Source organism: Neovison vison, chromosome 14 (genome assembly GCF_020171115.1).
Source record: "Neovison vison isolate M4711 chromosome 14, ASM_NN_V1, whole genome shotgun sequence".
NCBI classification, from domain to species: Eukaryota; Metazoa; Chordata; class Mammalia; order Carnivora; family Mustelidae; genus Neogale; species Neogale vison.
Genome location: NC_058104.1, coordinates 11196182 through 11337074, shown reverse-complemented (window position 1 = coordinate 11337074; position 140893 = coordinate 11196182). Strand labels below are relative to the sequence as shown.

At 48.7% G+C, this 140893-nt stretch overlaps 3 protein-coding genes across 3 annotated transcripts; 2 read left to right on the top strand and 1 right to left on the bottom strand.

Moving 5' to 3' along the window:
• Positions 1-2775: 2775 nt before the first annotated feature.
• Positions 2776-22220, top strand: BCL7B (BAF chromatin remodeling complex subunit BCL7B). The gene is made up of 6 exons (XM_044232879.1): positions 2776-2921; positions 6572-6647; positions 17304-17400; positions 19520-19690; positions 20624-20703; positions 21174-22220. The coding sequence occupies exons 1-6, from the start codon at positions 2830-2832 to the stop codon at positions 21264-21266; spliced, it is 609 nt and encodes a 202-aa protein (XP_044088814.1). The 5' UTR covers positions 2776-2829; the 3' UTR covers positions 21267-22220.
• Positions 22221-29942: 7722 nt separating this feature from the next.
• Positions 29943-96246, top strand: BAZ1B (bromodomain adjacent to zinc finger domain 1B). Its single transcript, XM_044233853.1, has 20 exons — positions 29943-30376; positions 38537-38653; positions 40662-40806; positions 48329-48530; positions 52523-52644; positions 54511-54708; positions 62590-64291; positions 67032-67170; positions 68128-68258; positions 71051-71156; positions 72065-72163; positions 76281-76458; positions 78532-78714; positions 86236-86383; positions 87580-87727; positions 89381-89493; positions 92350-92495; positions 93555-93658; positions 93977-94352; positions 94820-96246. The coding sequence occupies exons 1-19, from the start codon at positions 30270-30272 to the stop codon at positions 94335-94337; spliced, it is 4449 nt and encodes a 1482-aa protein (XP_044089788.1). The 5' UTR covers positions 29943-30269; the 3' UTR covers positions 94338-94352; positions 94820-96246.
• A 3510-nt stretch (positions 96247-99756) lies between these two features.
• FZD9 (frizzled class receptor 9) lies at positions 99757-101918 on the bottom strand. Its single transcript, XM_044232768.1, has one exon. It carries the CDS (start codon positions 101916-101918, stop codon positions 100122-100124), a length of 1797 nt encoding a protein of 598 aa, XP_044088703.1. The 3' UTR covers positions 99757-100121.
• Positions 101919-140893: the final 38975 nt, after the last annotated feature.

Below are 140893 nucleotides of genomic sequence, written 5' to 3'. Positions count from 1 at the left end.
GTTATAGGAGGTGAAGAGGTGTGGGGATAGTTGGGGCATTGTAGGCTACCAGAGCTTTTACTCTGAGAGCAGAATTCACTGCCTTGAGTGCAAATGCCCAAGGGAAGTTCTGGGCTGACTCATCTCTGTATCCCCCTCAGCAACTAGCACAGGGCTTTTACCTAGAAAATATTAAGATGCAACTTTTAAAATTTTTTTGAAGATTAATTATTTTGGGGCACCTGGGTGGCTCAGTGGGTTAAAGCCTCTGCCTTCATGCTCAGGTCATGATCCCAGGGTTCTGGGATCGAGCCCCGCATCGGGCTCTCTGCTCAGCAGGGAGCCTGCTTCCCCCTTTCTCTCTGCCTGCCTCTCTGCCTACTTGTGATCTCTGTCAAATTATAAAAAGAAAAGATTAATTAATTTATTTTAGAGACAAAGCAGAAGGAGGGGCAGAGAGAGAGGATTCTTTTTTTAATTAATTAGTTTTTAAAAATAAACATAAAATGTATTTTTAGAGGGAGAGAATTCTTTTTTCTTTTTTAATTATTTATTTATCAGAGAGAGAGAGGGGGAGAGAGCGAGCACAGGTAGACAGAATGGCAGGCAGAGGCAGAAGCAGGCTCCCCGCCAAGCAAGGAGCCCGATGTGGGACTCGATCCCAGGATGCTGGGATCATGACCTGAGCCGAAGGCAGCTGCTTAACCAACTGAGCCACCCAGGCGTTGCGAGGGAGAGAATTCTTAAGCAGACTCCCTGCTGAGCATAGAGCCCAACACGGAGCTTGATCCTAGAACCCCAAGACTATGACCTGAGCCAAAATCAAGAGTCAGACATGTAACCCAATGAACCACCCAGGTGCCCCAAGGTGCATTTTTTTTTTTTTTTAAAGACAAGGACGTCAATAGAGAGCATTTGTGTGGCCCGTGGGGAGTAGCTGATAGGTACCCACGTTGATCATTCTCTTGTGCCGAGAGCTCCAGTAGAGATGAGGTGGGGAATATGGCTAGGTAGACAAATGTGGGCAGAAAACAGGGAGCTTTTTGGGTGTTCAGGGCAGGGGAGGACGGTGGCTGACTAGCAGGGTGGGCTGGAGGAGAGATGGGTGTAGGATGCTAGTTCACTGCTGGAAGGAGCAGTGGGCCTTGGAGTAGAGAGAAGCCGTAGGCAAGAGACGTCAGCGGGGAGGCTGGCCAGCCCTTGGACGAGGATGAGAGGGAAGCTGGGTCTAAGTGCCCGGGGTTGTTGAGCCTTGTGCTTACACCAGGGGCATCTGTGAACAGACTGGAGAATCCTAGAGAGCTCGCCTCTTTCATGACACTTAGCGTGCTCTGCCTTGTGTTGTCTTTTCCTCCTGCTTTCCTTACCCTCGCCTCAAGGGCGGGGAGTGTCTTACTCATCTTGGCATCCCATAGTGTCCTGTATGCCACAGAGCTACAACAGGTGCTCAGGCAGCACTTACGGAGTTGTTTTAGATAAGCGGGGCTTGAGAAACGGATGCGCCACCTTTGATCCCACTAGTTCTAGAATCATCCCGTCCCTCCAGCACGCTGGTTCAGCTCTTCCAGGCCTCCGTCGGGCAGATGTTACTCCCGGGTCTCTCATGAGCAACACGGCATGTGCCTGTCAAATCGCAACGTTAGTCAGTCACGAAAGCCTGAACACAGACACTGTGTCACGTTCAGAATTAGCTAGGCATTTCTCTGGGGCACACAGAAGGAAGTTTCTCTAGAGGGCGGAGAAGTAGCCACTACCAATCAATCAATGCAAAGGGTCTCCTGCCTCCTTTGTATCTCCTGAGGCAGTTACTATACGACCCTCCCTAAATACCGCAGGCATCAATAAATGCCTGTGGGGCGGAGGAGGGTAGGGAGCAAGGGATCTGCACTCAAAATCAAACATTCACCCGAATATTTACAGAGCATGTTCTACAACGTGTGGACACAGGCCCCGCATGTACCCTAGTTTCAGAGGTCAGCTTCAAGGTTCTATTCTCCCCAAAGCCTCTGGACGCCCCCCCTCATGTGGATTAGGGCTGTCGTAGCACCTTGAACTTATAAAATGACATTTTAAACGCCCGTTTTCTGGTCTGCGTGTTCTTCCAAACTGGAAGCTCTCTGAAGGCAAAACCCCGGATTTTGTCCTCAGCATTGCCCACATCGCCCTGGACGACGCCGGCACCGGATTAAGCCAGACCAGGACGTAGAGAGCGAAGTGGAGCCCGAGGAGATCAGGGCAGGGCTTCTCTGAGTCGGATCTGGACGTTACAAGGGTCAGTGGTCAGTTCGCCAGGTAAAGCGATGCGAGAACTCCGGCTGGGGAACAGGTGTGGGCAAAGTTTGGGAGGCATTCTTGAGAAAGGTGTGAAATTCTGCGGTTGGAGCCCAGCAGTGCTATCTGGAAAGCCAGGGTGCTGGAGACCAGACGCAACAGAACCGCGCACCTGTTAGGGTCAAGGGCCTAAAACGTAAGTCAAGGCAGCAACCATGGCCAGAGGACCAAGGTGCCAACCCCCAAGCCCCCTGGGAGCTAGGGACCCCACTGGGAGCGCCTCGCACCTCGCCTTGCCCGCAGCACGTGCCGCCCGCCGGCCGCGCACCCCTGCCCGCTTGGGGACCGAGGGGACTCCCAGGGCGCCCAGGGAGGGCCGCCCGGGGCGGGGCGCGCAGGCGCGCTGAGGCCTCGAGCCCCAAGAGGCGGGCGGGTGCGCGCGCTTCCTCGCGCACGCGCGCACGGAGGGGGCGACGGCCGCGCTGACGCTGCTGCGGCGGGCGGGCGGCGGCGCGTGAGGCGCGCGATTCCCCGTGTCTTGGGAGCAGTGTCCCGGCCCCCGCCGCTCCCGCTGCCGCCATGTCGGGCCGGTCGGTCCGGGCCGAGACCCGCAGTCGGGCCAAGGACGACTTCAAGAAGGTGATGGCGGCCATCGAGAAAGTGCGGAAATGGTGAGGGGCCGGACCCCAGGGTGCCGCCGGGGTCGCCGGCCCAGGCCCACAGGAGCGCAGGACTGGCTGGCGGGGTGGGAGCCGACCGGCGGACGCTTGGGGGGAGGGGGGAGCGCGAGAAAGCGGGAGGAGGGCGCAGCTCGCGTCGGCGTGAGGTCAGAGGGCGCGCCGGCTCCCACCAATCAGGGGGGCGCCCGGCTCGTGGGCCCGCCCACCTGCCCGCGGGCCGCGCGTCTCCCTTCTGGGCTGCGGGCTTCCGGCTGCGCGGGGGGCTGCGGGGCTTCGCCCGCACGCAGGACCCCGCCGCTTCCTCCCCGCGGTCGCGGGTCTCCGGAGCCCTTCGCGTTCCGAGCTGCCCGCTGCAGTAGCTGACATGTCCGGGGGGTTCCCGCGGGTCGGACCGGGCGCTCTACGTATCAGTTCTAAGTTTGGCGAGAGCGGCTCGCGGAATTTGCCCCGAGAGCCGGCGTGGCCGTCCCGGCCTCGGAGCCCCCCTGTCTTCCCCCCGGTGCTGGGCCGCGCGGAGTCTGCGGGGCAGGCTCGTGCTGCGCCCTGGGGAGGGAGTCGAGAGCTGCCCTCGCTCGGGAACGGCTTGTGTCCTGTTCCTTGCGGGGCCGGTTGTCCTGGACCAGGAACTCCGACGATTTATGACGTTCACGTCCAACAGCCCACTGCTCTGCTCCAGCCCTTTCTCTGGCTGACTCCGAGTCACAGCTTTAAAGCCCGGTTAGGGGTTAGCTCGCTCCAGGAAGCCTTCCTTCCCAAGACCTCCACCCCTATAGGGGGCATCATTACCTGGGGTTTTTTTTTGGGGGGGGGGTTATTTGTTCAATTCCCCACAAGTTCCTTGTCTCGTATATAAGGGTTCTATATTGGTTAAATAATTAATGATTTTTTTTCCACCTCCAAATCTAATCCTTCTAGGATGTTTTGGTGAAACCTAAGAACCACCACACCTTTCTCTTTTGGCAGTCTCTACCCGTAGATTCCTCCACCCCCAGCCCCCAGCCCCCAGCAGCCTAGGCCAGATGACCATCCTCTCTCCCCTGGAACTCTTAGCTCACTTCAGCTCTTGCCCCATTACCCAGTCCATTCCTCACACTGCACTCAGAGGGATTTCACTTTTTTTTTTTTTAAGATTTTATTTATTTGACTGCGAGAGATCACAAGTAGGCAGAGAGGCAGGCGGGGTGGGGGTGGGTGGGGTGGAAGCAGGCTCCCTGTTGAGCAGAGATCCCGATGTGGGGCTCGATCCTAGGACTCTGGGATCATGACCAGAGCAAAGGCAGAAGCTTTAACCCACTGAGCCACCCAGGCGCCCCCAGGGTGATTTCACTTTTCTGGAGAGTAAATATTATCATCGCCCTCCCCTGCTGTAGAAACAAGGCTTCCGTGACTCTTCCTGATCTTAGGTTAAAGACCAGATGGTCCTTGTCATCTCACCAGACTAGCCTCAAACTGCCCTCTTTCTGGGAGTTTCTTGTCATCTTTCAGCTGGAACCACATGCTGCCTGACATCCTCTACCTTCTTTTCCTCCTTGCCTAGTTAACTCCTAGCTCTGCATAAAACTTGCTTTCTTAAGGGACACCTTTCAAGATCCCTAATCTAAATCAGGTCCACTTCATAGAACTTTCCACGATTGTATTAGATTGAATTATAAGACATTTCCTGTATTTGACTTTTTAACTTAACAGAAGGGGCAGTTTGATGTCAAACCTAATGATTGACTATGGGATGAGCTGTTTGATGTCTGTTTCCAAGTGGAATGAGGCTCTGTGAATCTAGGGTCTGCACATCTTGCTGCCTGTGTCCCCACCCAGGGTCTAGCACAGGGTCATGTGTAGTATTCACTGAGTAAAGGAGGAAGTGGAATGGTCTGTCCAGGAATTGATTTTGATTTCCTAAGTCTGTAGTTCATTCTTCTTTCTGTTTGGGGAACAGCATCGTCAATATCAGCATTCACAACAGTTTTTTTGTGTGTGTGTTTTTTTTTCTTTTTTTTTTTGTTCTTTTTTTGTAACCTCACATTTGGACTTGAAACTTTTAGGCTCCCCAACTCTGCTTGTCCATTATCTGGTCCTTATTCAAGAATGTCACTTGCATGTCCCCAAATGGGGGAAATTTCTTTTAGCCTTAATTTTTTTAAGGCTTATCTCAAACGTAGCTTTCTCTGTAAGATAAAACCTTAAAGCAGTCTTTGCTTTAAGGTTTCAGAAATTAGTGTAAGGCTTGGAAGCACCCTGTCCTGTGCCTGCAATTATTTCTTTTTCTTTTTTTTTTTTAAGATTTTATTTATTTATTTGAAAGACAGATCACAAGTAGGCAGAGAGGCAGGCAGAGAGAGAGGAGGAAACCGGCTCCCCGTTGAGCAGAGATCCCGATGTCGATTCCAGGACCCTGAGAGCATGACTTGAGCCGAAGGCAGAGGCTTCACCCACTGAACCACCCAGGTGCCCTGCTGCAATTATTTCTAAGTGGAATCCTGTTTCAACCAAAGTTTCACAGAGGTCCTAGGAACTCTCCTTCCATGCCATAGCCCAGTCTTTCAGCCTTCTTCTTAACTTCCTTTTTTTTTTTTTTTATAAGTACTACAATGATTTGATGCTTTAAAGTTTCTCTCACTACCCCCCCCTTTTTAAAAAGATTTTAATTTTATTTATTTGACAGGCAGAGATCACAAGTAGGTAGAAAGGCAGGCAGAGAGAGGAAGGGAAGCTGGTTCCCTGCCGAGCAGAGAGCCCGATGCGGGGCTCGATCCCAGGATCTTGGGATCATGACCTCAACTGAAGGCAGAGGCTTTAACCCACTGAGCCACCCAGGTGCCCCTTTTCTCAACTTCCTTATCACCATGTATCACGATGATGTCCTTACTTAGTTTTTTAGTCCTATGTGCTGCTATGTGGGACCATATCTTATACATTCTTTATCTCCTGTAGGGCCTTGTGTAATAGGGCTTTATAAATTTTAGTGGAATTGAATTAATTTTTTTAAGATTTTTATTTATTTGAGAGGGAGAGAAAGACAGAGGTAGTGAGAGAGAGAGAGCACGAGTGGGGAGGAGAGGGAGAAGCAGGGTTCCAGCTGAGCAAGGAGCCCATGCAGGGCTCAATCCCAGGACCCTGGGATCATGACCTGGGCGGAAGGTAGCAGTTTAACTGACTGAGCCATCCAGGTGCCCCTGAATTACTTTTTGAAAAATAAAGAACTAATGCCAGGTAGATACCTGAGTGTGAAAATGTGCTGGTACTCAGTACAGCTGTAGTGTGTGAGGTAAAAAGGGCTTTGGTACACTGAGAAAGGGCAAGTAGGGGGTTCAGAGCCAAAGGAATTTGGTAGGGAAGTCTTTCTGGGAGGGATGATTTGCAAGGTAGTATATAGGTATATAATTTGATGGAAAGAAGTTTAGAAGATGTTTAAGATTGAAGGAGATTGGGGCACCTAACTGGCCCAGTTGGAGAGGATGTGCCCCTTGATGTTGGGCTTGTGAGTTTGAGACCCACCTTGAGTGTAGACATGACTGAAATAAAATAAACTTAAATTTTAAAAAATATTAAAAAGATTGAAGGAATGATCCACTGAGAAGTAGCAAATCACATTATAAGCAAAAAATCTGTTCCATTATCGGTTTTAAGAAGTGTTTTTCTTTCAGGGAGAAAAAGTGGGTGACCGTGGGTGACACGTCCCTTAGGATATTTAAATGGGTTCCTGTGACAGACAGCAAGGAGGTAAGTGTGGAAGAAAATCAAAACAACAAAAAGGTACCGTTTATTTCCTTTGGTTCTTTCCTTGGTTGTCTCTTAATTATAAAGGAATTTATTTCCCAAAATTGAGTTGAAAGTATTTCAAGGCACCCTTGAAGATGGTTGATCCATGCAAAGCCTCTCTTTCTGTATTATTTCCCCCCTTTATTCCCTTTTCTTAACCCTTCCTTTTTTTCCAAGGCTTGGTGAACCACAGCCCAGACCTGCTCCTTGTGATTGTCAATATGGTTTTATTGGAACACAGCTATGCCCAGTGGTTTCCTCATCGTCTGTGTCTGCTTTTGAGTCGTAACAGCAGAGGCAAATAGTTGCCATAAGACCTAAACTCCTGCAAAGCCTAAAATATTTCTTATCTGGCACCGTAAGAAAAAGTTTGCTGACTCCTGCTCTTACCTGACTAGCTATCCGCTATAGTGTATTATACGTGTTTTATGTATGTATATACTTTTCTAATCCCTCTTCCCTGGGTTTATGTGGATAGCAGTGTATTCTTGAAAGCTACATAGTGCTGGGGCACATGGGTGCCGCAGTCAGTTGAGCGTCCAACTCTTGGTTTCTGCTTGGGTTGTGAGCTCAGGGTGGTGAGATAGGACCCCGGGGCGGGGGGGGGCAGATAGAGCCCCCTGGGCTCTGCACTCATTGTGGAATCTTCTTCAGATTCTCTCTCCCTTTCCTTCTGCCCCTCCTGCTCATGTGCTGTTAAGTGTTCCATCTCTCTCTCTCTCAATTAAATCTTTAAAAAAGAGAAGGAAAGAAAAATACATAGCATTGCATGGTATTTGTATTTTAAAATTTAGAGCATTGTGCTAAAAACTTGTTTTTTTTCTTTTGTTCAGCCTTGTTTTTGAGAACCGTCTGAGTTTCTGTAACTGTAAATAGAGTCACTGCCTTTGCATCTTGCATTGTGTTCTCTTACATGCAGTGACCACATTTACCTACACCTTCCCCGCGTGGTCAACACCCAGATTGTCTCCAGCTTGTGTTCCCAAATTGTTTTCAAAAAGCTCAGATTTAAAACTCATACAGAGGGCACCTGGGTGGCTCAGTTGGTTAATCGACTGCCATCGGCTCAGGTCGTGATCCCGGAGCCCCAGGATCGAGTCCCACATGGGGCTCCCAGCTCCGTGGGGAGTCTGCTTCTCCCTCTGACCTTCTCTCCTCCAGTGCTCTCTCACTTTCTCTCTCTCTCTCTCAAATAAATACATTTTAAAAATAAATAAAACACACAGAAAAGAATGTAAGTCGTAAATATATGGCATAAAGAAGAAACATAAAGCTAGTACCCTGGTAAAAATCACGCAGGTCAAAACATAGAGCATTGCCAACTTCCCGAGAGACCTCTGCTGGACTCGTCCCAACTTCCCCTCCGTGGCCCGAGGGTCTTTCTCCTACTTTTGCTTCTCTTACCACTTCTCTTCTCATTTCTTTCTTTCTTTCTTTTTCTTTTAAATTTATTTATTGGTCAGAGAGAGAGCGCACAGGCCGACAGAGTGGCAGGCAGAGGCAGAGGGAGAAGCAGGCTCCCCACCGAGCAGAGAGACCGATGTGGGACTCGATCCCAGGACACTGGGATCATGACTTGAGCCGAAGGCAGCAGCTTAACCAGTTTAACCAGCTTAACCCAGGCATCCCTGTAAACACTTCTTTAACTTTATATAAAGCATCGTAAATGATCTGTTTCGTGTGTCTTTTTCTGCACGGTGTAATGTTTGTGAAATTGATCGATGTTGTCCTTGGAGCCATTTGTCCCTCTCCAGTGCTGGGTGGAATTTTCTTATTATAGGCCCATACCATGATTTACCTCTCGGGTCCTCCTGTAGATGGCTGTTTGGGCTATTCCCAGAAATCATGCTCCTGTGAACATTCTCATTCGTTATGTGGGTCAGCAGGTACGTGGGTTTTCCTAGGACATGTTCCTGGCAGTGGAATTGCTGGGTCTCGGAGTCTGCCTGTGTCGACTTACAGTCGTTCATGCCAAGCTCTTTCTCAAAGCGATGGCGCCGCGCTATTCCCACCAGAAATAGGAGAGTTCACAGGACTCCGCATCCTCAGGAGCAGTTGGTATTGTTTTTTATAGGTAAGGAACTTGTGCTTTTAACTTGGTGACTAAGTATGTAATTACTGACAACATTGAGCACCTTTTCAACGTTTAGGGTTGAACCTCTCCGATTTCCTGTTTCAGGAAGTGCCTCTTTCATCCATTTGCTTGTTTCTTCCTCATGACTTGTAGGAATTCCCTGTGTTCTAGACACAAAGTCTTTATTGATTCTGTACTAGGCAGACCTTTTTCCATTCCACGTCTGCCTTTGCACTTTCTTTAGGCTGCCTTGAGTCACGGAAGTTGCTAATTTCAATGTAGACAAAATAATCTTCTCTGTTACAGTTAGTACTTTGACATGTTTAAATTCTCCTCTTCCTTCGAGGCCACAGAGGTAATCTTCCATATAGTCTTCTACAGGCTCATTATTCAGTTTCCCTTTACAACACACCTGGCATTGATTTTTGTGTGTTTTGAAGTAGGAGCCCGATTTCATTTTTTCCCACCTGGATGTGCATGTGTCCCAGTGCCATTTATTGAAAAGACTGTTCTTTTCCTCCCACTCTATAGAGCCACCTTTGTCATCTTTCTTTCTTTTTTAAAATTTTACTTATTTATCTGAGAGAGAGAGGGAGAGCAGAAGCCGGGGAAGCAGCAGGTGAAGAAGCAGGCTCCCCACTGAGCAGGGAGCCAAACATGGGGGTCAGTCCCAGGGCCCTAAGATCATGATCTGAGCCAAAGGCAGATGCCCAACCAGGAGCCCCCCAGCCACCACCCGCCCCTTTGCCATATTTCAAGTGTCTGAGCGTGGGTCTGTTTCTGTGTGTTGCCTCCAGCTTTTTGGGAGCACAGATGACTAGAGTGGCCACACCGCAGAGCATCCTTCCGGATGACTTGGGGGGGTAGATGCCCAGGAGTGGGATTGCTATGAAGGGTGTAGATACCAATTGTTTTTAATAACTGCTGCCCAAAGTGGCTCAGTCGGCTGAGCTTCTGCCTTCCGCTCGGGTCATGATCCTGGGGTCCTGGGATCAAGCCCCATGTTGGGCTCTCTGCTCAATGGAGAATCTGCTTCTCCCTCTCTCTCTGCCTGCTGCTCCCCCTGCTTGTGCTCTCTCTGTGTCAAATAAAAAAATAAAATCTTCAAAACAAAACAAAAACACAGCTGTTGCCCGATCTCTCCCCAGAAGGGCTGCACCAGTGTAGTTAGTACACTTCCCCAGGAGTGCCAGGGCCTTCCGGCTTCTACAACTTCACTGGCATATGGTACGATCAGTCCTGCCATCCTGTTAGTTGTCTTTCTTTTTTTAAAGATTTTTAATTTATTTATTTGACAGAGATCACAAGTAGGCAGAGAGGCAGGCAGAGAGAGAGGAGGAAGCAGGTTCCCTGTGGAGCAGAGAGCCTGATGCGGGGCTCGATCCCAGGACCCTGCGACCATGACTTGAGCCGAAGGCAGAGGCTTTAACCCATTGAGCCGCCCAGGCGCCCCAGTTGTCTTTTTTATTTCCCATATTCCTGATTACTTGTTGTGAGGTGAATGATTTCATCTCTTCAGATTTCCTTTTTATCCACTTAAATATCCTCTTCTCTGATTTCTTTTGCTTACTTTTGTATTGGGTTTCCTGTCTTTACCTTTTGATTTGCATGGATTTGTTGATATCCTAGATATAGAAAGCTCCGGTCAGATTGTTACCCTGCAGGTATCTCTGTCTGACATGTCACCTCTGTGATAACTTTATCAGTAATAGGCCTTTCATTTTTTTGTGTCAGATTAATCAATTTTTTCTTAAGGTTTTTGCTTTTTGAGTCTTGTTTCAGAATTATTCTACATTGCATGATCATAAAGAACATCTCCATCTCCTGTTACGTTTTGTATTTTTTTTGTTAATGATGGAGATATGAATCTAATTTTAATTTTCCATTACACAGAGGGCTATTTGCCCTAATACTGTTTACTATTACTATTTACTTTCTCTCTTGATTTGTGATGTCATCTTTGTTGTATACCATATTCATATCTAGATCTGTTTTTGAGCTCTCCATTCTCTTTTTTTGTTACTTATTTTGTCCTGGGCTAGAGAGATTTTTATTTATACTATTCTACTAAATTATACCAAATTATATTTATTTGTATTTATTTTATACTAAATTATACTAAATTTAGTATTAATACTAAGTAGGATACATTTTCTCTCTTGCTGTAGGTGTTTTGGAAAATAGCCTTTATCAAAATAAAAATTCCCTCCTCATTTTAGTTTCCTAAAATTTATTAAAAATTATGAATAGGGCGCCTGGGTGGCTCAGTGGGTTAAAGCCTCTGCCTTCGGCTCAGGTCATGATCCCAGGGTCCTGGGATCGAGCCCCACATTGGGCTCTCTGCTCAGCGGGGAGCCTGCTTCCTCCTCTCTCTGCCTGCCTCTCTGTCTACTTGTGATCTCTGTCTGTCAAATAAATAAATAAAATCTTAACAAAAAAAAATTATGAATAGATGTTGGACTTTATCCAGCTGCCTTTCCTGCATTTACTGAAATGTTCATGCCATTTTCCTCCTCTAATCTGTAATCTTTTAGTAGGGTAAATTATATTAATAAAGTTTCTGATGTTGAAACTTTTGCATTCTCGTATGCATAAGAGAAATTCTAGGGGCGCCTGGGTGGCTTAGTGGGTTAAAGCCTCTGCCTTCAGCTCAGGTCATGATCTCAGGGTTCTGGGATCGAGTCCAGCATCAGGCTCTCTGCTCAGCAGGGAGCCTGTTTCCTCCTCTCTCTCTCTGCCTGTCTGCTTGTGATCTCTCTCTGTCAAATAAATACATTAAAAAAAAAAGAGAGAGAGAGAAATTCTACTTGGATATGCTTTCTTTCCCCCGTTGTAAATGCAGTGTTCAATTCACAGATACTTCATTTAAGATATTTACATTTGTTCTTAAGTGAAATTGGCCTAGATTTTCTTTTATTATCCTAGCTTTACCTTGTTATAGTATTAAGATTACATTCGCCTCCTGAAACAAATTAGGCAATTTCCCCTCTTGATTTCTGGAACAACTGGTGAAAATGAGAAAGTTTGGTAGATGTCACCTTTAGTACTTTCTGGGCCTTCATTATCATCATGGTAGTTTTAATGGTGATTGATGCTTTTCAGTTTTCTCTGGTTTTGGTACTTATTTTGCCTTTTATGTATTCCTAGAAATTTATCCATTGCAAATAGGCCATTGGTTCTTTAATAAGGCTCAGTGCTAGGTCCTCACCTTTCTTCATTTCTGCAGTTGTATTTAGAAATGAGGCAGGGCACTTTTTAGTTGGCCAGTAATGCTAAATTTTTGGCAGTGGATGGCTCAGTCTTGTATAATGAGGAATTAGTTGGCCCATTCCAATGCCAGTGACACCTTGAACACCCATCAAGAGTTTTCACATGTGCTGGTATGTAGTTATTTGTGATATTCTTTTTTCTTTTTTTTTCGATTTTATTTATTTATTTTACAGGCGAAGATCACAAGTAGGCAGAGAGACAGAAAGAGAGGGGGAAGCAGGCTCCCCACTGAGGAGAGAGCCCGATGTGGGACTCGATCCCAGGACCCTGAGATCACGACCTGAGCCGAAGGCAGAGGCTTAACCCACTGAGCCACCCAGGCGCCCCCAAAGTTTATTTATTAGAATGATTTTTCTTTTTTTTTGAGTATATGTGCTGCCAAGGCAAGCACTAATAGAATGATTTTTCATTTCTAGATATGTGAGATGTTTTAACTATCTTTTAAAAATTGGTGTACTGATTTTATTGAATTAATATGATATTAGTTCTTTGGGATTATTGGGACTTTTTTTGTGATCTCATCTGGTACATGATTGGTTTTCAGACCACTCACTTGTGATTAAAACAAATATATTCTCTAGGTATGACTTAAACAATTGAAGCATTTATTATGTTAACCCAAATCTTGTGTATCGTTGCTTATTTTTTTGTGTTTTTGGCCTATTATGTTTCTGAGAAGGGTGTGTGAAATTGTTGATATATTTGCTGCTTCACAGCTGATGGGTCACTTGTCATGTTTTGTTTGAAACTGTTTTTGATGTATTTATACGATTATGCCATTGTTACTATTTTGTCATCTGTTTGGTTTTTTTTTTTAAGATTTTATTTATTTATTTGACAGAGATCACAAGTAGGCAGAAAGGCAGGCAGAGAGAGGAGGAAACAGGCTCTCTGCTGAGCAGAGAGCCCGATGTGGGGCTCGATCCCAGGACCCTGGGATCATGACCTGAGCCGAAGGCAGAGGCTTTAACCCACTGAGCCACCCAGGCGCCCCTTATTATGTCATCTTGACCTGGCGTTCATTTTAGCAGTATATAATGTCCTTCTTTGTCCCTTATACCCCAAATTTTTTCCCCTCAAATTCGATTTTGTTTGATATTACAATTTCTACCCTGTCTCCTTTTGATTTATGTTTGGTTTAGTGTGTCTTGAAATTCTCTTCTGTCACCTGTTTCGTGTTTTTTGTTTATTGGGTGTATTAGCATTAGGTTTCGCTGTGGGTGACAAGAAAACTCAAGATAGCAGTGGTTTAAGAAGTTTATTTTACTCATTTTCTTAGTCGTCTATGGCTAGTGCTTAGAAGCCTGTATTCTGGAACTGGTGTGGTTCTGCCCCAGAAACCTCCAGGGGCCCAGGTTTCTTCCAGGCTTTCTGCTCCCCCCTTTTTTTTTTAAACTTTTAGAATAATGAGAATTATTAATAAATTAATTTTAATTTAAAAGTTTTTAATAAATAATTTTAGTTTAACATACCATAAAATTTACCATCTTAACCATTTTTTAAATGTACAGTTTTTTTATGTCTACATGTACAATTTAGTGGTATTAAGTACGTTCACCTTGTGCAGTGGTATTAAGTGGTATTAAGTACGTTCACCTTGTGCAGTGATTCTCTAGGTTTCTTCATCTTGCAAAACTAAACTTTATACGTTAAGTAACTCCCCGTTCCTCTGAGCCAGTTTTGACCTTGTATTCCGAGGTCAAGATCCAGCCATTTATTCTACGCATTTAGGCTCTAACCAGCAGAGCAGAAGGATGGGCAGATAGAATTTTCATCATTTTTAGTAGGAGTCTCCTAGAAATTGTCTCAGGACTTATGTATTTACCGTGTGTGTTTGTAATAGCTTGTGTGGCATCTAGTGGCCAGGACGGCTGGGGAAGTTTGACCACCTAAAAATTCTATTAATATGGACAGGAGTTTTGCCATAATACACTCTTTTTTTTTTTTCTGTTTGCCTCACAATGGCTAGACAAACTTTTCTTGGCTGATTTGAAAGTTCTGCATTCTGTTTTCATTTTTATATTACCTACTTCTAACTTAATAAGACTTCTACTTCCTGTTCTTCCATGTCAATGTATGAAGCTTATCAAAGTCTGCATTTATTTTTGGAACCTGGTAACACCCGTAACACATTTTTTTTTTAAAGATTGCATTTATTTATTTGACAGGCAGAGATCACAAGCAGGCAGGGAGACAGGCGGAGAGAGAGGAGGAAGCAGGCTCCCTGCTGAGCAGAGAGCCCGATAAGGGGCTCTATCCCAGGACCCTGGGATCATGACCTGAGCCAAAGGCAGAGGCTTAACCCACTGAGCCACCCATGCATCCCCCGTAACACACTTTTAACCGATTCTCCTTCACTCCTCTCCTACTTCCATCCCTACCCTGTCCTCAGTTTTGACTGGAACTTCAGATCAGATATTTCAGTTCTTAAAGAAGTTTCTTGTTTTAGTCACTGCTTGGTTAGACAAAGTAAATGTTACGTATTATGTACTCTTTGCATGCATTTTATCATTGCTTTCTCCTAGATTCATTTTTCTTGCTGCAACATATCTTCCAAGAGTTTTGTCAGAGAGAGCTTTTGTGGGGAAAACTTTCTGAAAATATCTTTTTACTCCTGAAAATATCTTTGTTTCACTTTTACGTTTAACTGATCATTTTACCCACGTCTGAAATTCTAGGTTTTCCTTCAGCATTTTGAAACTGTTACTCAATTGTTGTGCTTCTGGTGTTGCTGTTGAACAATCTAGTGTCACACTAATTCTTCTGGATTCTTCCTAGGTGGTCTTGCATTCCTGGAAACTTCTAGAATTTCTTCCCTATCTTTGCTCTCCCAGGACTTCTGTAAGACTATCCTGTGATGTTGATATCTAGCTTCTTTATTTTTCCCTTTCTTATCATTTGTTTCATCTCTTTCTTTCTCATGTACTCTTGATTTCTCAACCAAGGTTTTGCTTGTTTTCAGCTGTATCTATTTCTGCTACTACTCTGTCACTTCATTTTTATTTTCAACAATTAGATTAACCATACCAAATTTCCTCAATTGGTGGTTCTTCAAAACAACTTTCCAGCATCCTTATCTTTCTGAGGAGCCTATGTTTTCTTTTTTTTTTTTTCATTTTTTTTTGAGAGAGAGAGAGTGTCACACCTGAGTTGGGGTGGAGGGGGGGTTCGGGGGCAGAGGGAGAGGGAGAGAAAGAATCCTAGGCAGGCTCCACACTGGGCCCCGAGCCCAGTGAGGGGCTCAGTCTCATCACCTGGCGGTCATGACCTGAGCCAAAATCAGTAGTCAGACGCTCAACCACCAGAGCCACCCAGGCGCCCCGAGACTTCCTGTTTTATTTAAATTCTCATGTCTTCCTAGCCTCCTTCTTCTAGTATAGCTTCTTCTATTTATTGTCTTTAATGGTGCTTGTTTCTTCCAGGGTCGCCAGTGTTTTCTGTGCACTTATTTCTTATTTCCTGAGAACTCTGAGCTGCCTTGGTTAGTGATATGTAGCTGAGGGAGGATGTACGCCTGGCCTGTGCTTTTCCTTCCTCCCGCTGAATTTAGGTCCCTGGGTGAGCTTTAGGATTCAGCCTTTCCCTCACCCTACTCCCTCTTTACCTCCCTCCCAGGGAGTTCCCTAGTACCAGTCTTCCGGGTGCTGCCTTTGTCTGGGAGCTGCCGTCCTTCCTTGTCCCTGCCAGCCCCAGGGAGCTGGGGGTGAAAGTTAGGGCAGCTCTGCTACCACTTTTGATTTTTTTCATCCAGTCCTGGCTCTAGTGGTCCCATTACCCACAGGGGCCAAAGGTCAGGCAGTTAAATCTCTTGGGCTTGTGAATGGGGAGTCGCGGGCACTGGTAGAAAGTCCTTCCCCGCCCTAACCCAGTTCTCACATGTAAGCCCCTGGCCCTTGCCTAATTCCAGTTCTCCCTGCCCGGGACCCAGCTCCCTTTGTCTCCCAAGGGCTTCTCCCAGTGTTTGCTCAGGCCCCTGAGTTCATTGTCCCTCCAGCAGTCCGTGGTAGAGGGCCATCCTGTAAGGAACTAGTATAGACCTGCCAGATTAGGAAAATGGGGAATGACAATCAAATTGGTGAAGAAGTGGGAAGGATCTGAGGGAATGGGACATCACTGACCAGAGAGTAGATCGGCACAAACTCTACGTAGCGTGTATTTCAGAGTTTTCAGCGGGACGCCTGGGTGGCTCAGCTGGTTGGGTGTCCGACTCTTGGTTTCGGCTTGGGTCATGATCGCAGTATGGTGGGTTCGAGCCCCACTTTGGGCTCTGCTGCTCAGTGTGCAGTCTGCTTGGGATTCTCTCTCCCTCTCCTACTGACCCCCGCCCCGCTCAAGCACATGCTCTCTCCAAATAGATAAATTTTTTTAAATCGTGTTTTTGTAGTTTCTGTGGTGAAGTGTGAAGTGTGATTGCATTAAAATCATGTCTGCGTATGAAAAAAGTGAAGGGAAAGTGGTCGTGATTGTGCAGCTGATTGACGGCGGGTTTGAGAGTAACAAAAATTAGATTTTTGTATAACAAATAGACATGTATAAAAAGTATAAAATAGTAAATTTGAGATTTCTCCCAGATTTCAACTTTGGGCTGTTGGGGTGCTCTCTTTTGGAAATGTTTGGATGGATTTATTTCCTTTCCTTAGGGCTCACTCCTTGCAAGCTTGTGCTTACCTTTGCCCTGTGTTTCCCCACGTGTGTAACCTACATCGTGCTTGACGGAAATGGTGTCACAGGCAGAGGTGCACATGGGGGGATCATTCTGGGTGGATGGCTTGACTGGTCAGTAATCAGGCTAGTGGGGCCTCTTCGTCCTGTCCCTACTTGCCTTACATATAAAGCGACTCCTTCCTGGGTCCGATCAGAGACCCATTTTTCCTTTTTCCTGCTGTGCTACCAGAACAGGAATCCTCAAATGGGTACTCTGTATTTCTCATCCCTCCACATGGGGATGAGTGGGGTAGAGCATTCTGCTCAGGGCAGAAAGCAGAAGAGAAGCGCGGGGAGCGCTAGTGGCAGCCCGTGTGTCTGCCTCTCCCTTCTGAGTCACGATATTAGCACCGGCAGGATCCGTTTTACAAGAAAGAGCAGAGACCCTGAGGCTTGGGGACACCTTATCCAGAATTCTGTTATTCCTTGGGTCCTAAATTCTCACCCTGTTGTCGTTACTCCTGTTCAGTCCTAGTCCAGACCTCTGTGGTGTCTCACACAGCACCCTTCTCCCTCTCTGTGGGTCTCCTGCTTGGCTCTGTCACATTCCTCTTTTTTTCCTTTTCTAGAAAGAAAAGTCAAAATCGAACAGTTCAGCAGCCCGGGAACCTAATGGCTTTCCCTCTGATGCCTCAGCCAATTCCTCTCTTCTTCTTGAATTCCAGGGTGAGTTGCATCCTTATGTCTTCCTTGCAGGAAAAGCAGCACTTAGATCTGAACCCATTAATGACGGGAAGAATAGTTCCACGTGTCCCTTCAGTGCCTGCTGGTATCTTGCTGGCACTTTCCATCAAGTCTTTTCCTTGAAGCCTCACAACAACCGTGCAAGGCAGATGATCGGAGCTTCGTGTTCCATTTGGGGAAACCGAGGCTCAGAGTGGTGAAGTTCTGTATCTCAGGGTACATAACCAGTAAGTGACAGACCCCGTGTTAGGCTTTCTGGCTCAGAAGCTCTCTTCTCAGATGGTGTGTTTTATGACGATAGTGCCTTGGAGTAGGCCGCCCAAAGCCGGGGCCTCTCCTGTCCACTTTCAACCAAGTTTCACCTCCTGAATCAGTCTTCAGGAAATGTCCCGCCTGTGTTGGCCCTGCGGTCCCCGTACTACCTTCACACCCCGGTGGTGGCTGCTGTTCAGAAGGATTTGCCTTTGAGTTTCTTGTTTTTATCCTTACCTCAGCCTGTGATGTAAAGCAGGAGGTTATCAGCCCTATCAAAGGAAGCCGATGCTTAGGGAAGAAGTGTTTGCCTAAGCTCAGAAGTGACAGAGCTTTATTCTTTTTCTAGTAAAATACTGCTTCTGTTTTAGCGTAGAAGATCCTCGTCTTTGTGGGAGTAAAGACTAGAAAGGGCTTACGATTTTCCCTTTGGAACAAGACTGGGAGCCTCCAGGTATCCACTCCCCAAGGTCAGCGAGTATGACAGAGGAAGGGGAATGCAAGGGAACGGTTTTCTAGCTATGTTTGGGGTGTCCAGTAATCACTAAAGCTCTGGGAGACGTATGAAGGCCCGTTTCCCCAATCTGGCCACCATCCCGTCCCTTTCTTTCGGTGAACATTTGATGAACTCCTACTGTTGCCAGGTACTGGGTAGTACACTGGAGGTCCCAGGACGAGCGAGCCACAAAGCCTGCCTGCACAGCGTGGAACAGAAGGAAACCGGCGTGTAAAATAATGAGTGTGGGTGTGCGTAGGAACAACAGGAACGTGATAGAGGAGGTGGTCATTTCCACCCGAGGGAGCCTGGGACATAGCGCTCACCGAGGATGTGCTTGAGCTGAACAGCGCTCTGTATTGGGGCTTTCCAGGAAGACTGGAAAGAGCAAGTCCTGCCGGACACCTGTGCGTGAAGCGGGTCTGCGCAGCCAGACGATCTGTGGGCAGTGAGCCTGGAGGTCAGAGGAGATTCTGTAGGTTGTGACAGGGCCATCTGTGCCTGCCCTGGGGAAGCCCTGGAGTTTGGATAGTATCCTTCGGGCAGCAGGGAGCCACGGGAGGATTTAGAGTGATCCCCCGGGCACCGGCGAGAAGGGCAGGAGGGAGAACAGGAGACTGAAGGAAGGGCCGCGGGGTGTGGCGGGAGGCCGCGCCGAGAGCCGGAGGCCGGCCCTAAGGTGGCGGAGTGGAGGGAACAAACGGCGATGTCAGAGCAGTAGGACGGGTCAGCTCCGGGGACGGCTGCTGCAGGGGAGGGAGGGGAGGGAGTTTTTGCCTCCGAAGTGTTGACGTCAGGGGGTGACTTGCAACCTTCAGACAGACCTTCCCAGGTGGGAATTTCTTGGTCCTCAGGCGGTCATGTGGCCCCCCGGGCTGCTGAAGGGCCTGTGTGACCACCACCTTCCTTGAGATAACCCAGAAGGCCACGCAGACGTTAGCATTTTCTACTCACCCAGTGTTGAGAAAGGTTGAGGGCACAGCTGCGTCCCTCCCTTTCATTGGACGTAAGACAATACCACGTCTAGACTCTAATTGGTGGGTAATAAAGAAGGGATTACCAAGCCTATCCTGACCTTCCTGAAATATAAATGTTGCGTAAACCTAAAGATTCTGGCTGCCTCTGGTGCTTAGAATGTATGTTACGGAAAAGAAAATGTTTAGATTATTCAACTCAGACTGGTGACCGTTTGCCCTACTTGCGTCTGTCTGCCTTTGGCTCAGGGCACGTCTGGGCAGTGATTTGGTTGTGCCCACGGCTGCCTGAGGAGGCACCAGGCCCTCTGCTGTGAACTGTTTCCCTCAAGAAAAATGACTCCTCTCAGCTGTTGCCTTTGTCGTGTTTGGTTTTCAGATGAAAACAGCAACCAGAGTTCGGTGTCCGATGTCTATCAGCTCAAGGTGGACAGCAGCACCAACTCGAGCCCCAGCCCCCAGCAGAGTGAGTCCCTGAGCCCAGCACACACCTCTGACTTCCGCACGGACGACTCCCAGCCCCCGACGCTGGGCCAGGAGATCCTCGAGGGTGAGTCGCAGTCGGCCCCGGACCGTCTTGGAGGGGCCTGTACTCTTGAAGTTCCTTTTCTTTGGAGGAAGAGGTTAGAGAAGGTGCCTCTGGCCTGGCAGCCTGGAGCTATTTGTTAACAGCGTGGGCTTTTGAGGGGAAGGGTTGTGTCTTCCCTGCTCGCGGGGCGAAAGAAGAGAACAGCAGCATGCCCGAGCGCCGGCTCTGCGCGAGGCCCTTTTCCTGTCGAAGCCTGGTGTGCGGCTCAGGACCGCGGGGAACGGCAGTGGAGTCTCCGCTGTGCGCACGAGGCAGTGGAGTCTTCGAAAGCTGAAATGGCTTGTCCAGGGTCGCATAGCCAGTAACTGGTGGAACCGAGGTCTCCAGATTCGTGCCTCCTGACTTCGCACATGATGCTTTTCCCACCGTATCTGGTGCGTTTCTTCTGATAACGTGTTGATGCCCCAGCCAGTGCCGGCCTCAGCGTGGCTCTGAGGGAAGCTCCCTCAGCCGGCAGGAGGCCGTGCAGTTGGACTGATCTTGCTGCCTTTTTTGTTTTTGTTTTGTTTTGTTTAGAGGGGCGGGGTGAGGGAGAGGGAGACACCGACCTTTTTTTTTTTTTTTTAAGATTTTATTTATGTATTTATCAGAGAGAGAGATCACACAAGCAGGCAGAGAGGCAGGCAGAGGGAGAAGCAGGCCCCCCACCAAGCAAGGAGCCCGATGTGGGACTTGATCCCAGGACCCTGGGATCATGACCTGGGCTGAAGGCAGTGGCTTAACCACCTGAGCCACCCAGGCGTCCCGAGACAGAGAATCTTCAGCAGGCTCCACGTGGAACTTGACACGGGTCTTGATCTCACAACCACAAGGTCACGACCTGAGCCGAAATCAAGAGTTAGATGCTTAACTGATTGAGCCAGCCAGGCCCCCCTGACCTTGCTGCTTTTTCAGAGCCCTCCCTGCCTGCCTCAGAAGTCGCTGATGAACCTCCCACCCTCACGAAGGAAGAACCAGTTCCACTAGAGACACAGGTAAGGAACACTTTGGGTTTTCCAGTTTTGCTTTTTTTTTTTTTTTTTTTTTTAAAGATTTTATTTATTTGACAGAGATCACAAGTAGGGAGAGAGGCAGGCAGAGAGGTGGGGGGTGGGAAGCAGGCGCCCTGCTGAACAGAGAGCCCAATGTGGGGCTCGATCCCAGGACCCTGAGATCATGACCCGAGCTGAAGGCAGAGGCTTTAACCCACTGAGCCACCCAGGCGCCCTGGGTTTTCCTTTTTTTTTTTTTTTTAAAAAGGGACTCTGTTGATATGAATTAGACCTTATAGCATTGAGTATAGGGTGCGGAGGCAGCAAGGGAAGCTGGTGTGTCCGGTTATGAGGCGGAGGAAGGAGTTTGTGTGCAGGAAGGTTGCGGGCGGGCTTCTGGGCTGCAGTTAGGGTGGATGGGAGGTTCTAGTAGAGAGGGGAGGCCCTATTATAATTGCATGCTCTGCTCCCAGGTTGCCGAGGAAGAGGAAGACTCCGGTGCCCCACCCCTGAAACGCTTCTGCGGGGACCAGCCCGCAGCGCCGCAGACAGCATCAGAAAGCTAGCACCGTCCTGGCGCGCTCCGCCTCCTGGCCCCCTGCCTCTATTTATTGCGTTCTGGTTCTGGCCGTGCTTTGTTGCTGGGGTAAGGGCAAGCACTGGGGTCCAGAGCCTGCACATAGGAGCCTTCTGGGCTGGAAGGTGGGACTTGGGGTCGTGGCATCATCTTCCCGTCCCTGGCACCTGTGTCCGCTTGCTCCTGAGAAGAGGAGCACTCCTGTCTTTTTGCACCCCAAGGAGGCTGGAGCGTCAGCCATCCCGAGGTCCATCTGTCACCTCCAGGTAGCAAGCAGTCAGTCTCTGCTCCAGGACCTCTGGACTGAGCTGCTGGCGCTTCTACAGGAGGAAAGAGATGTGGAAGGCGCCCTCTAGAGAAGAGAGTGCCTAGGTTACTTGAACTTGAATGGAGACTGTGCTTTCATGAACCTTCCTATTCGGCTGGGGGGCTGTAAGCTGCCTTTGGAGAAGGCCTGGTAGAGACTTTGGAGGGAAGGGAAGGGCTCTACACGAGGGCGGGAAAGTCTGTATAGGTTTCCTGCTGTCCTGGCACTTCTGCCCATTCCTGAGTTGTCCTGCCTCTCCTGGGCTCTCCAGCTGCCGACGGTCCTTCGTGCCCTGCTGTAACCATCCTCTTCCCCAAACACACACCGAGCTTTCCCCGGTTCTCACCTGTACATTGCATTCCAGCATCCCCTGCTCCTGCTGCGGTCCCTTGCCTCCTGCCACAGACTCTGCCCCAGCGAGGATTTGAGGTTCTGACAACAGTACCCCCCCCCACAGTACTCCTTCAGCTCAGCCTTTCTAGAAAGTTCCCTCTTTGAAATTTGCATGTTTAATTGAACTTTGTGATTTTATTTTTTGTTCAAAAAAGTTTAAGAAAATGGAAATGGGCAACAGTGAGTGAAGACATATTTTAGCACTGAATAGAATATTTTTAAAATTAAACTATTTGAAATATGTTTTGTTGGTATTTGAGTGCTTCATTCTTGAAGGTCTCGGGGGCAGGAGCTCGTGGGGAATGGCTGAGGGCCTGCCAGTTGTCTTACTCCCACAAAGGGGTCTTCTTTTTTTTTTTTTTTTAAAGATTTTATTTATTTATTTGACAGACAGAGATCACAAGCAGGCAGAGAGGCAGACAGAGTGAGATGGGGGAGGGGTAAGCAGGCTCCCTGCTGAGCAGAGGAGCTCAATCCCAGGACCCTGGGATCATGACCTGAGCTGAAGGCAGAGGCTCTAACCCACTGAGCCACCCAGGTGCCCCACAAAGGGATCTTCCGATAGAAATGCTTTGGAGACCCGCTTTGACGTCATCATGCAGTCTTGATTTATATTTCTGTCCCTGTGTACAGTGAATTCAGCCAATGTTTGTTTGCTGTGTCTCCAGGTCCTCAGGAGGCACTCAGGAATGTTTTTCGTTTTTTACTTTTTTATATTGTGGTAAAATGCACGTAACCTAAAATTTACCATTTTAACCACTTAGAAGTGCACAGCTCAGTGGCACTAAGTACATTCACGATACTGTGAATCCTGTCCCTCGGGAGACCACCTGGCGAGGGAGGAGACCTGCCTGGAACCTCCCAGAGCGCAGTGGAGTATAGGTGCTGGCGTGAAGCCCACAAAGGAGCATGTGGGATGATGAAAAAGATGTACCGGAAACCACCCTCTTCTCTGGCTGACTTTGACACCGCCCCTCACTGATACTCTAAGAAACCAGGCTAGCAGTCTCCAGCAGCATCCTAGAATCTTGATGGAGTAAGTAAGGGTTCGAGAAGAAAAAGAGAAGAGGAAGCATCAAGCAATGACCGCAGATTATTTGCAAATAATTCAGAAAACTCCCTCTGAAAATCAGTAGGCCCGATGCATAGGCACATTCGATTATTAAGAAAAATAGATATGAGCCCACGAACTAAATTCACTGAATACGAGTAAGCACAAAAGAGCAGCAGAGCTCGGATTTTGCCCAGGAGAACGTGGGAGTTCGGAAAAGTTGAGGCCACGGGAGCAGACCTCCATGCTTCGGTTTCGGGCCATCCTGAAAAATGGCATCATTTTTACAAATATTTGTTGCAAGTGTAGTCTGGGTTCTCTGTATGTAAAATACAGCTGGTAGACGGGTGTCTGCCTTTCCGGAGCTTACAGTCTGGTGAGGCAGAGAATAGAGACAGGAGCGTGTGCCACGGCGAGGGCGGAGAAGGTAGAGGACTCTTGAGGGTCCAGAGGAAAACCTGGAGGCTTTGAGATCACAGGAGGCTTACAGAAGAGGTGGCTGGGGCTTGAAAACTGTTCTCTGGTTATGAGGAAAGACCACTCAGGGCAGGTTAGCATGGGCTAACCTAACGAATGGAGTCCGGGAAGCCCGGGGTTATGTGTAGAGAGAGTCACCAAGGAATTGGGTTTCTATTTTCTCCAACTTTTTGAGACTTTTCAGAACTACAGAGAGCTGAAAAAGTTCAGTAAACTCTGTCCTTCATCTAGACTCACCAATGATTAACATTTGGCACAGTCAGCATCTTAATACACTTTTCTTTCTTTTTTGGGGGGGTGGGGTGGGGTGGACGAATTAACCAGAAAATAGCTGGCTGTCATTCTCACACTTGAGGCCGTGAATACTTGAGCCTATATGTCTGAAGAACAAGGACATTCCTCAACAGGACCAGAGTATCACCATCACACTCAAGAAATTTAACAGTGATACAACCATCGTATTTAATATGAACATATTTAAATTGCCCCAACTGTCCCAATAATAGTAGTATTTCCTTCTAGCCCCTATCCCCAGACCCGGGATCCAATCCATTGCATCTAGCTCTCACATCTCTTTCGTCCATCTGTCCATCCTTCTTCCTTCCTTTCTTTTTTTCTTTCTTCCCTTCAAGATATTTATTTATTTATTTCATAGAGTGAACGCACAAGCAAGGGGAACAGCAGAGTGAGAGGGAGAAGCAGACCCCCTGCTGAGCAGGGGTCGATCCCAGGACCCTGAGATCATAACCTGAGCCCAAGGGAGACACTTAACCAACTGAGCCACCCAGGTGCCCCTATTTATTTATTTCTAAAGATTTTATTTATTTTAGAGGACATGAGCAGGGGGAGGGACAGCGGGAGAGGGACAAGCAGATTCCCTGCTGAGTAGGGAGCCAGATGCTAGTCTCCATCCCAGAACCCTGAGATCGTGACCTGAGCCGAAACCAAGAGTTGGATGCTTAACTGAGCCACCCCGATGCCCCTAGTCTCCTTTTAGAGCCTTCTTTTGGAAGGGGGTGGATAGGTGTCTCTCGTCATTGATATTTTTGAAGGGTCTAGGCAGTTATTTGTAAAATGTCTCACAAACTGCATTTATCTTTTTTTTTTTTCCTAAGGATTGCAGGTGAAATTTTTTTGGTTATAATACTGCAGAGGTGATACGTAATTTTTCATTACCTGTATCAAGAGAAACATTGTCCTCTTGTCTCATTTTTGATAATGCCAAGATTGACCATTTGGCTAAGGTGTCTGTCACACCTTCCCACCTTCAGGGCGCTTTTACATGAATAATCTTTTTTGGGGGTGATAATTTTAGACCGTTCACTTAGACCAGTGATTTCAGTATCCACTGATGATCTATTTCTGAGTAAGCTACTTCACTGGAGTTTGCAAAGTGGTGAGTTTTCTAAATCTTTCTACATTCATTCATTGGCAGCCTTCAGTAGATAACAGATTTCCCTTCTCTACACTTCCCTTTCTCCCTCTCTGCCTCCCTTCCTTTCTCTCTGAATATTACTACAGGCTCATGGTTTCCCTTTACATTCAATGTGTTCACAATCTGTTGCTGTCATTTTTTAAAAATGTTCAAATTGTCCCAGATTCAGAAGGAATCCCTTTCTGATGGCTCCTGTGTCATTTTGACGTGTCCCCATAACTATTTGAGCACTTCCTTACTTTCAGGGACAATGTTCCTGACTCACCTTGACCTTTACCAGCCCCAGTCCTCTTCCCAGGAGCCCTGGATCCTTTTACTGGGGAATGTATTTAGAAACCTAGATAAACCTGGGCACCTGGGTGGCTCAGTTGGTTAGAAATCTCAATAAACCTAATTTTCTGGAGTAGGGGGTTCAAAAGAAGTGGTAGAAAGATTGAAAACAGATCCTGGGGCAGGGTCAGGGGGAGCTTGAAGACCAGGCCAAAGAGTTTGATTTTGCTCTGTGGGCTTTAGGGAGCCAACCACTAAAAGCCAAGAGCAGGGGAGTGATTGTAGTGTGCAAATGCCACTGTGAGGAAAGAGCGGGTGGGGGACAAATTGGAACATATGATAGGTTTGCATGTATCGAGAGGACACAGTTCTATCAGTTCAGAGATAGAGTGGTGATAGGTACATAGAAAATGAGTCGAAAAATAGAATGAAGCAAACCAGCAGAGACAAAAGAAAGGAAATGTGATCCGTCCACCATGTGGATCATCTGAATAATACATAATCATAAGTTTTACAGTGAATAGTGATTTAACCAATTGTAACAATTATTTTTGGAATGTGATCGCGTGTGTGAGGTTTGGGGGGGAGATGTAAGAGGGTGATGTCCTCATCTTCCATTCAAGAAAAGTCAGCAGCTAATACTAAAACTGAGCAGCTAAAAAAACAGCAACATATATGTTCAGAAATATTCAGAAAATGGAGGTAAAAAATTAGTGGAAATAGCTTTTAACCTTAAAAACAAAACTGTCCTTTATTTCACCAGCAAAATGGGTTAATTCAGGAACAGAAAGTCGCAATTCAGAATCCACAGCTTACAGCAAAACCATAGGCATGTCTACAGAACAGAGCAGAGGAAACTTTGACGGAGGAAAGGGAGAAGTTGGGAAGGCTGTTAGGAACAAGCCCATTGGTGGAAACTGGGAGTTGGAAGTGTGGTGGCTTCTCATTGGCTGAATGCTGACTCTCTCATTGGCTTGGCTGTTGCTGGGGAAGGAGGAAAGCTTTCTTCCTGCTTGATGGGGTAGTGAAGTATGGGCTTCTTCCTATAGAAGAAGCAATTTACCAGTCTTAAGTTGTGAGAGCTCCCCTTTCTGGCCTTCTGGTTCCATTTTAAATGAAGTTACCTTTTACCATTTTTTTTTTAAGATTTTATTTATTTATTTGACAGACAGAGATCACAAGTAGGCAGAGAGGCAGGCAGAGAGAGAGGAGGAAGCAGGCTCCCTGGTGAGCAGAGAGCCCCATGCGGGGCTCGATCCCAGGTTCCTGGGATCACGTCCTGAGCCGAAGGCAGAGGCTTTAACACAGTGAGCCACCCAGGTGCCCACCTTTTACCAATTTTAACACAGCTTAACAATTTGAAAATGGATGCTTGAGGGAGCAGGAAGTGCATGGGGGAGAGTTCCCCATGGCTGCTTCTTGTAGAAGCATTTGTTGTTTCAAGTACACTTACATGTTTCCTTTTGGGAACTATGCTCATTTTACCATTTTAAAGATATAATTTCAATGTAGTTTAAAACATTTTAACAGAAGAGGGGCACCTGGCTGGCTCAGTTGTGCATAGAGCCTACTTAAAAATAAATTAAGACATTTTAAAAGAAGAAAGTCATTATAGTAGTAAGATTGGGCCAGAAATAATAAAGGCCTGAAGTAGGATATTGTGGGGATGGCAAGAAAGGGAGTGTTCAAGATTTCGTGCAGGTAGAATAGAACATTATCTGGTTGACCCTGTGGCTGTGGAGCTGGAGAGGTCAAGCCTGAGCCTGTGAGGTTGTGAGCGGGGCACTAAACAGAAATGAAAACCATCCAGATAAAGCAGATGATGGAGGGAAAGAAGATGGTGAGGTTGTGGGTTTGGGATATTTTGAGTTTGAGGATCCAACGGGACAGGGAGGAAAAGACCAGCTGGAACTGTCCGAGCAAGGGTTTGTGTCTGAATCAATGGCGGAGGGTTACGTGGCAGGGCACAGGTCCCCATGACACAGACCACAGAAACAGATCTTGCTGACTGAGCTCATGTCCTAAAACTACTCAGCGGAGATCCACATAGAGAAATGAGCTGTGCTTCTCTAGACAGTTTTATTCTTCCAGCTAAGCACCCACAGCTGACTTGGAGCAGTAGAAGCTTTGGTGCAGATACCCAGAAACGACACATTTTAATCTCTGCCCCTTTTTATTAACTTGTTTATTCAAATGTTGGGGAAGAAAACACGTTGAACAACAAATTTCGCTACAATTACAATTTTAAGAAGCCTTGAGCATTTAGTGAAAGCGGATGTGAGCTGGAACAATTGGGAAAAGGCATTAGGAAGGAAGTGTGGGATTTAGATGCCCAGAGGAGAAAAAAGTACATTTCCGGCAGTCAGTAGGAATAAAGCTGATGAATTCTGGGAATTAGAAGGAAGTAGTCAACTTGGGCCTTGCTCAGTCAAGAGCTTGAAGACTGAACAGGAAGAGTAAACTCAGTAGAGATTTGTCTGCAACAGGAGTCAACAAAAATATTAGAGCAGGAAACTGATAGTTACATTAACTTAGTCTGTTCTATTTTTTCTTTCTTTTTAAATTTGTTTATTATTTTTTTAAGTAAGTTTTACGCCCAAGGTGGGACTTGAACTCATGACCCCTGCAATCAAGAGTTGCATGCTCTACTAACTGAGCCAGCTAGATACCTCCAATTCTCCCATTTTAGATCTCTGCCTCACCAACACCAGGGCTGGGTTCTAGCCTACAGTGGCCCCAAGCCCTGAAATGATTACAGTCCCTATTCTCATGTGCAATTAAGAGCTTTTTTTGAAATATCAAAATTTTCCAAAATGTGTTTCTTAATGTTTTTGGAGTCCTTACTCTGTGTGTCGTCTCCTGTTAGGTACCTGGTCCTACAAGTGTCCATCCCATTAGTCACCTAGTATGTGCCTCTCAAATCTGTCTCCCATGATCTTATTACATTTGGGTTCCATCCCAGTGGTCGCTCCAAGCATCACACGCTGTGACCAGGGTGATCTCTTCCTTTGCGACTCTCATCTCTTGATACTTTCCACCTCAACACCTCTGAAGTTTTAGGTCTGTTGTCCTGAATTTACCAACTCGGCCCTGCTGCTCCTTCTGCCGAGAACGTACATCTCTCATTTCTCTGCCTAGGGAAAATGCTACTTATCTTTTCACAATCAACTCAAATGCTCTGTCTTCTTTTTTTTTTTTTTAAAGATTTTATTTATTTATTTGACAGAGAGAGATCACAAGTAGGCAGAGAGGCAGGCAGAGAGAGAGAGGAGGAAGCAGGATCCCTGCTGAGCAGAGAGCCCGATGCGGGACTCGATCCCAGGACCCTGAGATCATGACCTGAGCCGAAGGCAGCGGCTTAACCCACTGAGCCACCCAGGCGCCCCTCAAATGCTCTGTCTTCTGAGGTTGCTCCTAATCCTCCTAGAAGAAAAGGCTACTGAAGAAGGACATTCTCCCATCTCTGCCAAAGGTTCAGAGGAGCCTCCATAGCGATGGTGTCTGACCTGGAACTTAACACTTTCCTGGGGTTGGGGGGTGGGATACGTCTCACCTCAAGATGAGAAGAAAAGGAGAGAAGGGCCTGGCACTGGCATGCGCCACGGCTTTCAGGATACCTCAAAGTCTAGCTCTGTTCAAGGACAGGCTGGAAGGTACATTCTGAGGTCAGTGATCTTTGCACCAAAGGGGAGGATTTACTAGAGAGAGAATTATGGATGTGTTTCGGGTTGTGCTGGAACACGTCGGGGACTACGTGGTGCAGTCAGCTTGGAGAAACGGCTGGAATGTCCTCACTCTCCAGGCCTTCGGTGCTGACTTCCTACTGTGCACTTTGCAGAGCCCGGATCACAGACCTGTCCCTACTTGGTTGGGCCTCTTATTTGCTCAGGGCAGGCTCTCATTTTCTCCCCTCTGCAGCTCCCAGTACAGGGCCCTGAACGCTGGAGGTGCCAGCAAAGGCTACCCGAATTAATGAGTGTATCTTTAATAGGTACGCCCTTGAATATATTTTTCCAAAGAAGCTTGTCTATTATCTTTTTCCGCCAAGCTCCTAAAAACAAGCATCATACTAATACCCAGGTCTCAACCTCACTCTCCTCCAGAAGTTAACTTTGGGGTGAGCAAGGCTGAGGCTCCAGCGGTCCTTCAGCAGAACCTTCGCGGGGATAAGGTCCTGGGTTTCTTCCCGCCAACGCCTCCTCCCTTCCGCCCCACCCGCGCATCCCCGGGCGTGGCCGAGCGCGGCGCCTTTAAGGAAGGGGCGGAGCACAAGTGGAAAGACAAAGCCCCTGGCCGCGCGCTCCCCCTCCCCCTCCGGCGCACCACACGGACAGTGGTGCCCGGATGTCGGTGTCGCCGTCGGTGACAGATGGCGCAGTGTCTGTATATGTTAAGGGGCTTCTCTAGCCTGACCTCTTTGAATTCCAGGCCTTTCGGTCCCCCGCTGTCCCCCATTTTCAACTCCGCCGCTGGAGGCCCTTAGGCCTCACACTAGCGCTTACATAACGTGACCTTTCACCTCTTCATACTGCCCTCTAGTGCGCTGCAACCCAACTACGCGGCCGGGAAAGGGGGCGGGACTCAAGCGCCAGAGCGGCAGCCCCCCTGAGCCAATAGACTGCGAGCGCTGATCAGCTCTCCGCCTATTGGAGCATTCGCCACCGGCGCCACAGGGGAGCAAGTTAGTGTGTGCGCTGGCCGGGCGGGGGGGAGGAGGGGAATCTCCCGCCATTTTTCAATAATTTCCTCCGGTGCAGCTGAGGAGGAGTCGTGACTGCCGAACGCGGGGACCCGCAGCGAAGGTTGGGCCGGAGGCTGCCGGGCGGCGCGGCGGTGTGCGTGGGAGTTCCGTGTCCTCGCGTCCCGTTGCATGGCCCTCGCGCGGCCGCGCCAGCACTGAGGGAGCCGAGTTCGCGCCGCCCTCTCACCCCTCCCCTCCCCCACCCCACCCCCGGGAACCAGGCGCTCGCTCCGGGCCGCGGGGCCTAGTGCTGCGCCGCGGGCTCGCCGAGGAGCCGCCGCCTTCCGGGCCGCCGCCTCCGCCGCCGCCACCGCCGCGATGGCGCCGCTCCTGGGCCGCAAGCCCTTCCCGCTGGTGAAGCCGCTTCCCGGCGAGGAGCCGCTCTTCACCATCGCGCACACTCAGGAGGCCTTCCGCACCCGGGAGTATCCTTTCCAGCGCGGCCGCGGGCCGCCCGCGGGGTGGGGCGGGGGGGGCCGGGGGGGCGCTCGCCGGGGCCGGGCGGGCCGCGCAGCCCGCGCCGGTGGCAGCTGTCAGCGCGCCGGGCGCCGGCGGGCCTGCATCCCCGGCCGGAGCTCGAGCCCGCCGTTCCGCGGGGGTGGGGGCGCGGGCCGGCCGGGAGCCCCGCGCCCTCCATCCTTTCCACCCCCGGCTCCGCACTTTGTCCCCGGGCCTCGCTTTCGACCAGCGGCGCCCCTGCCCCCGGGTTGGCTTTAGGCCCGAAGCGCGCACGGGAGACGGCTTTCCTTCCGCTGCGTTTTTCTTTCCTTTTAAATTAAACCTTCAACTTAAGTTTTTTGAAATTGTACCCACGCGGCCTCGTGATCCGGCTTGTGCAAGATTTTGGGTGTGTGTGCGCGTTTTTACCCGGATCTCCGCGGGGGCTCTTGTGTTGTTGTGGGGTTTTTTTTTGTTTTTTTGTTTTTGCTTTTTTTGTTTTTCCCTCCTCCGGAGTGGAGACTTGAGGCTGGTGATGAGCTGACAGGACCGTGAGGCGCGTCACCAAGAGCGGATTCCCAGACTTAGGGGAAGGGCAAGGAAAAGTTGTCTCGGAGCAGCCGATGCCTGCCTTCCCGGGCTCGTCCAGGTCTGACATGCTGGCGGCCGAGGAGGCGATCGGCACGCATTGGACAAGTTTTCATGTTGCATTTCAGGAAGGGGAGACTGCTGTTTTCCAGAAGACGCACCCTCTTTTCTGATCGCTGAAGGTTCCTTGCACGACCTCGGTCTTTCCGTTGTATGACGTTGGTTTACTTTTTTTTTTCTTTTATGGATGCCCGATTTGAAGCTTCCGTGTAAAAAGAAGTAGATTGCCGAATCACGCTTCTTTTAGGCAAAGCGTCAAGGCTGAAGGCCACTGTATTTCGGAGTTTCATCAGCCCTTCGGAAGCACTGGGTTTTTCAGTTTCTCTCTGCTTCCTTGCCCTCCGTATGGGAAGAGGTGCCCATGCGAGCGATGTCATTTGATTTCATGTCTCTTGGATCCTCTCTTTAATGCAGTCTTGTACAAGATAACCTCATTCTTGTTCCAGTGCGGTGTGTGGAGTTGGATGTTTACGTACCAAAGGACCCGGAAAGTGGGCCCGGGCTCTTAGGAAGGCTCGTGGAGAAAGACAGCTGGAGTAGCATCTTGTAGCTGAAATGGATCTCGGGGATGGTCAGGTTCTCCTGCCTCGCTTGCCAGGTGGGCCCAGAGGGTTGAGGTTGACTTGTTAAAGGTCAGACACTGAAACGATGAAGGTCAGGGGTAGGATGCGGTACTTTTCCTACCTTATCCCTATAAGTAGATCCAGAAAAGGCAGCAAGTTCCGTGTCCGTTTGTGGTGTAAGGTGACGTGCCTTTCAGGGAGGGGTTCAGGTGGTCATGAGGTTCTTTTTCTTGTCCTGTTAGGACTTTCAGAAAGCTTTGGAGAAGTACTCCAGCTCCGCGGAGCACAGCATTTTTCTAACGGTGTTCTGCTTTTTTTATTTTTATTTTTGTTTATTTTTTAAAAAAAGATTTTATTTATTTAGTTGGCAGAGAGAGACACAGCGAGAGAGGGAACACAAGCAAGGGGAGTGGGAGAGGGAGAAGCCAGCTTCTCACGGAGCAGGGAGCGGATGCGGGGCTCCATCCCAGGACGCTCCGATCAGGACCTGAACCAAAGGCAGACGCTTAACGACTGAGCCACCCAGTCGCCCCTTATTTTTATTTTTTGAGATAGTTAAAAACATCAGTGGGGGAGAAAAATTACTGTAGGAATCTGTCATATCCTTTGAAAACGTTATTTAAATATCATTTTTTGAACACTTGACGGATACTCACTAATACTATCAGATGTTTATTTTTCACGTCTGGTTCTGGTGTAGCATGTGAAACACGCAGTAGAGACAAGTTCAAAGTCTGATGTATTGAGCCATGTAAAAAATGGTTATAGATGGTTAATTTAGAACTGGCAATCCTGGCCTTTTTGTATCCTTTACTGAAATCATTGAAATGTAGTCCTGTATTGGAGGAGGTTCTGTTAACAATGACAGAAGAAAATGGAAACCTGGAACTTTTTAAGTGTTAGGTATTTAAAAAAAAAATTCTTCATTAAAAAAATCTCCTATGCTGGTATTTAAAAACCCCTTTTAACAAAGGAGTTCTTAAATAGCGTTGCATAGTGAGGGGGAAATTGCTTCCTTGGGAATTTCTACAAGTGCAAGCACTTCAAGGATGGTTTTAAACAATTGTACTGTGTGGTTCGCAGGTTATTATATTTATTAGGCTCTTAGTGATTTCATAGAGAACAAGTATGTGGTTGGTTAACAGCTGCATATGAAGTATGTTCTTTCTGCTTCTTAATTTATATTTACAATTCTGTTTTTAATAGAATTTGATACTTTAATTTTCTCCTAACACTTACTTTTGATTGCATGTATATGCAGTAGCAAATCAGTGATGATGTTTTATTAACTTAACGCTGTGCGTGTTGGTATGTTCTTTGAAGGCGTTATTGTTCCTCCTCATTAAACTTACAGTGGTAGCTGGGAATGATGCATACATTTAATGACTGAGTTTTATACATTGATGATTATGTTTATTGTATTACAGCTTTGAATCTAGGGTACAGAAGTTGCTTCCTGGGTTAGTCCTAAGGCAGAACGCTGGATCTTCCTTGGAGAGGTTAACTTTATCAGAATCATTCTTGATGAGATTATCTGACAACAGGATAATCACAGTGGCTAAATCAAGATGGGTTTTGAGGAGGAACGGAAGCTACGCCGCAGCCTGCTGTAGGCTGATGTTTTTGTTGTATTGCTTTAACTGTCCTCCTCCGTAAAGCTTAGAAACAACTGCTTTGTAATCTTTGTAGCCTCAATGTATGAGAGCTTTTAAAAGGTGTGATGGGGAGGGGTTGTAAGAACACGGTTAATCTGGCAGTAGGCTAGAGGGAGTAGAGCATGTTTTAAGAGTTGGAGTTAAATTGTAGTAGCAAGCCAGGATTTTTTACTGGACGTTGGAATAGTGAGTTTGTATGTTGATTTTTATAAATTAATTTCTTTTAAAGTTACACTAAATGAGAGTTGCTTTTCTCTGGAGGAAGACTGTTCCAAAGACAAAATAAAAAGCAGATTTTGAGTTGGTGCTTTGTCATTTCACATGGAACTCTGAAGGTTATAGTTATACTTGTTTAACCTCCATACTTTTCTGGGCCACTTCCTTTCAGGCTATCAAGTACTTTATTGAAAGAAACAGTCCTTACAAGGCTAAAGAGAACAAAGAAGCAGCATATTGGGGTAAGGAGGTAGCTCTTGAAATCATGAAAAAGTAGGTGCATAATGAGATATATAAGATTTGAGAATATCTTGTCGTTTATAACTTATACAACCTTTGGAGAATTGCTTTGACATTTTGTCTGCAATTATATGTGAAACAGTGGCTGGAACATGAAAACCTCAATTGGCATTTGCTCTGACTAGTTATTTGAGAGTAAGTGACTTATTTTGGTAACCTAAAATCTGAAATAGGATTTAGAGACAGCTGACCAAATATCCTTGTAATGGGCTTTTTTTTCTCTTGATTTTGACTTTTTTTCATTCTTTCTCCGGTAATAACCAGAACAGAGTTACATAAACTTAAAAATACCCAATGTTGAGGTTGTAGGAATTCTAGTTTTGAACTTTCAAGATTAATCTTAGATGACTAGTCAATTAAAATTTTTATTGTTAGAGGGCATTCATTCATTCCTAGATGTAAACCTTATTAGGTAGATAGTGCTGTCCCAGAGAAACATAATGTGCCACATAAATAAATAAAATTAAGGGGAAAAGGCGGGGGGAATGCCTGGGTGGCCCTGTTGGTTAAATGTTTGCCTTTAGCACAGTCCTGATGGGTCCTGGGATCGAAGCCCCGCATCACGCTCCTTGCTCAGCAGAGAGCCTGCTGCTCCCTCTGCTTGTGCTTGCATGCCCTCCCTCTGAAAATAAATAAATAAAATCTTAAAAAAAAAAAAAAAAAAAAAAGAAATACAGTGTGAGCCATGTGGGATTAAGGGTGTTCTAGTGGCCACATTTGGAAAAAAAGGTGAAAAAGAGGACAGACATAACTTCTTATTCCAGGACCCAGGCTGAAGGAGCAGTCCTTGTCTCTAACGTGCTTTTCTAGTGGCCAAAAGACCTGGAGAACACCAGGATGGCTTTTTCAGCTTCTTGGTGGTGGCATCTATCCTGTCTGTCCACATCTGTTCACCGAAGCCAGAAGCAAGTCATGTGGCTTAGCCTAGCATCAGTGGGGAGGGGGTGGGGGATGGGCGTCACTCCTGTCTGAGACCTTGCATGCCCCAGGGCAGAGGATGAAGTAGAATCCTTCTCTGGAACAGAGGTGACTGTGTGGAAAGAAGAGTACAGTCTACCATATTTCAGGGTTCAGGGAATGTTTCCTGGGGGAAGTTACTTCTCAGTTGAGATCTACGGTATAAGTAGAATGTTGTAGTTAGATGAAGAGTAGAGGACTGTGCTTTTTGAAGAGTTTGTGAATTTGAAGGTTCTTGAATTTTAACACTTGGAAGAGGTTTTCTGTAGCTGGAGTGAAGAAGTGGGAATGGAGATAGAGCTGCCAAGTGGGACTGGACATAGATCCTTGGCAGACAGGTTGAGGAATTTGGTCTTTGTCTTAAGTTTATGGGAAGCGGTTTATAAATCCGAGCAGGGTAGAAGCTGACTCTTAGGAAGCTTCTGTGGCTGCCGTGTTGAGAATGGATCTGCAGCCTGAAGACAGGCGGCCATGAAACTAGGGAGGCCATTATGCAGTCAGCCAGGCCACAGGTCTGGAGGTCTGCACAAATTTACTACCCCTTGGGGAGTACAGTAGATCTCAGAAATAAGTTAGGTAGATTTGATAGGATTTGGTGATTGGGGAGGAAATAAGGATAATGTTTTGGTTGTCATTTGGTTAGTGGGTCATTCTCAGATAAGAGAATGCTGGACGAGGAGCTAGTGTCTGTTTCCTTTTAGTTTTGCCTGGGGAGGGTAGGAAGTGAGTGTTTAGTTTGGAAGTTCTTCTCTTGAGTTGCTGTGCATGCATCCGAATGGAGGTGTCTGTATTGCTGGTGTATTCTGGGGGCCTGGATTTCAGAGAGGAGACTGAGCTGGTGACAGAAATCCCTGGCAGGTAGGTAGTAATAGTTGAAGTTAGGGGAATGGATGCAGTCAGTCCCCCAGAATGAGAATGCTCTTCTGATAGTGAATTTTCAAAGGAGGGTGAGGAAGATACGTATCAGAGGAGGCTCTTTTATGGTTTGCAAAAGCGTAATCAGTAAAAAATTATTTGGTATTTAAGGGGCACCTGGGTGGCTGAGTGGGCTAAATAAAGCCTCTGCCTTCAGCCCAGGTCATGGTCTCAGGGTCCTGGCATCGAGCCCCACATCGGGCTCTCTGCTAGGCAGGGAGCCTGCTTCCTCTCCCTCTCTCTCTCTCTGCCTGTGTCTCTGCCTACTTGTGATCTCTGTCTGTCAAATAAATGAAATCTTTAAAAAAGGGATGCCTGGGTGGCTAAGTTGGTTAAGCAGCTGCCTTCAGCTCAGGTCATGGTCTCAGGGTCCCGGGATGGAGTCCCACATCGGGCTCCTTGCTCGGCAGGGAGCCTACTTCTCCCTCTGCCTCTGCCTGCCACTCTGCCTGTGCTCACTCTCTGACAAATAAATAAATAAATAAAATCTTTAAAAAAAATTTGGTATTTAAATACGTATTGAGGAAAAAAGCTTCTCCCCCTTTTTTTTTTCTTAAAAGAATAAAAATCATGGAACTTGCTCAACAAAATCTTGATTGGTGGAGTGATTTTCAGTCCTGTGGGAGCCAGAGGCTTGCTTCCCAGTGTGAATGTATTTGCATTTCAGGCACCAGCGGGCAAATGGGATTTTAAAGGAAGAAGAGCTGGGTTTAAAAACAAATACGTTTGAGAAGAAGGATGTTTGGGCGGGAAGCACAAAAGACCAGAGGAGGATTACCAGTGAGGCCAATTAAAATGTTTAAAAATGTTTTGGCAAGCTGAGAAGTGAGGTTCAGAAGCTGAATTTGAATAATGGCTCTCTTGTGGAAGAGGAGGGACTGAAGAACTGAGGTTGATTCCTTGGTTTTTGACTTGGTCATGAGGTTCTTTTTGTGGGAATCACTGTTACGAAGAAAGTTTAGGAGGGAGGGAAGGGGTAATAAGATTGGATTGGAGGTATCATTGGGGCATCTTTGGGGCATTCGGGTGATATCAGCCTACAGCTGGCCCTGTAGGTCTAGATCAAAGGAGGATGACTGGGCACATTATTCCTGCCTTTAAAAATAACAGCTAATAACAAAAGCTAAAATTCGTTCCTTAGGACATGTTTGTCTCACGTTCTCTCTGATCGCCCAGTGAATTTCTTCAGTGTAAGTAAATGTTAGTGTTATCAGACGTTTTGAATGTTTCAGTCTGCTTAATGATTCTTTCTGTCATTATTTTACCTCCCCTTCCCAGTGGAAATAGACAAAACCAGAAAACAAACTTATCTTGTTGATCGGTTAGGATCATGTCGCTTTGGAAGGCATGCTGTTTCCTGCCTGTAAGTTTTTATAAATTTTCAGTGAGATTGCATTTGCGTAATATTAATGGATACTTGCCTCCTGGCTTTTGGTGGTACTGCTCTTTTGTTCAGTCTTTTAAATAATAGTACCCCCCACCCCCAGGAAAATAGACTTACTGTTTTGTTTTTGGCAGACTCAGAGAAAGGTACAGTAAGGGAAGGTGCTATACTCTTGACTAAAACTACTGTTTCTGGATTACTTCTGGATTTTTCCCTGTCCTCTGTCTTTTCACTGATCACTAACCCTGGAAAACAAAGAATCTCCATATATAAACAATGAATTACTTGCTTAGTTGTAAGGTAATATTGCAGACGGGCTGTTTAAATACATTTATGTCAACTACTATAAAAAGCGTCACTTGGAAAGTACAGAGATTGGCAGCTAATTCTGTAGTTGTGGTATCAGTTTATTTTCTTGGTAGCGTCTGTTGCTGTGCCTAATTAGTTAGTTGTCATTTGAATTTGAATGTGGCTGGCTGATAGTGAATTCTAGTCGGGATGGGTGTGGAAAGTTACCATTTATATGGCAGTAACTAAAGGCAGATCTCTTCATCTGCCTTACAAAGACTGAACAACCGTTTCTTAAGCGACTTGTGAATGTAGTATTATTGGAGACAACGTAAAGACTGGGTAAATATGGTATCAAAATTATTTTTAGTGCTTTGTGGAATTTATTTTTTAAACTCTAAGGACCGGGCATCTGGGTGGCTCAGTTGGTTAAGTGACTGCCTTCAGCTCAGGTCCTGATCCTGGAGTCCTGGGATCGAGTCCCACATCCTGCTCTCTGCTCAGCGGGGAGTCTGCTTCTCCCTCTGACCTCTCCTCTCACTCTCTCTCCCCCTCTCAAATAAATAAATCTTAAACTCTGAGGACCAACCACCAGGTGATTCTGAGGTAGACTGGACGGCTTCTAGTAAATGGATCATTAGTATATGCACAGGATTATTCCAGACTGCCTGTGAGACTGGGGCAGCCCTCTCTCATCTTTCCATGGGGCAGACTCTTAAGCTTGCTGACCATCCCAGTTGTGTAACAATTCCACACACCTTAAATTCTTCTTCCTTACGACTTGTGTTTAATTTACCTTTATATTACGAATTCTCAGTGCTGTGGGCGTCTCCTTAAGATGAAATAGGTGAAGTGAAGAAATCACGTAACAAAATACTAATTTTTTAAATTTATTTTGAAGTAATTTCTACATCCTGTGTGCGGCTGGAACCAGCAATCCCAGGGTCAGGAGTCGCGTGCTCCACCGACTGAGCCATCCGGGCGCCCCTACAATACTAGTATTTTATTTGTAAAACAAAACCATGACAAACCATTTTAGTCATTCTTGAGCTTTAATCATTTTATTTGGATTTGCCACTTGAAAACTCCAATTTTAGCTTTTTATGCTGTACATTATAAAAAGGATGCCGTAGTTTTTTCTTTATGTTATAAAGTATTTTATGGGTGTGGATAAGTTGTCTCTGTTGCTTGAATATCGTTTTCCTGAGCCACCGCTAACAGAGAGTATGAGGCCCGCCTGGAAAGGTACAGTGAGCGCATTTGGACGTGTAAGAGTACCGGAAGCAGTCAGCTAACACACAAGGAGGCCTGGGAGGAGGAACAGGAGGTTGCTGAACTGTAAGTAATAAAAGCATTGCCCTTCTAGCACCATCTTCATATTACTAGGAAGGGGGGCAGTATGGACAGTAAAACTATATTTAAAATGATGGGCATACATTGGACTATTTTACATGAGTACAATGTGTTGGGGTCTTAGTGCCTTTGCTTAGTGGCATTTTGCTGGTAACAAAGTATGTGGGATATATAGTTGTGTACACTTACTTAGCTGCTCTTACGTGTTCTTGCTCTATTCTTTTACCTTGAAAATACTCTGGAAATGTAGTTTTTGTTTTAAAGAGAGCGAGTACATGCGTGAGGGGTATGGAGGGGCAGAGGGAGAAGGAGAGAATCTTAAGCAGGCTACATGCTCTGCACAGAGCCCAGTGTGGGGCTGGCGGGGCCGGTTCTCACAACCCTGAGATCCTGACCTGGGCGGAAATCAACAGTCAGGTACTTAACCGGCTGAGCCACCCAGGTGCCCCTGGAAATGTGGTTCTAGGAGAGGAAGTTGATAATCTAGAAGTAATACAGAGGCAGCAAATCAGAAAGATTTCTTTATTTTGTGGTCATTTGAAATTTAGGACAGTCTTTCAGTAGCTGTCAAAAATAAATACATGGTTTGAAGACAGTTTATCTAAATAGGTTAAGCCTCTGCCTTCGGCTCAGGTCATGATCCCCGGGGTCCTGGGATCCAGCCCGGCATCTGGCTCTTTGCTCAGTGGGAAGCCTGCCCCCCCCACCCCGCCTGCCTCTCTGCCTACTTGTGATCTCTCTCTCTGTCAAATAAATAAATAAAATCTTAAAAAAAAAAAAGAATGTAAACAATATACAGGGACCCCTGGGTGGCTCAGCTGAAGCAGCTGCCTTCGGCTCACATCATGATCCCAGAGTCCTGCGTTGGGCTCCTTGCTCAGCAGGGAGCCCGCTCTTCTTCCCCTGCTCTCGCTGTCAAATAAATAAATAAATAAAAGGTTAAAAAAAAAAAAAAAAAGAATGTGAGCAATACAGAGCTGATATAAAGATCTGAACGTCACAGTCCAGCCTCACTGCCCAGAAGTAACTGTGAATAGTGACCTTTGAACCCTGGTGACTGGGAGGCTTGCTGGAGAGCGGGCTTGGGTAGGGGTCAGGAGAGGCCTCGTGGCCGAGGGCATCTTGGGGTGGTGCTTAAGCTGGGAGGGAGAGGGGTAGGGAGAGGACAAAGGTAACAGCCTTGACAAAGGCGGAGAGACTTCTGTTGGTTGGACTGGGGAATAGCAGATAACTCCGTAGGTAAATTGTAAGGCAGTATGATAAGAGATTTTTAAGGCTAGCAGTCAGTTGGAGGAACATTTTTGGGTCTGAACGGCGCAGAATGACTGGGAGTATCCCGGTTGTAAGCCTGATAGGCGGCCTGCAGTGCAGTCCACATGGCACCCCTCATTTGTTGCTGTGGGGTATGTTAATGAAAATTCTTCCTTTAGTTTATTGAGTGAAAAGTAGTACTTCATTGTTCTGCTTTTGCAAGGACTTTGGGTTCAAGTTATGCTTCCATCTTGTTAACCCTTCCTGATTTATTTCCCTTATTCATAAAGTGGAAATTCTAGATACCTCACAAGGTATTGTGAGACCTTTTAATGAATGTGAATACATAGGAAAAAATTCATTGATTGAGACTTAACACAAATAGAATCAAGATTTGGGCTTCTGGCAAAAAAAAAAAAAAAAAAAGGTGGGGGTAAGGATATGAGTAAATAATTCACACCTAAAAAGGGAAATCTCCTATATAAACAAATGGGGAAATGTTGAGCCTTACAGATGATGTGCCTATTAATTTTATTTTCCAGATGAGAAAATTAACCTGGGTAGGCCCATCTGACAGAGGTTCTTAGCAGTTCCTCCTTCGTCCTGCGTGCCACATGGTTTTAAAGCTTTGTTTTCCCCAGTGCCTGCTTGTATTTGCCAAAGAAGTGTTTGCACTAACTTGAATTAATTCTCTAATAGGTTTTTCTGCATTTTCTTGGTAACTAATAACATGTTTGTTTAGTTTGAAGGAGGAGTTCCCGGCCTGGTACGAGAAACTTGTTCTGGAAATGGTTCACCATAACACAGCCTCTTTAGAGAAATTAGTAGATACTGCTTGGTTGGAGATCATGACAAAATACGCTGTGGGAGAAGAGTGTGATTTTGAGGTAAGCCCATGTTTTTTTGGGTATGATTTGACTCACTAGCCGTACATTAAGATTAGAGCTTCCAGCATAGATCACAGAGTGTGGTTCTGTTTGTAAAACTGTGCTATGTTTGAAGTCTGCTTTCCTTAGTATCAGATATTGTAAGGAACTGTTAGGAACTATAGTGTAGGAAGTATAACAAATTTTAGAACTGTATTCATTGTTGGGAATGTTTAACATTATGTTAGTATTACGGTAATTGTTGGGGCACCTGGGTGGCTCAGTGATTTAATCATCTGCCTTTGGCTCAGGTCATTATCCCAAGGTCCTGGGATGGAGCCCCGAGTCCAGCTCCCTGCTTAGTGAGGAGTCTGCTTGTCCCTCTCCCTTTGCCCCTCTGCCCCTCCCCCCTGCTTGTGCACTCTCTCTTGCTAACATGCTCTCTCTATCTCTCACAAATAAGTAAAATCTTTTTTTTTTTAAATTATTATTTATTGGGGCACCTGGGTGGCTCAGTGGGTTAAGCCGCTGCCTTCAGCTCAGGTCATGATCTCAGGGTCCTGGGATCGAGTCCCACATCGGGCTCTCTGCTCAGCAGGGAGCCTGCTTCCTCCTCTCTCTCTGCCTGCCTCTCTGCCTACTTGTGACCTCTCTCTGTCAAATAAATAAATAAAATCTTTAAAAAAAAAATTATTATTTATTGACAGAGATCACAAGCAGGCAGAGAGGCAGGTGGGGGGGGCGGAAGCAGGCTCCCTGCTGAGCAGAGAGCCCAAGGTGGGGCTCGATCCCAGGGCCCTGAGATCATGACCTGAGCTAAAGGCAGGCTTAACCTACTGAGCTATCCACGCGCGCCCCTCTTTCTTTCTTTGTTTTTTTTTTTAACTGAATTTGTTTTTTAATTTTCTACTCCAGATAGTACCAGGGTAGCAATGATTAAAGTGAAAACTTAACACTAAAGAAATCCCTGTATAATCCTTTGAAAGCGTAAAGTAAGATTCAGGAGGAAGGTGACTAACATTTGTTAAATATTTGTACGTACTGGAAATCGGGCTGATTGCTGCCATAATATCTTGCAGAATGTGCACAAAAAATGTCGAGGTGGTAAACAACTCACCTATTTATCTGTTTTTTAAATTTATTTTTCTTTTTAAATATAAATTCAATTTAATGCACATACAGTGTATCATTAATTTCAGAGGTACTTTTGTGATTCATCAGTCGCATAGAGCACGCAGTGCTCATCCCATCGCGTGCCCTCCTCAGTGCCCATCACCCAGTTACCCCATCCCTCCACCCACCGCCCTGCCAGCAGCCTTCAGTTTGTTTCCTGTAGTGTAGAGTCTCTTATGGTTTTCTCCCTCTCTGATTTTGTCTGATTTTATTTTTCCTTCCCTTCCCCCATGTTCATTTGTTTCATTTCTGAAATTCCACATGTGAGTGAAATCATAGGATATTTGTCTTTCTCTGACTTAATTTCACTTAATCCTCTAGTTCCAGCCACGTCATTGCAAATGGCAAGATTTCATTCTTTTTTGATGGCTGAGTAATATACTCCATTGTGCGTGTGTGTGTGTGTGTTTGTGTGTGTACACACCATATCTTTATTCATCTGTCGACGGATATCTCAGCTCTTTCCATAGTTTGGCTGTTGTGGACGTTGCTGCTGTAAACACTGGGTGCATGTTGCATGTCAGGCTCAAATGTTGAGGTAAGGCTCCTGGCTGGCTCCGTTGGGGGAGCACGTGACTCTTCATCTTGGGGCCATGAGTTTAAGCCCCATGTTGCCTGTAGAGATCACTCAAAAAAAACACCCAAAAACTTAAAATATCTTGTTCAGATTGATTTTTTTCTTTTTTAAAGATTTTATGTGTTAGAGAGAGCGAGCCAGCACAAATGGGAGAGTGGCAGGCAGAGGGGGAAGCAGGTTTTCTGCTGATTGGGGAGCCCGATGTGGGACTCGATCCTTGGACCCTAGGATCATGACCTGAGCTGAAGGCAACCCCTTAACCAGACTGAGTCACCCAGGCGTCACCAGATTGATACGTTTTAGTTAAGAGTGGTTTCGGCTGTATGGAACGAGAAATAGCTGACTAGCAGGGTCAAGTACTTCTCAAAGTTGAGCCTCAATGAAATCACTTGGAGGACTTCTGAAGACACATTCTTGGGCACCATTCCCTGACAGTTTGGTTCAGAAGGTCAGAGGTAGGGCCCAAAAGTATGCACTCTGACCAGCTGCAGGGTGTGATGACCACACTCTGGGGACATGCTTTGAGTAGTCTTGGCTTGAGCAGTGAAGACCTTTAATTGTCTCACCATAGCAAGTCTTAGGGGCAGGTGGTACCAGGTTTGGGATAGAGGCTGGGTAGTATTGTCAAGGACCTGTACTTCTTGTCTTTCTGCTCTGCTCTGTTCAGTGTTTTGAGTTGTGTCCTTAGCTTTGTTACCTCTCGGTTGTGAACTTGAGATTGTGTTCAGAGTGAGAAAGTGCCTACCTGAGCGTCATAAGAAAACTTCACCAGAAGCACGCACTTGACCCTCACCCTTACTGTGGTGGGTTACTGGCTAGACTGCGTCTGTGTAGCCGTCCCGAGCTGCACGGGGGCTGGGAAAGTGAATATCGCCTTTTCTTTTTTCTTTGAGATTTTACTTATTTGAGAGAGAGCACAAGAGAGAGCATGAGCTGTAGGGAGGGACTGAGGGAGGGGGGAAGGCAGGCTCCCTGCCAAGCAGGGAGTGTGATATGGGCTCGATCCCAGGACCCTGAGATTATGACCTGAGCTAAAGGCAGACACTTAACTGACTGAGCCACCCAGGCCTCCCCCTGATTTTTTTTAAAAGCCTCAGAAAAAGGCGGCCTGGCAAGAGAAAGGAGGGAGGGGAATGGCTTAGTAGCTTAACAGTAGCCAGTAATTACGTGTTTGGACAAGGATTCAAACTTCTGTCTGTGTGGTTCCAAAGTTCTTGTTCTTTTCCCTAATTTACTTTGACTCTCTGGAGCTCCTAGCTAGTTCTTTTTCTGTTTGTAACGTCTGTGGGTTTTAATCACATACTTCACATTAGTCAGAGTCCTGGCAGGAAACAGATGGCATATTCAAATGGTGGAATTGAACTGAATTGAATTAAGGGACTGTGGACGACAGACAACAGTGTGATCTCGGTTAAGGAAGACTGTCAAGGAAAGGTTAAGTACCCAATTGTTACCAACAGTAGAGAGACTACCACTCCTAAACCCCAAAGAAACAAGGGAGTAAGTGGGTACTGGAACTAGAAGAGAGTGTGTCGTTGTAGAAGAGTACTTTGCTAGTAAGATGTAACCCGTTTTCTAGGGAGACAGTCAAGGGAATAAATACCCCAACGTCACTTTTCCTCTACCATTCATCTGATTTTCTGCTCTTGCTTCCTGTGGGTTGAACTCACCAAAATCTAGACGGCAAGGGAGCCCTTTGGTGTTAGAATTTATGAGATCTGCCTACGGTAGAAGTTAGGAGAAATGGATAGCGCTAAACAACCAGACAACTTTTTTTTTTTTTTTTTTTTTTTTTTTAGAAAAAATAGGTCTTGAAGCGTTGACCTTGGATTCTACCTTAAGAGATAAGAAAGAGAAGAGCAAATTAAATCGAAGAAAACAGAATAAGAAAGGATTTAGTAAAGATCAAAGTAGAAATTAGTAAAATAGAAAACAGGAAAATCAGTGATACCAGAGGCTGCTAATTCAATAAAATTAATAAACCTTCAACCAAACTTCCAGGAAAAAAAGACACACAAATTAACCAACATGAAAAATTAGGTGATACTTATAGTCTACAGATATTGACAGGGTAATAAGGGAATATCATGAACATTTTCGACACCAATAAATTTGACAACTAAAGTGGACAAATCCCTTGAGAGATACAAACTACCAAAACCCATTCAACAACAAATAATACAAACCTTAATAGTCCCTAATATAGCTATTAAAGAAATTGAACTTGTGATTAAAATTATCTTGACGAGGGGCGCCTGGGTGGCTCAGTGGGTTAAAGCCTCTGCCTTCGGCTCAGGTCTTGATCCCAGGATCCTGGGATCGAGTCCCACATTGGGCTTTCTGCTCAGCAGGGAGCCTGCTTCCTCCATTCTCGCTGCCTGCCTCTCTTCCTGCTTGTGATCTGTCAAATAAATAAATAAAATCTTAAAAAAACAAAACAAAAACTTGACAAAATTCCATGCCCAAATGTCTTCGTTAGTGAATTCTGTCAAACATTTAAGGAAGATACAATACCAATTCTATACAAATGTTATCAGAAAATAGAAGAGGAGAGGGAGGTGTGAATTCTTTGGAACTCATTATGTAAGGTCAGCATTTCCCTGATACCAAAACCATATAAGCGCATTAAGAGAAAAAACTATGCATTAAGAAAAAAAAGTCTGTGTTCACAAAACCCCATTGTGAACACAGATGCAAAATTTTCTAAGCAAAATTTTAGCAAATGAAATCCAGCACTAGGAAAAGGACAGTTTATCATAATTCAGTGGGGTTTATTCTACAAATGCAGAGTTGTTATAAATTTATAATTCTCCTTATAAACAGGATGAAAAACCATATGGTCATCTCATTTTATACACAAAAAAGGTTCAACAAAATCCAGCATCAGTTTCTAATAAAAACTCTCAACAAACTGCAAATAGAAATGCCTTCAGTCTGATAAAGGGTATTTACAGAATAATCTCCAGCTAACAACATACCTAATGGTAAAAGAGTGAATGTCTGCTGTTCCACTCCATTTAACATTATACTGGTGGTTCTAGTCAGTAAGTATGTCCGGAAAAGGAAATAAAGGGCATCTATATTGGGAAGGAAGAAATAAAGTTATCTTTATTTGCAGACAGTATGATTGTCTATGTAGAAAATCTCCTGGAATCTCCCATAAAAGCTACTAGAGCTAATTGAGTTTATGAGCAGGGTGGCAGGATACAAGATAAATAATAGAAAAACCAAACAATTGGAAATTAAAATTTAGAAAGATCAGTACCATTAAATATTTTTTATTTGTATGTTTTTGAGAGAGAGAGAACATGAGCAGGGGCGAAGCGCAGAGGGAGAAGCAGACTCCCTGCTAAGTAGGAAACGCGATGTGGGACTTGAACCAGGACCCAGGGTCATGCCCCAAGCTGAGGGCAGATTCTTAACCGACTGAGCCACCCAGGCTCCCAGAAAGATCAACCATTCATGGTAATGTCAAAAAATGTGAAATATTCTGGGAGTAATTTGATAAGAGATACATAAGATCCATACACTAAAAAGTATAAAATGTTCCTGAGAGAAATTTTAAGAGGACCTTAAATGATAGATATATCTTTGCTCGTGGATTGGAAAACTCGGTATTTTAAAATATCAGTTCTTCCTAAATTGACGTGTAGATTCACCACAATTACAATAAAATCCCAGCAGCTTTTCAACTGTACTCAAAAAATAATAATAAAATCCCAGCAGCTCTTCTGTAGGAATTGTCAAGCTGATTGTAAAGTTCCTGTGGAAGGGTGCCTGGGTGGCTTGGTCCATCTCTTGCCCCCCACCCCCCCAAAGATTTATTTATTTATTTGACAGACAGAGATCACAAGTAGGCAGAGAGGCAGGCAGAAAGAGAGGGAAGCAGGCCCCCTGCTGAGCAGAGAGCCTGATGCGGGGCTCCATCCCAGGACCCTGAGACCATCACCTGAGCCGAAGGCAGAGGCTTAACCCGCTGAGCCACCCAGGCACCCCCAACTTGGTTTTTGACTCAGGTTGTGCTCAGGTGGGGAGATGGAACCCTCCGCCAGGTTCCCTGCTCAGTGGGGGGAGTCTGCTTCCTCTGACTTCCTCTTCCATCGCCCCTTCTCCTTGGCTTGCATTCTCTCTCTCTCATTTTATTATTATTATTATTTTTTTAACATTTTATTTATTTATTTGACAGACAGAGATCACAAGTAGGCAGAGAGGCAGGCGGAGAGAGGAGGAAGCAGGCTCCCTGCTGAGCAGAGAGCCTGGTTGGGGGGCTCAATCCCAGGACCCTGAGATGACCTGAGCCGAAGGCAGAGGCTCAACCCACTGAGCCACCCAGGCACCCCCATTTTATTATTTTTTAAAGATTTTATATATTGGGGTGCCTGGGTGGCTCAGTGGGTTAAAGCCTCTGCCTTTGGCTCGGGTCATGATCCCAGGGTCATGGGATCGAGTCCCGTATTGGAGACTCTGCTCAGCAGAGAGCTTGCTTCCTCGCCTCTCTCTGCCTGCCTCTCTGCCTACTTATGATCTCTGTCTGTCAAATAAATAAATAAAATCTTAAAAAAAAAAACAAAAGATTTTGTATATTTATTTGTGAGAGAGAGAGAGCGAGAGAGAGCATGAGTCGGGGGGGAAGGGCAGAGAGAGAGGGAGAAGCAGATTCTCCACTGAGCAGGGAACTCCTGATGCAGGTCTCTATCCCAGGACGCTGGCGTTATGACCGAGCCCCAGGTGCCCCATACATCAATCTTTTTTTTTTTTTTTTTTAAAGATTTTATTTATTTATTTGTGAGAGAGAGAGGGAGAGAGAGCGAGCACAGGCTGACAGAGAGGCAGGCAGAGGCAGAGGGAGAAGCAGGCTCCCTGCCGAGCAAGGAGCCCGATGTGGGACTCGATCCCAGGACGCTGGGATCATGACCTGAGCTGAAGGCAGCTGCTCAACCAACTGAGCCAAATCAGTCTTTTTTTTAAAAAATTTTATTTATTTATACAAGTAGGCAGAGAGGCAGGCAGAAAGAGTGGGGCGAGGCAGGCTCCTTGCTGTTTAGAGAGCCGGATGTGGGGCTCGATCCTAGGACCGTGAGATCATGACCTGAGCTGAAGGCAGAGGCTTTAACCCACTGAGCCACCCAGGAGCCCCCGGATTTTTTTTTTTTTTTAAGTGGGCTGCATGCCCATTGTGGAGCCCAACATGGGGCTGATACTCCCAGCCCTGAGCTGAGATCAGAGTCGGATGCTTAACTGACTGAGCCACCCAGGTGCCCTCAACTACTGGTTTTTGATAGAGGTAGAAAGATAATTAAGTGAAGAAAAGATTGTCTTTTCAACACATGATTCTAGAATAATTGGATATCATTATGTATAGTTGAAATTTATTAATTTTGAGATTTTATTTTGAAGCAGTCTGCACCAAACATGGGGCTCAGACTCACAGCCTTGAGATCACGATTTGTGTGTTCTTCCTACCGAACCGGCCAGATGCTCCTGTAGAGTTGGTTTTCTTAAAAATGGAAATTCTTGAACTAACATATATGTCAGGTTAGTGTAGTGATTGCCTTTTGGCCTTAGGACATTGGTGTGTGAATCATGAACTAGATGGTGGTCACTTTATTTCTTAAGGTATCCTGTTTCGATTTAGAAGTCTGAGAAATGAAGTCGAAAAAAATCACTGCTTGGCTACTTCAGAGTTTGAGTGAATTTTTATCAGGTGAAGTGGGATGGATATTGGATAATAAATTCTAAACGTCTTTAGCTTTCTGGTTCTTACTGTTGTGATTCTCGCCCATCTCCTTTTAGGTTGGGAAGGAAAAAATGCTCAAGGTGAGGATTGTGAAGATTCATCCTTTGGAAAAAGTAGATGAAGAGGCCGCTGAGAAGAAATCGGATGGTTCCTGTGACTCTCCCTCCAGCGACAAAGAGAACTCGGGTCAGATTCCTCAGGATCATCAGAAGAAGGAAGCGATCGTAAAAGAGGATGAAGGAAGGAGAGAGAGTATTAGTATGTATGATATTAGCTTTCCTTAGTGAGTTGTGCTCTGTTTATTCTATACACAAATCTTTCTGAGTTCTCCTGCACTTAGATTTGGACTTGTTTTGTAGATAGCTAGACATGTTCTTGTTCATTTATGATTCCGAAAGCAAAATATTCAGCAAGTGAATTAAGATTTTAAACCCACCCCCCCCACACACAAAATATTTAAATCTCCCTGTACATTTAAGACCATTGGGAAGTCATTACCTCTGGCTGCTTAGAAATCTGTGTGCATGCACCTGTCTACCCAGGATGGGAAAGAAAGGTTTACTTTCCTTTTTTCTGAGTTGGATATGTGGAAGTGGGGGGATTGGCGTAGGAGGGGCTAATTCTAATTTCTGTTTCTTTTCATATTTTAAGCCAGTGTGGTGCTTTTAAGATACTTTTGTCTATATTCTGTAATTCAGGTCCCTCTCAGATGGGAGCTGCCAGAATTGTGAAACACTAAAAATAATTTTTAGGGACCTGGAGACTTAACCAGTGATGTTTTCAAAGTTGAGAAACTGAGACGTTGCTTACTGGGGAGACTTTTCAGCCTCTGAGGGCTTCGTTGTTGTGATTTTTTTTTTTTTTTAATTTGTGTAAATAAGGAATTTGACTAGATCCCTTCTCTCTCTAAAAATAGGAGCACTCAGAGTATGTGTTTATCAGTCCTTTCTCTGTGACTATTCGAGGATTAAACAGTTTTCCCTCATTCTTTAACTGTCACAAAGTTTGAATTAGAATATTACATTAAAATGTTCTGCTGTCTGCCTTCCATTCTGTTTTGTGTCTCTGGGGGTCTGGGATCTGTGCAGATGGTCTTAGAGGGCCATCCTTACCCAGTCCCAAGGATGCTTTGGAGATCGAGTAGCTGCTCCCTTCTCGCCGTTGATGCTGCAGTTCTGTTTTCTTCTCTACTGTATTACGAGTCCTAATGTTTCTCTCTTCTTTTGACACTGAAGCTTTATAATATGTGTGTTACAGTTCCTGCTTTGGCTTGTTGTTTTGGGTAGGTGTTGGCAGATCTGTCTTCTAACACTTCTTTTCTTCTAGAATGGGGATCATTGGAATACCCGTGATATGTTACAGCTGTTAGTTTTATACCTTAAGCATTGTGTAACAGGAACTGCTGGGTTTAGGCTTTGGCTTATTTTTTAGAGTGTGTGCCTTAAGTGCAGATTTTAATTACTGGAATGTAATGTTATTGCTACTATGTTGATAAGAGTAGTAGATAAGAGTAGAATTAATATTATGGTATATTTGCATTTCTTCAGGGGAAAAACTCATTAGAATTTCCGTAGAAATATGAGAGGCAAATTCTACTATGCAAAATATTTTCTTAACCATGTGACCTTTCCTTTTACTTTGTGAAGGGAAGCAGGAATTTTTCAGGTTTGTGTTTCTAACCTCCCTCGTAGGATTCTGTTCGCCATCTTAGAAGGGAGCTCTCTTTTCTCTTGGCCAAGATACTTGTGCTTTGAATACCATTCCCTCTGGGGCACCTGGGTGGCTCAGTCGGTTAAGTGTCTGCCTTCAGCTCAGGTCATGATTCAGCGGGTCCTGGGATCGAGCCCTACATCTAACTTCTTGCTCAGCGGGAAGCCTGCCAGTTCCCCTGCTTGGGCGCTGTCTTTCTCTTTCTCTCTCTCTCTTTTATAAATAAATAATACTCTTTTAAAAAAAAAAGTGAATACCATTCCCTCTTAGTTTCTCAAGGTCTGGGTAAACTTTTATCATTCTACCGTACGCTGTTTTTTTTAAAGTAGGCTCCATGCCCGGCATGGAGCCCAGTGCAGGGCATGAAGACATGACCCTGAGATCAAGACCTGAGCTGATACCAAGAGTCGGACCCTTAACCAGCTGAGCCACCCAAGTGCCCATCTACTATACAGTGTTTTAAACTCTCTTTCTAATGGTTCTTCTCAGATTATAAACAAAGTCTCATTTTCTAAAAACAAAAACATATCTTCTCTTGATCCTGTTCTTTTTCTGTCTTACTTATTCAAGATAAGATTCTTGAGAATGTCGTCTCCACTTTTTTTTTTTTTTTAAGATTTTATTCATTTATCAGAGAGAGTGAGCGAGCACAGGCAGACAGAGGCAGAGGGAGAAGCAGGCTCCCTGCCGAGCAAGGAGCCCGATGAGGGACTTGATCCCAGGACGCTGGGATCATGACCTGAGCCGAAGGCAGCTGCTTTAAACAACTGAGCCACCCAGGCGTTCCTGTGTTTTACTTTTCTGTTCCAACAGACCAACACTGTTGGTCACTCTTGTATCTTTCAGCTTATTTGATACCATAGTCTCCCTGGGTTTCCTAACTACTTTTCTGGGAGGAGGGGTTATTTGTTTTTTGTTTTTAAGTGTCTTCTGCCTAACATGGGACTCCCAACTCATGACCTCGAGATCAAGAGTTGCACATTTTTTTCTGACATTAAATTATTTTTCATAGGATTTTGTTCTGCCTTCTTTTAATTTTTTTGTACAAGGGTATTGTTCTATTCATTCCTGCCCACAGTTTAAATTCTTAATCTCTATAAAGGCTGATGATTCCCAGACCCACGTCAGCTTAACTTCTTACTTCTAGACCCAGTCTTCACATGTATGTCCTGGGCAGTTTAAATTTAACACCTATAAGGGCGCCTGGGTGGCTCAGTGGGTTAAGCTGCTGCCTTCGGCTCAGGTCATGATCTCAGGGTCCTGGGATCGAGTCCCGCATCGGGCTCTCTGCTCTGCAGGGAGCCTGCTTCCTCCTCTCCCTCTCTCTGCCTGCCTCTCTGTCTGCTTGTGATCTCTGTCTGTCAAATAAATAAATAAAATCTTTTTAAAAAAATAAAAATAAATAAAAAAAATAATAAATTTAACACCTATAAGGCTAAATTGTTCATCTTACTCTTTATGTTATCTTCCCAAGGCACATCAACAAGAATTGTCCTGCTTTACTTTCTTTCTTTGACAGACAGAGATCACAAGTAGGCAGAGAGGCAGGCAGAGAAGGGGGAAGCAGTCTCCCCGCCGAGCAGAGAGCCCGATGCGGGACTCGATCCCAGGACCCCCGGATTATGACCTGAGCTGAAGGCAGAGGCCCTAACCTACTGAGCCACCCAGGTGCCCCATGTCCTGCTTTTCTTTCAACGTTCTCTTACTCAGTTAATGACCCCCCTCATCTTGGTCCCTAAGGCAGAAAACTTGGAAACTTAGCATTTCCACATCTAGTTGGTTACCAATCTTTCTTCTAAATTAGCCTCTTGACTCTCCATTTGAACCTCTTGAACCTCCATTCCAGTTAAATTCATTCAGATGTTTAGTGCTGTTTCTTGTGATTCCCAATCTTTAGTCTCAGCTGACCTTTTCATTCATTTTCTAACTGCAGAATGTGTTTAATTTTTTCATGGTAGTGATCTTTCACACCATAGTTAGATGGAAATCCTTTGTTTCCTTAGTGCCCACCAGACACATTCATCTCTTTAAATGGCATTCATTGTTGGGGCTCCTGGCTGCCTTAGTCGGTAGAGCATGTGACTCTTGATCTTAGGGTTGTGAGTTCAAGTTCAAGCCCCCACATTGGACATGGAGCCTACCTTAAAACAAAACAAAACAAAAACAAATTATTTGTAATTTGGCCCCTTCTTAACTCTTTGGTTTGAAGTTTTTACTGCAGTCTAGATCATAGTCCCTCATCCCGTTGCCTATAGTCTATAAACAAGTCTTACTTTTTCTTCCAGACCAAGTTAGACATTACTTCTCTTTCCTCTCACTGTATTTTTCTGTACCAATCTGTTATAGTAGTTTATCACATTGTACTGTAATTTTTGTAGACTCATAGACTATCTGCTTGAGGTAGGATTTTATAATTCATCTTTGTGCCCCATCATTCAGTGCTTAGTGTAGAGTAGGTGTTCATTAAGATTATGAGTAATGAATGAATGGATGAAATTAAAGACTTGTTTTTTTCACTAATTTTCTATTGATTTGATTAGATGACAGAGCACGTAGATCTCCACGAAAACTCCCTACTTCATTAAAAAAAGGAGAAAGGAAATGGGCTCCACCAAAATTTCTGCCTCACAAATACGATGTGAAATTACAAAATGAAGATAAGGTTAGTTGGCACTTTGTATTAAACCTTTTACACGTAAATGTTACTTCAGAAAATGTAGGGCTAGTTTTCTCGGAGAAAATGTGCTAAAAACAAATATGAATGAATGTGTTTCTACAACAAATTCTGAGGGGTTTTCTAGTCTTTGTAATTATGACCTTAAGTTAAATTGTATTTTTTCTCTAAGAGATAGCATGCTTTTTTCCTTTTAATATGATCATAATTATTAGGGTGTAAAAATAATTTGCATTTGAGCTTCAAGCTGAGTTTGAAAAATAAGAATCAGTTCCCAGCAGTTAAGGACTTTTCCCCAGGTAATAGCTCTTCCCAGTTAAAAATAAAGCAATTTGTAATATACTTAAACTCAGAAACCGAGTCAGTTCTAATCAGTGCTTTTACAAGGAATTTATGAAGCTACTAATCTAAAATAGTAAATACCTTTAAAATGACTTAATGCTTTGTTTTACTGGTTTATTGATCCAGAGTCATGATACACCTTTTAAAAATTTATTTGTTTGTTTGTTTGTTTATTTATTTTAGAGAGGTGGGGTTGGGGGTTGCACAGAGCAAGAGGGAGAGAGTCCCAAGCAGACTCTACACTGAGCTCAGAGCCCGACATGCGGCTCAGTTTCGTGACCCCGCAATCGTGACCTGAGCTGAAACCAAGAGTTGCATGCTTAACTGACTGACCCACCCAGGTGCCCCTGGTGGTTAGCTTTTAAATAAAAATAGGAGTATTCTGTATGTACTATTTTGTAGCTTGATTTTTTAAATTTAGTATGCGGTAAACATCTGTGAGGTCATTAAATTTTTCCCAAAACAGTGTTTTCAGGTTGTAGGGTGTATGATAGTCACCAGGAGAGTTTACTAAAGATGTAGATGCCCAGGCTATGCTGCCAGAGATACTTCTGATTCAATAAGTTTGGGGCCCAAACATCGGCATTTTAATAACACCCTAGGTGATTCTGATAAATTTGTCCTGATTAAGAAATGTTTTTCCCCTAAGGTTGTATATATTATAGGTAATATATTTTATGGTTATATATGTTATGTGCAGTATATTACATATATTTATATGTATATAATGGTTGCCTTCATTATATGGATATATTTTAATTTAAAAAATGATTCCATTGCTGATGTACCTTTATGTAATTTTCCCTTCTTTTTTTTTTTTTTGTTTGTTTTTTGTTTTTTTCATTTTATAAGCAGTTGGTGATGACTGTTCATTTACTTCTAAATTGTTGGGTTTTTTTTAAAAGGTGTTATTTATTTGACAGAGACTGCGAGAGAGGGAACACAAGCAGGGGGAGTGGGAGAGGGAGAAGCAGGCCCCCTGCCAAGCAGAGAGCCTGATGTGGGGCTCGATCCCAGGACCCTGGGAACATGACCTGAGCCAATGGGAGACATCTAACGATTTGAGCCCCTTACTTCTAAATTCTTAACAAGAGGAATTGCTTATTCAGGGGCACCTGGGTGGTTCAGTCGGTTAAGTGTCTGCCTTCTGCTCAGGTCATGATCCCAGGGTCCTGGGGTCAAGCCCCTCATCAGACTATGTGCTGAGTCTGCTTCTCCTTCTCCCCGTGCCCCCCTCCACCCCACTCATGCTCTCACTCTCAAATAAATAAATGAGATCTTTTTAAAAAAAAAAAAGAGAAATCGATGGTTCAGTGGGTATGCACATTTTTAGGACTTTGATACATACTGATAAATTGTGTAGGGATATGTTTAACATTCTGTCTCATTTAGCTTATAGTAGCCGTATTTTATAGAGGGGATTATGAATTTTCTGGAGAGTACATAAATCTTTGTTCTCAGTAGTTAATTGCTTATTACCCAGTGGTAAGTTATTTGTATTTGTTCACCTAGATCATCAGTAATGTGCCAGCAGACAGCTTGATTCGTACAGAACGCCCGCCAAATAAGGAGATACTTCGATACTTTATACGGCATAACGCGTTACGGGCCGGTACTGGTGAAAATGCACCATGGGTGGTAGAAGACGAGTTGGTGAAGAAATACTCCCTCCCTAGCAAGTTCAGTGACTTTTTACTTGATCCATACAAGGTAAGGTCACTCTAATTTTCGAACAGCAAGATAGAATACTTTTAGATTAGTTTGTTTTCTCTGGTAGCTCCATTTAGATTAGATTGTGAGCTTTTAAAACAGAAAATGGATTCAGAAATTTTCACATCTGTCTGTTTTATGTAGGTGATGATGTGGGGTTGGTATTGAATATCTCCCCTAGTTTGATGTATGGTTTTTATAATTGTGGTTGCATAATTTAAAAAAAATTCATACTTTTTTGCTTCATACTTCTTGGAATGAGGTATGGTATAAATAGAAAAAAAACCTGAATTTAAATATCAGATAAAATGATCAAAGACACCAGCAGCCTTGAAAAAGACTTGAAATGAGTATTACTATGTGTGACAGATTAGTAGAAAATCTAGCATTTCCCTCTTTTTTTTTTTTAAAGATTCTATTTATTTATCTGTCAGAGAGAGAGCGAGCACAGGCAGAGAGAGGCAGGCAGAGGCAGAGGGAGAAGCAGGCTCCCCGCCGAGCAAGGAGCCCGATGCGGGACCTGACCCCAGGACGCTGGGATCATGACCTGAGCCGAAGGCAGCTGCCCAACCAACTGAGCCACCCAGGTGTCCCCTAGCATTTCCCTCTTAAGAATGTGTTGGACTTTCTTCCGTCAGTCAGCTCATTTGATCTTCAAAACATTTCTTATGAAGTCGTGGGGGTGGGGAGAGTGTGTGTGTATATGTGTGAGTTTAATCTTATTTTCCAGATGCAGAATCTGAGGCTAGTCTAATTAGAACCAACAGAAAGTAAAATGACAAAAGCCAAGACATTGGCCTCAGATTTCTTTCTTTTTTATTTATTTATTTATTTATTTATTAAAAGATATTTATTTATTTGACAGAGATCGCAAGTAGGAAGAGAGGCAGGCAGAGAGAGAGGAGGAAGCAGACTCCCTACGGAGCAGAGAGCCTGATGCGGGGCTCGATCCCAGGACCCTGGGATCATGACCTGAGCTGATGGCCTCAGATTTCTGATTGTCTTTTTCATCTCAGGGTTTCTCCAATAAGATCTTTTTTATTTCAGTAAGATTTTTTTTTAAGATTTTATTTATTTTTTGACAGAGAGAGATCACAAGCAGGCAGAGAGGCAGGCAGAGAGAGAGGGAAGCAGGCTCCCCCCAGAGCAGAGAGCCTGATGCAGGGCTCCATCCTAGGACCCTGGGATCATGACGCAAGCTGAAGGCAGAGGCTTTAACCCACTGAGCCACCCAGGGGCCCCAAGATTTTTTATGTAGGTTTTGAGAGTATTTGTGTTTTTTGTTGCAAGTTTACTGATTTGCATACTGATAGTTCACCTTGTTCTTAGTGGGGGGAATGGGGGCCAGAGCTGCTGATTCCTTAAGACCAAAGTCAGAGTTCCATGATTGTTTTTTCCCTTTCCTTTTCATTTTGAAAAAAACTAAGCACATCTGGTGTCATAACAACTAAGTTGCCTCAATTATTTTAGGTTCATTTTGCTGAAAAAAGTATATTGAGGGGCGCCTGGGGGTGGCTCAGTGAGTTAAGCCTCTGCCTTCAGCTCAGGTCATGATCCCAGAATCCTGGGATCGAGCCCTCAATTGGGCTCTCTGCTCGACAGGGAGCCTGCTTCCCCCCCTCTCTCTGTCTGCCTCTCTGCCTACCTGTGCTCTCTCTCTGTGTCAAATAAATAAAATGTTTTAAAAAAAAAGTATAATGAGAAATAATTTTTTATTTATCCAACCATGGTTTAGCACTTAGCATGTTTTCTTACTCCAGACCAGCATGACCAAGCATTTTCTTCCTGTGCTCTTGAAATTTTCATTTGCATTAATAGAAATTAATAGACTTTTTCTGGATTAGGACTAAAGTTTCTATGGAACTTTGGTAAACCTAAATTTTATTTATTCACTGAGAGGAAATTTTAATTCTTTGTCATTTTATTGCTCTAGAGTTTTGGAGCTGTGATAACGGCTTTCAGTGGTTACAACATAAGATGATGATTATTAGTGTACGAAAATCCCATGCAGAATCATCTCTGAATGAGGTTCAGACTGTTGGATCATTTGAGTCCTTACATATTTTCCTCTTTTTAAATCTTACAGCTTTTATGTATTTTAGTTTAGGGATTCAAGTATATGAATAACATGAAAAAAAACAAAAGACTAAAAGAAGAAAAGCCAAGTATTATTTATGGGCAAAAGGTCTTTGGGGCTTACTGGAACAAAAAAGCTGATCCACACTTTTTGTAGGAGCCAGAGACTAGAATTTTAGGAACTTGTATCTTAAAAGGAGTTTCTGAAGAAATCACCTACTCTCAAATTTTCTACTTAGGGCTTAAGATACTTAATAGAATTTGGCTGTAATTAATATTGAGACTAGGAAGTATTAGCTTGTTTGGACTAAAGTGCTGTAAGAAGACAGTGAGTGATTCCCTTTAGAGAACTTGAGACTCATGTAAAATACCAGTCTACATAATAAATCTTATTCCCCAGTACTATTTGACATTTCCCTGATTTTGTCACCTGATTTTTGCACATAAGTTGTCTTTTTCCTGTTTGTAGTTTCCTTCCTTCCTTCTTTCCTTCCTAAGATTTCATTTATTTGTCAGAGACCGAGAGAAAGCACAAAAGGGAAGCGGCAGGCAGGAGGAAAAGCAGGCTCCCTGGGGAACCGCATGTGGGACTCAGTCCTAGGACTCCAGGATCATGACCTGAGCCAGAGGCAGAAGCTTAACTGACTGAGCCACCCCCGTGCCCTGTTTGTAGTTTTCTTAAAGAACTCAGAGTATCTCTGCCAGGACAGAATTTAGTCAAGAAAGATAAGTAGACCATGAAACAGTGTTTTGGATTTTTTCCTCATCTAAAGGAAATTTTAAGTCCTGCATTGAGGATTCAAGTTGATCACATAAAATCTGCCTTTCCCAAAGGCAGTAAGTCCAAAAAATTTTTTTCTCTCTTCATCTTCTCTTTGGTTTTCATAGAATCTCATTTGGTTTTCAGCCAGGTGCAGCTCCTGTGGAGAGAGAGGAGACATGGAGTTCAGGAAGCAAGTTCTGAGCAATAGTTTAGGGAAAGGATCGATGCGGACCCTAGGTTGGGAGAAAAGAAAGTTAGAGACTTGGAAGTTGGAGTGTTACCGGAGTAGGGCCTAATGGGATGATGAGAGTGTGTTTGTGGTCTTGTAAATTCTAGAACATAAATTCACTTGAAAATGAGAACTAGCTTACTCATTTTGTGTTCTGTAATATTTAGCACAGGTGTAACAGGTATGTGGCTGGTGCATTCATCTCTTTAAGTATCATTTGTTGAGAAAAAATGCAACAACAGTTGAGTTTAGGGATAATGACTTGGGGGAATGACCTACAAGGAATTTGTGCGGTAGCTGTCCTGTAGGGTGAGATGTGCCATTTTGGCTCGTTGCCCTTCGGTGGAATATATTGCAACTCCAGTGTTTTGTTACTCACGCCACAGTGTTTGAGCTCTTAATTTCAGGCTGCCGAATGCTTAGTAGGGAGGCTTTTGGATAGAGATGTAACAACTAAATATTACTTTTTTTTAAAGACCTTTGGAATCCTGCCATAATTTGGACTGCTTTAATATGGTTTTTAATGCACTTTAAGAACATCTTATTTTGAAATAATTTCATACCGAAAGACAAATTACTGTGAAGAATTTCTTCTGTATACCTTCAAGTGAATTTCCCAGATGTTAACATTTACCACATGTGTTTTATTATTTTCTCTCTTTTCAAACACACAAATTATTTTTTTCTGAGCCACTGAGAAGGCCCTTTCATTTGAATATATGGAATACTTTCTTTTTCTTGGTTTTTTATTTTTTAATTTTTTAATTTTATTTATTTGAGACGAGTGAGAGCATCAGCAGGAGGAGGGACAGACAGAAAGGGAGAGAATCTCAAGCAGACTTCAGGCTGAGCTCAGAGCCCATTGCGGGACTCAGTCTCATGACCCTGAGATCATGATCTGAGCCAAAACCAAGAGTCAGATGCTTAATTGACTGAGCCACGTAGGGAGCCCAAGCACAAGGCTATTTTCTAATGTAACTATAGTACAGTTGGCAAAACCAGAAAGTTAACATTGAAACAATACTGTTATCTGTAGTCCTTACACAAATTTTGAAAATTGTCCCAGCCCTGCCTTTTTAGCCAAAAAAAAAAATTGGTTTAGTTTCAGTGGGATCCAATACAGTATCATGTATTATGTTTCCTTGTTTTATTTTGTTAGGAGACTGATCTCTGATCGAGAGCCATCTCAGCTTTTCTTTGTCTTTCAAGAACCTTGACTTTTTTTTTAAGAATACAAGCCGATGACTTTCGTGTGATGCTTCTCAGTTTGTGGCTATTTCCATATGATTATATTCAGGCTATGGATTTTGGGTAGAAATGCCACAGAACTGGTGTGTTTTTCTTAGTGAATCGTATCAGAAGGCCCATGATGTAATTTTGTCTCGTTACTAGTGATGTTAATTATATATTTTTAAAGATGTTTATGTCTTCTAATTGTTTCAAGTAAGTGTTCATGGTTTAGATTTTTTCTTTAAATTGCCTTTTGATTTTTATTTATGAGTTAGAGACTAGAGCAGAAGCACTTTAAAAAACAAATTATGTTAACTTTAAAGCACTTAAAACCTGATTTACGGCAACAGATTTTGCATATTGGCTGATAAAGATATCTGGAGATGGAAGCAAGTCCACTCTGCCAGTGTTGCCTTGAAACTCCTACCATGGCTCCTTGGGTGAATGAGGAGAGTGCAGTAAAAATCAGAATAATAGATTGCCAAAGTTTTCCAATTCATGGTTTTTTCTGCTTATTGTTAAGTTAAATTTAGCATCTGAATGAGCTGCTGTAAATAAAGTTTCTTCATTTTTATCTTAGTAGATTTCCTTTCCTTATTTGTGGTGGTGGTTTCTTTTCAGGTGTGACAGGGAGCCAGGTGTAGAATTGTATACTCTGTTTTTCTTAATGGCTTTCATGTTGCTGAGTCATTCATAAATATTTTGTTCCTGTTTAGCATTTAGGAAGGGCCTTGGCCTAAAACCTACATACAGTACTGCTGTTTCGATGTCCATCCTTTTCTCCCTCCCTGTGCACTACGCTGGTAGATGACCTGTGCTGGGGGATAGGGGAGACCCTTAGCACATAAGCGGTTTTATACTTTTTCAGATCCCCCTGAGTCCAGCCATGCCGGCTCCCATTTGGCTGTGACCGCCCAGCATGCCCTATGCTGAGATGATCCAGTTACTGAAGGACTGCTCAAGCGGGGAGCCGGCCTGTTGGGAGGGGGTTGGGTGAGTTAATTTCTTTCATTTTTAAGAAAAAAAATTATGTGGTGTGGTTTGGCAAGAAAAACACACCTTATAAATAAAAATAGGTTGCTGGACCCTCTCGTAGCTGAGACATCCCAGCTTTTTCTTACATCATTTCTGCGTAATATGGTGCTTCTAAGTAGAAGAAATTGAAAGAACCTTACGATAATTTGAGTGACTTTTAAACAGGAAAGAAAAAAAAAAAGCAAATTACAAAGTGGCCCTTATAATAGATCCTATTAAGAGATAAGTGGTAAAATTGAAACAGACTCACACTAGTCTCCTTTTTAGTGATAAATTTCATTTTAGAATGACTTCAAATATAGTCTGTTATCCTGAGCATTAGAAGTATCAGCTTTATACTCTGAAGATGTTCCAAGGCTAGTAGAAGCACATATTTGTCTTCGATTTCTGTCAGGGTCGCTTTGGGCCTCCTCCTGTGATTTGTAGGGTGATTCCTGAAACACTGGTCTCTTTGGGGTATTGCTACCATTATTGCCCTTTAGGGAGAGTCCTACGTAAGTCATCTTTGCTTATTCATTTTAACATTTTGAAATCTAGTTCTGGGGAAACAGAACTAGGAAATTCTGCTTCTGGGGAAAGTATCCCCCAAGTTATGGATAAATACTATTTATATTCCGTAAACTATGAAACCTCTTCGTCAGCCAAGACTGAGGGCGATAATTGGGGAACAGAAATAGCTAGCTGGAGGAACAATAACCTGTAATTGCTGTAGTCCTTAAAAGGCAGATTGGCCTTTAAAGTTGGAGACTTGGCCAGGAGAAGGGTGTTAGGGGTAGCCCGCTCATTCTTCACAGACCACATCTCTCCTGTCGGTGCTGCCTGGGCTCTGTGAGTTTGTGGGGTGGTCATATCCGTGCTGTTTCGGTCTTACTTGACATCGCAGTACAGCTTAATAAATTTTGCCGTGCCTGGCTGGTCACGCCCGACAGGAGTGTTGGTGTTCCTCCGTGTCCTCTCTGGCATCGCTGTTGCTGTGCTGCTTCCCTTGTCTTTCTCAAGGGTCTCACGATGTTGTCTTCCGTAGTCTGTAGCTGCTTCCTTGCCTGCAGTGTCTCTCGTGCTGACCCGCTGCTTCCATGTTGTTTCTCTGAAGTTCATCCTTCCCACTTAGAATCCTCGAGTTAGGGTCAAGTCTCCAAGTGCCTTCTGTGCTTAGTTGCTTTTGGTAACAAAAATCACATCTTCTGGAGGTTATCTAGTTTCCCTCCTACTCCTTTGAATTTTTGTGAAATTGGCTGTACCTTTTCATTGCTTCAGTATTTAATTTAGTGTGCAGTTCAGCTTTTTTTCTTTATAATTACATTCTTGAAAGTTCCAAAATCGGCAGTTGGGTTTTTTTTTTTTTAAACACACACACTTCAGCAGAAACAATGGTATTATGACAAGTTGACTGGTTCTAGCCTGTTAACTAATTCTCCGTAACGGGACAGAAGATGTGTGTCCAGGGGAAAGGGAAGTGAATGGAGAAAGGGACATATCATGTCATTACTGGGTGGCATTTAGGATGCATTTGAGGTACTCGGTTCTGAATTTAAAGGGAGACCACACACTGTGTTTGTATCTTCTGTTGCAGTCATGGGGAAGCTGAGCGTGTGCACGCCATGGGTAGCTCGGTGTAATAGAGCAGGAGAGATCAGGGAAGCGTAGGTTTATGCAAGACAGATTATAGTCACGGACTGGAGTTTCATGCAGGTACAAAGGACAAGGAAGTGAGTGTAGGGAAAGTGTGGTTGAATTAATGGGTTTAAGGTCCTGGCGGGATTGAAGGATTACAGTTGGGCTACTAGAGGGAGTCCATTGGAAAGCTGTGAGGGATGACGAAAGAGAAGCATATGAGATCGAGAGTGTAGAGGGCTTAGAGTTAATAACGTATTCATGGGAATGAGCTCTTGATGTGCGGGGAGAGAAAGGGAAGTTTGAGGAACCAGGGGCAGGAGGGCTCCCTGTTTGTTAGCGGTGATTTTTGTTGTGGTGGTGGTGGTATTTTAAATAAAATTTGCTTCTTCGTTTGGACAAAAAAACTTCATATACTTTCTACTTAAAAGGTTGTAATGTTCCCAGTTAGAACAGAGGTTTAAAGGCTTACAAATCAGTAATTCTTGATTAACTTTTTAGGTGTTGCCATTGTCTAGATCAGGTATCCTCAGTCTGGGATCCACGGACACACTCTGAAATTATATGCATAATTTTTGTGTGTTTCTTCTGGGGAAAGGATGCACAGATTTCATAAAAGTGTGTAAGAATTGCTAGCACTGTATATTAACAGAAAACCAGTTACATAGCATAAAGGTCTAATTTTACAGTATGCATTTTTAAGTCTGGGTGTTAAGAGAATTTTGTATTGATGTGGCCAGAACATTAGCTAACATTCATGTCTTTGTTTCTTTAGGGGCATAGTGTCTGTGGGCAGAAATGAATCTGTAGCTTTACCTGGATAGCTGGGGAAGAGGGCCTATATGATGCTTAAATATTGCTTCTTCAAATTAGTTTAGTTTAGTTTAGTTTTGTTTTGTTTTTAATTAATTTTGCTCTTGTTCTTAAATTCTAGTACATGACTCTCAACCCTTCTACTAAGAGGAAGAATACTGGATCCCCAGACAGGAAGCCCTCAAAAAAATCCAAGACAGACAACTCTTCTCTGAGTTCACCACTAAATCCCAAGTTATGGTGTCACGTACACTTGAAGAAATCCTTGAATGGCTCGCCACTCAAAGTTAAGAACTCTAAAAATTCCAGATCTCCAGAAGAACATTTGGAAGAAGTGATGAAGATGATGTCACCCGCCAAGCTCCACAGTAACTTTCACATTCCTAAGAAGGGCCCTCCTGCCAAGAAATCGGGGAAGCACAGCGATAAACCTTTGAAAGCAAAGGGCAGAAGCAAAGGCATCCTTAATGGACAGAAATCTACAGGTAATTCCAAGTCTCCCAAAAAGGGCTTGAAGACTCCTAAAACCAAAATGAAGCAGATGACTCTGTTGGATATGGCCAAAGGCACTCAGAAGATGACACGAGCCCCACGGAACTCTGGGGGTACAGCCAGGTCCTCTAGTAAACCCCACAAACATCTGCCTCCCGCTGCCCTACACCTTATTGCCTACTACAAAGAAAACAAAGACAGGGAGGACAAGAAGAGTGCCCTGTCCTGTGTTATCTCCAAAACAGCTCGCCTTCTGTCCAGCGAAGATAGAGCCCGTCTCCCAGAAGAGCTGCGAAGTCTTGTTCAAAAACGCTTTGAGCTTCTCGAGCACAAAAAGCGGTGGGCCTCGATGTCTGAAGAGCAACGGAAAGAATATTTGAAAAAGAAACGAGAGGAGCTAAAAGAAAAGTTGAAGGAGAAAGCCAAGGAGCGGAGAGAGAAGGAAATGCTTGAGAAGCTAGAAAAGCAGAAGAGGTACGAGGACCAGGAGTTACCTGGCAAGAGCCTTCCAGCATTTAGACTGGTGGACACCCCCGAAGGGCTGCCCAACACGCTCTTCGGGGATGTGGCCATGGTGGTGGAGTTCTTGAGCTGTTACTCGGGGCTGCTCTTACCGGATGCCCAGTACCCTATTACTGCTGTGTCCCTCATGGAGGCCTTGAGTGCAGAAAAAGGCGGCTTTTTATACCTCAATAGGGTGTTGGTCATCCTCTTACAGACCTTATTACAGGACGAAATAGCAGAAGACTATGGTGAGCTGGGAATGAAGCTGTCGGAGATCCCGCTGACTCTGCATTCTGTTTCAGAGCTGGTGCGGCTCTGCCTGCGCAGGTCTGACGTTCAGGAGGAAAGCGAGGGCTCCGACGCAGATGACAACAAGGATTCGGCGCCGTTTGAGGACAATGAGGTACAAGATGAGTTCCTAGAGAAGCTGGAGACCTCGGAGTTTTTTGAATTAACATCAGAGGAGAAGCTGCAGATCTTGACCGCGCTCTGCCACCGCATCCTCATGACGTACTCGGTGCAGGACCACATGGAGACCCGACAGCAGATGTCGGCGGAGCTGTGGAAGGAGCGGCTTGCTGTCCTGAAGGAAGAGAATGATAAGAAGAGGGCAGAGAAACAGAAAAGGAAAGAAATGGAAGCCCGAAACAAGGAAAACGGGAAAGAGGAGAACGGGCTAGGCAAACCGGATAGGAAGAAAGAGGTGGTGAAGTTTGAGCCCCACGTGGACCTGGGAGCCGAAGACATGATCAGCGCCGTGAAGAGCCGGCGGCTGCTCGCCATCCAGGCCAAGAAGGAGCGTGAGATCCAGGAGAGAGAGCTGAAAGGTAAGGGCTGGTGTTGAGAGCAGAAGGGAGACCCTTTAGAAGACAGTAGAAGGAAGGAAGTTGCCAGGGTAACGGTAGAGGCTCTGTTTGTCGTAACTCTTCAGTTATCTTGGTGGGCGGCAGCCCAGACCCCACCGGGTGTTGTGATGCTTGCTGGGAGTGTGCAGCCGGGCCTCCTCCAGCTAACAATGGTTTGACTTGGATTGATGTGACGGTGGCATCTTCTCTGGATTTGGTAAAGGACCAAAGTCACAAGTAGACATCGTGGAAAGACTACAGGGCTTGGGAATTGCCGGCCTGGTTTCAAACCCTGCCTCTGACTTCGTTGTAGTCTTTTGGGCAAGTTACTCTCTGTGTCTCAGGGTCCTCCTGTGCTTGTTAAGATCGTTTTAACAATTGAGTGACAAGGTGTTTGAAGCCCTCAGTGCAGTTGCTAGCTCATATACTGATCTTTCCCTTATCACGATGTAAGAATGTAAACGTTTGGGGCTTCGATAGCACCATCAGATCTGAATTTTTTTTTTTTTTTTAAGATTTATTTATTTGAGAAAGAGAGTGTAGACCGTGGGGCAGAGGGAAAGGGAGAGAGAAACGAGAGAAACGCAAATTCGGAGCTGAGCGCAGAGCCCGCTGTGGGACTTGATCTCATGACCCTGAGATCATGACCTGAGCTGAAACCAAGAGTTGGATGCTTGACCAACTGTGCCACCCAGATGCCCCAAAGCTGAACATTTTTTTTTTAAATTTTATTTGTTTATTTGACAGACAGAGATCACAAGTAGACAGAGAGGCAGGCGGAGAGAGAGAGAGAGGGAAGCAGGCTCCCTGCTGAGCAGAGATCCCGATGCGGGACTCGATCCCAGGACCCTGAGATCATGACCTGAGCCGAAGGAAGCGGCTTAACCCACTGAGCCACCCAGGCGCCCAAGCTGAACATTTTTAAAACAGCTTTATTAAATAGTTCCACATACCATACAACTCATCTATTTATAACATATAACTCATTGTTTTTTAATATATTCACAGGTATGTTCAACTTTCACAATTTTCACATATTCATCTTCTCAAAAACCTCTAAATTCTTTTTTTTAAATTAATTAATTTATTTATTTGGCAGACAGAGATCACAGGTAGGCAGAAAGGCAGGCAGGGAGAGAGGGGGAAACAGACTCCCTGCTGAGCAAAGAGCCCGATGCAGGGCTCAGTCCCAGCACCCTGAGATCATGACCTGAGCCAAAGGCAGAGGCTTACCCCACTGAGCCACCCAGGCGCCCTTATTGGGGTTTTAGGTCTTTAAACTATTTTAGTCAGTGCTGTAGTTTCCAACCGTATCAGAGATTCCAGCTTATAAAGTGAAAATGGTAAAAACCATTTATTTGTCAAAGTTGGACCCTAGATACCTAGAAATAAGTTTAGTAGCATTTTCTGAATATATAATAATTTCTTTTAAAACAGATTCTAGTTTATACTACCTAAGGCCACTGAAATGTCTTTACATTGATACAGGTACACTGTGTATCTGTATATACATACGTTTCAGTTTTAAAGACCATATATTGCATTCCAAGTAAAATAGCATGTACATCAACTGTGTATATGTCACACTGCCGCTGTATGTTACCTGAAATGTAATGACTTCTTGAGTTTCTGAAGTGTTCTCTGTGTGTTTTAACATAGGACAAAGGAAAGGTCATGTTATACTCTTAAACTGATAGAGAGAAATAAGGAACAAAGAAAGTTAGTATTTTGCCAAGGGTCAGTTCACTTCATTTGGTATCTCGTTCAGTGCTGTAACCTCTGGAACCGAGTTTGGTCTTTTGATGACTTGCCCAAGGGGGCTTTTTGTTTGTTTGTGGCCCTAAGAGAAAATAACTTTTCCTTGGTTGTGATTTGGCCATTACTGTTTGTATTTAGCTTTGTACTGATTTCTGCTGTAAGCACTGTAGGAAACATTTTGTTCCATTTAGGAGAGCAAACTTTGTTAAAGGTAGTGAGTATCCTGTTGGTTTTGAATAAATGAGATGTGTCTTAATTTTTTAAAGTAGCCTCTTTTGATTATTTTCCAGATTCTCACCATAATTAATGTAGATGTTCTCTCATCTGTAGGATATCAGTATTACGCATTCTGAAGTTGTAAATAGTAGCGCTGGGTTTCAGAATTTTTTACAGTTCTAGAAAAACTTAAAAGGCAAGATTACTGGGCTATTCTTGTTGTTGAGAGAAATTTCTGTCTGGATGAAATAAACCCATATCATGAATGATCAGAAATAAATTAATAAAAAGTTTCTTTTTGAGATTTTATTTATTTTAGATTGCACAAGCATGGGCAGGGTCGGGGAGAGAGAATCTCAAGCACAGAGTCGGTGCAGGGCTTGATTCCACGACCTGAACTGAAACCAAGAGTCGGGTGCTTCGCCTGAGCCACCCAGGCACCCCCACACCTTTTTTCATCATTAACAGTAGTGACTTGCTGAAGAACTCCCCAGAGAGTATTCACGTAGCGATTGCTTTCATGCACAAGTGGTTTCCTGCCTTTGCTCTCCGGTCTTGTTTCTTGTCACCAAGGCTTCTAAGCTTAATTATGGTCAAATTCCTCAGGACTGAAATAGGTTTTATTTTGAAATAGCTGGTCTGGTTTTATTCATTCTGGTCATTTTGAGGGTCAATTAATTCCATTTAAAAACTTTTAATAGAACTTATTAGGAAATAAAGTCCAGTTGATTCTTTTGATCTTTACCAGTGAAACTAGAACGCGAAGCTGAAGAAGAACGAATACGAAGGCACAAGGCAGCTGCTGAGAAGGCTTTCCAGGAGGGAATTGCCAAGGCAAAGCTAGTCATGCGTAGGACTCCTATTGGTACAGATCGAAACCATAACAGGTAACTTACTAGATTTAATTTTTGTCACCTTTTAGGGTTGTTATATTGTTCCTAGTTTTGAAACTCTAAAGTTCTAGAATAAATAAGGTATTCCATTTATGGATTTTGGAAACCATCGCTCATCACACATTTATTGAATGTTTTCTATGCCACATGCTGGAGTTACACAGTTAAATAAGACACCAACCTGTTCTTTTTCTTTTTTTTTTTTAAAGATTTTATTTATTTATTTGACAGAGATCACAAGTAGGCAGAGAGGCAGGCAAGGGGAGGGGGAAGCAGGCTCCCCACCTAGCAGGGAGCCTAATAAGGGGCTCGATCCCAGGACCCTGAGATCATGACCTGAGCCGAAGGCAGAGGCTTAAAGCCACTGAGCCACCCAGGTGCCCCAGACACAAACCTATTCTTAAAAAAAATAAATAAATAAAAGACAGAAGGGGCGCCTGGGTGGCTCAGTGGGTTTAAGCCTCTGCCTTCAGCCCAGGTCATGATCTCAGGGTCCTGGGATAGAGTCCTGCATCGGACTCTCTGCTCGGTGGAGAGCCTGCTTCCCCCTCTCTCTCTGCCTGCCTTTCTGCCTACTTGTGATCTCTCTCTCCCTCCGTGTCCAAAAAAAAAAAAAAAAGACACAACCCTGTTTTTGAAGATACCACAAATAGGAAACTTAAATTATTATGATGGGTGAAACGTAATCCAAATAGAGGTCATTAGAAATGGTAATACATTTTACATGTGTGTATTGTGTGGAACCTGAAGTAGAAAATACTAGAAGTTATAAAAATTACAGATATGAAGCAAACCTCAGATTTCAAAAATGTTGGTATTCTGTGCCTTACTTTATCGATTGTATGGGTCGGAACGTTCAGTGATAACTCTGTAGTCAACTCTCCCAACAGTAAAGTCATCCCATGCTCGTGATCTGTCATTATTTTATTAACACATGATTGTGATTTATAGGTACTGGCTCTTCTCAGATGAAGTTCCGGGATTGTTCATTGAAAAAGGCTGGGTGCATGACAGCATCGACTATCGATTCAGTCACCGCAAAGACCGTGCGGACCCTGCTGATGAAGATTACTGTCCCCGGAGTATGTGTATCTATCAGTTCTTATACCCTGCTCGAGTAGACTCATTAGTAAGGACTGTCTTTCCTTGGTCACTTTTTCTTTTTGCAAAGTTTATTTTCTCCTTAGGTAGATGTATTTGAGTGGGGTAGGAGGATACGAAATGCATAGAAGAAGGATGGAAACTAACATTTGGTTATGAGCTTTGTTCCAGGTGTGGTGTGGAAAGATAATGAGCTTGAATATTAGGATAATTGGGTATTAGATTTTTTTTTTTAAAAGATTTTATTTATTTGTTTGACACAGAGAGAGCGAGAGAGGGAATATAAGCAGGGGGAGTGGGAGAGAGAGAAGCAGGCTTCCTGCTGAGCAGGGGGCCCAGTATGGGGCTCCATCCCAAGATTCTGGGATCGTGACCTTGAGCCAAAGGCAGGCATTTAATGACTGAGCCACCCACACACCCCTGGGTATTAGATTTTATACAAGTAGTCTTCAAACTCTCTTCCTTGGACGTTTCTCTGTAGGTACCTTAATGGCTGGAATTGAGGTAAAGGGCTAAGAAGACAACTTCATAATTTATTTATTCAGTATGTACGGAGCATCTCATGTGTGCCAACCAGTTTTTCATGTTTTGTGGTACCAGAAAGCAAACAAGACAGATAAGGTCCTAAATGTCATTTAATTAAAATTCTAGTGAGGGGGGAACACAGCAAATAACTAAAAATAAGTGACTGAGAAAGAGTCATAAAGGGTCACTGATGTTCTTTTTCTTGGCCTGGGTTCTGATTACACGGGGGTGTTTGACTTATAAAATAAATAAGTATAATTTTATAAATGTGTATATATATTTTTTGAGGTGCATATATACATTGAACATAGATTATGTGTAACATTTGTAACACGCATATGTTATTTCAAGAAAGAAGTTAAAAGGGGGGGCTGCCTGGGTGGTTCAGCCATTAAGTGTCTGCCTTCAACCCAGGTCATGAACCTGGGGTCCTGGGATTGAGCCCTGCATCAGGCTCCGTGCTCAGCAGGGAGCCTGCTTCTCTCTCCCACTCCCCCTACTTGTGTTCCCTGTGTCTCTATCTCTCTGTCAAATAAATAGAATCTGGAAAAAAAAAATTTAAAAAAATTTTTTTAAATTAAGAAAACCCAAGTGGTCAGGTTAGATCAGTTTTCCTCATCCTCAGCATTATTGACATTTCGGGTCAGATCTTTCTTTGTTGTTTTAAGAGTAGGGGTGGGGTAGAGGGAGAGAGAGGGAACGCGACGCAGGGCCCGGTCCCATGATACTGGGATCATAACTTGAGCGAAATCAAGAATTGGACGCCTAAGTGACTATGCCATGCAGACACCCCCAGGTCATTCTTCATAGATGGGGCTGCTCCCGTGCATTGTCACACATTTAGCAGCGTCCCTGGCCTCAGTGGAATAAGTGCTAATAGTGACAATTAAATGTGTCTCCAGACATTGCCCTGTGTCCGCTGGGAGGCAGCCTGGCTCCCTGTGGAGAACCACTGGGTTAAATGATCTGCAGGCTTCCTGCCAGCTCCGCTTTCTGTGACCTAATGAAGATTGCTTCTCAAGTATTAGATCGTCACGCTTCTTTCAGAAATCTTTTTAAAGGCAGTTTTCCTTCATTTAGAGACGCTCCTATCCCAAACTTAAAACTCACAACATTGTTAAATAAGGAAATTAATATGTAGCCCAGAGTTTCACAGTTAAGGCCTTTTTATACTGTGTTAATAATAATAAGTGTTACATTGTAGCACTTTGGTAGAAAAATCTAGTTTTGGTAGAATTTGTAAATACTTACATTAAGGGCAGTTATGTTTGAGAGCAGTAAATGTACAGTAGGACTTTTAGACCTGGGGGAGGGTTTCCAGCAGGAGGAGACACTGATTTTATGATGTTTTCCAGAAGCTTAATGGGTGTCCTTGGAAATCAGGTCTCCATAGTTGTAGCTCCCAGGAGAAGATGGGCGTTCCGGGCCACACTCCCGGCGCATCCTAGTGGGCACTGTTGCTTCGTGTTCTCATCCCGGCAGGGCTGGTGTCTTCACAATCACGTGATCGGAAGACGAACAGGGTGATGTGTTTGTAGTGCAGGGAAGGTGCAGAGGGTTGAAGGGGAGAGGGAGGGAGCAGGGGACAGAACCAGTTACAGTGTTAGGTGAGGCCTCAGAGATAGGCTTAAGATCCATCCGTATTCATGTCCTACTGTGTGGGAGCTGACTTAGAAAAAAGTTCATCGTGTTTGACTTTTTGAAGCCTCCAGGGGTAAGTTTATAGTAGTTTATGTGTTTCATTTGTGCCAAGCCTCATGTACAAAGAGCAAATGGATTATTTGCTTTGATATAAAGTTATTCAGTCATCCCGCTCCATTCTGAGTTGTAATACTCTAAACTTCAAACTGTGCAGCTGTTCAGCCGTGTAGCCGGCAGACATCTCAAAGAATGTGCTGTGTGTAAGCTGTTCTTAAGAGAAGTCCGCGCCTGCCGTACACTGGATTGATTGAATAGGTGGCATCTGTGTTACTAGTTGTTGGATTGGCGCTGTGTCCTGTTTAGGAATTGGGGCCGCCTGGGTGGCTCAGTCGTTAAGCGTCTGCCTTTGGCTCAGGTCATGATCCCAGGGTCCTGGGATGGAGCCCCACATCAGGCTCTGCCCCTCAGTGGGAAGCCTGCTTCTCTCTCTCCCACTCCCCCTGCTTGATTTCCTTCTCTCTCTATCAAATAATTACAAATAAAATCTTAAAAAAAAATGCGGAATTGGGTATTTACTGTATTAACCTAATGTTTACATTTTTTTTAGGTAAGAAAGCAAACCTAGGCAAAAATGCAAGCATGAACATACATCCTGGACCAGCAGCAGAAGTTGCTGTAGAGACCACCATACCCAAGCAAGGCCAGAATCTATGGTAACGTGAGCATTCGTTGGGTTGCTCTTTCTTTTTCCTGTTAGGAAAATGTTTAATCTAGTGACACCAGTCTTAACATCTGTTAAGATCATTTTGTATGATTTTGATTTCTTAGATACGTAAACTTACTCCTTTAAAAGCAGGTTTGAGTTCTGTTTAGTTGGTTGTTTTTTTTTTTTTATAAGAATATATTCTAAGCTTTGGAATTTTATTTCCCTGTTAAAACGTAAGTTTGTATATGTTCTTGAAGCAGATACAGGATTTTCATCATTTATTTATTTATTTTAAAAGATTTTGTTTATTTATTTGACAGAGATCACAAGTAGGCAGAGAGGCAGGCAGAGACAAAGAGGAGGAAGCAGGTTCCCTCCTGAGCAGAGAACCTGATATGGGGCTCAATCCCAGGACCCTGAGATCATGACCTAAGCCAAAGGCAGGGGCTTAACCCACTGAGCCACCCAGGCACCCCAGGATTTTCATCTTTATTAATTGAAGAATATAAATTGTAGACATAGCCATTCATTTTCTTTTATGTCCATATTCTTTTAGGCAGGGAAGTAGGTTTTGAGAGGGTCTCTTTTATTTTGTGATTGCATTAACTGTTTTGCCTATGATTCCTTTTGGTTTAATGACCTTCTATAATTTTTAGATGTAGGTTTACTCTTCTCAGGTGTATGGACAAGTGTGTCAGTTGACTTTATAAAATTTGTCTCGTATTTTAGTAGGAAACATTGGCTCCGGTATCCTAGGATAAAGTTAGCCTTAGGTCTCATTGAAATAATAAATTATCCGTTCTGCTTGTGAGCAAGATTGGAATTCTGTTCTCCCAACTTCCACCAGCAGTCTTAGACCCTTTCTTAGTATTTGATTATTTTTCAGAGTTACTGATTCTGTGTTGCTCCTTTTAGGTTTTTATGTGATAGTCAGAAGGAACTGGATGAGTTGCTAAATTGCCTTCACCCTCAGGGAATAAGAGAAAGTCAACTTAAAGAGAGACTCGAGAAGAGGTAAGGATTTTCATCTTGCTCCACACAGCTTCTCTTCAGCGTACGTATTTTAAATGTCTTAGGGGTTATTTGTGTATCCATAAAAGCAGTAAACGTAAATTTAAAAAATTACGTGACCCTTTTATGTTTTTATTGCTTGGGAGTTTCTTGACTCATGCTTATTTGGAAAAGCATATTTTAAAATTTATTTTATTTTTTTTAATTTTTATTTATTTATTTATTTAATAAGCATATAATGCATTGTTAGCCCCAGGGGTACAGGTCTGTGACTCGCCACTTAACACACTTCACAGCACTCACCATAGCACACACCCTCCCCAATGTCCATAACCCCAGCCCCCTCTCCCTACTCCCCTACCCCCGGCCACCCTCAGTTTGTTTTGTGACATTAAGAGTCTCTTATGGTTTGTCTCTCTCCCGATCCCATCTTGTTTCATTTATTCCTTTCCTAGCCCCCAAACCCCACACCTTGCATCTCTGCTTGCTCCTATCAGGGAGATCATATGACAGTTGTCTTTCTCCGATTGACCTATTTCGTGGAAAAGCATATTTTTAAGCCCCGTAGATACAGTGCAGCAGGATTGTTCATTGATTCCCGTGTGTCATGCACTGAACTAGACCCTCATTAGAGTTAGGCAGCCTTACAAGGGCAGTTCCACAGCAGTTGGCATTCAGAAGTATTGTCAGTATTGGAAACAGCCAGAAAATGAAAACTCCCTAAATGTCCATCAGCTGACAGATAAACAAAATGTGGCGCATCCATAAATTCAGCCACCAAACGGAACAAAGTACCGACCCGTGCTGTAGCTGTAACAGGGCTGAAACGAAAAAACGGACTGAATCAAAGAAGCTAGACAAAGGCCCATATCGTATGATTCTGTTTATTTATTTCTATTATTTATTTGAGAGAGAGACTGCAGAGAGAGAGAGGGAGCATGAGTTGGGGGGGAGGCGCAAGGACGGAGGGAGAAGCAGGCTACCCACTACACAGGGACCCCAACACAGGGCTCCAGCCCAGGACTCTGGGATCGTGACCTGAGCCGAAGGCAGACACTCAACCAACTGAGCCACCCAGGTGTCCCCAGTAGGATTCCATTTATGTAAGACTTTCAGAGTAGGCACCTCCACAGGGACAGAAAGAAAGTAGAATTGCGGTTTCCAGGGGCCGGGGGAAGGGGAGAATTGGGATCGAGGTATAGGGTTTCTTCTGGGGTGATGAAAGTTTTGGAATTAGATAGTTTTTATGGTTCCACAACATTAAAACCACTGCAAATGTATGTTTTAAAGTGGTGAGTTTAAGACTGAATTATATCTTTAGAAAGCTCCAAACAAATACTAACTATGTCTAGATTTGCTGGTGTCCTTCCTGTTCTAGGCATTGCTCCTGTCAAAGCCAGGGCAAGGTTTTGGCTTAAGGCCACTTTAGTATCTGACTGCATGCTTTCATAGTTGAATTTGGGTTTGATTGAAGGAAGAAGTAATGTATCATTCAGTCTACAGTTGCAAGTTTTCTAGACTTTTGTGAATAATAGTGGATGGGTACATGATACTAGTCCACTGCTTAATGCATAAATTAATTAAAATTGTATTCAGAATCATGGTGTCTTATTGAGAAGAACAGGTAAATTAAATTAAGAAAGACAAGGGAAAATGTCAGTATACCAGCGACAAAGTAGTATGGTTCTATGATGTACCTTCTGTTTGTTAACGTATTTGATTGTCAGGGTTAAAAACAAAACTTACACTTTGTTTGGTTTTCTTAAGCATTAAAAAAGCCCCAAACACGTACCTTGCTTTTCTGGGTTTGAACTTTCTAGAGGCTGTCAAGCATACATAATCTTGGAGAGTTAATGTTCCTTCCTTAGCATTATTTTACCATAGAGCCATCCATGTTTCATACTGTTTTGTTTTGTGTTTAATTGAAGTATAGTTAATACGCAAAATACTGGTGATTTCAGGTTTCATCCATGATTTTTATAACCAAGTTCTGTCATTTTCCTTTCTATATTCTGTTCTGGGAATTTGTATAATCTTTGTGATTCTACTTTATTTATCTCTTCTCTTGCTGGTGGTTATTTGTATTTCCTTTGGGTAGCCAAAGGGATAGGATAATGTATCACAGACCAACCATTTGAAGTTCACATTTATAAAACAGTTATATATGCTCTTTACAAGAAAGTAAGTGATGAAGGATATAATTTACAGGGTGTGCACTCAGTTACTCATTTCAATTAAAAAGGAGCTTTTTTTTTTTAAGATTTTATTTATTTGAGAGAGACCACAAGCTGGGTAAGGAGAAAGAAAAAAGCAGACGTGAGCAGGGTGATGGGCAGAGAGAGAAGGAGAAACTGACTCTCCTCTGAGCAGGGAGCCCAGTGTTGGGGGCTTAGGCCCATGACTCAAGGATCACGACCCAAGCTGAAAGCAGACACTTAACCAGCTGAGCCACCCAAATGACCCTCAGTAAAAAAGGAATTTTTTTTTTTTTAAGATTTTATTTATTTATTTGACAGGCAGAGATCACAAGTAGGCGGAGAGGCAGGCAGAGAGAGAGGAAGAAGCAGGCTCCCCGCCGAGCAGAGAGCCCAACGTGGGGCTCGATCCCAGGACCCTGGGATCATGACCCGAGCCGAAGGCAGCGGCTTTAACCCACTGAGCCACCCAGGCGCCCAGTAAAAAAGGAATTTAAAAACAAAATTATACCAAGCCCGTTGGAAACAGAGAAGTAAAGTTTTTTCTATCCATTGAACATTTATAAAAATTAATCATATACTTAGCCACAAAGGCAGTCTCAACGGATTTTAAAAATAGAGAGTTTCAGGATATGGTCTCTGATCAGATTGCAATAAAATTAGAAACAAATTCTAATTTGTTTCTAACATCTTCTTAAAGATGTCCGAAGAGATCTTAACTGACAGGCAGTTAAACACATTCATAGATAACGTCAAGGAAGAAAATAAAGGGAATTCTCCAAAGCAAGGGAAATCCTTTGCCAGAAAACCAGTGGGACACAGTGAAGCTGTATTCAGGGGGAAATAATATTAAAATGCTTATTTAGGGGTGCCTGGGTGGCTCAGTGGGTTAAAGCCTCTGCCTTCAGCTCAAGACATGATCCCAGGGTCCTAGGATTGAGCCCTGCATCGGTCTGTCTGCTCAGCAGGGAATCTGTTCCCCTTCCTCTCTCTCTCTGCCTATTCGTGATCACTGTCTATAAATGAAAATAAAATTTAAAAAAGAAAAAAAGAAATGGGAGGGATGCCTGAGTGGCTCATTGAGTATCTGCCTTTGGCTTGGGTCATGATCCCATGGTCCTGGGATCGAGCCCCTCATTGGGCTCCCTGCTCTGTGGGGAGCCTGCTTCTCCCTCTCCCATTCTCCCACTCCCCCAGCTTGTGTTTTCTCTCTTGCCGTCTCTCTCTTTTCTCCGTCAAATAAATAAATAGATCTTTTAAAAAAAAAAAAAAAGAAAAAAGAAAAAAAAGAGAATGAAACGGGAACTTAGTATACTTCAGCTGAGATGACCTTGAGCTCAAGTTTGCATTTTATTGTAAGAAACCAGCAGTGAAGCTTATGGTCTCGCCAGAGTGTGTGGCTGGGACCTCAGCGGGTCAGTCTTTAATGTGAGAGTGAACTTGGAGGTCCTTGTGTAGAATTTCAGCCGTTTGACATTTTTACTATGTTATGAGGCATTGTGGTAGGTGATTTAAAGTTGCCTCACGTCGGTAGCATTTCCTGTAGCTGACATGGGCAGACGGTTATTCTCTCTGGAGGAGCCCAGCTTCAAACCAGGCCTCAAAAGAATTTCCACAGATACAATCCCGAGAAATGCATGGTGAAAACGTTAACAAAAAAAAAAAAAAAAATACACAGACCAGGAACCATGAACGAGAGCTAGGTGTTAAGCAGGACATTTCAGGTACTGGGATTATCAAATACCAAAAATAAGAAGCGTGTTTTTCAAATGAATCAAGAATAAGACAGATTTGAAAATTTGTACAAGAAACACAAAACTAAAGAGATCACCAAGGAGAAATGAAGATCTGAGTAAGTCTTCTAGAAATGAGACCTGTCATTCAGAGTTTCTTTATTTTCCCTTCCTGCTCCCCAACTTTTCTAGGTACCAGGACATCATTCATTCTATTCATCTGGCCCGGAAGCCAAATTTGGGTCTAAAATCCTGTGATGGCAACCAGGAGCTTTTAAACTTTCTTCGTAGTGATCTCATTGAAGTTGCAACTAGGTTACAAAAGGGGGGACTTGGTTATGTGGAAGAAACCTCGGAATTTGAAGCCCGGGTAAGAACATAAGCAAACACCCTTAGGAGCTCTGTTACTCATGGAAACTCCATTTGGAATTATTCCCTGATACTGTTCTTGACTTCCCCATATGACCCTGGAAATCATGTGTGGGTTTGTTTGAAAGACCTGTGGAACCAAAAATTCTCCATGTACATTTGATACTTCTCCTTTGATATCCAGAAAAATCTAAGTGGCTTGGATCCTTTACTCAGAAAGAGCTTTTCTGGTTTTGTTTTTTTAAGATTTTATTATTTTTTAAAAAAACTATTTATTTGAGAGCAAGTGAGCACAAGCAGGGGAGTAGGGGAAAGGGAGAGGGAGAAGCAGACTCCCCACTTGAGCAGGGCTGATCCTAGGACCCTGAGATTATGACCTGAGCCAAAGTCAGACCCTTCATCAACTGAACCACCCAGGCGCCTCTAAGATTTATTTTATTTTTATTTTTTATTTTTTTTGAAAGATTTTATTTATTTGACAGATCACAAGTTGGCAGAGAGGCAGGCAGAGAGAGAGTACTTATTTATTTTTTAAAGTAACCTCAGTGCCCATTGTGGGGCTCAGTCTCACAATCCTGAGATTTAGAGTCCCGGGCTCTACAAAGTGAGCCAGCCAGGCACCCACACTCTTTTTTTCTTTTTTTTTAAACTAGTCTGGTTATGAATTCATGGTACAGTTTGTAAGAAAAAGGATTTAAATATCTGTATTGGTCTGATGATTTTTTATTTTATTTTTTAAAGGTTGTATTTATTTGTCAGAGAGAGAGCACTAGCAGGGGTAGCAGCAGGCAGAGCAGACATAGGGAAAAGGAGGCTCTCTGCTGAGCAGAGAGCTCTGTGCGGGACTCGAGCCCAGCATCCTGGGATCATGACCTGAGCTGAAGGCAGCCGCGTAACTGACTGAGCCACCCAGGTGTCCCTGTTCTAACGATCTTTTAAAGAATTATTCAACACTAAGTATTTTTGCCAGTTTTAAATATTATACTTACCTTTTCTTTGTTTATTCATTTATTTATTTAAAGATTTTGTTTGAGAGAGCGCATGAGAAGGGGGAGTGTCAGAGCGAGAAGCAGACTCCCCTCTGAGTAGGGAGCCCGATGGGGGACTCGATCCTGGGACTCCAGGATCATGATCTGAGCCAAAGGTAGTCACTTAACCAACTGAGCACCCAGGTCCCCTACTTTTTTGTTTATGTAGCAGATATTTACCATTTGCCTACTTAGTGTCAAACCCAGGCTCACACCCTGCTAACATTGGGTTATCATCATTCTTTGTTTCTCTTTGTAGTTACAGAATGGTATTTTTTTAATTGACATATTTTGCATGACTGAGAAGGTAACGTTCATTCAAGAGTATGACTTGGATCAAACTGATTTAGCTTCTGTCCTTATGCATAAAATAGATGTGAGGCTTAGATGACACTGAGTATGGGAGGTCGATTACCTGACTTACAGTGTGTGAGCTATATAGTGGGTCAGTAAGTGTTTATTTTCCTTCTCAGTTTTTCTCTCCCCTGAGTCTGTCGTTCACACGTAGTAAGCACTCGTTTGCTGAGTGAATGAATGAGCTCCCTAACTTCCTAAGTTAAGTAGAGGGAGTTTCAGCATCCTGTGGGTCTCGTTGTTGGGGAAATGGAAGTAGTCAGCTTCTTTTAAACCTATAAACCACCCACTGAACTGAGGACCAAAGTAAATTCATGTGGTGTGACCCATTTGGGGCCCAGATTGATTTGAATTTAGTCAAAGATGGTCTCCTTTCTTTTTCCCCTCGCAGACAGCATTCCATATTTTGAGTAAATACAGAATTTTACTACCACATGTGGGGAGGGGTTAGCTTCAGTGAAAGACATGTACCTCCTAGGAAAACCCCCAGTGAAGTTGCTTTTGGATAAACTTTCCCAGTGATGCTGAAACTGATGGGGAGTTGCTACCGGACAGGCTTACAATGAACTTCCCCCACAACGCATGTCAAGTCCAGAGTAGTGCAGAGATGACCGGAGTCCCGGTGTGGGGGGGGGTGGTCTCCTGTCACCTCGGCCTTTCGTTCATTCTGTTGTTTCTGGCATTTCCTGTAGGTGATCTCGTTAGAGAAACTGAAGGATTTTGGTGAGTGTGTGATTGCCCTACAAGCCAGCGTCATAAAGAAGTTTCTCCAAGGCTTTATGGCTCCCAAGCAGAAGAGGAGAAAGCTCCAAAGTGAAGATTCAGCAAAGATGGAGGAGGTGGACGAAGAGAAGAAGCTGGCAGAGGAGGCGGAGGTACGTTGTTCGCAAAAATGGGTTTTGTGCCTAGGAGCACGGCTCTGATTCTAAATGGGCTCACCCGGCGCTTGTACCTCCTTAAGCCCCGTGTCCTGAGCTGGTGTTCATTTTCCTCACTTCTGCTGAATGCTTTGGTTTTCACACTGGTCTGTGGAGCACAGCTGGACAGTGTCTCCGAGGGCCCCATCCCCTTTTACCAGGGCTGATGGCTTTTTAAAAGGCGGTAGCAGTTTTTAAATTGTTAAAAATGGTGGTAAAAATCACATAAGGAACAATGTGGCATCTTAACTGTTGTGTCGTGTGCTGTTACGTACATTCACAGTGTCGTGCACTTGTCCCCGCCATCCATCTCCAGAACGTTCTCATCTTCCCAGACTGAAACTGTGCCTACCAAAGTCTACACTACCTGTTTTGCTGTCCCCTCGACCCCGGCAACCCCATTTTCTTTCTGGGTCTTTGGATTCAACTAACTCTGAACAGTGTTCTACAGCAGTGGAATCACCGTATATGTCTTTTCGTGACTGGTTTGTTTAACTTAGCCTAATGCTTGCAGAGCTCATCTCTGTTGCGTTATGTGCTAGAATTTCCCTTTAGGACCGAGTAATGTTCCACTCCGTGTATATGCCTCGTTGTGTGTTCATCCAGCGGTGCACACTTGGATCCCTTCCACCTCCTGGCTGTGGTGGATATGGTGCCGTGGGCCTTGAGTCTAGTTTGGAACCTCTAGCAGGGGATGCCACTCTGTGCCCTTGGTTGAAGGATGAAGGATGATCCTGTTGTGTTGGAGAAGGTTGTCCTCTGGGGCAGGTGCACGGCCTCAGGAGGGCTACGCGGTGAGGGAGGGAGGAGACTGCCAGCCAGCCCGCCGCGCCAGCCAGGCTTCCTGGAGAACGGTGGGGTGACCGGTGTCGCAGCACATGGCCCTCGCGTCCAGTAATGCTGCTGCATCGTGTAGTAATTCTCTTTTAGCTTCTTCAAGAACCGCCTTGTTTCCGCAGCGGCTGCACCATTCAGTGCCCGACGGTGGTGCACGGGGTTCTCGCTTCTCTACATTTCTTGCCTGCGCCTGTCGCGTTCTCTTTCTGTCTTTCTGTGGTTGGAGGCTTGCTGACGGGTGTGAGGTGGTAGTTGACGGTTTTGATCTGCATTTCCCTAATAATTAGTGAGGGGCAGTGTGCTTGTCGGCCGTTTGTCTTTTCTGGGGGAGATGTGTCTTTGAGTCGACAGCCGTCTTCTAATTGGATTGTGTCTTTCTGTCATTGAGTTATGTAGGTTCTTCATATGTTCTGGGCATTAATCCTTTACCAGTTGTATAATTTGCAACTATATTCTCCCATCCTGTGAGCTGCCTTTTCATCCTGTGGATGCCATCCTCTGATGCACAGAAGTTTTCCAGTTTGGTGAATTCCGCCTTACCCGTTTTCTTCTGCTGCTTCTGCTTGCGGCGTCGCGTCCAGGGGACACCTGCTAATTCAGCGTCACACATCCAGTGTCTGTCCCCTTTTTTTCTACCTGTCTTAGAGTTTTTAGCTTTTACGTTTAAATCTTTGATCGATTTTGAATTAATATTTGTAGACTAAGTGTCTAAATTCAGTTTTTTGCATGTGGATATCCAGTTTTCTGGTTTTTAAGTTTTAGAAGTAACATGCTCGTTCTAAGTAAATCCAGTGTGAGAGGCAGGTAAGATGTGAAACAACTGCCATCCTAGCTTTGCTCCCCAGGAGTCTCACTCTTCATAGCTCATTGTGTTTTCTGTATGCACACGAAGATAGTTTTGTTTTGTTTTAAGATTTTATTTATTTGTTTGACAGACAGAGATCACAAGTAGGCAGAGAGGCAGGCGGGAGGGGGGGAAGCAGGCTCCCCGCTGAGCAGAGAGCCCGATGCGGGCTCCATCCCAGGACCCTGGGATTATGACCTGAGCCGAAGGCAGAGGCTTTAACCCACTGAGCCACCCAGGCACGCATGATGATAGTTCTACTGGAATTTTACAGAACGGAATCATCTGCGTCGCGTTCTGCAGTCTCTTACCCATCAACATATTCTGTGTCTCCCCCCTACTCAGTCCATATAGATCTACGTGATACCGTGTTTTCTCAGCTCCTTGATTCCTTACTGATGAACGTTATGTCTTCTCTGGTTTGTCTTTATTAGAATAAATAGCTCCATTTTTTCCTGTTTTGTCTGTTAGCTTTTTGCATCAGATTACTTTCAAAGAAAAGCTTATGAAACCACTGCATTAAGGGAGAGGTCCCAGCCATTATCCCACAGAATCCTTTCCTTTGTGTGTGAATTCTCTCTCCCCCTTCCTTATTTCCTTCTTTTCGCACCCAGCTGGTAAAGGCTTGTCTTGGGCAATCCTGAGGTGAGTCCAGAGGTTGTAGTGACGGGGAGAAGCCAGGAGTCCTTGCCCTCCCAGAGTCCCGTTGGAGGGGGAGGGATGATTGTGGTGGAGTGACAGGTCCTGGCGAGAAAGCGCAGGACTCCGCCTACCTGTGAGGGACACCTGGGGCAGGGGAGGGAGAACTCCCCAGAGGGGCAGATGTGTCAGCCGAGGTTTGGAGAATAAGCAGGAGTTAATCCAGTCATGGAAGGGGCCATAGGCCTGGTTGGATTGAACTGAAATTGGCTTTCTCCTCGCTGATAGCTGCTCCTTGGCCTGCCCTCGGCATTTACACAGAGTGAGTGCACCCTCGGAAGCGCCGCAGATCTGTGTACACTGTTGTCCTTTTCCCTTTCTTCCCAAGGCCAAGGTGATGCGTGATGATGGAAGGAGAGTCCTGGGGTGGGGGGAGGTGAGGAGCAGAGAGCGAGTATTCAGTTAGATCAGGGTCTGTAGTTCCAGGCGTAGATCCAGAGACTGGCCACGCGTCAGCGCCTTCCTGGGACTGGGTTCTCACTGCCCCGTGCCCCGTTTAATGGCTGCGTGTAGCATGTGGGTCACCTCCCGGTGGAGTCCGAGACAGTGGTGTATCGTCTCCTCTGCTCAGTCTCTTCTCGTCAGGCAGTTTTAGCCTCGCCAAGTACTCCATGGGCTTTGTTGCTAACTGCCGGAAGAGTCTCTTTCTTGATGTGATCTTTCCTTGGCATTTCTTTACCAGTAACATTTTCTTCTCTTGGGATGTAGTAGCTATAGATTCTCAAGTTCTTTAGTACTTTCTGCCATAGCAGAGGAACCTCTTTTTAGCCTGTCAAGGAGACATCATTCTTAGTACGATTGGGAGGAAAATCTGAGCACTGCGCAGGTTGAACCTTGGGGCCCAGGCACATAGTACACAAACGGAAAGCATGGATGAGTTTTTTGGAAAATCAGTTAGGTTGCCTACTAAGTAGTTCAGCAGAGTTCTCCATTAAAGTGGTGTTATGCCCTGCCTGCGGTTCCCGACCAAAGGTCGGCGTTGCCACCGCTCGGAAATTTTCCGCTGTCCCTTGCTTTGGAGGTTTCTACATAGCCCCAGCCAGCATGTTCCGTCTGGAAGCAGGTGGTTGCGTGAGTCAGTTAGTATCAGTCTTGAGTATGGGTTTCAGTTTCCTTACTTCAAGAAGTAGATTGTTGGGTGCCTGGGTGGCTCAGTGGGTTAAGCTGCTGCCTTTGGCTCAGGTCATGATCTCAGGTCCTGGGATCGAGTCCCGCATCGGGCTCTCTGCTCAGCAGGGAGCCTGCTTCCTCCTCTCTCTCTCTGCCGGCCTCTCTGCCTGTTTGTGATCTCTCTCTGTCAAATAAATAAATAAAATCTTAAAAAAAAAAAAAAAAGAAGTAGATTGTTTCTTGACTCTCCTTTTGTAATAGTCCAGATGATTTCAAATATTTCATGTTTGTTTGTTTCTTTCTTTTTGCATTAAGTGGGAAAGACATTGTATAATTTGGTAAAATCCTGGGTTCTGTTAGGCTGTCTGTCTACTTGGGATGCATTTGTCCTGACAGCCTGGTTATCTGTTCTTCATTTTAAATGTTGTTTTGTGGAAGAATATTGTCAGAGGCCTTGTCCTGTCCTTTCAAGATGGGATATTGCCTTTTTCCTGTTAGTAAAGGGATTCATGGTGACTTTGCATACAAGGTGGCTTCCCTTTCATTTTGTCGTACCCACTTTTTTTTTTTTTAAGATTTTATTTATTTATTTGACAGAGATCACAAGTAGGCAGAGAGAGATCACAAGTAGGCAGAGAGGCAGGCAGAGAGAGAGGAAGAAGGGAAGCAGGCTCCCTGCTGAGCAGAGAGTCTGATGCGGGACTCAATCCCAGGACCCTGAGATCATGACCTGAGCCGAAGGCAGAGGCTTTAACCCACTGAGCCACCCAGGCGCCTCTGTCGTACCCACTTCTACCTAGGAACCACCTTTACTTAAACATGCTGGAGCATTTGAATTTTTCATCAGGATAATGTGTTTAGCCATCCAGGGGCATCGTCAGACACAGCATTTTCCTGGATGCCACCAGTGTTGAGGGTCAAAACTTAGTTGCCACTGTTCATCTGTTCCTAAAAGCTGTGTCTTAAAAAACCAAAAGACCCCCCAGTGTCTTTGAATATGTTGTGGGTTTTGTTTGTTTGTTTTGGTGGGGTTTTTGTTTTAATGTGCTAGCCTGTTTGGAATTTTTTTCCAATGATGGGAAACCAGGATGGTCTTTCAAATCTTGAGTGCCCAATGTTTTGCCCTCAAAATGAGAGGTTGTTTGGAATCTAGGCTGGTCTGGATGGGTAACTTGGTGGTTTAACCGAACGCTGGTGATTATCCAGTGTCTGTAACGTCAGGAGCATTGCTGTCGTGGAGATGTGAAGGAGACCTGGTCCCAAATTGCTGGGAGACCTTGGGCGGAATTAATAAATGAAAGTTATACAAATGTGCACAAATATTCTTAGCAGTGTGATTTATGATAGCCAGAAAATGGAAACAACGCAGATTCTATCACCCGATGAATGGATAAACAGAATGTGACTGTTTGATCCATACGGTGGAAGAATGTCCAGCACTGAAAATGGAGTAAAGTACTCGTAAATAAAACACTGCTACATGCTACTATTATGTGCCCTAGAAAAATTATGCTTCAAGAAGGAGTTGCAAAAGGCCACACGTTATATGAAAGGTCCAGCAGTAGAAACTATCCAGACCAAAAGTACATGAGCGGTTGTTTAAGGCTGGGGAAGTGGTAGGCTTTGGTGGAGAATGGGGAGTGACTACTAGTGGGGGTGCAGGTTTTCTTTTTGGGGTGATGAAAGTGTTTGAATTAAGGTTATGTTGATAGTTGTATCTGCAGATACATGTAAAACCATGGCTTTTCTTTACAAGGTGAACTTGTCAACATAGAAACTACATATGCATTAAAATGAGATTAAATAACTTCCTTCTAAGACCTTTCAGGGTTTTTAAAAAAGATTTATTTGAGAGAGAGTGTGAGTGTAGAGGGAGGCCCGAGGGAGAGAGAGTCTCCGGCAGACCCTGCGTTGAGCCTGACCTGGGCTCAGTCCCACGGCCTGCGTGGGGCCTGGGCTGAAGCGGGGAGTTGGGCGCTCAGCCTTCTGAGCTGCCGGCTGCTCCGGGTGCTGGTGGTGGTTTGCTTGGGTTTTCATGAGTCTGGTTGCCCTACTGAGGGCGCACATCTTACCGTTCGTAGGAAGTAAGTAAAAGGCAGTACTGTCTGCTGATAGGACTTTCTCCTACGTGTGTTCATCTGAGAGTCCACTAGAGGACAGCAAAGCCCATTTTAGCCCTGTGTGTTCCGCCTGTTCCAAGTAGGCACTCTGTGTAGGGACTGGACTTAAAATTCCTAAATCCACGTTCCATCGGCAGGATGTGGGTTGTTCGCACAGTAAGAGGACCTGAGTGGTGGCATATGTCGGCTCTCCAGTGCCCTGAGGCCAGCTGTGGTGTGGACCTCACAGTTGGGGGCAGAAGGCAGTTGTGCTGTGTTTTGAGGGCAGGTGTTGAACTAGCTGCACTGGGGGTTGAGGAATGGGCCAGATTGTACTAGAGTTGTAGCCGCCTCTCATTTTTGTTGTGTTTATGTTACGTATTCTCGTTGTTTAGGAGTTTATGCACACAGGGCTCTCTGTGGTTCTCTGTTTCCAGAAGAAAGAGAAGGGGCAGCCTTTGTTCCCGTCTGTCAACCCTCCCACCACGGCTTCAGAAGTAGCTCAGTGTCCCTTGGCAGCTCAGTTTCACAGCCGATGGCCTTCAGCATAACTAGCCCTTCCTGTAGGAGGAAGACTGACTTCAAATAGACGCCTTTGCCTGGCGTGGGGCAGGGCAGTGCAGCACGGGGTGGTCAGCTAGCTAGAGCTAGTCCAGTTGCCCGAGCAGTGCACTGCTCCCTGGACTTCATTGCACCCACGACCGGGTTAAGGCATATGGCCCCCACAGGGTAGATGATGGTGGAATGACCTCATCTCTCAGCCTCTGCTGTAGGGAGGGCCAGAGCCTTACCATTGCCCATCTCTGTGGTGGTTTCTTTTACTTTCTTTTGTTTAAGGATTTTATTTGTCAGAGGGAGAGAGGGACAGAGTAGAAGCAGGGGCAGCGGCAGGCAGAGAGAGAAGCAGGCTCTCCGTTGAGCAGGGAGCCAGATGCGGGGGTCCATCCTAGGACCCTGGGATCGTGACCCAAGCTGAAGGCGGTTGCTGAACTGGCCCCCAGGCGCCCCCTCTGTGGTGGTTTCCGCCTGTGGAGGCATTTGTCTGTGCAGATGCTTACCTGATCATTTAGGCAAGAAATACTTTGAACAACTTAAAAAAATACCTTTTGACTAAAGAAACGGTAATAGAAGTAAGTGAATTATCCTAAAATAACATTTCTGTTTTTCCTTAGAATGTCTGCTTTATATAGAAGTGAGGGTTGTGTTTTATCATTGAAATTCCTGATACTTTCCTGCATCCCAACTGTGTTTTCCCCGGGGTCATTCTGAATTCATTTGCATTTTCTCACGATGGGAGGAGGCAGTGTCTGTTGTGCTGAGAGTGACTGCCCAGAAAGAAGTCAGCGTAAGCCCTGGCCTTCTGAAAGTTTCACTTAGTTAGAAGTTGGTGATAAAGTCAGGAGGAATGCTGTGTATCAGAACTTAATATTTTTAAGTGTTGTCGAATGCTCTGTAGATGGTATTTACTGTAATGTCCAGGCCCTGTGATCTGGGACTGTGGCACGTCCTGCAGAGACCCGTCATCTTTTTAGCCAGAGTTGTGTTAGTTCAGGACAGCGTTCTTTCCCTAAGTGTTCCCGCTTTTAAATGGTACTGAATCTTTAAGTGGATTTCATTGGAACAAACGGGTCTCTCATCACCCCTCACCCCTGCCTTCATTCTTTGTGTAACCTTTGGCAAGTTTTCTCACTCCTACGAGCCTTGATTTTTGCTGTAAAATAAATGCGTGAGGGGCGGAGAGGCTCTCGGAGGGGACCGCACTCCGCATTCTCTCGCCTCTTCCCCTGCTCTAGCGCTCAGTGCGTGCTGTGCCAATACAGTGTGAAAAATCTGTGTGTCATGTCCTTGAGGTCATTGTAGTAACGCTCACCTGGTCTGGGCTCTGTTCAGGTCGCATCTGCTCTGGAAAAGTGGAAGACGGCGATCCGTGAGGCTCAGACTTTCTCCCGGATGCACGTGCTGCTTGGGATGCTGGACGCCTGCATTAAGTGGGACATGTCCGCAGAGAACGCTCGATGCAAAGTTTGTCGAAAGAAAGGTATGTTGAGATGAGTGTTGCTTATCTGAGTGCAGTAGGCACTAGAATTTCCATTCAAAGGTATTTTCTCCCCTGAAGAATTCCGGGCACCTAACTTAGAAGTACAGTGGGACAGATTGACCCTCTTCCGGACGTCTGTAAAACGCTCTTTTGCATGAAGTAAATCAAAGCAAGCGCTTTGTTCCTTAAGTTTGAGGGTAAGAGCAGTTTATCTCTCCAATCTTTAAATTTTCTGCAGGGGACAAATCAACCTAAAATTTTAAAACTCTTTTCTCATCTCCTGGAGTTTGTAGTCATCCGTGAAGTAAGCCGTCTGCCAGCAGAGGGCAGTATTTCCACACTCCCGCCGGGCCCACTGCCCCTGAGTCCTGCAGAGCAGGGCATTTGGGACTTTTTAATGGTCCCAGCTTTTAGAACCCGTGTGAAAGGAACTTCATGACTAATAGCCCTCGAGCTATTGACTCCACGGTGGCTAATGTTATTTTGTGAGGTAGGTTAGGGTTTAATTCGCAAGGATAGAAAAACCTGTGAAGAACCTGTTCATTGCTCTGAACGTGTTGTGTCCGTTCCATGCCTTTTTGGCACCAGGTGGTCTAAGAGAAACCATGTCAGATGGGAGTTGGGAAGACCCGGGGCTGGAGGAAGAGTATGGGCAGTAAATGTAACACTTCCCGGGGGCTCATTTCTTAGTGGGAGGTGAGCAGGGACCGTTCTTGCCGTGACTTGGTTTTTGCTGCTGCTTCATACATGTTTTAACTGTCCTCTCCTAAGCCGAGCTGGATTTGGGGACATAAGTCAGAAGACCTGAGTTTAAATTACCATTAGCCTAGTTTATGCTACATTTCTTTCTTTCTTTTTTTTTTTTAAATTTTATTTGTGTATGTGAGAGAGAGCAGGAGCAGAGGTAGGGAAAACAGACTCCTCGCTGCTGAGCAGGGAGCCTGACGCGGGGCTCGATCCCAGCACCCTGAGATCATGGCCCGAGCCAAGGGTAGACGCTCAACCAGCTGAGCCACCAGGCATCCCTGTGCTACACTTCTTTCCAGAAATGACTGCATTAGGAAAAAAATGTGATAATACTCAGCTGGACTGTTTGCTCCCCCGTGGTGCTCATCGAGGGCGAGTGGCTCTTCGTTACAGCTCGCTGACCGTCGCCGTGCTCCCGGCAGTGCCGTCATACGTTTCTCTCCTTGCAGGTGAGGACGACAAGCTGATCTTGTGCGACGAATGTAATAAAGCCTTCCACCTGTTCTGTCTGAGGCCCGCCCTCTACGAGGTCCCAGACGGCGAATGGCAGTGCCCTGCTTGCCAGCCTGCGACCGCCAGGCGCAACTCCCGCGGCAGGTGAGAATTTCTGCTCTCGGAAACAAGTCTGTGAAATGGCCGTGCGCAGTTAAGCTGTAGTTCCTCAAACAGAATGATTCTGAGGAGTTGAAGGTCATCGTTTGCATACGGAGCCTGGTCATTGGCGTTCCTACGGTAGAGGCTCACGGGGCTCTGATTTCATTTCAGCTCCATGTTGACATTCCTGGTTTCGCTACCAGGCATGAGCTGCATCTCGGCTTCATACCTTCTCAGATAACATCTCTCTCCCATTGCCTTACGCCTCTACTTTGCCCCCTTCGCCTTGACTTCTGCAGTCACCTCCTGCTCAGAGCCCTGGAACTCTTGACCTTCCTTACCTATGCCTGTTGTTTCCCCTTCTTTATCATGGTTAGAACTCCGGGGTCAGCTTGGACATCTTCCTCTCCCTCAGCCTCCGTGCTCTGTTGACGCCGGTTCCGTGTCCAGACGTCTCAGGCGTCCGTCTCCTGCTGCCCACTCTCCGTGGTCCCTGCTGTCGGTCGCCCGCCGCCATCTCTCCTCCGGGCTCCTTCAGAGGCTTCTCAGCTCCTTACCTCAGTGCTTGCCCCTTCCTGTTCGTCCAGCTGTGGTGGGGGCACCAGAACGGTTTAGGCATAAAGATAAGCTCATGTCACTATCCTGATATTTTAAGTGTTTCCATCGCCTCTAGAATCAAGTCCAAACTGCCTGGCCTCATTTCTGAGACTTACACAATTCTGGTCTCCGTTTTCGTGAGCCCTTCGCCGCTGCCGTGTGCTCTCTGCCCGCCCTCCCCCACGTTTCCTTGCCTGCTGGGCTTGCCTCCTGCCTGGGGTAGTCCCTCTCCCTGGAGCTGAGGCACCGGCCCGGGGCCTGCCTAAAATGGGCCTGCTTTTGTGAAAGGATTTTAAATTCTTAGGGTTGGTTCTTTCTCTGTTCCAGCCAAGCGTCCATCTCAGTCTTTCTGTGTGTCTTGCCTGGCGTGGGACCGTCTCCCCACGAGGGTGTTAGTGTCCTGAGGGCAGGGGCCGTGCTTTGGTCTTCATCCTCATCCCAGTGAGGCCTCGTAAAGCTGCCCGAGCCTTGCCGAGTTAGTACCGTTGTTTTCCACGTTGCAGTTTGAGGTGGTGAAAGCGGGTCTCTGAGGGGGCAGCGCTGTGTGACCCTGACCCCATCTAACAGCGCTCCCCGGTTCCTCTCGTCCCCCCCAGCTGCACTTGGAGCCAAGTAAGGCGCCCTGCCCTGAGATGGCGGGGCTCTGCGCCAGCTGTTCTGAGCTGGGATTACCGCGGCTTTGACGTGACGGTCGTCCGCAAGCTGTTCCGCCTCTGGAAGGAGGCCATCAAGGTGGCGGAACACCTGTCCAGGCTGTTGATCCTTTCAGTCCGCCCAGAGTTGGGAACAGCTTTTAATAGCTGAAATGTCACATTATCCGGGTGATTTTGTGAGACAAAAGGAATAGGTTTTGTATCGGTCGGTGTGAGGAGAGCCTGGCGGGGGAGGCCTGCTGCTGACGCTCGTGCCGTCGCCCGTGTCCTCGCCTCGGGGCAGGTTCCCTCCCCTCGCCATCGGCGCTGCCCGGTCTGTGACGAGGGTTCCCCGTGGGACTGCGTCCTTTCTTAGGACCACTTGGGCCTGGAACCACGTTCCCTATATGTGTTTCCCTCCCTCCAGGAATTACACAGAAGAGTCCGCCTCTGAGGACAGCGAAGATGATGAGAGCGATGACGAGGAGGAGGAGGAGGAGGAAGAGGAGGAGGCGGACTACGAGGTGGCCGGGCTGCGATGTAAGGGTCCCGTTCGCCTTCAGGGTTTTCCAGGCTGGCTTGGGGGACCGGGTTGGCAGTAGCTGCCCACCCAGCTCTGCCGTCGGGCCGTCTTCTCTCTCTCCCGTATCGTGGCTGTGGGGTGACTCCACTGCTGTGGTTTTAGAGGGGTTTTTAAGGTGCCACGTAACCACCTTCCTAGTGGGAGTTTGGTCTTAAGACCATTCGGGCCGAGGGGCGCCTGGGTGGCTCAGTGGGTTAAGCCTCTGCCTTCGGCTCAGGTCATGATCTCAGGGTCCTGGGATCGAGCCCTGTGTCGGGGCTCTCTGCTCAGCAGGGGGCCTGTTTCCCTTCCTCTCTCTCTGCCTGCCTCTCTGCCTACTTGTGATCTCTGTCTGTCAAGTAAATAAAGAACATTCGGGCCGAGATTTAGTGGAATTCAGAGCCCCAAATGTGTTCATGCAGAGTCTGCTGGGGCAGGCTGCTCAGGGGGTCGGGACAGTGGGGACTGGGGGTAGGGAAGGCCTAGGCCTGCGGCCTTTCCTGACAGCAGGTTTGGCCTCTGTCGCAGCGCCGCTTTCAGAGAAGTGATCTTTCCTCTTTGTCATCGTGCGCAGGGGCTAGCTTGGCTGGTTTGGAAAGAGAAGACTAGTTTTTTCATGGCTTTGGGTGGTTGTTAGGAAGGTTCAGATCCGTTTCTCACTAGATGCCCGAGGGGAGGCGTGGGGGCTCTTTACACTTAACCTCTTTGACTCTCACTCTGTAATGGCCATTCTTCAGGAGTCATTTTCTTGGGTAAACCTAAAGCCCTGTAGCCCGGCCTTTTACAGCCGCCTCTGCAGAACAGACCAGACCCTTCCTTGTGGGTTAGTGGGAAGAGATCAGAGATCAAGATTTTGAGAAGGTTTTTTTTTGTTTGTTTGTTTTTTTCTTAATTACTTATTTGAGAGAGAGAGAGGTCAGAGGCAGGAGGCAGAGAGGCAGGCAGAGAGAGAGGAGGAAGCAGGCTCCCCACTGAGCAGAGAGCTCAATATGGAGCTCGATCCCAGGACCCTGAGATCATGACCTGAGCCAGAGGCAGAGGCTTTAACCCACTGAGCCCTCCAGGTGCCCCAAGATTCTGATGAGCTTTTGAAGAGATTGTACAGTCCCAAGGTCATAGCACTCGGAGTGTTGGGAGCCTGAGAAGAAGCTTGGCCTGATTCGTCTTGCAGCAGGGGCGCCGCTAAAACCTGGAGCGGTCTGTGTTTGCACGCCCGCCCCGTCCCCACAGTCATGCAGGGCTCTCTCCGTTGGGAACACCTTCCCTTTCTCTCATTCCTGAGGGCTCCTTCCATTTGTTCACTGGCATGATCTTGCAGCTGTCCAGGGTCAGGAGACTCGTAGTCCCTGAATCCCAGATTACGGAGGGACCTTGTCTGCTAGCCAGAGAGAGCGATTGGGGTGCAGGCCTGTTCGGGACTAGGTCCCGAATGTCACAGTGTGCTCATTGTGTTGGTTTTCAGAGTCGTGGATGCTTTCCTCTTGCAAGTTAACTGTTTTCTTTCCAAAAAATCATTCTCTCTAGGTTTCTAGGGTCTTAAGGAGTCCGGGAAGTGTTGGTACTTGAGAGTACTTTGTCTTCACCATTTAGGCTACCGGGGATGTGGTGTTCCCTGGGCCCCACCTCAAGGCCCTGGGTTGGTGGCTGTCTCTAGCATTCTGAGTCTCATCCTTGGTTTCAGCTGCTGCTTCTCTCTTCCTGCCTGGCCTTGAGCTTGGAGACCTTAAAATAGCCAGTGAAGGGTTATCAGGGTCTAGAAGTAGAGTGAAACATTGTTGATTGATTCTTTCCGTCACTGGCTCTGTCTACCTCTGTCTTTGTACAAATATCCCCCTCCCTACTTTGAAGGGAAAATGTGTTCAGTGGAGAAGCTTTTTTTTTTTTTTTTTTTTAAAGATTTTATTTATGTATTTGACAGAGACATAGCAGGAGAGGGAACACAAGCAGGGGGAGTGCGAGAGGGAGAAGCAGGCTTCTGGCTGAGCAGGGAGCCCAATACAGGGCTCGATCTCAGGACCCTGGGATCATGACCTGAGCTGAAGGCAGACCCTTAATGATTGAGCCCCCAGGCGCCCCTGAGCTAATCCTAATGGAGTGTCGCTCCCAGTGGACGTACTGAGAAATGTTGGTTTGTCTGACATCGACTACCTGTTGTCAGCCTGAGACACAGGTCATCTTGGGGACTTTTGTATTCCTTATTCTCCCTTTGGGGGTGCCAGGCAAAGCTCTTATGACAGTGGCCCGGCCCACTGTCTGGTTTTCAGAAATTCAAGGAAGCAGGACTGGGCCGAGCTTACTTAAATTGGGTTCACAGAGAACGACTTCGAGTAGGTTTTGGTTTTGCTCTCAGAAGATGGTGGTGGCGGGTGTGGGATTCCTTGGGGAACTAGGAGGCGGGAACTGCCCTCCAGCCAGATGCCGCCTCACCCTTGAGCATGCGCACTCGCAGGCCCGCTCGGGCTCTGCGGGGCCCGGCAGAGCGGTCAGCACGCGGCCTCTCCCGGCCTCTCCCGGCCTCTCCCGGCCTGCGCCGCCTCGCCGTGGGCCCCTTCAGAGGCGCGTTCGCGGAGTAGCTGTGAGCCGCGCGGGGCGGGGCGGCGCCCTTCGGAAGGGACCGGCCTTCCCAAGGGCCGCGTGGCGGGGCCCCGGCAGCCGAGAGGTGTCCATGCGTCTGCTTCTGCGCCTTTCAAGTGTCCTGTCGGGGCAGGAGAGAAAGGGCAGGAGCGCCTTACAACCAAGGGAGCTGTCGCCCTGCTCGACCAGATGCTCTCTGCGTCCCGCAGATGTGCTCCCCTGTCCCCCGTCAGCTCTGAAGTCCGCGTTTTCTGTTCCAGTGAGACCTCGAAAGACGGCCCGGGCCAAGCAGGGCGTCCTCCCCGCTGCGGCGAGGCCGGGGCGCCGGCCGGGTAAGAAGCCACATCCCGCCAGGAAGTCTCGGCCGAAGGCGCCGCCTGTGGACGACGCGGAGGTCGAGGAGCTGGTGAGTGATTCCCGTCCTCCCCGCGGCGGCCGGTCAGTCCCCGCTCCAGCGCCCGGCGTCCGGCCGGCAACAGGTGGGCCCCCCCCTTCGGGGGGGGGGGCCTGCAGGCAGCCGGCGGCCCCGGCCCCCCCAGGAGCAGCTATGTCCGGCATCCCCCGCTCCGCCCGCGGACGTCGTCTCCCCGAGTTCATAGGCAGCCTGTGACTCGTTAAGGATTTTAAAATAGTATCCATGTGTCTCCAGCAGCTCCGAGGGGCTGGGTCTCCATCGTGGGAATGTCAGCAATGTTGGCGCCTCAGTCGCCCTCAGGTCTTTTGCCCACAGTTGTTGCGGGAGGGGCGAGAGCCTCCGCTCCGCTCATCAGCCAGTGTAATTTTAGTGGATTTCCTTCAGATTTCACTGGAGCTTTAAAGAACAGTAAGAGGCTCCTGGAAACGTACTTATTTTGGCAGAGCAAATTGGGTTAGGGGTGGTTTGGGGGCATAAAGCAAGCCATTAGGGAGCTCGAGGGCATAGGGAGATGCTTCTGCTGGCCCAGACCTAATGAACCCTTCAAGCCTGGGGCTCTGATCGCTGAGTCACAGCAGCAATGGCTCCCTGGAGGGGACGCCCACCCTTTCCTCCTCCGCCACTTCGCTCCCACGTGCTAATAAGCAGGAGGGTGCGGGAGAGGAATTGTACCTCTGGCCTTGCTTTCCTCAGAGCCGCAGCCCCACAGAATTGGCTGCCGGCGGTCCCCGTGACCCCAGGTCTGTCCCTCACTGGTGTGCTGGTGACGGTGGCCTCTCTGGCCGACCTCGGGCAGGACCGCCGTACCAGGGCAGCTGCTGCCTGCCCTCTGCCGCTTTGAGGAGCGTCCGCAGGGGTGGGGCGGGGGGCTGATGGGGCGGTGGCTGCCCCCCCCCCCCAGCTGAGCGCGCTCCCTGCCTTGAACGCCAGACGATTTTGACCATCTCTGCTCCGAGACCGTGGTTGAACTTCCTTTTTCTTCTTTTCAAACGATACGTAGTTTTCTGTTCCGTTAGATCTGTAATAAGGTGTCTCTTTCTCGGGTGCCAGGTCCTTCAGACCAAGCGGAGCTCCCGGAGGCAGAGCCTCGAGCTGCAGAAGTGTGAGGAGATCCTCCACAAGATCGTCAAGTACCGCTTCAGCTGGCCCTTCAGGTGCGCGGGGTGTGCTCGGGCACGGGGTGCAGGACCGGCCTTGGGGGCGCTCCACGCATGCAGACAGGCAGCTGCTGGGGGGCTGCCGAGCAGAGGCCCTAGGGATGGCCCTGATCCTTCCTTTAGGCTGTGTCTGAGTGTCGGCGGCGTCCCGCCCCAGACCGGCGGAGGCCGCACGTCATCCGGGGTTAGCACGCCTTCTCCGCGCCGGCTGGCCCGTCCGCAGCCGGGTGGGCGTTGCGGGAGTGGTGGTCCGAGAACAGGTTTCGGTCTGTCCTGGAGGCTGCGCTCAGATCTCCGTTCGCTGCTTCTCCACAGGGAGCCCGTGACCAGAGACGAGGCTGAGGATTACTACGACGTCGTCACTCACCCCATGGACTTCCAGACAATGCAGAACAAGTGTTCCTGCGGGAGCTACCGCTCCGTGCAGGAGTTTCTCGCCGACATGAAGCAAGTGTTTGCCAATGCCGAGCTTTACAACTGCCGAGGCAGCCACGTGCTGACCTGCATGGTGAAGACCGAGCAGTGTCTGGTGGCTCTGCTGCATAAACACCTGCCCGGCCACCCGTACGTCCGCAGGAAACGCAAGAAGTTTCCCGATCGGCTTGCTGAAGATGAAGGGGGGGACAGTGAGTCCGAGCCCATTGGACAGTCCAGGGGACGAAGGCAGAAGAAATAGAGAGGCAGGGCCCTGGTAAGGGCGGTGGGGGGACCGGAAAGAGCCGGGGAGGGTGGGAGGGAGAGGGAGAGGAAGATGGAGGAGAATGTGGAAGGGAGGAGCTCACGGGGCGTCCAGAAATGCCCGTCATCCCAGGCTCGTGCTGCCTTGCCCAGCTCTCCGGAGGGCCCGAAGCAGGCCGAGTTCTTTGCAGAGCCTGCTCTTGGACTGGTGGTCTCTGCCCAGAGCTCCTGTGGGCAGTGGGCCGCCTTAGCCCTGCTGAGAGCTGCCAGGGAGAGGCCAAGGGTATGGCTTTCTTGTGGGCCCACATCCTTGAACTTTCTTTCCTGTGGCTCCTGCTTTGGCCACCACGACAGTGCCAAGCCTCTGGTCTCCAGGGGAGGGATGACAGCATTCCACGGAAGGATCGGGGTAATCAGGCCAAATGGGGAGGCGGTGTTGATTTTTTAATTTCTATTTACACACAGTCTTGTTTCTTGAAGCCCGTCCTGCCCCCTCCCCCTTCAGGTGACGGTAGCCGTGAGTGCCATTCCGCATTCTGTGTTCACCAGCATCAGGAGACACTCGTGCCCTTTGAGTTGTTGCTCTTGGCAGAGTAAAGGGACTTGTCCTGGAGCCATTCCTGAAGACCCCTCCCCTTCTTTGTGACCGCTCTCGCCCCTCTCCCGCCCCACCTCCCCCTTTCAAAATCAAAAACAAAAAAACTGAAAAAAAAAAAAAAACCTAAAAACCCACAAAGAACCTAAGGCACTTCATGTAGAGACTGGAGCCCTGCTTCTCATCGTGCACGTGACCTTCACCTGGATGGATCTGGCCAGAGGGGTGTTGGAGCCCAGCCCACCCACATACCAGACACAAGCTCTTAGGGGAGCAGAAGAAAAGCAGGAAGAATTTAAATGTTTAATTTTTTTTAAATTGACTTTTCTAGTTACCGAAAGTCGCTTGTTTCAGCAGTGATATTGTATAAAGAACATCTTGTAAAATACTCCTGTCATCTTGCTTTGGCACATGTACAGTACAGTTTATATGATAATGTGTTTGCTTTACTTTGCCGTCTCCTCCCTCAGCCCGTCCTCCGCAGGGCAAGCGGTGGGACCCGGCGGGGCGGGGACGTCCCTCGGCCTGCCCTGGCAGCCAGTTCTGCCTCCTCCATCTCCAGCCGCCTCCTCCCTCCTCCCGAGCCTGTTCTGAGCCTGTTCTGGACTCGGATGCGGATGCAGATGCAGATGTGGAGCTCCCCGATCGAGAAGCTCAGTCTTACAGGGTCCGGGGCCCCTCCGTGGCGGTGGGGGCGGAGGAGGGGGCTCCGCCTGGCCCCTCCCGCTGGCGCCAGTCCTTCTAGTGAGGCGGGACTTTGTAGTCTTTCCCTTTTATGGCAGATTTTGATAAAAATGTAAAACAGGGTTTAATTTTCTTTTCTATCAGCTTTGAATTTAGAAAATGTGAGCACCTCAGCTCCTCTGTACCTATTTAAGTTAAGGGAAAAGATGTCCACCAAGGGGACTGCAGCTCCGAGAACTTGAGAATGAAGCCTCTTAATACGGAACTTCAAGGTGTGGTCCCTGCCTCACCCCGCCTGCCCTGCCTGGAGGCTGGGGATCTGCTCCAGTGGCTGCTGGATGGGGTTCCGGCCCCTGCTCCCACAGGTTCGGGCTTAGCACTGATGCTCCATTTCCATTACCCCAGCCGCCGGCACCGCGCGCCGCCTCTGACCCCAGAGCCGGTCTGTTCTTGTTCGCAGTGAGACTCCCGTGTTCCCACTTCAGTGACACCTGAACTGTTTGTGGTTGGTTTTTGTTTTTGTTTTTGTTTTTCTAATTGTCTTTAAGGAGGAAGGGCCCCATTAAAGGGTAAACTTGTAATAAATTGGAATTTCAAATAAACATTATGTACTTGTGTTTATAAAGAAGAAACGCTTCTAGTGAATCTTTGTCTTTGGGGGGAGGGAGTGGATCGTGCAAAGTCCAGAGAGCTGGTCCGGCCGCCTCTTGGAGCAAGAGGACACCCGACGCGTGACCTTCAAGCTTCTCCTGGCCTTGTCCCTAACCCCCTCCCCCCAAAATTTTCATTAGAATTCTAGGAATTCAGGCAAAATGCTCTTAAAGACCACTGTGGGCATTTGTAGAGCGCTTGAGGACTTAATTTTGGGGCAACTCCTGACATTTTACAACCCCTGAAGGAAAATTTCAGGCACTCAACACGGAAAGTGAAAACCATGAACTCCCATTCCCTGCAGCCGTTCCCCCACACGGCTACGTCTTCATTTGTTTTCTGTGCTGAGAACTGTTAAAGTCCGAGTGCTTGATCGCAGTAGGTCACTGCTAGGCGGCCACCAACTTGCGGAACTCCGAGATGCTGCTGAGCCCACTGTGTGTCCCCATCCCCCGAGAGGTGGAACTCTGGCTCCGGGCCACCCAACCAAAAGAAACCAGAGGCGAGCCCGAAGCCCTGGGTGCAGGTTCTGCCCCTGCTGCTCTGTGGACTTGCTGAGTGTGGGCCTGGAGCCAGGCCTGCGCCAAGCACAGGGGAGTTTCAGTTCTCTGGGGGCTGGTGGCGGGGTGGGGTGTGGGGCACCTGCCCCAAGGTCAGCTCCAATGTGGCCAGCGTCCTGGCTCTGGCTCTGGGAGCTGTGCGACAGCTGAACATTTCCTACATGGTCACAGCCGGACATGGGGGTCCGGCCACGTCCGCGAAGTCATGCTCCCCAGTGGGTTTCGCAAGGTGCCCCAGGATGGCATCCATGGAGCCAGGTCTCCTCATCTAGGGTGCCCTGGTCCTGTTAAACCATCAGCCTCCCTGCCAAGGGTGTGACCTTACGGGAGCCACCTGACCTGGGCTGACTCTTGCGAACGGGGAAAGAGTACTTTTTCCTGCAAATGGGGGCCTGAGCGGAGCCCTCCCCCTTGTCCTGCCCATGCTGCCTCCTTCTCAGACCCTGTCGCTGTGGAGGCCGCGGAACTGTGTCGGGTGGCGGTGAGGTGGGGTCTGGATACGGAGCCGGGGCGTCCTCAGGCGGGGCGCTGAGTGAGAAACTCAAGCCGGGCAGGAAGGGGGGTGCTGCTTCCATGACTACGCAGGGGGTGCGGCTGAGGGCAGGCAGGGAGAGCAGCTACTGACCGCCCGGGACCACCGCTGCCTCCTGGGAACTTTGCTCCGTTTCCGTGGAACTAATACCAAGGTCAGGACTAAGAAGTCCCCTTACCTCGGGCCTCCCACACACAGGCTCAGCCGGCGAGCCAGGCGTGGGCCGCAGGGACGAGTGTGCAGATGTGCGCCAGGGCCGTGGCTAGGAGGGGCCAGGGGCACCCCATGCACAGGCCAGCAGGTGTTGGTTTCCGAGGCACTTCCCCTGGGTTCTGGAATTTCCTTTGCGGGGCTTGGGGGAGGCCCCGCTGTGGGAGGGGTTTCTCTGGACAAAACCGCCCTAGGTTCGAACACCTGCCTTCCCGCTGGCATCCAGGGTGCGGTGGAGGTCAGAGGCTCTGGAGGCCGCACGCTGCCTCGCCGTGTGAGCTCCAGCCCCAAGCTCTCCACGCCTCCCCTGTCTAAAACGGCAGAGGAGGATCCAACGGAAACCTTCTGTAAAAGGTCTCTAAGCAATGTTTCCTTCTTCCCTCTCCTCCACGCTCTGGGACTTTTCCAGTGTCCCCCAGTGCTGAGAAGCCACGGGCCACCTCTCCCCTCCCTGTTGTTCTGGAAACCCAAATCTTGTTTCTGCTGGGCAGGACCTAGCTGACCACCACCGCTCCCTGGCCACTGACTGGCAAGGGACAGGGGTGGACCGGTGCCACTCCTGATGCATATGTCACCTGCCTCTCTCTTCCCTGGTCTCCAGAATCTTCTCCTTTGGCTTCTGCTGCCCCTGCCCCCTCGGCAGCTTCAGCTCTGCTCTGTGCAGACCCGGCCCACCAGCCCAGTTTAATGAAGCCACTTTGCCCCCCATCTGTCCCGGGCGCCTGTTGCCTTCAACAAGCGCAATCACTCAGTCAAGGACCCTCACAGGGAGTGATGAGGCTTGGCTTTGCTGATTTAAAAAAAGAAAAGAAAAAAAAAAGGTCAGAGGACTTCCTGTGTGCTCCGTGAGGGGGAAGGCTTTGGGAGGAGTGGGGGGCCGGTTATGCAGGACATGCATAAGCACAGGTGCCCAGCCCCCCCCCACCAAGAGTTCCCCTGGGGGTCAAGGCCAATCCTTGCGGGGAGGGACAGCCCTTTACTCTCTCTCAACTCCCGATGGGAATTTGACACCGCCTGTTTGATCTTCAGTTGGTGTCTTTCTTGTCCCGATGCCCGCGGAGACTGCTGGTTGGTGCAGGGCAAAGAGCTCCAGCTGGAGAGCCTCCGGCTTCGGGAACTCAGCCCTACTACTGACAGGGCACAGGCGTCCTCGGAGGGGAGGCTGGAGCCTTGGGGCCTCCCAGCAGTGACACAGAGTGCTGGCTTGGGATGGTGACAAAGACCCTCACCTGGCTGAAGCCACAGTGGCTAGAGCAGAGGCCAAGATGGGGCTCTGGGGTCTGAACCCCACCTGCGGCCCCGGGTTGATGGGGTCTCTGTGGGATGGCCACACACTCCTTACAGTGGGCAGAGATGGCAGGTCCCCGCCGCCCCGGGCTTCCTGGTGCGCAGACACACACGTACCTTTCCCCATCCCCTGGCACACGGGTGCGCGCGCCCCTGCTCTTGCTCCAAATCTCACAGCAGCTCTCCAACACCTCAAATCCTTCCGCAGCCTCCAGAGCTGGGGGCCCCGTTCCGACTGGACTCCAGGGCTCCCCATGTCCCCACGTCTGGGATGCCCACACACCGGTCTGGCCCCATCTCCACTCCCCCCAGAGAACTGAGGGGGAGGTGCTGGGGTGCCCTGACGAGGACCCCAGGGAGCGAGGGGGCCGCCAGCACGCCTGGCAGCAATGAGGACAGTCCTGCAGCCTCAGCCCTCAGGCCCCGCAAGGGACAGCGGGACCCGAATGGGCGGGATCAGGTCCTGAGCCTCCAAGGGAACCTTGGAGACAGGAGACAGGTCGATGCCCTGATTTCCATGTGAGTGAAGAAAGCAGCCTCACTCACAACCCCCAGACAGGTTAGAGTCCCCGAGGCCACAGGTGTCCTCCCAGGGGATTCCTGGAGGGCTCCAGCAGGTGTCCCAGACACTTTTCGAAACAGGAGCTCAGGAATCAGGCAAAGGAGCAGAGACAGGCGAGTGCGGAAAACACACACATACACACACACACGCACACACACGGGGACCTCTGAAGAAACTGCTGCTCCACAGGGACGCCCTCCTGACCGGTGGGGAGCCTGAGAACTGGGCCCAGCACGGGAGGCCAGCACCCCCCCAGCTCTGCCCACTGGGGAGACTCCCGCAGGGCCCTCACCCTCCGACCTTCCCCCTGCCCGGCCCATGGAGGACTCAGCAGTGCCACACGGGGTGGGGGGTTTAATTCCAGTCACAGCTTCCAGAGAAACTCAACAATAAATTACATCATTAAATAAACTCCCTGCTGGACCACGCCCCCTTCTGCCCCTCCTCCTCGCCACATGCTCCCCCAGGACCCTGTAGGGACCTGGCCAGGCCCACTCCCTGCCTTCGGCCGCCGCCGGGGAGGGAGCCTCCCTTGGTCCCGGCAACTGAGGGTGGCAGCGGGAGAGTCTCCCAGCCCTGGTCCTTGGCCCCTCGAACTCACTTGCCTGACCTTGACAGCTGGGCAGCTGCTAGTCAGCTGTCTCCTCCGGAGGGGGTGCGGGGGGGGGCAGGCAACAGCCGCCCCGCGCAGGCCTGGGTCCCTAGAGGTGCGTGGGGTTCTCCAGAGAAGGGTCCGTCTTAGTCATGTGCAAGACCACGGTGGGGGCCTTGTAGTGGCAGTGGGTGCCACGGCCGTAGCCCCCCGGAGCCCGGCAGGCCTTGGCCCGGGCCCGGCCAGCTGCCATCTTACGGTGGCACAGGCTCTGCCAGGTCTGGAAAGTCTTGGAGCTCCACACCCAGACACCGCTGGTGATGCCCACCACCAGCGACATGAAGATTTTGAGCATAAAGACAGCCACGGTGGGCACCGAGCCCCCTGGGAGCGAGCAGTCCCTCCGGCCTCCGGGCGTGCTGGCGGCCGAGCAGGGCTGCTCTGTGGCCCGAAGGCGCCAGAAGTCCATGTTGAGACGTTCGTAGACGTAGCACACGATGACGCAGGTGGCGGGCACCGTGTAGAGGATGGAGAAGACCCCAATCTTGACCATGAGTTTCTCCAGCTTCTCCGTGTTGGTGCCGCCCGTCTTCATGATCTTGCGGATGTGGAAGAGGGCCACGAAGCCGGTCAGGAGGAAGCTGGTGCCCAGCACCAGGTAGCAGGAGAGAGGCACCAGCACGAAGCCCGTCAGGGCGGCCGCATCCATGCTGGCCACGTAGCAGAGCCCCGTGAGCTCATCCCCGGCCACCTTGCGCAGCGTCAGGATGACGATGGTCTTGAGGGCCGGCAGGCCCCAGGCCGCCATGTGGAAGTAGCTGCCATGGGCCTCGATGGCCTCGTGGCCCCACTTCTTGCCGGCGGCCAGGAACCAGGTGAGGGTCAGCACCACCCACCACAGCGAGCTGGCCATGCCGAAGTAGTAGAGCAGCAGGAAGACGAGGGTGCAGCCCGTGTTCTCCAGGCCCTCCTGGATCACGTACAGGGCGCCCGCCTCCTGGTCGCAGGCCACGCTCTGCGCGCCGGCCACCGCGCGAATGAGGAAGGCCAGCGAGTAGACGTTGTAGCACATGGACAGGAAGATGATGGGGCGCTCGGGGTACTGGAAGCGGTGCGGCTCCAGCAGGAAGGTGAGCACGGTGAAGGCCGTGGAGAAGAAGCACAGCGCCGACCACACGGCCATCCAGACGAGCGCGAAGTCCTTGTCGCGCCGCGACCAGAACACCTCGACGCCGGGCCCGCAGCGCGGCGCGCACGAGCGGCTCTTCTCCACGTACTGGAACTTCTCGGGGTTCTCGCAGGTGCCGCCGCTGCCGCCGCCGCCGGGGCCAGGGCCCGAGGCCGGGTCGCCGGGGGGCCGCGCTGGCCGGGGCGCCACGGGCAGCATGCCCAGGCCCTTGTGGGGCTCGGCGGGGCCGGCCGTGGCGTTCTCGGGCGCCTCCATGCAGAGCGCGTGCGGGTCGTTGCGCGTGGGCAGCCGGGCGCAGTCCAGCGAGTCCGGCCAGCCGAAGTGGAACTGCTCCATGATGGGGGCGCAGCGCAGGCGCGCCTGCTCGCACATGGGCCGGCAGGCGGGGATGGGCGTCGACACCTGGTCGGTGCACATGGGCGCGTACAGCGAGCACAGGAAGAAGCGCAGGTGGCTGTGGCAGCCGTACTGCACGAGCGGCGCGAACTCCGCCAGCTCCGCGGCCGCCTCGCCCTGCGACGTGTGGCCCAGCAGGTTGGGCATGCGGGTCAGGTTGTAGCCGATGCCGCGGCACATGGGGATCTCCACCGCCTGGCAGGGCGCCGGCCCGCGCCCGCGCTCCGGGTCGAAGCGGCCGATCTCCAGCGCCGCGCCGCCCCCCGCCAGCAGCTGCCACAGCAGCAGCAGCGGCGCCCGGCCGAGCGGCGGCACGGCCATCCCGGGCGGCCCCGGCCGAGGGCGGGAGGGCGGCCCCGGCTCACTCGGGCCGCGCCGTCCGGCGTCCCCGTGCCCGCCCGCCACGTCGCGGGGCGCGGGCCATCGCCGAGCCGCCCGCGTGCGTCCGGGCGCCCCGGCAGCGCGCAGGGAAGCCGCCCGAGGGAGAGGAGGCGCCGAGCCCGCCGAGCCGCCGCCGCCGCTGCCAGTCGAGCGGCCGCGGAGCCAGAGCCGGCGCCTCCTCCCGGGGCCGCCGCTACAAGCCTCGGGGCGGGGCGCCGGGCGGACACGCCCAGGGGCGGGCCCTCCGCGCCTCCGGGCACGCCCCCCCGCCGGGCTTTAAAGGCGCCGCGTCTGGCCGAGCGCTCACGCTCGGTGCTTCCCCCTCCCTTGTTACCCTACTCTCCCCGCGACAAGACAGCTGCAAGGTTCCCCTGCCCTTCATCCCGGGGTCGCCTCTCTTTACCTCAGGCGGCAAACCATTCCTGAGGCCTCCACGCGTTGGTAAGCCTGGGCCTTGGACTCAGTGGCAGCTCAAGTGCAGCCTGCGACTTGGCTCCCCTCCCTCAGCCTCAGTTTCCTTTCCTGTAACACAGGTAGACGATCCTGTGAAAACGAGCAACTCATTTGTTGCACGCGTCCTGCTTATCGGTCACACTGCGCCCATGACCTCCTCGTCTGTTCTCCGCCATCTAGGTGGGGAGCCTGAGCCTCAGAGAGGAGTGACATACCCAGGCACCCGGAGATATTAAGTGCTGCGTCTGTGACTGTCTGACTCCGGACCCCACACTCGAACTTGCAACCTGGGGCGTGGGGGACGGGGTGGGGTGGGGTGGGCGGGGCTCAAGGATCACTTACTTTACCGACCGAGCCAGCCAGGCGTCCCCCACCCCTATACCGGGTCCATAAGGTTGCTGTACTCCTCTGGGCTGCGGTGGGGGGCACGTGGCCTGGGAGGCTCCACTCTCTAGCTTGCCACCTTGACACCTTTGGGAGCGACTTAAAAAGTGCTTCCCTCAAAGGTGAAGGACTTGGCTTTTTATTTATTTATTCTTTAAGAATTTTTTTTAAAAGATTTTATTTATTTATTTGACAGTCAGAGATCACAAGTAGGCAGAGAGGCAGGCAGAGAGAGGAAGAGAAGCAGGCTCCCCGCTGAGCGGAGAACCCATGCGGGGCTCCATTCCAGGACCCTGAGATCATGACCTGAGCCGAAGGCAGAGGCTTTAACCCACTGAGCTACCCAGGTGTCCCGAGAATTTTTTTTTTTTTTTTTAAGTAATCTCTACAGCCAAGGTGGGGCTCAAACTGATGACACTGAGATCCAGAGCTGCAGGTTCCACTGGTTCTGCCAGCCAAGTGCCCCAGGACCCGGCTTTTTAAATCAGAGTATAATTGACACACAACATTAGTTTCAAGTGTACAACGTGATTCGCTGTTTGTCTATACCGGGAACTAATCACCAGTTCAGTCTCCTCACCATCTGTCACCGTACATAGTGACTCATTTGTTTTCACTTGCGATGAGAACTTCCAGGATTCACTCTTCCAAGTTCTCAGGCGTAGGATACAGCGCTACAGACTGTGGTCACCAGCTTGTACGGGGCATCCCCCAGACCTACTTATCACTGGAAGTTTGTACCTCTTGGTCCCCTTCACCCATTTTGCACACACACACCCCAATCTGCTCTCTGTGTCTGTGAGTTTTGTTTTGTCTTTAGATTGCACATATAAGTGAAATCATATAGTATTTGGAGGACTTCATTTTAACATCCCAGTGTCCCCCCCCCCTTCTCTCCACCCTTCCCCTGAGCTCCCTGGGCACAGGATTTTCCCTGGGAGTCCTCTCTGGCTAGAGAACCTGTAGCCACCGCCCCAGCAGCCCCCAGGGAGCCCCATTCTCCTTCCTGTGCCTCAGAGCAGAGGGGCCTGCACAGCGATGTCCCTTAGGAGTCCACTGTCCTCACGTCTGCTCTCCCCCCTGGAAGGGGTACCTGGAAGACCCAGGCTCAGACCCCAGCGGTCCAGCTGCCCTAGCTGCTGCTCAGGGCGCCTAGAGCACAAGGGGCCACAGGAGAGTCTTGCTCTGCAGGGAGTCCAAGAGATGGACCCAGAACCTCCCACGAGCTACACAGACCCTGGGCCAGGCACTTCCCACCGTGACCATTCTAACCCTCATAATGGTCCTGCCAAGGAATTCTGTCATCGTTTTACAGAAGAGAAATTGAGGCGTGGAAAACTCAAGCTATTTGCTCGGATTACACAGCTCGACAGGGGCAGGGTGGGCCTTCAGGCTCTGTCCCTGCGTGAGGCTGCCTGTCACCACCACAGGAAGGGCACCTGCCCCATGGTGGGGACTCGGGATGACGTGCTCAGCAGCTTCCCCCGCAACTCCCACCACCCAGAGCCACGCTGGGGCAGGGAAAGGAGAAGGGAAGGCGCATGCTCTGCCCACACCCAGCCTGTGCTCTCCGTGGGGCCCCACAAGACTGGGCGTCCCTGGAGATGCGTGCAGCCCGGTGCCCAGTGCCTCGTCCACACCCGGCCCACCGGAGCCGCGAGCCGTTCGGCTGCGAGATCCTGAACTTCCCAAGGAGGTCTGGTATCTTGCCAAAAAGGACCCGGCGTTGACTGTCTGTCTGGTCGGGATAAGAGTTTCCCAGAATTCCAGCGGCGGCTCCCCATTGCCCGCGGTGGAGCTTGTGCTCCTGGGAAGGACAGCGGATGGCCTTTAAGCCATAGCTCCCCTCTCCTGCCATGACTCCCCCCGGCCCCACTGGGAGCACCATGTCAAGTCCCTCCGTCACACTGCCAACCTCCCGCACCCAGGAGGCTCTTGTCCTCTGCTCTGCTGGGCACACCAGTCTCCAGCATCACCTCTCAAGCTCCCCCCTCCCCCAGTTCTCCTGGAGGCTCTGCTCTGGGGGCCCAGGGTCCTTGCCTACCCACTGTCCCCTCCCTGTGACTCAGGAGCTGTTAGCCCCCCCTCCGCCCCTGCTGCACCCCAATACCAGCAGCTGCTCAAGGGCCAGGGGGACACGTTATTTCTCTGTGCGCCTGGCGCCCCGGGGAGGCAGAGGTGTATGAATGGCATCGGGGCCCCATGTCAGGGTGCCGGTGGGAAGTGGGGGCTCCAGCCGGGTGTGGAGGCCAAGGACGGTGAAGGCTTCCCACTACCCGCACGGGACCCAAGAGCAGGGGCTTCTGTGTCCCTGCCCCCGAGCAGGGCGGAGAGGAGGCTGGGGGCCCTTCTTCTGCCAGCGGCAATGGGGAGGGCGCTCCTGGGGTGGGGTGGGGAAATGCCAGGCCTGTCACCATGGCAACAGTTGGTCCTGGGAAGCCAGAGGTGGGGGCTGTGGAAGGGCCCCTCCCCCATGCAGATGCTGCCTAGAGAGAAGAGGCCTCTTGGGCCGCCTGCCCACCCACCCGGCTTTGTCACTCCATCTCTGTCTTTACAAAGGCGGAACAATAGCCCAGGGCTCGCTGAAAGGGAGACGATAGACCGGAGGAGGGGGATTACCATCGGTGCCCACCCCCCACTCCTGCTTCGCTGGGCAGAGGGGCCAGAGACAGGGGCGAGATGGTCGTGAACCCCTCTCAGCTCCTTCTTGGGGGCCCTGCACACGTGGGAAGGGACACCCCTTCCTCCTCATCCCCCCCACCCCTCGTCTCCCTGGCGTGCACTCCCGGAGGCCCTTCTCAGCACGTCCTCCCTAGGCCACCTGTCTCCCCCACTGGACACTTGCTGCCCTGACCTTGCTTGGCTCTGATCCTGCCTTCTCCAGGACGACCGCCGGCCTGATGGCCCTGGTGCCCGCCTCTGTGCCCTGTGGCCACCACACTTGTGCTTGTCTTCCCCACAAGCCTGGAAGCACCTGGGTGTCTTGGGTACCTGGCCTGGAGCGAGTTCCCATAAATGTTTGTTGAATGAAAAACATGCTGCCATGAGAAGGTGCCTGTAGATCTTTCTGGAAGAGCCAGTGGGGCCTGCGAATGGGGAAGTGTAGCGATTGGAGGTTGAGCACAGAGGTGTTTGTGTGAGGAGGCGGGCTCAGCCAGCCCCTTCTCCAGGTGCCCAGGACGCAGTGGAGGTGGGGATGGGGGGGACCTGGAAGGTCCACAGATGCACCTGCTCCTCCTGAGCGCTGGGACTGGGCGGCAGGGGTGAGGTCAGCGCACGCATCTGCAGGGACACGCAGGGGCCTGGCCGTTCCTGTGTGTGCACACACCCCCTGTGCACAGGGCAGGGCTGGCTGACATGCTTGCTGGGGCTCTGGGAATGGGGGAATGGGCCCACCTCCCCAAAACTTGAACCCTGGTTCTGAGTCCGTTTCCCTTGACGACGATGTCAAGGGCTGGACGAGACAGTTCCATTCTTACTAAAGAAGAATTTTAAAAAATCCTTGTTAGGGCATTCCCCAGGTTCACCACTCATCGGTGTTAGAAGCGAGAAGAGAATCAAAATGTTCATGTCCACTTTCTCCTTACAAACCCAGCCCTCGGGGACTGGGCGTTAAGAGTTCAGGTGCCTCTTGGGCCCCTGGGGGCTCAGTCAGTTAAGTGTCTGCCTTTGGCTCAGGTCATAATCCCGGGGTCCCAGGATCAAGCAGGATCGAGCCCCGCATCGTGTTCCCTGCTCAGCGGGGAGCCTGCTTCTCCCTCTCCCTCTGCTGCTCTGCCTGCTTGTGCCCACCACCACCGCCCCCTGCCCCGCCCTGGCTAGAGAAATAAAATCTGGAAAAGAAAAAAAAAGAGGTCAGGCACCTCTTTTGATACTTTCTCCTAGACTTTGCAAACACACACACGCTCAGTGCAGTCTTTTCTTGCTTTTTGTTTTACTAAAATGGAATTAATATTGTACTTTTCTTTTTTGAGGGAGAAAGAATGGGAGAGTGGAGTGCGGGGAAGGGGCAGAGAGAGAGAGGGAGAATCTCAAGCAGGCTCCACGCTCAGTGCAGAGCCCATCAGGGGGTTCGATCTCATGACCCTGAGATCATGACCTGAGCCGAAATCAAAAGTTAGGTGCTCAGCCGACTGAGCCACCCAGGTGCCCCAATATCATATATTTTATACCTCGTTTCTCTCACCTAAAAATTGGTCATGGGTAGATGGATGGAGAAATGATGAGAATAAATACATTGGGGCGCCTCAGTGGGGTGGCTCAGTGGGTTAAGCCTCTGCCTTCGGCTCAGGTCGTGATCTCAGGGTCCTGGGATCGAGTCCTGCGTCAGGCTCTCTGCTCAGCAGGGAGCCTGCTTCCCCCTCTGTCTCTGCCTGCCTCTCTGCCTACTTGTGATCCGTCTGTCCAATAAATAAATAAAATCTTTAAAAAAATAATTATTTTAAGTGCAGCAAAATGTTAATGATTGAATCTACACAGTGAGCCTTCATGTGCTCAACTTAAATTTGGCTTACCTTTTCTGTATATTTTATTTATTTATTTTTAAAAGATTTTATTTATTTATTTGACAGAGATCACAATTAGGCAGAGAGGCAGGCAGAGAGAGGAGGAAGCAGGCTCCCCACTGAGCAGAGAGCCCAATGAGGGGCTGGATCCCAGCTTTTCTATTTTTAAATTCTTTTTTTTTTTTTTAAAGATTTTATTTATTTATTTGACAGAGAGAGATTACAAATAGGCAGAGAGGCAGGCAGAGAGAGAGAGAGGAGGAAGCAGGCTCCCTGCAGAGCAGAGAGCCCGATGTGGGGCTCGATCCCAGGACCCTGAGATCATGACCTGAGCCTAAGGCAGCGGCTTAACCCACTGAGCCACCCAGGCGCCCTCTATTTTTAAGTTCTTATAATAAAATAGTTGAAACAAAAAATCTGTCACAAATATCTTTCCATGTCAACACATGGGATCCAACCAATTCTTTTTAATTGTCCCTCTGATTCCCACAGTGTGGAATTATTATCAATTACTCAGTAATCCCCTTTAGATAGACATTTAAGTGGCTGCTAATACAATTTCTATCACCGCACGAATCCACGAGTGTCTGTATTTATGTTCCGGGTCTACAAACTGTGCTCCACAGGCCAAACCTGGCCCGCTGCCTGTTTCTGTAAATAAAGTTTTATTGGAACAAGACCACACTCACTGGTTGACACGGAGTTTCTGGTCTTTGAGCTATGATGACAGAGGTGAGTCGTTGCGACCGAGACCACATGGGCCACAAAATGGAAAACTTTGACTCTTTGGCTCTTTACAGAAAATGTTTGTCAAGTCCTGAATGTGTTTGTGGTTTTATTTTTACAGCGTAGAGCCCAAGAACTGGACGGATCAATGGGTGTGTGAAGTTTTTACAGCATGCTTGAGGTACACCATTGACGTAGAGTTTCCATATTTGAAGTGTACAATTTGGTGAGTTCCGACATGTGGCCATACTTGTGAGATCATCGCCACGATCGATGCAGATAATGACTATCTTCTGGTTAAAGTGCAAATGTCTTACTGGGAAGCAACACATTAAAATATTAGTAATTCATACATATGTGACTGCTATAGATAATAACTGGCTGGTACTGTGCAAAAGGCGGTTAAAGATAAGTATCATTTATTAAGTATTAATTTATATTTTATTTAGTCCTCTTAACACCTTACGAGCTGGTTATTATTTATTTTAATTTTTAGGTGAGGAAACTGGCCTAGAGACAGTTCAAGCTACTGACCAAAGGGCAAGCAACAATGCCAGGGTTAAAAAATAATGCTAATGAGGGACGCCTGGGTGGCTCAGTCGGTTAATCCGGTTAATCCGCTGCCTTTAGCCAGGTCATGATCCCAGGGTCCTGGGATCAAGTCTGGCATCGGGCTCCTTGCTCAGTAGGGAGCCTGCTTCTTTCTCTGCTTCTGCGCACTTGTGCTCTCTTTCTCTCTCTGGCAAATAAGTAAATAAATCAAATCTTAAAAGTTGTTTTGTACCTTCTCCCTTGCCTCCCCACCCCCCTCCCCCAGTTCCCAGGTGCTGGCCTGTGGTCAATACAGTTTGTGTAAGTGGCATGTTAATGTGATTTTGCAGCAATATTTGGTAGCAAGCCTTCACTGACCGCCTCCTTTGCACACACAACTCAGACTGGGCTAGATGCTGGGGATACGGGACGGGCCAGACTGGGTGCCTGCTGTCCTGTTGCTCACGGGACGGGGGAGTCAGGGAGAGAAGGGCACCCCTGTGATGTCAGCTGACACCCGTGATTACAGAGAGGCCCCAGGGCCGACATCCGACGGTGGTGCAGGACCTGGGTCTCAAAGCCAAGTGGGAGTCCAGGGAGAAGAGAGGGAAGGGTGTTCTAGACAGAGGGCACAGCCTTTGCAAAAGCTTTGGAGGGAGAAAGGAGGCAGCGGGCGGGGCTCTGGATCCTAGGGGAGATGGGGATTTACCCTCAGGCCGTGGGGAGGCTGGGATGGTTTTGAGGGAGGGTGTGTACTGCTGGGTCTGTGCTGAGAGCTATGGGGGCAAAGGACAAGCGTGGGCTCTGCTGTGGGCAGGCCAGAATCCAAAGAGGGGACCCACGTGTGAGTGCGGCGGGGGGGCGGGGCGCTTTCTGGGGTCGAGGGAAGGAGGAAGGCCCCTGGGGCAGAGGGCTGCGGAGTTGGCAGTAGGAAGCAGGCCCTTTGGGGGTGCTGCCCGGAAGGGACACGGCATCTGCGAGTGCATTGGGGGGGCACAGGGGCGCGCCACCTCCAGGGAGCCCCCGTCCGGAGTCCGTTCCCAACCGGGCCGGGGCTGCTGCACCGCCCTGCGGCCAGGACGGGCCCCGGAGGCGCCGGCTGCGACTGAAAGCCGCTTTTGTGCGGCAGCGCGAGCTCCTGTTTCGTTGACGTTGGAACCTGCTGGTTATTTATCCAACTAGAGGGGAAATTCAGCAGCAGCAGAGGGGAAAAAAGTAACCTCAGCTGCGGAGAGGGGAGGAAGGAGGCCCCAGCCTGGCCTCCGCTGCCTCTGCCGCCCTGCCCCGCGCAGACGGGGGTGCCTGGGCTCGGGTCTGGGGCACAGGGTACAGTTCTCGTGCTCCCCAGCCTGGGGCTGGGGACTCCCACCCTCTCTGAGGCTGCTGTCTGCGGGGGGGGGGGGGGGGGGGCCCTCTGGGGCTTCTCCGGGACAAGTCCCCTGCCTCTTCCTGGCCAAGGGGCTCACCTTACCCTTCCGCGGCCCCTGCCTGGGGAGGGTCCAGGCTGGATGGTCCTGGGTCTCCCGCCACCCCCCCCCCTCCCGCCCAGCCCGCAGGAGCCTGGCTCCAGGCCCCACCAGCTGTGAGGGCAGAAGCCTAACAAGGCCTGTCAGATGCCGAGGCGTGACCTTTAGCCACTGCAGACCGTGGCATCCCTCAGCCAGGGGTGGAGGAAAAGGCCAGGCTCCCCCGCCACCAACAGTCCAGAGAAGGCCTCCTACCTCTTCAGGACCCAGACCGCCTCCCCGCTCAGGCTCCAGGGCTTTCGGATTCCTTTCCCGATGCTCCCTGGGTCTGGTGAGGCCCTTTCCTACCCATGACCTTGTTGGCCCTGTTTCAAGACAAGTGGATTGAGGCGGAGAGCTGAGCTGGGCCTGGGGCCTGCCCTTTGCCTGTGCCCCGCCTTACCCCTCTATCTAGGTCATCCCCCCAGACAGGCCCCGTCCTCCTGTCACTCCCACGGAGGGTTGCCACGCAGGCAGGGAGCACGTCCCTCCTCCCGGTCCCTCCTGGTTCTTCCCGGGTCCTGGCCCTTCCGGGGTGCTCCTGCTGCGGAGAGGCAAAGGGCAGGGTGATTGCATGCGAAGGACAGGAGCTCCCCCTCCCACATGTCTCCTCCGGGGGCCTGTGCTACCACTTCGGCAGGCACCGGCCCAGGGCAGACCCCAAGTGGATCTTGGAGGCCTCCACGCCCCGCGCGGCCCTGTCGCAGTCGCAGGAGGGTTCAGAACACGGTCTCTGGATGCAGCGGCATGTGTGCAAACTGTGCCCGGTGGCTGTCATCTCAGGTAACCCGTGCATTGTCGCTGGGCTGCCGTGCGGGTGCTCTGGGGTGCTGGGGAGGCTTCCCCGCGGCGCACAGCAGGGCCGGAGCTCAGTTTGGCTCATTCGCCGCCCTCCCTGCACTCGGCACATGCGTGCACGGGCCTCAGGCACTCTCTCCAGGACTCCGGGCTACCAAGCTCTTGTCCCCAGGTGCCACCACCGCTGCATGTGACTTACACGCTTTGGCCTTCCGGGGCCCCTTCCTCCAGAAAAAACAATATTAAAGATTACGTTTGACAGCTATGTGAGCGTAAAGATGAGTATACTAATATTCTATATGAAAATGCTTTTTGACCTGCAAAGCTTTTAAATTCTGTTTTTATTTATTTTATTTCATTATTTCTTTTTAAGATTTTATTTATTTATTTGACAGAGAGAGACACAGCAAGAGGGGGAACACAAGCCAAAGGGAGAAGGAGAAGCAGGCTCCCCACTGAGCAGGGAGCTCAATGCGAGGGCTTGATCCCAGGACCCCGGGATCATGACCTGAGCTGAAAGCAGACGCTTAATGACTGACACCCCTAATTTTGTTTTTTTTTTTTTAAAGATTTTATGTATTTATTTATTTGTCAGAGAGAGCGAGCGAGCACACACAAGCAGGCAGAGTTAGAGAGAGAAGCAGGCTCCCCGCCGAGCAAGGAGCCCGATGTGGGACTCGATCCCAGACTCTGGGATCATGACCTGAGCTGAAGGCAGCAGCTTAACCGACTGAGCCATCTGGGTGTCCCCCTAATTCTGTTTTTAAATGGAAGTGTTTTGGAGAGTCCCCAGAATTGTCATGGGCCCTGACGTGGCACCCATGGGGCCTGATGGGTAAGTCAGCCCTGGGTGCGGACCGGCTGGCTTCATGCCGTCCCCGGTGCCACAGTGGGGGCATACACACTGACAGGAGCTTCTGTCCATCTCTCCTTGCCTGGAAGGATTCCCTTCTTTCCCTCTCAGGCCTGGGCAAAGAGAACTTTCTCCTGGGAGGGAGGGAGAGTCGCCCCAGGCGCCCCCGACTTACTCTTTTTAAAGAGAAAGGAACATAATATATATATAATTTATAATCACATATATTTAAAAAAAACCCCTAGCATTATGCTCTGTGCAAACTTGAGAGTTGACATGAGTTTATAATAAAAAATGAAGTGGGGGCGCCTGGGTGGCTCAGTGGGTTATGCCTCTGCCTTCGGCTCAGGTCATGATCCCAGGGTCCTGGTATCGAGCCCCGCATCGGGCTCTCTGCTCAGCAGGGAGCCTGCTTCCTCCTCTCTCTCTCTGCCTGCCTCTCTGCCTAGTTGTGATCTCTGTCTCTGTAAATAAATAAATAAAGTCTTTAAAAAAAAAAAAAAAAGAATGGAGAAGCTCAACAGACTGAGCTGTCCGTGGGGGCCCCACTGGAATTAAGGTGCTGCATGCAGATCGTTTTTTTCTTTATTGCAATAGAATTTGTGTTAAAATGCACAAGTCTTGTGGGTCCCGCTCAACCAATTATTAACAAAGCAAATAAGGCCACGTGACCACGCCCCAGCTCAAGAAGCGGAGCGGGTGGGCTACCCCCCAGCGCTGCCCCGGTTCCCCCGCAGCCAGACACTCCGAGGTTCCCACCGCCCCCGCTGCCCAGCTTAGCCGCACCTGTTCCTGCCCCGGGTATAAATGGAACCGGGCGGTGCTCGCTCTTTGTGTCTGGCTGCTTGGGCTCGGCGTGGCGTCTGGGCCACTCCTCTGCGGGGCTGCGGGGCTGCGAGGCTCCGCGCCGCGTTTGCTCTCGTTGCTGGGTGGGGCCCCGTCGGATGGGCCTGGCACAGTTGTGTCCTCCTGTTGATGGACATTTGGGCTGTCTCCAGTTTGGGGCTTGCTAATAGGCTGTGTCCGTCCCCCCAAAATTCCTAGGCAGAAAACCAGGGTCATGGCATTGAGGTGGTGGGACCTCTGGCAGGTGACAGGTCACGAGGTTGTGGCCCCACGAAGGAGATGCGCATCTTTTTTTTTTTTTAGAAGATTTTATTTATTTATTTGACAGACAGAGATCACAAGCAGGCAGAGAGGCAGACTGGGGTGGGGGGTGGGGGGGGAGTAGACTCCCTGACGAGCAGAGAGCCGGATGTGGGACTCGATCCCAGGACCCTGAGATCATGACCTGAGCCGAAGGCAGAGGCGTAACCCACTGAGCCACCCAGGCGCCCCACACAGGTGCTCTTATGATAACAAGTCTCGGTGGGGACACTGATTTTGTGCACGTTTCTCTTCATCATTGCAGAAGGAAAGGGGCGCATGAAGTATAGGGCCAAATCCAAAGGTCCCCGTCCTTTTCCCCTCTGCAGAGGTGACACTGCGGGTCTCATTTTGTTCGTGTCCGGAAACTTCCGTGCCCGGAAACTTCTGTGCCCTCACATTCCCCCACACGCGTACACGCGTGCAGAATGGGAGTTTCCCTGTGTCTCTTCTCAGCGCATGGATAATTCTGTAGCTTCTTCTCACGTGATGGGTCTCGGACCCTTTCAAAGCCTCCTTTATAAGCACGGGCCAGCATTTCACACGGCGTGGGGATATTCCTGCGGGACTGGCGCGTAACGGTGCCCGCAGCGTGGGTTGTCAGATCCAAGCGCTTAGAACCAGGCCTGGGACACAGCAGGTGAGCCCTGAGCCAGATAGAACCCTAACTCCTTTGGCCTCAGTTTCCTTTGATGGAAATGGCGGGCGCTGTGAAAGGGGACTCATGGGACGTTCTGGTGGGTCCCCCGGGGAAGAGCTGCTCCTCGCGGAGCGGGACTGTGCCCCTGGCGGCTGCACACACAGGGAACGGGCGGGACCCATTGGCTTCATGACTGTGAACGTCGACTTCACCTTTCACGGCTGGAAGGGCGGGTCCTTGTCTTTGCAGTTTATGTGGGCCACGGTCTTGGCTCTTGTTGGATTGTCCTCTAGACGAGCTCTGTCATCCACTTCCATAAATAACCCTATTGGATTTAGAGATTCGTCTCTTGAAGTTCTAGATTGATTCTGGAGAACGGATACATTTAAACATTTAAAATTCCAGAAGCCCAGCCTTCTGGAACCACGTGATCTCTCCTTGTATTCTGGTCTTTTCCTTCCTTCGCTCATTGTCCCTTCCTTTCCTGCTTCCTCAGCCCACCCCGTACCTGTTTGCTGAGCACCTGCTACGGCCCACCTCTGCGGACGCAGTGAGGAGACAGAGCCAGTCCCTGCCAGTGGGGCTGCCCACCCAGGCGGAGACCAACGTGCATGGGCAGGAGGGGTGAGGGCACAGCGCAGGGGTGGGAGGGGCCGTCCCGGATTCCAGGTTTTCATCCCAATTCTGAGGCCTCTCAGACTCTTCCCGCACTGGAAGGACATGTGCATCCTGAAGCCGCACCGAGTGCTGGGTGGGAGAAGTCCGTCTCACGCCGACCTCGTGTGGCACCCCCGGACCCGGTCCCTGGTGTGCTGGGGGTCGGGGGGCAGCAGTAGGAAGTGTCTGAAGAAGACCCCTAGAGCCGGGGTGCTACGCGCAGGTCTGCGTTTCCCGGCAGTGCTCTGAGACCCGGGAAGGGACCGCTGCCTAAGTCAGGGCCGCAGGGTTAGAGAAGAAGGGAGTGTGCCCTGGGTTGAATGGATGAATGAATGAAGGGTCAGCCTGTCTGCACACGGCCTGCTGGTAGAAGAGTCCAGAGCTGCGGAAGGGCCAGCCCTCCCCGACGGCCCCCCTAGTGACATCAGGCTGCTCACCGGCTTGGCCCTCGTCAGCCGGGCAGGGCTCTGACCACAGGACGCTCCGGCCTACAGTCTCCTGTGCAGGGAGGCCTGACGTTGGACCAGCTGCCTGCAGGAGCCGGGACCACGAGGGGAGGCTGAGGGCAGGACGTACCCCCACTGAAGGGTGGCATCTGCCTGGGAGGAGATGGGGGGTGGTGGGCAGCTGGGCCAGAAGCCCTCCAAGCCGAGCCAGCAGGTCACGCCAGGAGGGCCCCAGGCCGTAGCGAGGGGCCGCCCCCATCTCGAATGCTTGCCTCATCCTCTCCCGGGAGGGGTGGGCGCGCGGCAGCCCCCGTCCCGCCCCCGCACAGAAGCCCTTTCATGGACGGCTGGCTCGGAGCGCTGGCAGCCCCTCGGCCCCACGCCTCCTTCCTGCCGGGCCCCCACGCAGATCCCCCTCTCCGGGCTCCCGCGGCAGGCCCAGGGTGGGGAGCAGCCGGGCCCGGAGCACAATGTGGTTCCTTGTTCCCCAGCCTGGCCGAGCCTCCTGAAATTGGCCCATTTCCTGCCTGGGCCGTGGGGCCTTTTCCAAGGTAAATAAACAAATACTGAGAATTTGGGGCCTGGGGTGGAAAGCGGGGTGTTGGGGTTTTCTTTTCCCCCAGCCCCAACCCCATGGCCATGGTCGCTGTGTGACCACAGGGGCAGAACGGAAGGCGGGGCCCCCAACCCCGTTTCCTTGGCCCCCAAGAGAACAGGCCCCGAGGATGGTTTAGGCCGCCCAGTCCCACCCGGCTCCGGGTCCCCGCTCTCACCCAGGGCTGCCTCCAGAGAGGAAGCAAGGAGCCAGGGACCCCCGGCAGGGGCTCCCAGGCACAGGACGCAGAAGCTGACGGGCGGGCGGAAAGGGTTCTGGGGCGGATGGCAGTACCCGGGCTCCAGTCCCAGCTGTGTCACCTGGGGGGCTGTGATGTCGGGGAAGGAAATGGCCTCTAGTTGCAGAAAGTGCTGGGGAGGGGCTGGTGCCCGGAGGGCCGCAAGCTCCTTGCCAGGCTGCCTGACCTAGACAAGTCCCTCCGGCTCCCTGAGTTGGGGAGTAGGAGACTCCGGGCCTGCACCCCGCTTGTCCATACGGGGAGGGGAGTGAGTAAGGTCAGGCTCTCCTTGTCCTCCGGGGACCCCATCCCCGCTCCGGGTGCAAGCTGAGCCCCCACCCTGCCCTGTGGGGATGCGGTGGGGGTGGTGCACGTAGCCCCTGGTATTTGCCCCCCCCCGCCCCCCCCCCCGTCTTCTGCTTGGTTCTCCCACCCCCCCCACTCCCACCCGCCTCCCGCCTCCCCCCTCCCAAGGCCGGGCAGGTGCGCCCACTCCCTGAGAGCGTCTGTCTCTATCTCCTCCAGCCCCAAGTCTGTCTCTATCTCCTCCAGCCCCAAGTCCTGCTGCCCTCGCTGTCTTCCCTTAAAAGCAGTGCACCCGCTGGCAAAGCGGGCCTGATGCCATGGGGGAAACTTTGGGGTGGGGGGCGTGGCCAGCGCCCCCTGGGAGCATCTAGGAGGCTCCCCAGGTGGCAAAGGTGAGGGAAAGCAGGCAAGGGACGGGTCCCATGGGGTGCCTGGGAAGCCTCTGCCTTTAGCTCAGGTCATGATCCCAGGGTCCTGGGATGGAGCCCCACATCGGGCTCTCTGCTCAGCAGGGAGCCTGCTTCCTCCCCTCTCTCTGCCTGCCTCTCTGCCTACTTGTGATCTCTGTCTTCAAATAAATAAATAAAATCTTTAAAAAAAAAAAAAAAAAGAAGGGACAGTGTTCCTACCACTGTGTCACTTACATTCTAGATCCTCGGAAAAGGCCTCTGGTTCCCTGACCTTGACTGTACCTTGCTGCTGTGCCTCAACTTCCCCTTACTCTCCGAGTGCTGAAAAGGCAGCACTGGTTTTCCCAGCAAGGACCTCTGTCACTTGTAGGTCTCTGACCTGGCCTGCCTCTGCGCTTGGGCATCCCCACTGAGAGCCTGATGTTGGTCTCCACTTGGCCGTCTGTCTGTCCCCCTGTCAGTCCCACAGACATCGCCTGCTTACCAGGGTCAGAACTGGCTTCCTGTGGGCCCCCGCCCTTGCCGGCCCTGATGCCTTTGCTCTGTCCTCACTGCATGGGGGACAGCACATCTGCCTGGGCTTGGTGCTTAGAAACCTGGGCATACCTTGGGTTCCCACGGCCCTGTTCAGCGGCCAGTCCGGGGACGATCCTGAATCCGTCCTGCTTGTTCTCATCACACGCGTCCTCCCAACGCCTTTCTCTGTAAGAACTGGACAACAGAGAACCTTTAGGGGCAGATGGGTTTCCTCTCCGACATACTGACTTGGGGGCGGTCCCATGCGGACACAGTCAGAGGGCAGAGCTCAGTCTGGAGTTGGGGCGCTGTCTGTTCTCAAGACATGTGGCTCTGAGGCCGAGCTGGGGGCCCGCTGTGCATGGCCCAGCCCTCCTGTCCCCGGGGAGCAGGGGCCCGTCCTCCAAACAGGGTCACCTGGTCTTTGGGCACAGCACGAGGTGGCAGGGGAGCTCCGTCCAGGAGGGGTCCAGCACTCTGACAACGTCCCTGCTAGGAACAAGGCTGGCTCCAGGGAGGGTCCCCTGTAAGTCAGTGTCCCAGAGATCTGGGAGCAGAAGCGGACCAGCCTGAGGCCCTCCGCCGGCTGGAACAATAAGACCCAGACTGTCCACCGGGGCTGGGCTGTGTAAGGTTCTGGGAGGGGAATCTATGCTTTCCAGGAGTGCCCTTTTCCTCCCCTCTGCAGCCCTGACACCTGGGCCCTCCCCCACGGCGCTGGCCGAAGCCCCCATCGCCCAGCACTGTTCCCAGCACAGCCCGGGTGTGTGGCCTTTTGGTCTGCCCTTGGCTTGGGCTGACCCTCACCGTCTTGCCACCCTCTTGCCAGCCCGGGGCGGGTGTGAGGGGGACAGAATGACAGAAAGGGCTGGATTGGGACTCAGAATCACCCTGGCCCTGCTTACACCCACCAGACCCCACGGATGAATCGCACTTCCTGAAGGATCAGGAGAGTAAAGGCACGAAGTTGCCCAGGAGCATGCGGCTGGACCGGAGAGACAGGCATCGGAGGGCACTGGGGCACTGAGGCCGGGGTGAGCCCCGGTGGGGGAACCCGCCACTGGGAGCAGCTAACTCTGAGAGTTTAAGAATAAAATGCAAGTAGGGGCACCTGGGAGGCTCAGTGGGTTAGGCCGCTGCCTTCGGCTCGGGTCATGATCTCCAGGTCCTGGGATCGAGTCCCGCATTGGGCTCTCTGTTCGGCAGGGGGCCTGCTTCCCTTCCCCTCTCTCTGCCTACTGTGATCTCTCTCTGTCAAATAAATAAATAAAATCTTTAAAAAAAAAAAGAATAAAATGCAAGTAAAAAGAGAAGAAATGGCTCATGAATGACCTAAAATCAATTTAGTTTTAGATTTCTTCACCGGGAAGAGGACGTCTGGGGTGTTTTTGAAGGTAAACGGGAGTTTCTCAGGCTGTCGGGTGGTAGTGGAGACAAGAAAATGCAGGGAAAGAGAAAGGCGGGTGCAAAGATCTGGTGGTGTGGAAGGATGTGGCTCATTCTGGAAACAGTGAGAATTTCAGTGTGTTAGTGACAGGGATAGAAAGGCAGTGGCTTCAACAAGATAGAAGCTTCTCTCCCCGCCCCCTGCCCCCCTTCTCATGGAAAAGTCCGGAGGGAGGCAGTCAGGGCTGACGCAGTGGCTCGGCTCCATGAATTCTTCAGGGACCCAGGCTCTTGCCAGCTCTCACCACACATTCCTGGAATGTGGGTTTTGACCTCTTGGCCCAAAATGGCAGTTAGAGTCCCAGCCATTGCACCCACATTCCAGGCAATGGCATGAAGGAGGTGAAGAAGAAGGTGGGGGGGGAATACACATGTCAGTGTTTTTTGAAGGAAGGCTTTCAGAAGCTGACAGGTGACACTGTTTATAACCTGTTGGCTAGAACGTGGTTTGTAACCACCCTAGTCACAAGGACAGCCAAGAGATTATTCTGGGTGGCCACATGTCTAGCTCGAACTCAGGGGTTCAAATGCCACAGGAAAAGGGGAGGAAGCATATCAAGGGACAGCTAGAGGTCTCTGCCAGCTTTGGCGTGGCTGCGCCAGCTGTGGGCTGAGGGGGATAGAGAGTCAGAGAAGGCCGAGAGCAGACCCCTGCCCCCCGGGTGAGGGGCTGGCCACAAACGTTAAGCAAGAGAGTGAACTGCTCTTCTGGGGAACAGTGGCGCCAACGGTAGCACACACCTCCCTGCTCTCAGAGAGGGGGGCCAGGATGCACAGGGAGCGAGGGGTGAGGGTCCAGCTTCTTGCTTGCCCAGGGGACTGTGCTGGTCCCTGCTGGTGTCGGGCAGGTCCCCAGGATGCAGGCCTGGGTTGGGCCCGGTCGCCCTCAGCTGAGCGGCACCTTGACCATCACAGCTGTCCCCAGAGCTGATCCCTGGCTTCTAACCCAGGACTCACCCACAGGACGCACTCAGATGGGCCTTGGAGAGCTCTGTGTCAGGCTTCTCCTGCCTCACCATGTTGGCCGCTGTGTCTGCTTTGATGTGGCTCGGCCCAGGGGGTTTCGTTCATGGTCCCAACAAGCAGCAGGGCGAGAGAACCCCTCTCCATCTATCCGGAGGCCCAGGTGGGGTCACATGCCACAGTCCCTTCCTTTCCCATAATTCCCAGGGAAAGGGAGTAGAGGACCCCACCCCTGCCCTCCTTCCTCCTATCTGGGTTGTTTTCCTCATCAGAAACTCTACGGCTCAGAGTCATTCTCCAAGCCCGGACCTTGGTCAGTTACGGTGGGAGGTACCAGAAGGAAAGTTCATTCCTTTTCAAGATGGTGCAACTGTGGGGTTGGGCCTCAGACATCCCCTCCCCTCTCCTCTTCCTCTTTGCAGGGGCCTGTCCCCGCACAAGGCTCAGAACCACAGAACAGCAGAGCATAGGAATAGCCAAGCATTTCCCTCCACCTCCCACCCTCAAGACAGAAGCCCGAAGGCTCTGGAAGGAGCTGGGGCACAGGGATGACGCAACATCTGTCCCTTCTCCCTCTGCTCGCCCCTGAGTATCTCCAGGATACTCTATCCTGGTCCAGGGCAGATGGCAAAGTTAGTCCAGGAGATCGTTGGGTCACTCCCTCCCCGGGGACCCCCTCCATGGGAGGAGTGTGCCTCCCACCCCATTTAAGTTGGCCTTGGTTGAGACTGGCTATGGCCAAAGGGATCCATGCAGAGAGGCAGGAGGTGAGCAGAGCCTGGGAAAGGGCTTGTGTGACCGGGCTGCCCCCGGACTGCTGACTCGGCTAAAATGTTCATTGTTCCAGCTTCTGGGTTTTCAAGGGGCTTGTCAGGCAGCATTGCTGTGGCCATAGCGGACTGGCACTCTGCGGTGACCCCGGGGACCCCTTGTGACTTCTAGCATCCGGGACGGGCCCCCTCCTGCCCTTGCTCAGCCAGGTTTGGACATGGACTTCTCCGAAGCGGCCGCCACACAGAGTGACCCCCTCCTGGGAGCAACCGAGCTACGGTCGCCCCAAGGGGGCAAAGGGGAGGCAACCCTGCCTCCCGCCGGGGCACAGCGGAGGGGCGAGGCTCTGGTCCCTGAGGACAGGGCTTCTCAGAGGAAGACGATGAGGTCAGACCTGGGCTGCCGGCCCTGAGCACCTCCCTGTGCGTCCGGCCTGGCCTGAATCTCACGCACGTCCACCCAGGATGTAGGCATCTCGGTGCCCATTTTCAGAAGAAAATCTGGAGGGTCAGAGAACTCAAGGGACTTGCCCAGGACCTGACACATGGAACACATGGAACAGCCCAGATGGTGCTCCGGAGGCAGGATCTCTCCGGGGACCGAACCAGGCCGGGAGAAGCCCCTCAGGGCAGATACGTGGATACCCTCTCTGTCTGGCCACTCCACTCCAGGATGGGGCTCTGGTCAGAGGGGCACGGTTGGAGGAGGGGCAGAGTGTTTCCTAAGCCTGTCTCCCTCCTGCCTGCGCCCCTCTCTCCTTCTTGTGACCTGGGCTGGCCTGTGAAGGCAGTGTGAACCCCCAGAACAAAACCTTTCTCCTCTCTGACCCATTGGAGCCAGGCAACTCTCACTTTTTTTTTTTTTTTTTAAGATTTTATTTATTTATTTGACAGACAGATCACAAGTAGGCAGAGAGGCAGGCAGAGAGAGAGAGAGGAGGAAGCAGGCTCCCCGCTGAGCAGAGAGCCCGATGTGGGACTCGATCCCAGGACCCCGAGATCATAACCTGAGCTGAAGGCAGAGGCTTTAACACACTGAGCCACCCACAACTCTCACTTCTGAAAGTATTTGATAAACCCACTCATACTGAGGCCTGACTGAGAGCTGAGCTACCACGGGCTGGCGGGGAGGGGGAGGACACCCCCCAAAAAGGCCCCATGTGGGCACGACCCAGGGAGGCCCGGGAGGGAGACAGGAGGGAGGCCAACAGGACAGGGCCCGAGCTTCCTCTCCAAGTGAACGAGAGTGTGGGGCCAGGTGTATTTATAACACAGCCCTGAAGGGGACCAGGCCTCCCATAAATCACACTGTTTCCTTGGCAGGAGTAAAAATAGCCACATGGCATCGGGCACACGCTTGTGCATGGAACAGAGCTGGCCCGGCCAAGCCCTCCGCCCCCAGGCCCCGCCCTCCGGTCATGCCTCATTTGACCATCAGGACAAAGTTTCCACCTCCTCCTCCCCACCGGGCACCAGGCTGGCTGCCTGCCCCTCATCCCCGGCGGGGGTGGGGGGGGACCTCCCAGATGGAGCCGCTGGTGGGGTCCCCTGCAGCCCCGGCCACCAGGCCAAGACTGCTGACTTCCGGGCTGGCCCAGGCCCACTGCCGAGGGGTCAGTACAAACCCTCGGCCAAGGAAAGTTGGGGAAAGATCAGAGGCGGTGAGGAATAAGGGTCGGGGCTGGGCTGCCGTCTGTCCGCAGAAAATCCCGAGTCAGGACCCCCCGCTACACCATCAGGGCCTCCCGTGAAACAGACACAGAATGGGAAGGAGGAACTTAGGGTGACCGTGAGCCAGGTTGTGTATTGGGGTGAGACTCCTTGGGCAGGGGGTCCCAAAGGCAGTTTGGGGGGCTCCTCACCATGGAGGCACCAGGTCCTGGACTCCTGGGAGTGGGGCCGGAGTGCATTTTAAGCAAGGACCCCACGGTCTCAGGCCCACTGTCTCTGCCGGCAGCCCAGGCCTCCTCCAAGACCCCACCCTGGCATAGGACTGAGGCTCTGGGAGGTAGAAGGCAGGGCAGGGGGAAGGCGGTCTGCTCACTGCCCTCCCGTCCACCTTCTCTTCTCGGGCAAGCCGGTTTGCCAGCTGTCTCTGGGTCAGCAACAGCGGGAAAAAGTGACCGGCTGGAAAAGTGACCTATTTGAGGCAAGATCACACCCTACCAGGGTCCCAGCCGCTCTCTGGGAAATCCACTCCTGGCTCGGGCTGGGGAGAGGAGAGGCAGCTTTCTGGGGGCTGAGGGCCCTGGGGCAGGGCTGGGAACTACGCACACTCACAGCCCTCCCTCTCCATAGTGAACTCTGCCTAACGGCGGATTCCCTGGAGCCGGGATTTGAACCTGGGTCTCTGGCCACAGCCCACTGGCGAGGTCATGGTGGAAAAGCCCGGATTCTTCCTTGTGTCTGAGCTCAGATGATTGCAGAGCTGCCTTCAGTGTCTGTCTCTCGGGATGTGGGTGGTGGTGGGGGGAATGCGTGCTCCGCCCCCCTCACCAGGCGCTGCCTCCCTGCCTCCCTGCAGGGCAGCCTCCCCGCCCGTCCCCGGTTCTTGCTTTGGCAGAGACTGGCAGGCACTTAATTCATCTAATTAGCCTAAGGGTACTGCTCCTGGCCACACCACGCCCCAGGAGACCTCAGAGGACTTTCTCTTCTCTGAGCCTCCTTTGTGCAGGCGGTGAGCACATACTCAACCGTCTCCCCAGCTCCAGCCGGGAATTTGCTCACTCACCCTATGTTTATGGGGAACATCCCACAGGTAAGGCAGCCATCCGGGGCTGAGGCGACGCAGTGGGTACGGCAAGACGGGGACTGTCCTACCTCCTGTCCACATGCCACTTACTCTGCAGGGATCCGGTGGCAGCAGAAACTCTGGAACTGTCTGAGTTTGAGTCCTGGCTCTCTTACCTGGCTGTGCGGCCTTGGACAAATCACCTAACCTCTCTGTGCCTCAGCTCCCTGGACTGTAGATGGAGGGTAATAGTGGTACTGGCTTTGCCACCGGGAGGATGAATTGAGTTAACTGGCACAGGCTCCGTGCTGGGCATCAAAGTACGGGGTGCCATCATTTGTTCTAGGGCAGTCCCACGATTCTTTCCCTCTGAGGAGTGCCAAGGGCTCTGCTCTGACCTTCTTCTGTTGGACCGCAGCCTCCTGAATGATGGCGAGCCTTCTGATGCCTCCGGCAGCTGGAAGGAGGAGACGGGGGCAGAGCAGAAGCTGCGTACGCCCCCTTCTCCTGGACTCGGCGCAGTTCTTGTCTTTCTTGTTTGCACCACCTGCTCACAGGGAGGACATCTCAGCCCCGCTGTGGGGTCTTGTACTGGGTTCATTGGAAAGGAGAGCACCGAGTCCTGGCCCGATGGGGACGGAGGAGGACCACAGTCGCAAAGCTGGAGCACCTTTGCACCTGGTGAGCCACGTTGTCTACTGAACAACCCGGCCTCGATGACTATCTTTCCTAGCAGCTGGGGTAGCTATGAGTGTGGATCAAGAAGGAATAGAAAGAGACCGCTGAAAATCCTGGGAAGTCTAGTCATCTGGGCTCTCTCAGTAAAAGGCCAAAGAGTATTAAAACGTAAACACCTGAGAATATCTTTATATTAAGAAAACCTTGGGACACATTAATAACAGTTCTAAGGCTGCCTGTGTGCCAGACACTATTCTAAATGACTTACAGATGTTAGTGCAGTAATCCCTAAACATGTCAAGGAGGCCGGTACTGCTGTCCTACTGTTTATCCCCGCGTGTCAGAAAGGATGGCTGGAACAGCGGTTCTCAAAGTATGCGTCCTGGATCATCTTTGCCTGGGAACTTATTAGAAATGAGAATTCGCTAACACCGGTCCAGATCTGCTAAATCAGAAACTCCGGAGGTAAGGCACTCCGGTTTAGTAAGCCTTCTGGGTAATTCCAGTGCGTGCTCACGTTCGAAAACTGAGAAGCCAGATTTGCTGTGGTAATGAAACTCCCTACTCTCAGGGGCTTAAAACAGCAGAAGAACATTTGTCCCTCACACTGCTTGACCAGCCGGGGGTGGGAGGGGGACTTTGCTCATCACTCCCCCCAGGCACTCTTTGGAAATGGTCCTAAAGGCATATAACGAATGAAGAAACATCCGTTCAAGAAAATCTACTAAAAGTTGGTGAGAAGAGTGAGAGTCTATGGTATTGGAACCAACACTCCCCCCACCCCCACCTCCAGCTCATCCAGATGGTAATTCCACTCCAAACCAGTACAGTCCAGAATACTGAAGTCCCTTCCCCTCCAGTTCCCAGGGAGAGGGCTGTCTTCCCGGAAGGGGCAGGACACCAGCGCTTCTCAGCCCATCCCCCAGCTATCTGTTGCGCAGACTTTGCTCTGGGGCCACTTCTGCCCAGTCCCCATTCTGCCATGAGCACGAGACCACTGAGAATTCTAGGTCCCAATCCCCTTCCCTTGGCTGGTAAGGCAGAGGTTCCACTGTGCAAGAGGAAAACCAGGAAGACCTGAGGCCACTGCCCTTCCCCCTCTCCCAAGCACTCAGCTCCTAAAGCACAACTGTCTGTCAGAGAGAAACACACCCCGTCCCTATCCCCAGCTCCAGAGTCATGGCCCAGAGGTTCTACCTAGAGGAAGAGGCAGACTGTAGAACAGAGCGCCCCCAGTCGCTTCCCAAAGGAACTGACTTCATTTAGTATGAAGAAGTTCAAGCCTAGAGTGCTCTAAAAAACAGTGGGGGTGTGGTAAAATGTATTTGAAAGGGAATTACGAATTCCCTAGTTAGCAGTTAGGCTAAACTGTAGGCTGGCTAGTTTGTCAGAGGGAATCTGGGAAAGAGATACCTGGAAAGAGCCCTACTGGGCTCAGAAAAAAACCTCAAGCATTGACCTCGGAACTATCCCTTCAAATGAGCCCAAATCTGATTGGATCAGTCTGGGAACAATTTATGCCATAGCATATTGTTGCAAATAATAATTAGCCAGCAATCAGTGGAGCTTAATAGACAGGTGCAGTCAGGGAACGAGACAGTCAAAGGGAACCCCGCCAAAACTGCTGTCATTCTAGGGTGACTGCGGGCATATCCATGGTTGGACCCACTTAGGAGCATCATCAGAGTGTAAACACTGAGAATGAGAAAGTATGGAACAAATAATCCATTCAGCCACTACACATAAAAATAGGCAGATAATAGTAACAAGCCCCAGGGGAGGGGGGCCATACTGAGCTCCTACAGTATATTATCTAAAATCTAATGTCTATACTCTATAATTATCCAGCCTCCAAGAAAAAAAAATGAGACATTCAAAGAAACGGGAAAGTATGACTCATGCATCAGGAAAAAAATCAGGTAACAGAAACTGTCTATGAGAATGACCAGGTATTGGATCTAATAGATAAAACCCTCAAAGGAGCCATTTTATAAATATATCCAAAAAACTAAAGAGAACCACAACAAAAGAGGTGAAGCAAGATGTGATGATAAAGTCACATCAAATAGAGTATATCAATAAAGAGAAATTATACATGGAATCAAATGGCAATTCTGGAGTTATGAAGTATAATAATTAAAATGAAAATTATAATAATTAAAATGAAAAAAAATTACTAGAGACAGAACAGGAGACTTGAACTAGTAGGAAAAAGAATCAGTAAACTTGAAGATAGATTGATAGAGAGTCTGCTGTTTGAAGGACAGAGATTTAAAAAGAACAAAGAAAAATGAACAGATCCTCAGAGAAATGTGGGACATCATTTAACACACCAACATACGTATAATGGGAATACTAGATAAGAGAAGAGAGAGAAATGAGCAGAAAAAATATTCAAAGAAATAATGGCTGACAATTTCCTAAATTGGAAAAACGAAAACACCTAATCTACACATCCAGGAATCTCAACAAATTCCAAATAGTATGAACACAGTGGACACATTACATAGAATGAACATAGACACATTGCAGTAAAAATGCTGAAAGCTGAAACAGGAGAAGACCTTGAAAACAGCAGGAGAACAGCTTGTCACTTACGAGGGAAGATCAATTAGAGCGACAGCTGACTTTTCATCAGAAAAGATGGGGCCAGAAGGTGCTGGGGTAACACGTTCAAAATTCTTGTCACCAAAACTCTTGTCAACCAAGAAGCTTATATTCAGCAAAGCTAGCTTTCAAAAATCAAGACAAAAAAAAAAAGAAGGCAAGAAAAGACTTTCTTAAATAAATAAAAACTGAGGTAATTTGTTGCCAGCGAACTTACCTTTTAAGCAGCACTAAACGGGCACCCGAGTGGCTCAGTCAGTTAAGTGTCTGCCTTTGGCTTGGGTTGTGATCTCCAGGTCTTGGGATTGAGCCCTGAGTTGGGCCCTCTGCTGCTCCCTCACTGCTTGTGCCCTCTCTTTCCCAAATAGGTAAATAAATAAATAAAATTCTTAAAAAAAAAAAAAAAGGGCAGTACTAAAAGAAGTTCTTTAGGCTGAGAGCAAGTGATCCCAAAACAAGTGACAGAATTTACAGAGGGAAAAAATAAAAAAGAGTAGCAGCAGGTAATTGTGTAATTATAAAAGGCAGTATAAATGCACACTTCTTATTTCTTCTTTAAAAAACAATAACATAAAATAATATGCATATAATGTTGGGCCTATTGGGCCTATAACATATAGAGATGTAATGGGGTTCTTTTGTTCTGCTTTTTTGGGGGGCCAGAAACAGCACAGAAGAGATGAGTAGAAGTAAAACTAAAAACGACTCAAGGAATTAAGGTGAATTCACAGGAATTAATGAAGAGATCCAGAATAATATTATTAAGTTGTAGGTTGAAAGACTTAATATTAAATTAGCCTAAAGATTCAATGAGATTCTTGCAAAAATTTCAACTGCTTCCCCCCCGCCGCCCCCAGAAATGATCAAGTGATCCTGAAATTATGTGTAAATACAAAGGACCCAGAATAGCCAAACAATCTTAAAAAAAAAATTTGGAGAAGTCACACTTCCTGTCTATAAAATTTTCTACAAAGCAAAATAATCAGGACAGTGTGGTACTAGCATACGGATAGACGTATATATTGGTAAAATAGAATTGAGAGTCCCCAAAAAAACCCCAGGTGTCAATGGTCACTGGTATGGTGGCAAGACTACCCAATAGGGAAGGAATGGTCTCCAGCAGATGGTGCTGGGACAAGGAGAGCAACACACAAAAAACTAAAGTTCGATCCTGACCTCACACCATATAAAAAAATCAACTAAACATGGATCAAAAATAAGACAACTAAATATGAGAGCTAAACCTCTAAGCCTCTCAGAAGAAAGCACACGGATACATCTTCATGACCTTGACTAGGCAAAAGTTTCTTAAATACATCACCAAAAACAGAAGCAACAAAACAAGAATATAGAATATGGGACTGATCAAAACTTTCCAAAATTTGTGCTTCAGGACTCACTATCAAGAAAGTGAAAAGAAACAGAATAGGAAAAATTTTTTGCAAATCAGGTATCTGGAAAGGAAGTTGTATCTAGACTACAGAAAGAACACTTACAACTCAATAATTAAAAAAAAAACCCCAATTTAAAAATGAGTGAAAGATCTGAATACATATTTCTCTAATGAAGATATATGAGGGGCACATGGGTGACTTACTGGGTTAAGTGGCTGACTCTTAATTTTGACTCCGGACATGATCTCAGGGCTATGAGATCGAGCCCCATGCCCGGTTCCATGCTTATGGAACCTACTTGGGATTCTCTCTCTCTCTCCCTGTGTCCCTCCCGCAGTTTGCACCCTCTCTCTCACAAGAAAAAAAAAAGTATGAATGACCAATAAGCACATGAAAATGCCTCATTAGGCCTTAGGGAAACGCAAATCAAATCTACAAGATACCACTTCACACCCTCAGAATGACTATAACCAAAGAATCAGATAATAACAAGTGTTAGTGAAAATGTGGAGAAATCAGAACCTTCAGGCACAGGTGGTGGGAATGCAAAATGATACAGCTGTTTTGAAAAAAAAAAAAAAAAAAAAAAAAAAGACCTGGTAGGTCTTTAAACAGTTTAACATTCAGTTACCATATGGTTTGGCAATTTCTCTGCTGGGTATGTATATCCAAGACAAATGAAAACATACAGCCACAGAACTACTGTGTATATGAACGTTTATAACAGCATCATTCATAGTCTCCAAAAGATGGAAGCAAACCAAATGTTCCTCGGCTGATGAATGGAGAAACCGAGTTTGGTAGTTCCCTACCATGAAACACTATCCAACAATCAAAAGGCAAGAAGCACTGATACATGTTACAACACGGATGAACATTGAAAATATTTTGCTAAATGAAAGAATCTAGTTACAGCAGGCCGCGGACTGCTTGATTTATATGAAATGTCCATTTATGATAAATCTGTAGGAAACACAGGGTACGTTAGTTTTGGCTTAAGTCTGGGAGAGGTAGGGAGGGAGCAAGAACTAAAGGTTACAAGGCTATTATAATTTTTTGGGAGGTGTTGAAATGCTCTAAAGTTGACTATGGTGATGACTGTACGTATTTGCTAATGTACTAAAAACTATTGAATTGTACACTTTTAAATTATATGTTTTGTGGGGGCGCCTGGATGGCTCTTCTGCTTAAGCGTCTGCCTTCGGCTCAGGTCATGATCTGTGGGTCCTGGGATTGAGCCCTGAGTCAGGCTCCCCACTCAGTGGGAGTCTGCATCTCCCTCTCCCTCTGTCAAATAAATAAAATCTTAAAAAAAATAAGTTGTATATTTTATGAATTCTATTTGGACAGAGCCATTGTATGATGCAACTCCTAGCAAGATTTTTAAAAGTTTTTTTTGTATGAGATTATTCTCAGTATTCAGAACAGATGGAAGTGATATTTTATTAGTATTTTTCATAGTGTCAAATTCATTTACTTTTTAACAATAGCAATCATTTATTAAATTAACTTCAGTCATGGAGCTCCTGGGTGGCTCAGTCAGTTAAGCAACTGCCTTTCGCTCAGGTCATAATCCCAGGGTCTGGGGATCGAACCCCGCCTCGGGCTCCCTGCTCCACGGGGAGCCTGCTTTTCCATGTCCCCCCACTTGTGTTCTCTCGTATAAATAAATATAATCTTTTTAAAAAATTAACTTGAATCATAAGTTTTGTTTTGGTGATTGCAAATGGGTAAGTATTGGGTTTAAAATTCATTTGAGTGTGCAAGTTCTTCTGTAAATAGCTAAAAATGTTTTTTAAAATAAACGAGTCAAGCTTTCAGAAAAAAAGTTCAGAAATTATATAACCAACAGTGAATACAATCCAACTTTGTCAAATCTGCAACATTTTGCATAATTTGCTTCAGATTTTCTTTGAAGAAATGAAATATCACAAAACCATGACGTTCCCTACATACATCTCCCTTGACTTATTTCCCCCTAGCTCCCCGAATTTATTATCACTCTCATGAACGCTTGAAAATATATATATATATATATATATATGTCACTCTTATGTTTTTAAAATAATATACATTTAAAAACCATATATATATAATCACTACACAGTATAGTGTTTTGAGTGCTTTTAAACTAAGTAAATACTGTCATTTTGACTATGTAGTTTTCAGTGGTTTCTTTTCACACACTGTTTTCCCCCAAAGAAGAGAACAAGATAACAAACCCCCATGTATCCAGATACCAACTTCAATAATAACCGGTTATGGCTACATGTGCTTCATTAAAATGCCTACCCACTCCCTCTCACTCCTCTGACTTATTTTATTTTAATTTGAAGATTTTATTTATTTATTTGACAGAGAGGGACAGCGAGAGAGGGAACACAAGCAGGGGGAGTGGAAGAAGGAGGAAGCAGGCTCCCCGTTGAGCAGGGATCCCGATGCGGGGCTCGATCCCAGGTCCCTAGGATCATGAGCTGAAGGCTGACGTTTAACCCAATGAGTCATCCAGGTGCCCCTGAGAACAAATTTGTTTAGTCTTCTCTTATCTGAGCGTGTCTTTATTCTACCTTAATTCCTGAAGGATATTCTCACCGGACATAGAATTATGGACTGACAGTTCTGTTCTTTCCACGCCTTCAAAATGTTGTTCCACTTCCTTCTGGCCCCCATGGTTTCCCACGAGAAATTCACAGTCACCTGAATTGTTCTCCTCTAACGTATGTTTATCCCCTGGTTTCTTTTTTTTCCTTTCTTTTTTTTTTTTAAGATTTTATTTGTCAGAGAGAGAGAGAGAGAGAATACACAAACAAGCATAGTGGCAGGCAGAAGCAGCGAGAGAAGCAGGTCCCCTGCGGAGCAAGGAGCCTGATGCGGGACTCGATCCCAGGACACTTGGATCATGACCTGAGCCGAAGGCAGCGGCCCAACCAACTGAGCCACCCAGGCATCCCTATCCCCTGGTTTCTTTCACGATTTTTTCCCTTTCTCATTCATGTTCAACAGTTTAATTAGAATGTGTCAGGGTATGAATTTCTTCGGGCCAACCCTCTTCTGGTTCACTGAGCTTGTTGAAGTTGTAGGTTTATATCTTTTGCCAAGTGTGGAGAATTTTCTGCCATTATTTCTTCAAACATGATTTGTTCATGTTTTAGAGCTTTGCTCTGTGGGAGAGATGGGGTGAAGTATCTTACTTTGTCTCCATTAAAATTCTGGAAACTGAATCTTAAAGTCCATCTTGATATTTCCTGTCACGATTATTTTTATTTTATGTATTTTTTTGAGAGAGTGAGTGAGCAAGTGAGTGGGGCAGGGAGGGACAGAGGGAGAAGGAGAGAGAAAATCTCAAGCAGACTCCACACCCAGCATGGAGCCCGACGTGGGGTTGGATCTCCAGACCCCGAGATCATGACCTGAGCCAAAATCAAGTCCAATGCTGAACCGACGGAACCATCCACGTGGCCAATTAAAACAAAATTATTTTTGTACACTCTGTACTTCTCTGTGGAGAAATTACCTTGTTCACTAAATCTCTCTTCAACTATGACTAATTTGCAGCTTAACCATCTATTGAATTTTTAACTTGAATGACTATATTATCCACGTCTTGAAGTTTTGCTTTTTCTCACTTTTTGCCTATTCTTTTCCCATAGTGTTCTTTTTCTCGTTTTTCATTCCTTCCTTTCACATTTTGAATTTTTTCTCTTTGCTGTAGGTGCCTACTTCCTTTGTAATTAACAAAGTATCTATTTATTTGAAAGAGGAAGAGAGACAGAGGTGGGGGTAAAGGAGCAGAGGGAGAGGGAGAATCACAAGCTGAGCCTGGAGCCTGACTCCGGGCTCGGATCCCACAACCCTGAGATCATGACCTGAGCTGAAATCAAGAGTTGGATGCTTAATGAGCCACCCAGACACCACTTAATTTACTTAAGAAAAATTGAAGTACAGTTGACTCCTTCTTTTATCATTTTATTTATCTTTTAAGGTTTTAAAAATTTTATTTACGTAATCCCTGCACCCGATGTGGGGCTTGAACTCACAACCCTGAGATGAAGAGTCCCATGTTCGACCGATGGAGCCAGCCAGGTGCCCCTTCTTCCTTTATCATTTTAAACATACTTATTTTATAGTCTCTATCAGATCGCTTTGGGGTAACCCTGTTGTTGGCGCCTCTGCAGACTTTTGATCCCAGGTAAGTGGGATCTTCTGGGGACCATCATTTACCTTCAGCTCGGCTTTTCCTGTGGGAATCCTGGGTGGCCTCTGCGGAGGTCCTGTGCCTCTAGAGCAAGTTTCCAGTTTGTCTCTGTGACGGACCCCACAGATGTCACTAAGCCTGAAACCAGCAGTTCCATTAATCTCTGTTTTAGGTTTCACAGGGTAGAGTCCTCGTGGATCTAATGCTGTTGCAAGCACTGGCTCATTGTAAGAAACTCTCAGGGGGGATTAAAAAAAAAAAAAAAGAATCCTACCTGCCAGGTTGAGAAAGGCCCATTTCTTTCCTGTCCTTCTGTGCCTCAAGGTTCTTTCTTTTTTCCTCCCTCTTTCCCTCCATTCCTTCCTTCCCTCCTTCTTTCTCCCTCCCTTTTCTCTCTTTCTTTTTTTTCAGATTTTATCTATTTATTTGAGAGAGTGAGAGCATGAACAGGGGGCAGGGGCAGAGAGAGAGGAGGAAGCAGGCTCCCCGCTGAGCAGAGAGCCCGACGTGGGGCTCAATCCCAGGACCCTGAGATCATGACCTCAGCCAAAGGCAGAGGCAGAGGCTTAACCCACTGAGCCACCCAGGCGCCCCAAGCCGCCTGATTTCTTTTTTCCCAGCACAGTAGTCGCCTGCGGGTAGAGCCCAGACGGCTTCGGCTTCCGCTGGGGACCCTTTGGTGCCCACTTTGGCGAGGTCCAGGGCCTCACCTCTCCCGATGACAACCAGCCCCCGTTCTGCCTAGCCCGGGGCGCCCCCCCCACCCCGCGGCAGGACAGGGACCCCTCGGGAAGGCTCCCCGCCCCCTTCCCGCTGACCTCGGCAACGGGTCGGGTCATCCTGGGCCTGGGGCTCGGGCGTTGGTCGGAGCCGCCAGCCCGCGCCCCCCCCACCCCCCAGCCCCCGGGCCGCGGGGCGGACACCCCGGCCCAGGCAGCGCCCCCCGGGCGGCCCCGCGCGGGAAGAAAGGCGTTTCTGTCTCGGGCCGAGCCCGCCTCGGGTTTCGCGCGGCCCCTCCCGGCACCGCCCCGACCTTCGCCGCGGAGGGGCTTCTGCAAACACGCGCGCGCGCATGTATTTTTGGAATAAGGGGGAAAATTCCAGGAGAACCTCCGCTCGGTGAAAAATGAAGCGAAGATTATATTAAGAATGAAAGGCGAGCGGGGCCGCGGGGCGCACACAGAAGGGCCTTTCATCGCGCCCGGCCGCGCGCCGCGGGCAGCTGCCAACACAAACGCGGGCGGAGCTGGGCCTGCGGAGCCGCCGGCCGCGCTGCCAGGCCGCGTCCCCGCCGCTCGGGGCTGGCGCCGCTCCCGTTTCCGCTCTGCTGACGCGCCCAAATCGCGGGCGGCGGGGACCCCGGGAGCCGCGCGGGGCTGCGGGCTCCACCTGCGCGCGGGGGCGGGGGTGGGGAGGGGCGCCTCCGGACTCCCGGCCACACCCCTGCCTGCCCGATCGCGGGGACCGCTCCTCGGCTCGGGGGCTGCTCGTCCTCATCCCGGTCCCCGCTGCGGTACACTCAGGGAGGCGCAAGGCCGCCTCCTCCGTGAAGCCCGCCTCGGTCGCCCCTGCGCCGGACTCCTGCAGGGCTTCCTGGAGGTCCGCGTTAAGTCCGAGCCCCTGCCTGGCTGGGTCTGTGTCCCTCCTGCAGCTCCTTACGCAGTGCGAGCCTCCCCCAGTCCCCAAACCTGTTGGTGGGGTGAAGAAGTAACCCAGGCTTGCCACGCCGGCTCCCAGTGGGAATCCCGCTGGAGGACGGGCAGCCTAACAGTTTGCCAACCGGGAACTAACTCCCATTAATGTTGGGAAAGCCACGCCACCCCACGCCACACGTTCTGTCATTTGGAATTGAAGAAGTATCCTTGGGGTAAATACCCAGGAGTGCAATTGCAGGGTCATAGGGAAGCTCTATTTTTAATTTCTTGAGGAATCTCCACACTGTTCTCCAAAGAGGCTGCACCAACTTGCATTCCCACCAACAGTGTAAGAGGGTTCCCCTTTCTCCACATCCTCTCCAACACATGTTGTTTCCTCTTTTGTTAATTTTGGCCATTCTAACTGGTGTAAGGTGATATCTCAATGTGGTTTTAATTTGAATCTCCCTGAGGGCTAATGATGATTGAAGAAGTCCCCCCTAGTATCCTCACCGCACCTGAAAGGAAAAGCCCGAGCGCTCTGACCTGGTAACCGTGGCATTGACACTGTGCGACCTGCTTCCCTCTCTGGCCTCTAGTGGCCTTACGATCCCACTTTACCATCTACAGAGGGCTTTTAGGAGTGAGACCAGAGGTGATCCCCACCGCAGGCCTGGCATTGGATAAGGAAACTGAGGCTTTTGTGTTAAGGTGGCACCCGAGGTCACACAGGCATAAAGGATGCCAAGGTGTCTCAGACCAGGGCACCCAGCCATGCTCCCTCTGAGCTCCCGTGCGCTCCCACCCGCACTGCCTGCTCCTGAACCCACACTTGGGAGGCACCACAGCTGTGTGGCTCTGGTCCTCCCTCTGCTGACCTCAGTGTGTGCCCACCTACCCGCCCCTCCTCTGAGCCTGCTGCAGCCTGCCTCGGGTCCCTTGGCACTTGTGCTCCTGATGCTGCGGGCTGGGCTGCGGCATACCCGCCGTCCTTCCCCTGTGCACAGCCTGCCCTATGCCAGCCTCAATCTGCCTTTTAAATATTTAGGGGGCAAAAGCCAGAAGATGGGGCAGTGGATGAGATTCGGGAATGGAGGCAAGAGAGAGCATGGGGGCAAGTAGGTTTGCTCCTGTCCGGGCTGATACCATTAGCCAGCCTCAGGAGCAGGAGAGAGAGGAGAGACCAGGGAGGGGAGGTCTCAGGGTCCCTGCGGGTACAGCGCTCAAGGTCCCCAGAGGGCAAGGCTGGAGGAGGTCTGGGAGGCTCTGAAGTGAAGATGGAGGCTGAGGCCTTGGGAATCCATGAGCTTGTCCAAGAGGAACTCATTCATATGTAAGAGAAGATGATCCAGGAGAGAATCCCCCAAATTTAAGGAACTGGGGGAAGATGAGGGCGGTGGGGAAGGGGCAGGAGGAGCAAAGGAGGGAAGGGTCAGCGAAGGAGGCAGAGAGAATGGGAGAGTGGTTTCTAAAAGCGGCATGAGAAGGAATTTTAAGAAAAGAGTGTTGGAAATTGGTGGAAGTTTACAGAGGTCTATGGGAACCATCCCAGCAGGAAACTGCTCACTAGACAGTCAATTCAGGGGTCACTGAGGACCTAGGTCAGAGTGCTGTCCTTAGCGTGGTGACAGTAATGGGCCAAGGGGCAACACTGAGAACAGACACCTGAGCTGAGGCCTGGCTAATGCAGGCTTACCAGACTGGAGGTTTCTACTTCTACAGTGTACAACCGGAAGAAATCAAGGGAGTTCTAAGTGGAAAGACATCCATGTTCATGGATGGGGAAGATCTAGTATCGTGAAACAGCAACATTCCCTAACATGATCTAGATTCAAATCCATCCCTACCACAGTCCCCCCAAAAGCTGCCTTTGTGCAGAAACGAACAAGCTGATCCTGAAACTCATCTGGAAAAATTCTGGGAATCTGGAATAACTAAAACAAAAATGGGGGAAAAAAAGAAAGAACAGTGCTGGAGAACTCACAGTTTCTGATTATGGAACTTAATACTAGCTACAGTAATCAAGAGTGTATGCTGTGGGCAGGAGAATACAGACTTACAGATACATACATTAGTTCAGTAGAATCAAGAGTTGAGGAAGAAACTCATGTATCTATGGTCAATTGATTTATTTATTTTTATTTTTTTTTAAAGATTTTATTTATTTGGGACGCCTGGGTGGCTCAGTTGGTTAAGCAGCTGCCTTCGGCTCAGGTCATAATCCCAGTGTCCTGGGATCAAGTCCCACATCGGGCTCCTTGCTCGGCAGGGAGCCTGCTTCTCCCTCTGCCTCTGCCTGCCTCTCTGTCTGCCTGTGCTCACTCTCTCTCCCTCTCTCTCTGACAAATAAATAAATAAAATCTTTAAAAAAAAAAAAGATTTTATTTATTTATTTGACAGAGAGAGACACAGTGAGAGGGAACACAAGCAGGGGGAGTGAGAGAGGCAGAAGCAGGCTTCTGAGCAGGGATCCCGATGAGGGGCTCGATCCCAGGACCCTGGGGTCATGACCTGACCTGAAGGCAGACGCTTAACGACTGAGACACCCAGGCACTCCGAATTGATTTTTTTTTTTAAAGATTTATTTATTTGACAGACAGAGATCACAAGTAGGCAGAGAGGGAGGCAGAGAGAGAGCAGGGAGCAAGCTCCCTGCCAAGCAGAGAACCTGACGCAGGACTCAATCCCAGGACCCTGAGACCATGACTGAGCCAAAGGCAGAGCCTGAACCTGCTGAGCCACCTAGGCGCCCCAGGTCAATTGACTTTTTAAAAAATATTTTATTTATTTGAGAGAGAAAGCATGAGTTGAGAGGAGGGGCAGAAGGAGAGGGACCAGCAGACTCCCTTGTGAGCAGGGAGACCGATGTGGGAGTGAGATCTCAAGCCCCGAGATCATGACCTCAGCCAAAGGCAGACGCTTAACTGACTGAGCCACGCAGGCGCCCCATGGTCAATTGGTTTTTGACAAGGGGGCCAAGACCATTCAATGGGTCTTGAGTCATTTGTTCTACAAATGGTGCTTGGAAACTGGATATCCACATGCAAAATTAACTCAAAATGGATGGGCAACCTAAATGTAAGAGCTAAAGATATAAAGCTCTTAAAAGAAGGCAAATCTTCATGACCTTGGATTTGGCAACAGTTCCTGGTATATGACACCACCAGGGTAAGTAACAACAACAAAAGATAGGTATGTTCGGACTGCACTGAAACCCCTGTGTTTCAAAGGACACCATCAAGAAAGTGGAAAGGCAATCTACAGAATGGGAGAACATTTTTGTAAATCATCAACCTGATATGGGACTCATTTTGGAATGTATAAAGAACTCTTACAACTCAACAATAGAAAGACCAGTGACCCAATTAAAATAGGGTCAAAGGACCGAAACAGACATTTCTTCAAAGAGGATATGCAAGTGGCTAAAAGAACGTGAAAAGATGCTTGATTTCCGCTGCCATTAAGGGAATGCAAACCAGAACCACAAGGAGACGCCGTTGCGCACTCACTAGGGCGGCTATACTAAAAAGTAAAAAAGAAGAAAAAAGGAGAATGCGTGTTAGCGAGCCTGGGGAGAAACCAGGACACGCATACTTAGTTGGTGGTGCAGGCTCTGAGGGAAACAGGAGGGCTGTTCCTCCAAAATTTACACGTAGAATTATCATAGGACACAGCAATCCTGTTCATAGGTATATATCCCAAAGAAGTGAAAACATACGTGAGGGCTTATTATTATTATTATTTATTATGCGTAATAGTAAAAAAGTGGAAACAACCCACATGTCTATCAGCTGATGCACGGAGGAAGGAAGGGGTGTATCCATACGAAGGACTTCTCTGCGACCGTGAAAAGGAACAAAGTCGTGACTTGTCGCACGATGTAGATGACACCCTGAGCCAAAGAAGCCACATACGAGGGGACAAATGTTGCGTGATTACATTTACATGAAATTTCCACAATACACGGGCCATGGAGACAGAACGTAGACAGGCTGGTTGTCGGGGCCTACGCGGGGAGGGGAATGGGGGTGACTGAGAATGGGTATGGGCGCTTCTTTTGGGTGATCTAAATATCTTCCAGTTAAGAGGAGGTGATGGTTGGACAACTTTGTGGTCAGGCTCAAAACAAAACAAAACAAAACCCCCCACTGAATTGCATCCTTTAAAAGAGCGAAATTTGGGGCGCCTGGGTGGCATCTGTTTTCAGCTCAGGTCATGATTCCGGGGTCCTAGGAGGGAGCCCCACATCGGGCTCCCCACTCAGCACGAAACCTGCTTCTCCCTCTCCCACTCCCCCTGCTTGTGTTCCCGCTCTCACTGTGGTCTCTCTGTCAAATAAATAAATAAATTTAAAAATCTTAAAAAAAAAATGAAATTCATGTTATGTCAATCAGGTCTCATTTTTTCAACAAAGGAGAAACAGACGAAGAGATCCCCTTGTAAAAATTGTGAATTCCCTCAGCTGATGGGGGTAAAGGGAGTGGGATTGGGATCAGAGCATCAGGGTGAGGTTAGGAAGGGCCTCCTCAGGGAATCAAAAAGGGAACCAGTGACGCATGAAAGGCTGCTGAGCAATTCTGAGGTTGGAAACGCACCTTGGTGATTTTCACTTCCATTCCGTGGAGCCTAAGTGAGGCTCTTTGTGCGCTGGGGACACTATGCTATTGATGGCTGGTAGCTATCGGCTGTGGCCATACAGGGGCTGGCCTGCCTGGGTGTCTGCTTTCCCCGCCCCCCACCAGAGTCACCGAGAGGGCAGGAGGTAGTGGGGGTGGAGGTGCACAGTCCTTGCAAAGGAACAAAGTCGATGGTGATGCCCAAGGGAGGGGTTCCTGGGCTGGGGAGTTGCTTCATCTCAGGGGTGCGGACTGGTTAGGGCCGTGAGAAGAGGCAGCTGACACTGCTGTCGTCTTTAACCGACCCAGCCAAGGCCAAGTTCTGGACAACTATTCACAACCTAAGTTCAAAACCCTCACTGCATTTCCCGCCACCTGGCTGGTGTCTGCCGGCCCCTAGGGCTCTCCCGACATCCAAGGGTGCCGTCCCTCGCACCTTTCCCAGAGAGCTTGAAGGCGGAGAAGCAGGGCGCGGAGCATGACTCCGTCCACGTGCCTATGGCCCTTCTCTGGGGGGTGACTGTCCGTGGATCTGGAGCCTGCAGACCCGGGGTCCGTGGCTGCTTTATGGGTCTCTCCCCAAGCCCGCCCCCAAAAGTACTTGTCTTTCCCCTTTTAGCAGCCACGGAACCCCATCCCACCCATAGGAGCTCATGGTCACAGTCACAGACAAAAAGGGTTTGTCTTTTTTCATCAACGGTCCTCGAAGCAGATTTCCTTGACTGGGCAAACCAGCACGGACCCCTCATTTCCAAGCCACCTATTCTATTATCTTTGCGACTTGTCTGTAAAGGTTTTATAATGAGATCTATGTATTCCTCCAACAAAGTGGGGCTGGTGTCTATCAGACGGTGCTGAGGGATGGACAGCCAAAGTCAGGTGGAAGACGGTCACTGCCCTCAAAAAGCTCTCACTTGGGGCGCCTGGGTGGCTCAGTGGGTTAAAACCTCTACCTTTAGCTTAAGTCATGATCCCAGGGTCCTGGGATCGAGCCCCGCATCGGGCTCTCCGCTCAGCAGGGAGCCCGCTTCCTCCTCTCTCTCTGCCTGCCTCTCTGCCTACTTGTGATCTCTGTCAAATGAATAAATAAAATCTTAAAAAAATAAAAAAAGAAGCTCTCGCTCCTAAGGAAGTTGGGCCAGACCACCTGATTCTTGCCGTGAGACGAGGAACCAGACCTGGGCATTGTGGAAGTAGCTAGGTTAGGGTGGTCAGGAAAGGCTGCCTGGAGGATGAGGGGCTTAAGCTTTTAAGTCCTCCCGCAGCCCAGGTTTACACATATGTATATTTTAAAGACTTTCTTTGAGAGAGCAAGAGAGTGTGTACAAGCAGGGTGAGGGGCAGAGGCAGAAGCAGGGGGCCTAACATGGGGCTCGATCCCAGGACCCTGGAATCGTGACCTTAGCCAAAGGCAGATGTTTCACTGACTGAGCCCCTCCAGGCCACCCCATGTATGTATTTTTAACTATCTTATGTATGTGGTTTTGTATAAAGAAATTATCCAGATTTTTAAAAACGAGAAACATTTTAATACTAAAGGAGAAACTTTCTGTGATTTCATTTGATGGATCGGTGGGGAGAGAAATTCACTCTTGCGCTGAGCGAGTGGCCCCTTTTCCATGCTTGCTGGGACAGCCGATGGTCGCTGGGGACACGTGTGTCTTCACTCCAGTCCTGCCGCTGTAGGCTCGGGAGACGTGGGGGCTTCCCCTGGAAAGTTCCTATCTTGAACTTAAGCTTTGGGAAAGGAGTTGGAAAAGCAGGCTGGTTAGAGCAGCCGAGGTGCGGGCCGGCGTGAACGGTTCGGGACCAACAGACAACAGCTCAGTGTGGCTGCGAGGCAGGGGGCCGGGCAGACAGTGGCTGGAGGGGGCCAGGCCTTCTGTGCTAAATCAGGGAGTTTGAACTTGATCTCAAAGGCTCCTGGGAGCTACGGACGTGTTTAAGTCAGGGCAGGACAGAACTAGCAGGCGGAGGAGGGATGGTGGAGCCCAGATGGGACTGGGGAGGCCGGCTGGGAAGGTGATCGAGGTCAGTGTCAGATTCAAACGGGGCGCAAAGGAAGAGTTAGAGGCGACACCAGGGACATTAAGGAGGCAAAACTCTCAGCCCTGGAGACATGGGGTGAGGGGGAGGGGGAGGCAGAACAGCCGGGCCTGGGAGTCTGCCTCAGGGGACTGCGGGGGTGGTGGTGGGGGGGGGACAGGCGTGGCAGCAGCTGAGGGAAATGGCAATCTCCCTCCTGCTCAGGTGCTGAGGGTCACTCTGTAAGCGTGGGGGACACACGAGCTCCACTGAACAAGCAGGAGAGAGTTTGGGAAGCCTAGTCCTCAAGTTCAGGCAATGATGAGACAATATCCCACTCACCCACCTCAGAAGTTTCTTAGAGGGGCATCCGGGTGGCTCACTGGGTTAAAGCCTCTGCCTTCAGCTCAGGTCATGATCTCGGGGTCCTGGGATCGAGCCCCACATCGGGCTCTCTGCTCAGCAGGGAGCCTGCTTCCCCTGCTCTCTCTCTGCCTGCCTCTCTGCCTACTTGTGATCTCTCTCTGTCAAATAAATAAATAAAATCTTAAAAAAAAAAAAAAGTTTCTTAGAAACCCACACGAGGTTTCCGGAATTCGCATTTGGATTCAGCTGGTGTCCACGGAGCACCCATGGCCGAGTGAATGCCCTCCTGGCACAGGGCCCCTAGGGTCCCTACAGAGACGCCCAGTGACTTGGCAGGAGTTAAGTTTGGGGTTCCTTCTGGGGTCTTGGGGCACCTTTTCCAGAATCCCTCTTTTCCAATGTAGCCATTTTGTCTGCAGCCTGTCTCCAGGTGCTGTCCTGGTTTCCTGGGCTTTCTCCAAGAGCAGCCCAAAACCACACTCGCCCCCAAGTCCCGTCCGTTTCCGGATGTGGATGTGCTGGGTACGGACGTGTCAGGGCGTTCCCACCTTGAGGAGGGCAGTGAGGGGAAGGTCAGCGGGAGGGAGCTGGTGAGGGAGTAGGACTGGGACACGGGGATCTGGCTGACGTCCCTCCCCACCCCCTTCTGTGCTTTTGGCTAGAAGGGAATTAAAAATATGTTTATAAGGAAGATAAAACATTTTTTGGCTTATTATAATATTTATATTCTATTGTGTTATCTGCTAACAGTTTTTCCAGAACGTTTGCCTCCAAGGCCCAA

Excerpts from the sequence above, each read along its gene's own strand:
- BCL7B (XM_044232879.1), top strand. The coding sequence starts at position 2,830 with ATGTCGGGCCGGTCGGTCCGGGCCGAGACCCGCAGTCGGGCCAAGGAC. Across the intron at positions 6,648-17,303 it reads CTGTGACAGACAGCAAGGAG|AAAGAAAAGTCAAAATCGAA; the intron begins GTAAGTGTGGAA and ends TTCCTTTTCTAG. Across the intron at positions 17,401-19,519 it reads TCTTCTTCTTGAATTCCAGG|ATGAAAACAGCAACCAGAGT; the intron begins GTGAGTTGCATC and ends TTTGGTTTTCAG.
- BAZ1B (XM_044233853.1), top strand. The coding sequence starts at position 30,270 with ATGGCGCCGCTCCTGGGCCGCAAGCCCTTCCCGCTGGTGAAGCCGCTT. Across the intron at positions 68,259-71,050 it reads TGAAGATTACTGTCCCCGGA|GTAAGAAAGCAAACCTAGGC; the intron begins GTATGTGTATCT and ends CATTTTTTTTAG. Across the intron at positions 72,164-76,280 it reads AAAGAGAGACTCGAGAAGAG|GTACCAGGACATCATTCATT; the intron begins GTAAGGATTTTC and ends CAACTTTTCTAG.
- FZD9 (XM_044232768.1), bottom strand. The coding sequence starts at position 101,918 with ATGGCCGTGCCGCCGCTCGGCCGGGCGCCGCTGCTGCTGCTGTGGCAG.